Source organism: Podarcis liolepis, assembly GCF_965112155.1.
Source record: "Podarcis liolepis genome assembly, chromosome: 2".
Lineage (NCBI taxonomy): Eukaryota > Metazoa > Chordata > Lepidosauria > Squamata > Lacertidae > Podarcis > Podarcis liolepis.
The window spans coordinates 3,786,471-3,930,649 of record NC_139555.1 but is presented as its reverse complement, the minus strand read 5'-3'; the positions used below and the strand labels follow the sequence as shown (position 1 = coordinate 3,930,649).

General features: G+C 46.9%; 2 protein-coding genes across 2 annotated transcripts; one reads left to right on the top strand and one right to left on the bottom strand.

Moving 5' to 3' along the window:
• The first annotated feature begins 78,234 nt into the window (after positions 1–78,234).
• Positions 78,235–107,839, top strand: NDUFA4L2 (NDUFA4 mitochondrial complex associated like 2). The gene is made up of 4 exons (XM_083486817.1): positions 78,235–78,448; positions 90,376–90,464; positions 107,260–107,320; positions 107,537–107,839. The coding sequence occupies exons 1-4, from the start codon at positions 78,347–78,349 to the stop codon at positions 107,591–107,593; spliced, it is 309 nt and encodes a 102-aa protein (XP_083342943.1). The 5' UTR covers positions 78,235–78,346; the 3' UTR covers positions 107,594–107,839.
• Positions 107,840–117,869: 10,030 nt separating this feature from the next.
• On the bottom strand, positions 117,870–137,485 carry SHMT2 (serine hydroxymethyltransferase 2). Its single transcript, XM_083486686.1, has 12 exons — positions 137,163–137,485; positions 133,946–134,137; positions 131,432–131,511; positions 129,961–130,161; positions 129,088–129,169; positions 124,770–124,892; positions 124,276–124,415; positions 123,397–123,562; positions 121,188–121,287; positions 119,911–120,066; positions 118,955–119,062; positions 117,870–118,300 (listed from the first exon to the last, which is right to left on the bottom strand). The coding sequence occupies exons 1-12, from the start codon at positions 137,193–137,195 to the stop codon at positions 118,173–118,175; spliced, it is 1,509 nt and encodes a 502-aa protein (XP_083342812.1). The 5' UTR covers positions 137,196–137,485; the 3' UTR covers positions 117,870–118,172.
• Positions 137,486–144,179: the final 6,694 nt, after the last annotated feature.

Here is a 144,179-nt window from a genome sequence, read left to right as displayed (position 1 = left end):
GCTTTTCACGCCCACGCTTTCGGCCAGCACTTTCCGGGGGTTCGACTCGGACGATGACCCGACACAAGACGTCCGTTCCCCGGAGGGGTCACCCTCGGGATCTGCATCAGAACCCTCGTATTGGTGGGACGATAGACCAGAGGAGCAGTTCCGCAGACGGTGGCTGGAAGGCCCAGGACGAGCAACACCGCCAGGAGGAAGTGAGGGAGAGACGGACATGGACGTTTTCGGGGACGACCCTGGTTTCGAGCACGGCGGCACAGAGATGGAAGCGGAGGTGACCGTTGTCGACGAGAGCAGGGAGGAAGACCCGCGAGACTTCAGATGGAGGCCCGCCACGGGAAGCGACCGATATCCGACGTTCGTCCCTTTGCAACAGCAGCCCCCAGCTCCAGCACCGGAAGGAGGGGAGGGGGGAATGGGGGGCTTCGAGGGGGGGATGGATGTCAGGGGTTTAGGAGCAGAGGCACGGGCAAGGGAGGAAACAGAGAGCGAAGGGGAGGAGGCAGAAGAAAAGATGAGTGATGACGACGACCCGAGATCTCCTAGTCTTTCCAGTGAATCAGAGGATTCACAGAAAGGAGCACCAGTGGCCAGGGCAAGGGGGGAGTCTAGGGGGGCACCCCAGGAAGATAGAGCCAGAGGGGACTCAGGGGGGAGCAGCTGGAAATCGGGACCAGCGTCACCGCCAGGAAGCAGGGAAGAGGAAGGGAGCCAGGGGGGAAGCGCTGGCAGCTCACCACAGGAGGGAGGGCATGAGTCAGGAGTGGCCACACCTCCATCGGGGAGCGAAGAAACGGTTAAGAGGAAAGTGGAAGGTTGGGCGCGCGCGCCAAGTTCAAATGCAGAGGAAGGCGGCGCAGTAAGCAGCCCCGAAAGGGAACCAGGTCCTAAAGCCCGGCGCAAGGAGGCAGGAGGGTCCGGGTCAGCGTCAGAAGAATCCCGGAAGGAAGAAGCCCCGGGGGGTAGAGGGACCCAGAGGAGGACAGTCAGGCGGAAAAGGTGGAGCAAGGCTAGGATATTAAGTTGGTGCACACGGGGCGGAGACTCAGACGGAGCTTCGCCGATCTAGCTACTAGACGTAGAGTTGCGCGCAGCAGCGTGAGAATGGAAACTGTAATTCAATAAAGACTTTTACTTAATGATCGCTGGCTAGCGTGATCCTCTGTGAGCTAGGATCTTCAAGCAGCTCTGACACAACCTTACCTTTTTGTTACATGTAACATATTAAAACTGGACCCGCAATTCCACACAAAAAGCCAGAGGTGTAAAAACTGGGGAAACCTGAAAGTCTCCAGAGTTCAGGAGCAGCTTCGAAAAGAACACACATATACAACCCCCCCCCCCAATGTCAGCAAGGTCTTCTCTGATAAATTTTGGCTCAGACCTAGTTTCAATACTCTCCAAAGAGAGTTGCCCTCAGTGGCCTTGCCTATCCTATTATTAGTTTGCTCGGCTACCTGGTACAAATCTTCCTTTTCTCCTCTTATTTTCTACCCGTCTTTGATTAATATTCCTTCCAGGTACCTTCCCCCACCCATGAAGAAAAGCAGCATGAAGGGAACATTAATCAAAAAGTAAATGTGAGGAAGAAAACAGTAATGTGTGAATATTAAATATGTGGGCTTCAATGAAGAAGGAAGGGGAACGGACATATCCACACCTCCAAAATTAGAGCAGGGAGAACACTTCCTCGCAAATAGATCACAGCCTGCACTGCCCCTTGTCTCTTAACTGCCACTGCTACAAAAACACACTTTTAAAACAAAGTAATTTAGACCAGTCCTTCTCAGCCTTTTCCTGCCCCTGCCCCCTTCCGACCTTGTTTCCTTCCTGTGGCTGCCCGTCCTACCAGTACAATTGCTTTGTTTGCAAATGGAACATGTTTTATTTATAATTTTTATCATTTGTACAAAATACAATTACACAAAAATGTATACTTTAAGTATTTCTCGATCAATATGCCCCTTGTGCTTGATGACCAGAAACAAGCTTCTTTATATCCAACTCTATTGCTGTGAGGGATACCCACAGATCACTTCCTTTCGCAGTAATACCCGCACAAAGAAATAGCACCCCACATGCCAAGCCTGCTGCGCCCACACACTTGGTGCGGGCAGCAGGAGTGCGAAAATGGGAGGGAGAAGGAAGAGGAAGGGGCGTTGCTGCAGAGTGCGCATGGCGCTCCATCCATTGGGAAGCACAGCCACTTCTCTGTTCACTCTACTCCTCTGTTTCTATTTAATTCACTTCTCTGTTTTCTGCTTTTGTCTTTTCTTTTATTGGTCACTTCTTCATTTTCTTCACTTCTCACTTTCCTCTCTGGTCCCATAGTCTCATGCTGTGGCCCCCCATTTTTGCGATTTTCTGTTGTGGCCCCCTTGGAATATCCATATGGCCCCCAGTTGAGAAATGCTGATTTGAACTAGAAGTCGGTACTGGAGAGTTTTGCAGCACCTTAAAATGCTAACAGATCTATTACAGCATTGAACATCTTGCATGTATCCATATACATATGCATTGTTCATTCAAAAATATCTCACCTTTCTGTCTTTTATGAAAAGACACCTAGGGTGGCTAATTACATAGTGTTAAGTTGTGGGTGAACATATCAGACGACACAGCGATTCTTCAAACAGCTCTTGTTTATTCAGAGGCCAGAACAGAACTGTACTGAAGGGCTTAGTCAGCCTGCTTATATACAGCTCCAGTACAACGTTACTGTGGCAACTTTCTAAAACTATCCAATCACTGAACGTTACTTTCGATCCTTCATTTGCATAACTATCTACAGTATCCCCCTGCTGGCCCAGGGTGAGAACTTCAGTACATAACAAATAACGTCTCATATAGCAATCAGGTGGCACCAACGTGGCGCCCTCCAAATGTTGTTGGACTATAACTCCTGTCAATCACTGTCAGCATGACTAAGGGTGAGAGATGATGGGAGTCGTAGTTCAAAAAGAAAGATCCAGAGGACAACACAATGGTTACCCATTATACAGATAGATATATGCAGGACTTAATACGGCTAGCATGGGTTCATCCAGATTTACCATATGTCAGATCATTATTATTATTTTTACATCTATTAAGTAATAATAAAGAATCTTGGTTTTGAGTTTGCACCAGGGAGCCGTTACATGTAGCAGTGAAACAAAGGAAGAATTCAGAATCTGGTGGTCCACTAGATATCTATGGGGAGCCCACAAGCAAGTAGGTCCTGAGTGCAACAGCCCCTCCCCGCTGGAGAGTCCCAGGAGCTGGCATTCAGAGGCATGTTGGCTGCAACAGGCGAGGTAAGAACATATTCATAATGGCCAGTGGGAATTCCTGCATTGACAGAATGACCTCAGTAGCCGTTTACGGGCAGAATTCACCCAATGAACCCCGACAACTCTTGCACGGTGGGCTTTCTTCCGTCCCCGTTGCCCCGAAGTTCTCACAGGGGGATAGGCAGAAGCTCCAGAACAGCTCCCGTGGGGGGGGGGCGTGGGGGTGGTGAAGCAGGCTCATTCTGTCTGGCAAGTTGATATGCTTGCACAGATGAAACGTTCAACAGAGCACACCATGGAATTCCACCCTATGATTCTATGAAGTGATTTATTAATTTGCTTAGCAATTTTATCTTGAGTTTATCTAGGAGTGGACCCTTAAATCTTATTGGGAATCATGCCTTCTGTTGCTGAAATCTCTTTGTTGCCCCTCTACTGAAACTTCAGGTGCTCCCCTGGGTGCAAAATGTTTTGTTGTTGTTACTGGGTAATCCTAGGCAGTTCCTATTCAGCTAAGAGTAGAGGACAGCCGTCTCTGCCAGGCTTGAGCCCGTACACCTCCCATTTAGGAACTGAAGAGCCAGGTATGTGCGTGTATGCAAGTTTGCTAAGAGACGGAAGAACCGCCATGGCGAGCTCTGGGCTAAATAGAGAAGGAAGGAAGCAACCCTGCAAGGAAAGGCACTCACATATGGAATGGAAGGATTGAGACGTGTTGCTTTCTTATGCTGTTACTGCTACAATATTCCAATATCAAAACAATCCATTCTTATTCCTCGCTCATGTCTAACAATAGAGGCTTACAAGCGCCATGCTATTAATGTGGCTAATTAAAACAGCACTTAATTTCATAACATTAGCCTGTAATGTGCCATCAAAGCGATGTAATTGATTTGAGCCTTATAATGGATTCTGGGATGTTAATTTTCAAGAATATATTTACAGTGAGGACAGCAAACAATGGTACAATGCCACAATAATATTGTTAGTGAGCAAGAAGAATTTTAATACAGTCATTGCCTCAGAACAAATCAATCAGTTTTACAGCAGAGCCGCAATCTAATTATGGGACATTCACATTCAGCTGTGGGTCAACCGCATAGTAGATGCATCCGAATAGAAGAAGCCGGCCACATCGTCTGCTCTCCTGGTGGGTCTGGCCGTTGCGCTGATATCCATGTGGCCCTCCTGTACTTGGTCCTGCTGTTTTTTATGCCCAAGGCGACACATTCATTCTAGAAGATGCTGATGGTGCACATTTGACCTTAGGGCTGTGGTTTTCAGTCTATGTTCTCAGGGACCCTGGGACCCTCAGAAAAATAGCAGGGATTCTTCAAGAGGCGAATGAATGGTTGATTCTCCCCTCTAAGTTCATCCAGTCCCGTTTCTACATTAATCAGATCTTTTTTAAAAAGATGTGCATTTAAATATGGTGTAAATATGTAATTCCCCCTCAAAGAAATATGCATTATTGTAAGTTGTTTTAAACTGTTTTTAACATTGTGTTTTAATTGTTAAGGTGAAGGATGGGTAATTAACAACTACAACAACTACAACAACAGCGTTAACAATTATAAGTTCTAAACATATTTTGGAACTTTTTTGAGCCAGGAATGACTTCAGAACATTAGGGAAGTGCAAAATTTAGTAGATAACTAAATTCTACTTTGCACTTTCTGAAATAATATGAGAACCAAAACACAGCCATCCTTCAAAATGTGCACTCGTCCAACTTTGCTCCATCACTATCTTTCATTTCCCCAGATTTCCTCTCTTGCCTTCTTTGCCTGTTATTTTTCCTTCCTTCCAGTCTCTCTTGTAATTCTTATTGTCTCTTCCTTCTTTCATATTCTTTCACTTACAAAAAAAATCAGGGGTGGGCATTGCGCTTCTGAAATTGGGGGGGGGGGGAGCTTAGAATAAACCTAGGAGGAGGGTTTGTGGAGTCGTGCCCTACTGAACCAGCCTCCGCTGCATTTATTTCTGCAAATAAAGCAGTGCGATCAAACAACTATTCTCCATTCTCGAAAGGGCTGCCTTGTCTGTCATTTCCTTTCTGTCCACTTCCTCAGTTCCCATCACCAGTCCTGAATTTTCCGTATTTATGGTCACTGCTTATGAGGCCGTGGCTGTCTCATGCTTTCCAGCCCTCCTATTTTATTTCTTCTTATACTTTTGTTCTTTTAAACAGGAAATGGGGAACCTGTGGCCCTCCAGACAATGTTGGACTGCAACCCCCATCACCCCCTTGATCATTGGCTATGCTGGCTGGGGCTGATGGGACAATAAACACCTAGAGAGAGACAGGCTCCTCCTTCCTGATTTAAATGCTGCAACCCTTCTGCCATTTTGCTGAAGTGATGATGTTGCACTTGTCTATGTCAAAATGTTGGGTTTCAGTATGTTGTTTGAGGGGGAAAGGGGTGTAGCTGTGTGTGCATGAGAAAGTAGGTTTTTTTTAGCTTGGGCAATGTGGAAAATATGGAAGTCTGTTCTAGTAAACTTGCATTCACAATTGCTCTTGCTTGACACCATGTGAAAAGCATTGCCTCTCACTGGTAGTGTTCTGCCAATTTATGTGAAATTGCAGTTGCCTCAGTGAAGGTTGATTGGTACATCAGAGGGCTGGTGGGAGTTTGAGAAATGAAATTGTCTTCCCCCTCCTCCAAAGTAGGTGAACTCTAACAAATGTTTCCATGTGTTTTCCATACCCCACTCCCTGGCCATACACACACATACGCACACTTGCAGATACTGAAGTTCACCATTTTCAGACCCTCCTAGTGTCCCCATTTTCCAGAAGCTCTTCCAGAAGCTGTGCTGGTTTCTGATTTGATCCCTGAATGTCCTGCATTTCCTTAGGACGTCCCTATTTTCACTGGAGAAATGTTGGAGGGTATAAAGTCATGGGACTCCTGAGCCAAGGAGGAAACTAACTATCCAACTTTTAGAAGACATCTGAAGGCAGCCCTGTGTAGGGAAGTTTAAATTTTTTTTTAAAAAAATGTTTTATTATGTTTTTATATATGTTGGAATCTGCTCAAAGTGGCTGGGAAAACCCAGCCAGATGGTTGGGGTATAAATAATAAAATTATTATTGTTGTTGAATAGAACATCCCTATTTTTATGGGATAAATATTGGAGGGTATGTATTTTACCTGTTATTGCTTTCCAGTGGGTACCACAACAAGGTCATTCTGCATTTTTAAGGGGGAAAGGTTGCTGTTGTTTAAAAAAGTGAATCCAGATTCTCCTGAAAAATATCACAGTGCAGCTAAACAAACTTGTGTTTTAAAAGGCTTCATTTCTCTGGTTGTGCATATAATTTCTGATGGGACATAGGATGCTTTAGGCCCGGAATGGGAAACGTGGTTCTTTCGAGATGCTGCTGGACTCCAGTTCCCATCATTCCTGGCAACTGGCCGTGGTGCCTGGGGCTGATGGGAGTTGAGGTCCAGCAAACCACTGGCGGGCTGCAGGACACCCATCTCTTATTTAGGCTCTAAACTTTAGGACATCATTAGGTGTAAACTCGCTTTGTAAAAATACCTGATGAGATACATATATGTGTTTGTGTTTTTGCATTTGATAGTTTTCATCAAACCTGGCAGAAACAGTTCCTCACTTTTCAGATATGTCCATTCCCCAGTAGACCTCAGAGCCAACTGTATGTTAAACCAAACTACTTGGGGGCATGTTCTTTCAGCCTGGGGTACCATGGTGGCCTGTGTGACCCTGCCAAGTGGCATGGAGGAGACGGCCACCTGTCAGGTACAGATGTGAACTAAAATGTGTGGTGAAATGATGATCTGTATGGGTTTGAGGGATACAGGCCTCACTCTTCAGGTAAAACCAACAAAAAGCTGAATGGCACTTGAAAGGCTAACACAGTTCATATTAAAGAGAAATGTGTTTGATGGCTGTGTAAACACCATAACATTTAAAGCTCAACCCCCCCCCAAAAAAAAGAATCATGGGAACTGTAGTTTACCCTTCACAGGGTTACAATTCACAGCATCCTTAACAAACTACAGTTCCCAGGATTCTTTGGGGGAATGTTTTAAATGTGCTTTACATTTATAAACTTCATTCTGCATTTGCGAGGAGTTGGCTGTTTAGTGTAGCAGCAGCTTTTTCTGATTTTTGTTTGTTGACTTGGTTGTTCTTTGCCCAGCCATTCCATGGGTCTTAGTCCCAAGCGTGGTGGGTTAGGAGTGCAGCCTTACTCTGGATCCTACTGTATATTTTAAAAACCAGAGTTTTGCACCATTCATTTTTGTCCTCTTCACCTGGAAAGAACTGTTCTCTTTTGTTACTTGTAAAATTTACCTGTCCAAGCCGCTTTCTCAAAGTGGGGAGAACCTTCTGGAATTGACTGCTTACTTTGCTTTGCTTTGCTTACAAGTGTCTTTCCCTTAGATTTGTATAGTGAAGCAGGGCAAGACACAGGAATTGAAGCGGAGCTGGTGGGTTTCACACAAAATGTACAGCTTGAAAGGATACTATCTACTTTAAAAACAAAACAAAACAAAACAGAGAATCAAATGATAAATATAGAAAATAAATTGATAGGTTGCACAAGAGCATTGCCATTAACACAAAATCACATTTACTGCAAACATGTAAAACACAATTTAGTTTGAGTGCTACTTTAGCAGATACAAGACACAACCATTTTTTAAATTAAAAGTGCATTTATAAAATAAAATGTTGCAATAAAAGAAGGACTTATATGTGCCTAATCAGCATTACACCAAGTGAAGGAGTAATGGATCCAGGACACAAACAATAAAATATCAATTGGGTGCTAAACTGTCCTTCTCTGATCCCTGAATGAGAAAAATTAAACAGGCTGAGAAGTTTATATAATCTAGTTGAGATTCCTGCATTGCAGGGGGTTGGACTAGCTAACCCCTGGGGGTCCCTCCCAACTCTCCAATTCTATGATTCTATTAATATATAAACACTGAACTCAAGCTAGAGATAGATAGGTAGCCGTGTTGGTCTGCCATAGTCAAAATAAAAAAATTCCTTCCAGTAGCACCTTAAAGACCAACTAAGTTAGTTCTTGGTATGAGCTTTCGTGTGCATGCACACTTCTTCAGATACTTCTTCAGATTCTGAAGAAGTGTGCATGCACACGAAAGCTCATACCAAGAACTAACTTAGTTGGTCTTTAAGGTGCTACTGGAAGGAATTTTTTTATTTCAAGCTAGAGAGATAGGCTTCAATCCTAACTCCGCTTACCTGAGAGTAAACCCCACTGAATTCAGTGGGACTTCTGAAATTGTGAAAATTGCAGCCATAAGTGGCTTTGTGGTGGGTCATCAAATTTATATTTAAGGTGCCTGAAGATTCATTGTTGTTTCTGCTGAAGAAAACTTACAGGACTACCACTCTGGAAATTCACTAAGTTTGAAAGGGAAGGTCATTCATTTGTAAATATTTGTTGATGGCTAAGGTGGTACAGTACATGGTTATTGTGTGCTATAATATAAGTTTTTTAAAAATAAGGATATTTCCACATCAGTGGATGATGAAACAGAATAAAGGCTTCTGCAAAACAAGCTAACTGCAGTGGAACAAAACATGGTGGATGAAAATGTGAATGAATGTCAGAACGAATTGAGACACTTTCACACATCCCTGCCACTGATTCTCTGCTTTGAATCCTGTATCATAGAATTTAGTAGCAATCAGTGTTCTTCTAACACGTAGGTCTGCAGCTGTCATGTGTAGTTTAGCCATGGAGAAACCCTGAGCCAGAAGTGGGGCATGAGACCCCTTCAACTGCGCAAGACTCACAGAGTTAATCGCCTCAACAATCCAGGCGTCTATACCAGGCCCACAACCTGCCTCCCATCCTTTTTCTCTCTCCCCTCCTGCACTGCCCCCGGGCTTTGCAACTCAACAGCCTTGTTTCCTGGGCGTCAAGTCGACAGCTCATTAGCCGTGTCTCTCACATGCGATCACAAGCAGGGAAGGATGCACAATAAGCACAAAATGGTGCTTCAGCACTGAGGGATGGTGATGCCGAGTCATGCAATTGGCAGGGCCAGGATGGACCATAAATCACACACACACACACACACACACGTTGCAGGGAGGGATGGAAGGAAGGATGCGTCAATTTAGGTCCTCTCACTTACTCATTTTTCCAATCTAAAATTCAGTTCTCCACATTAGTGCAGCAATTTGCACATTTATTTTTTTTTTTTTTTAATCCTCATGAAAATTCATCAGCAATTTTTTCCTAATTGACACATTTCTGTATGTGGGTTTTTTGGGGGTATGTAATAATGTACACATATTTGCAAGAGGTTTTCTCCAAATATTATGTTATTTTTGTACGGTTATAGATTTGGGGAGGACCCCCCCAAAAAAAACCCAATCCTTAGAAATTAATAAATGGTAAGATTTTGATTATGTTGGATATGAAGGGAGAAATACAAGCTGAAGATGAATTCCTGGGTTAGCCTGTGCAAAAATGACAAGGCCAAGAGCTAGGGGCATTAAAAAAACAATACAGGGGCATTGAGGAGCACTGGCAATGTAAGATAACTGTCTTCCCCCCTTGCCCTGAGGTGTGAACAGAGACTGGGGGGGGGGGTTGGTCAGGGTTAATGGGTGTGAGGTGATAGGAAGAGAGTCCTGAGCAAGGGTTGCTGGAAGGAAGAAGTAGGAAGAAGAGAGGCGGGAATCCATCTTGGGCAGCCTGGCTGAAGGCTGGTTGGGAGAGATGCTTTGGACTCGAGTGCAGCACTGCTGTAGGACACAAGCCCCTCTTGACATGACCATGTTTTAAGAGCTGGAATCCCTCCATGCAGACTGAGGGTGTAAATAGGTGAATTAACCATATTTCTTAAAGCTGTGGTAGTCTCCACCGTGTCTCAATTCTACAAAGGGACATAAACCCTGGGTGAGTCCCTGGAACCTCATGGGCTCTTGTTGCGGCTCGGCAGAGAGAGGGGGTGGCACCCCACTTTTAAAACAGCATGTTATTTTTACTAATATACTCACTTTCTCCTAATATATACATTTCTGTAAACACTGTTTGTTTGGAGAACTGCATCCCCAAAATCGGAGAAGTGCACATTTCAAAGGATGGCTGTGTTTCAGGTTTCATATTGTTTTGGAAAGTGCTAATTTGATAGATTTGGTTTCAAATGTGAACTTAATCGAATTTCTTCCTCCATCCTTTGTTGCAGAGGACAGGAGCAAGGCAAGGCCATGGTAGCCCTCAGCCCCATTGGGCTAAACCTCAAGGCCCAAAGCCGGGGCTATGTGCTCTTCAAGTAATACTTGGGTGATCAGGGTCTGGGAGTCTTCCTCTGCATTGCAATGACTATTTCCTGGCATTTCCACTCAAAAAGCTGACACGGTTGCTTATGGGGAGGGTTGACCAGAGCAACAGGGGAATCAGATTGCTGCTTCTGTTTGCTGCAGCATGCAGAACACATGCAGGAAAGAAGGAGCACATCGCCTTTGGATATCCCTTCATCCTTATCTGTCGTCTTTTCAATAAGAGTTATTATACAGTGGTACCTCGGTTCTTGAACGTAATCCGTTCTGGAAGACCCTTCGACATCTGAGACTTTTGAAAACCAAGGCACAAAGGGCTGGCTGCAAGTTCAATTAGGAAAAATTGAAAAACATGCAGTGGAAGCATGTTCGAAAATGGAAGCAATTACTTCTGGGTTTGGGGCATTCAAAAATTGAAATGCTCGGCTTCTGAGACGCTCTAAAACTGAGGTACCACCGTATTTAAGAGGTGACATGCCAGTGTTAAATGTTACAGCAAAAATTCATGGAGGATACGCCTATCAACAACCACAATGACTATGTTCTACCTCTGCTACCAGTGGGGAGAGTACTGTTGCGCTCATGTCCTGCTTTTGGGCTTCCCATGGGCAACTGGGTGCCCACTGCAAGAATGGAATACTGGCCCTGATGGGCTATTGGGCTGATCCAGCCAACCCATTTTATGGCTAATCCATGGCTAATCAGAAGGAAGTCCTGTTGAATTCAATGGGGCTTACTTGAAGCACACTGGGTGATCTTGAGCCAGTCACTCTCTATCAAGATGGCCAACAGACACTGCCTTAAGCTCCTTAGAAGAAAGGAAGAATAAATATATAATAAATAGATACACCTTCCATTTGCTGCTGCTACAGCAAGAAATGTTGTGTTCTGCATGCAGGCAAGTTTTCTGTTTTTTCTAACAATGGCTTTAAGGGTTGCATAGAAAACAACCCTTTTATATGGCTTTAAGGGTTGCATAGAAAACAAATGTAACAGCCAGTGCTTCATTCAAACTTTGTGGATTTTTTGTTCTTGGAGAAACCATACTTGCTGAAATTCTGCTTCTCCTGAAGCCCTTGAAGACACAGTAGTGGAACAGGAGAGTTGGGGGGGGGGGAATCACACCTGGCAGCCAATGCATCACTATGTTGTTCAGATAGTGCACGGGTAGACGAGTCTAAAAAGCCTGGGATACAAACTTTCACGGCTCTCCTGATGTATACTGTGCTTTAGGAGGCTTAGTTTGGTCAAAATTGATTATACACTTCCAGAGTTAATGCTAAATACATTACAGTCATACCTTGGAAGTCGAACAACTTAGTTCCCAAACGTTTTGGCTCCTGAACGTTGCAAACCCAGAAGTAACTGTTCCGGTTTGCAAACTATTTTTGGAAGCCGAACAATCAACAGGGCTTCCGTGGCTTCTGATGTAGACAATCGGAAGCCGCGCTTCGGTTTTCGAACGTTTTGGAAGTCAAACAGACTTCCGGAATGGATTCTTTTCGACTTCCAAGGTACGATTGTACTTCTGGTAAATGAGTCACCATAGCCACTAGAGGGCTGTACCAATTTGTGTTCTGGGCTTTTAAGACTCGTCTACCCATATACCCATGAAACCAAAGGGGCTCATTGGTTGCCAGATGTGAAGAATATTGGCATTATTTTCAGTTCTCCTACTCCACTACGGAAGCCGTTAAAAGAAAAAGTGCTAATCTGATTGTGTCACCTGCAATCTACAACTTGTGGTATCTTTCTAGACTACAAGATGGCCAGCTTTTTTAAAAACAACAACAACAACAACACCTGTCTTTTCTGTGAGTTTATCAGTATGTTTATGTTGCATGTAAAACAATAATCTGGTGAAGGCTGCAATCCTATGCTCAAAGGACGAAGACTTCCTTGCTCACAGTTGGACTTCCTCCTGAGTATACCTGCAGAAGGGACAGGTAACTGTCTATGGTGAATATGGACAGCATGTGTTATGAGCAGTTATAACCATGTTTTAGGATCCCAGGGATTCCACCTAAGCAACCATAGCAGGTCCATCTGATGTCTGTTGCCTTGCCTCCTTCCCGTTGGCACTGCTGTGTAGTAGGTAAAAGCTACTGACTCCCGTGGAGAAACGGCCACCAATACAGGATGTAGGCAAGCAGCAATGCACACTTTGTCTTCACATGGCATTTCCCTTTGTAGTGTGCAGTGTCTGATGGGGAATTTGTGCAGCCGGAAAATCTGCTTTTTTTAAAAAAAAAAAAAACCTTGCCCGGTGTAGTAGTTTACTATCTGCAGGTTATGGGGGGGGGGAGTGGATTACGTGGTTCTTCTTGTTTTGTTTTTTAAATACTTAGGGGAGCATTAAAAAATGACCCCCTTCACCTGGAATCCCCAAAGTGGCACAGTACCAAATTATACTACCCCACACCATGTAAAATTCAGAACAATACTTCATGCCACTTGGAACGTGCAGGGATTGGCTTTCAGGATGAAGGCAGAAAATATGTTGTGCTCTGAAAGTTAAAATAAAACTGAGATTGGAAAAGAAGAAGAAGTAAGGAAAATATTTTGTGCCGCAACTTTTATCTGGGGACACGTGTCAGTGTTGGGGTGTGAGGCTGCTCTGCCCTGTAGCCTTCCCCTGTTCAGCCACATCCGCCTGCCTTAGCCTCATGTGTCTAAAGCAAAACACATGTGCTGCATAGACTAGCCCGTGTCTCCAGGGACCAGGGTCTTCGTGACATCCTGCACAAACTGCATTATTTGTTCCGTTCCCAGTTCTGGGAGGGGAGGCAGCTCCAGTGGGTTAGAGTGGGGTCTGGGAGCCAGGCCTGCTGGGCTTTCTCTCTGCCTCCACTCTGAACTGCTGCCTGACCTCGGCAGACTCTGCAAGGCGGGGATAATAAGAACTGCTTCTCCCAGTGGGCTGTGTAGTTTTGCTAATGAAGTCTGTGAAGCACTTTAGCGTCCTCTGGAGAGCACGAAGGGAGGCAAAGGGTTAGCCCTGGTTATTTATAGTCTTCACATTTGCATAAGCATTTCTGTATATCTGTGCGCACGTCGTGGTTGTCTGTGCATGCATTCACGGTGTGTGTGCTTTTGCACGGGTTGTGAGTTCTCCATTTCTGGACGTACCCGTATGTGTACTTCGGGTCTGTGCAATTATGCTTTTGCCTTTGTAAGAGGAAGAAATAAACAATCAGATTAAAATTTTGAAAAGAACTGCACTATGGAACAGAAAGCCACAGTTCTTTACTGTTGTTCCTGCAGATAACACCTTCAGGGGAAATATCAGAAATGGGTAGGGGCAGGGCAATTATTGGTAGGAAGGGGCATGGGATGGAAATATTAACCTTACACATCGTGGTCACAGGGTGGACCAGGGCCCCTGCTAAGCAGGTGCTTCTCAAAAGGGTAGCCAGCACCATGCACTTTTTAAAAAAAAATGGTACCTGATATCAGGTGTTATTCACAGGCAACACCTAAAATATGGGGTATGTTATGTGAGATCTGTGACTGATTTTGACTTAAAACAGGGGAAGAACTTAACCCTCCCCCTACCATCTCATTGTCCCAATTTAGCTGTCTCCCTTTCCAATGGGGAAAATGTGCACACTTTTCCGTACATTATCATTTGCACATGTAGGCTTGTTCATGTTTGCATACAGTAGCATTCCACATCTGCACCATACATTTAAAGCAGTACCATACCACTTGAAGCAAAAATGGCTTCCCCCCAAAGAATCCTGGGAACTGTAGTTTGTTATAGATACTGAGAGTTGTTAGGAGATACCTCCCCCCCTCACAGAGCTACAATTCCCAGAGTTCCCTTCGAAGATGGGTTGGTTCTTAAGCAACTCTGGAAATAATGGCTTAAATGCATGGTGTGGATGTGACTTTGAACACATCCCTTAAAACATTAGCAAGTGTTTGTATGTCTGTATGCTTGTATATGTAGTGTACAAGTATGCACATGAGCAGGTGTTGCATACGTACCATGCGCCTACATTTTGCAGGTGTACGTTTCTTGATGTTTTGCACTTGCAAGATGCAATAGTGTTTTCTGCTCGGCACAGATCTCTCCCAGCCAGCGCTTCTGACACAATGAGGGAATAGGCTATTATGTTTATTAAATTGTATTGAGGCTACATTAAAGCAATTGGCAGCTGGGAACCCTGGTTATTTATGAAATGGGCATCAGGAAACATAGCTCCCAGGGCTGGATTTTAGCTGCTGAGAATACGTTGGTGGGGGGAGGGAGGGATCAATATTGCCAGGCACAAGCCAATCTGGTTTTAATTTGATATTCACTTACAGAGAACACCGCCTGCTGATTTCTCTTGATACCAAAACAGCAGCTACATGAATTAACCCTCCCTGTCCAGCCCAACACAACACCCTCCCATCCACTGAACACCCACTTATTAGCTCTGTTGGCGCTCCTCCTTAGAGCCACCCCCTGCCTCTGTGTGCCATTCTTAAATGCCCTCCGTACTCTGCCATCCCAGCATATAGCCACGATATCAGCAGCCCTTCATTAAATGCCAAAGAATAACACTGCTCTTCTACTGATTCAAAGAAGATGGAGAAGAACCAAGGAGGGATGACAAATTTATTTTCAGTGGTTATTTTCAGACAAGAACACTTTGAACTTTGTGGGCCCAGCACATGAGCCTGGGGCTAAGGTGGCCAATCTCACATCGCCAAAGGGGAGGAAATGCATTGCCACAATAAAGGGGCAAAAGGAGATGCAGATATATGTACACGTCTATATGCACATTCAGAAATCATCATCGTAATGTACCGTATTTTTCGCTCTATAGCACGCACCCGACCATAACACGCACGTAGTTTTTAGAGGAGGAAAACAAGAAAAAAAATATTCTAAACGAAACAGTGGATGTATGATTTTTGGGGTTCATGCTGTGGCCACAAACATGTGATCTGACAGTGAGTTTGGAGTAGCCCAATGCAAAAATCCTTTGCTGCTATGAAAAACTTTGCTGCTATGTAGCGAGCTGAGTGGGGAGCAGAGAGGGACAGAGAGCCTGCTTGCTTTAAAGGAACCAACCGGACAGGAGCAGCTTACACTCGTGTAAGCGGCTCCTCTCCTCTCCCGCTTTGCTCCTTTAAAGAAGCAGGCTCTCTGTCCCTCTCTCCTCCCCACTCAGCGGCTCTTCTCCCGCTTTGCTGTTTCAAAGCGAGCCACAGAGGAGGAAGGAAGGGGAACCATGGATCCTCTGCTCACGACTGCAGCAGATCCCCCCCTCCCCTGCCACCCGTAGGCATTCCCTCCACAACACGCACAGACATTTCTTACTTTCTAGGAGGAAAAAAGTGTTATGGTGCAAAAAATACTGTAAGTAGAATGGCTACACATCACACCATAGTGGAGAATATTGTGACCACGTGCTCAGACTACTGTTCCAGTTTTGCTAATAGGTTGGTTAGAAAGGCTTGTGGGATTGTGTTTGGCTCATTGGCCTGAGGGTCTGCAGCAGTGTTGTAAAGCCTTCAGTGGCCCAGGGATGACAAAGAGTGCCTCCTTCCATATAAAGCTTCTCATATATTAAGATACTTGAACATGACCCTGTTCTGGGCACCCTTTCTAGCACGTGATCAATCACATAGGCAGGGCCTTTTTGAAAGTGGCACCATCCTTCTGGAACCACCTGTCTCCACTACAAGGCTCTGATTATTTTCAGGAAGTGTGTTAATATGGTTTTATTTCACCAGGTTTTTGAAGGATTGCTGCTCCCTCCCTTAAATACAGCTGAGTTGTTCTTTGTGATTGCAAAGCCTGGTTTTATCAACTGATTTAATTGTAGGTTTACCAAATTTTAATATATTGTTGTTGTGTTGTGCTTTGGGAACCATTGGCCAAAAGGTGGGGTAAAAACATGTGGAACAAACAAACTGCTTTAATGGGACTTGTAGTAGCATGGATATAAGACCTACATTCACCAGGATGCTCATATGCATCAGATATGCCTCCCCTCTGTTTTCTCTTCCATATCAGCACCACAGTCAAGTGTAATATAAGTAAGTGCAGAAAAGCTCAAAGGCAATTTAAAACCTGATGTATGAAAACGCTCCTAGCCCATACTACCTTCCAGGCTCATATTTGCCAGCAATTATAAAAGGGGGGAAATCAGACTACCATCAGAAAACAAAGGCACACTTTGTGTTAAATGCATACTAATATTGTAATCATAAAACACTTTATTAGTAAACATTGTCATTGGTGCCACAAATGAAGAGATGCTCCACCAAACAAAGGCAATTTGCTTGGATTTTCTGGGAGATTGGACCTTGAGCCTTCCCGAATGGGAAAACCCCAGGGGTGGGGGGATGGGGTGTGTGTGTGCACATCATCCCTGTTCCTGGGAGGCATTGAGAGCAGAGAGGAGCCGAATGCCTGGTGAATTGACAGTCCCAGCTGGAGTGAGCTGCTATGGCAGGGATAGAATAAGAGCCCCAGGGCAGAGGAGGAAAGGAACCAGGGGTCCTGCAGCTGGTCCAACATTCTCTCCCTATTTCCAAGCAAAGGTTCAGAGAAAATGCAGAATGAGCAGAGACCAAGATTGGGGGGGGGGGTCACATGGGCAAAAATAAGCCCTCTTTATTAACATTTGCAGAGCACTTGGGGCTGCAATCCTTTCCACACTTTTATGAGAGAAAACCCCACCGAACCCAGTGGGGCTAACTTCTGATCAGGTATGCATCATATTGCACCAGGAAAGTCCTCAAAGCACCTAGCTGACATTCTTTCAGTAATCTTTATGACACCACTCTGGGGTAGATCAGCATTCTTATTCCCGTATTTCAGTTGGAAGAGCAGGTGCTTAATCAGCCCATACAAAAATCAGCTTGGGATCATATTTCTTTCCATTCTCTGAAAAGCTTCACTTGTTGATTTCTGCAGACTGAGCTGCCATTAAAGGTGAAGGAGCAAACTAAACTCTTTCTTTGGGTCAGTTGTCTACCCTAGATTGAGAGATAGTAAATTAATTAAACTCATTGGAAAAGGTGAGGTCTGATCCAGAGACATCCTGGTTTGTATAGCTTGGCCTCTGGGAGTAGCTCCCTCTGCTGGGATAACCATAATGCTAAGCACTTCCTGTGAAGGGGGCACCAGCTCAATTGGGACTTCTAGGACCATTAGAGAAGCTGCTTTATTTCAAGTCATATCCCTTGTACTGGGCCGTAGCTCAGTGGTAGAGCTTCTGTTTTACATGCAGAAGTTCTCAGGTTCAATCCCTGGGGTCTCCAGGTGGAGCTGGGAGAGGCTCCCTGCCTGAATCCTGGAAAGATCCTGCTGTCAGTGTTGACAATTCTGAGCTAGATAAACCAATGCTCTGACTCAGTATAAGGCAGTTTCCTATGTTCCAGTTAACAAAACAAACAAACACCTGCTGCTCCCAACATGCTGATGCCATCTGTCTGGAAGATGAGCAATGTCTAGTCCCCATCTCACCAGATTTTCAATACTGAGGATAGTCTGCTCACCAGGGGGAACCAGGGGCTTAGCGTGGGTGTGGGGCAGGGGGCGTAGCCCTGGGCACAGGATGTTTAGGGGGCATCAGCTAGGTGCCCCCATGCAGGGAGCCCTGTCCCGTCCCACCCTGCTTGGCACCAGCGGTCTGTGGGCCCTGGAGCCCAGCCTGGCCTCGCCATGGCTTCCTTGACCCCCTCAATGAATGGTCATCTGGCCAGGAGAGGATTTGTCTGCCAAGGGTTGCGTTGGCCAGCTAGGCTCCTCCCTACAGGGCTGCACTGCTGTGTAGGCTCCATGAACCTTATGCACCCCATGCGCATGCCCTCCATGGCTTTGGCGGCATGGGCTGGCTTGGCATGGTGGGTTCTGTTGACTCTTTGAGGCATGCCCCCACGCCTGGGCATGAGTGCCCTGGGTGGCAAAAAAGGAAGCAATGCTGCTGGGGGAGTAGAAGACTCTTTGAGAATGCCGGGAGACACATTGGACAGGTTGGAGAGGTTGCATGTTTGTGTCCTTGTGTATAAACAGCTGCAGGTGACATGTCATTCGCAGTACTGTATATTGGCGGGTGGAGAGGCAAGAACATAACCAGGAGTAGATCTAATTCACTGCAATTGGCCATTTCAATGTAAAACAGCACACATACCTTTTGAAAATTATAAAACACAGAGTACAGCAAATAGTGAAATCTCTGATGCTACCATCAGCATGTATTTTTATTGCCACATTTTTGTTATGCATATATGAAGCAAGCAAACACAATGGTAATTACGGAACCTGGATCACCTAAACTGTCCAATGGCACGAACATGATAGAAGTGCTGAAGAAAAGAAAGAGCAGGGACAGCCAAAAGAGAGGAAGAAGGGAGATGAATAGAAAAGGGGAGGCAAGCTCCAAGACAGGCCCAGAAATAAGGGGGGAGACTCAAGACCAAAGGGGCTCTAATAATTCAGACCAGATATCTCTGAATGCAGAGCTGGCAGAATATTACATATGGCATGAATATAATATAAGAAAGAACCCCCCATGCCACAAACTTGTTTTTAATACATGGCAAATAACAGGAAATGGCACCCTCAACCCTGCTGCCAACCACTAAAGCAGGGGTAGCCATCAACATGCCTTCCAGATGTTTTTAACTACAACTCGCACCCCCCTTGGCCAATCTCCACATTGGCTGGGACTGAAGGAAGGGCATCATTTTGTTAGCCGAACACTGAAGAAAAATCTAGTAGCCCACTCTTTCCCCATATGCCTAGTAGGGATGGGCAATAACTGCTTCCCAACATCGTAATATACCGCCAACTAAACATCGCAATATCACAATGTCGGAGAGGAGGCAGGAAGGAAGAAGGCAGTTGTTGGCCACCGTGTGAAGCTTCTGCCTTTTCCAAAGCACCTCCTCCTCCAGCCCCCCCCCCCCCCTGTGAAGGCAGCAGCAGATGAGGCGGAAGCACGAATGCCCGTTTGCATCTCTGCCTCAGCCGCTGCCTTGGCATGGGCAGGGGGGGGTGAGCGGGCTGGCTGTCCCTCCCGAGATGAAGAAACGGCCTGCTCATGCCTCCCCCCACCTATGCCAAGGCAGCTGTAGTGGTTCAGGCAGCATCTGCCACTGCCTTGATATGGGCGGGGGGGGGGCGGACTGGCGAGGCTGCGCTAGGCTTCTTTCAGCCTTCTTGCCGCCTGGCGGAGCAAGTCCACACGAGCTGTTTGTGCTCCTCAGCTGGGGTGTGTGAGAAGCCTCCCCTTCCCCAGCTGAGCAGCCCCAATCCTTCTCCTGTTTGCACGCGAGCAGGAGAAGGATCAGGGCTCCCTCAGCTGGGGAGTGGGAGCACTTTAACGGAGCCCCCACCCCACCGCTGGCTCATGCAAGCTGGTGGCAAGTAGGGGGCTCCGTAAAACTGCTTGGCTGAGACGAGGGCAGCCGGGCACTCCTCAGCCAAGCTGAACCTCCTCCTCCTGAGTCCCTGTGCCCCCAGCGCCTGCTGCAGCTTGTTTCTCCCTCGGCCGCTGGGCACTGGTAGCAGAGGGACCCAGGAGGAGGCAGTTTCCCCTGCGATATAATGCTGAGTAAAGTCATCATCATGGCCTGCCCCTCATACCGGGCCTGGGTGATATAGTAGTAGGCATTGGCCTAGCAAAGGAAAACTGGTGGATCCGTGTCTCCTTGGCCAATTGCTAATTGCTTCCTGCTTCCCACTGCTTTTCCTAATCTGGTCTCCACCTTCTCCTGTCCACCTAGACTCCTGCTGTTCTGTTTTCCTCCCTTGGCAACAACACCAATTCATCATCCCTAGTGACAATATCATGTAGCACCTTGCAGGCTCTGCTACTGCCATCTCTCTCCCTCTCCTCCCCAAATCCCTTAGTCCCACCAAGCACTTGAGAGGAAGGGAATTCTCTGACTGCATCATGCATTTAAAGCACACAGCTTCCTCCAAAGAATCATGGGAACTGTAGTTTACTCCTCAAAGGCTAAAATTCCTAGCACCCTTTAAGAAAAAAAATCTTCATTGAATTGTTTTGCAACATATACAAACAACTAAAATACAAAACAAACAGGAGTAAACATAGTACATTAACAAAAACAGAATATACACACAAACTCTAGCATTACAATGAAAGCAAAAAAGGGTTGGAAATCATTTTACGGGCTCACAATAAAAGTTAATTGCACATTATAAGCCTCATTGTGTTTTTGTTTCAGCATCTATCAATTTCAAGCCAGCAACCTATAATGCTTGGGAATAATATCCAATTCCTAGCACCCATAACAAACTACAGTTCCCAGGAGTATTTCAGTGGGGTACATGCTTTAAATGTGCTTTAAAAGTCTGGTGTGTGTGCACAGCCCAAGCCTTGTTCTTAGTTTTTTTTCTTGAATTGTCTAGGGGGTGCAGCTGACCTGCAGCTTGGCTACCCTTGCCTAAAGACAGATTGTAAAAGGTTATGTGTAGATGAAACCCAGACGATTCAGAACAGCAGCCACTCTGAAGGAGATGAACATCTGAGTTAGGCTTGGCACGTCTTCTCAAGGGTCCCGTTTACTCTGGCTCCCAACCCCTGGGGAAGTGGGTTGTCCTGAGGCTCTTGGGTAGGACCCCTGACATGCTGGCTTGTGCTCTGATTCCTGTTATTGTCCTGGAGCTTTCAGAGGGCTGGCCAAAGAAACAGCACGGTGCCAGGTTGAGCCCCAATGATGAATGGGTGGAATTACTCTGATAATAGCCCTTTAAATGAAGGTGCCACTTGGAGATGATGTATTTCTGTGCACAGATGATGGATGCGGGTACATTCTACTCCTCATTGCCAGAGGCTGTGTGCGCTAGGAAACAAGTTAGCAGTGGGCCAGGGAGAGGGGAAACAGCAACGAGGAGGAGCTGGATGGGATTCAAGACCCTGGGATTCCCCTGGGATTCCCTGCTTGGACTTACCTTTTGCACAGATGATGTCATTATATGACAGTATAGACATACAAAACAGGTACTACAGCATATGCTGAACAGAGCATTATTATCAGCAGCATCTGTTGGCACAATGCCATCCAAGCGGCACATGTGATGATGGACTTCACTGTGCCCAATACATTACACCACCAGTACCTCGGGTGCTCATTGCCACGGCCTTCACACAGTCCTCACAGTGCAGAGCCAGGTTAGGACAATGAAGAATAATCAGATGAGCACACGCAAGCAGCTACATAACACTACTCAGAAGCAGACACCAATTCAATGAGCACAAGGGTGCAGGCTCTATAGGAGAGAGTGGGAAGTGGTAGGCTGCTCTTGATCACCTGACTTTGCAGCTAGGAGGGCTTGCCTAGAGTTTTCTGTCGTAAGGTAGGAAGAACGCAGTCCCCCACTCTGACCACTTGCAGTGATTATGGTGCTGGTGACTGATGAGGATCTTTCCATTGAAAGTGCTTTTTGAGTCTCTCTCCCTATTGAAGGGTGGCCTTCCACTTGTGTTTCAACCATTTGGGTGCTCCACCCATATCTATCTCTATCTCTATCTCTATCTATATCATCTATATCTATCTAATCTATAGTTTTATAGACAATGGGAAATTGAGAAAACCCTTGTCAGTTTCACTTGAACAGACTCCCTTCTCTGGTTTGCATTCTCTGTCATCTGGTGAAACTGACATACCTTGTCGTGGTTGCTAATAGGAATTGGTTTCTCATTTGCTCATTTTCCCAATATTAAATTCAGTTTGCATTTCTGCAGCAATGTGTGGTTGGCTCTCTCTCTCTCTCTCTCTCTCTCTCTCTCTCTCTCTCTCTCTCGTTAAAATTTGTCAGCTTTCTAGTGCAGATTTCTCTTGATAAACATATTTCTGTATGTAGTTTTGACTAATATACACATTTTTGCAAACAATATTCCCATATACGATGCATCTTTATATGTTGCTTTCATTAACATTCCTGTACACATTTTCTGTTTTCAGAATTCCATTGCAAAATTCAGAAACTTCAGAAAATTCTCCTATAAATTGTTTTATGGTAAGAAAGAGACAAAAGCCATCTTCCTCCTCCCTCATAAGAGATTGTGGAGGAAAGTGAATCCCTCCATAAAAAGCCCCTGGCCATATTTGTCTGCAGTTTGACAGGCTTAATCAACTCTGGCAGGGTCCTGCGCCGGTAAATTTCATTCATTTTGGCCCTAACTGGACATTGTTATAGATATTTTCAGATTTCCCACTACAGTGAATAGGGAAACAGAGTTTTGGCTGGGAACCTGAAGCACAGGTTGAAGTAGAGAGAACACAGAATGACTCAGAAACAGATTGGAATTAAAATGGAAAACGGGGGAAAACATTCCACTGATATAGACGAATCTTGGAGCCTGCTTACATTCGTAATATATACAGCCTGACTTATTGGTGCTTACGGATATCCCTTAACCTTTCCATGTGACAGCCAGGAATGGCTGGAAACTGGAGTGAGGAAGGGAACTGAGATGCTGCAAAAGGAGAAGGATAGTGGCCCATGAAAGCAGGCCAGTGAGCTTCGAGTGCCAGGCTGGGAAACCAACCCTGAAATTTTCATATGGGGACTGTGGGGAAGGGTTAACCAGGTGGCCATCCCATGCTACTTCCCTTCAGAGGCCCAGGTGATCACTTTGCTTCTCGCAGCCTCTCAGGAACCTAGGCACAAGCCCTCGAGTGACAGGGGGACTCTGCTGAGTTTCTATTAAACCTCAGCGCAGCTGCAGGCTGTGTACCTTTGAATTGTTTTTGTTTTTTAATTTTCTCCTTCCCATTGTTTCCCCCTCCCTCCTCCCCCAAAGATGGAGGGCAGGAAAAAAGAGAGAGAGAGAGAGAAATCTACAGAAGAGGAATGCAATTTGATGCAGTATCTCAGCCTTCGCCCGCCGCGTCGCCAGGATTGGAATAAAGAATCCATTAAAATAACAAAGCGCAAAGCGAAAGCGGGGGTGCGTGAGAGAGAAACAGACGTACGCACAGCACAAACAATAGTCAAATTGGATTTGAGATAGCAACAGGCGCACAGGCAGGAGGGCTCGGGGTGCAGCGGGGGCGCGGGGAGAGAATGCAGATGGGAGAGACAAGCTTGAAGAAGCAGAGCTGCTCTCTGACTAAGGTGGCCATCAGGCCAGGCTACGGATATGGAGATAACAGGCTGTGAAGACCTTCAGGGATAGGGAACTGTCTCCTTTGATCTATAATTATATTTGTGTGTCTAATTCTGTTACTTACCCTGAACCTTGGGGGGGGGGGGTAGGATCCCAGTTTTATGTTTAATTCTTCCTCTCGCATACCTTTTATTAAAAAAGGCTGTCCCAACCAAACACATGAAACAGGGAGCAGAATAAAAAGCAAACATAAACGTCAATTAGAAAGCAACAACAATTAAATACGTAAAGTGACGCTAAATCCTCCAGTTCTTTACTCTAGCTCAGGTGGGGGGGGACCCTTTGCCCTGAAGATGAACAACAGCTCCCATCAGCCCCAGCTAGCCTGGCCAATGGCCAGGGATGGTGCAGGTTGTGGTTCAGCAACATCTGCAGGGCCAAAGGTTCCCCACACCTGAGACTCCCCAAAGAGAGCTAAATGCCAAAAGGCAGCTAAAAGGGAAAGGTTCTAGGATGGACTGGAGTTCTATACTTGCATGGTAGACAACAAGGGTGTCACTCTGCATCTCTGCAATGCTCAAAAAAGAAAACACAACGGGGGGGGGGTGCCCTTAGGGTGCTTCTGGGAATGGGCAAATCTGTCAATTTCAGCATCTCATTGTTCCAGTTTTAAATTCAATTTGTCACATTTCTATGTCAGTTTGTGAATTATTTTTAAAGTCCTCATGAATGTTAGCCAGCAGTAGGGTTGGTACATCCTGTTTCACTCCTGGAAGCGAAACAGGAAGCGCAGCATTGCCCTGCCCCTCCGCTTCCACCACCACTGCCACACCTGCTGCTTCCTCTTTGAAAGCCGTCCAAGTCATTCCTGTCTCCTGTGGGAGCGAGTTCAATAGAGTAACTATGTATTGCATGAAGAAGGACTTTCCTTTATGGGTCCTGAATCTTCCAGCATTGAGCTTCATTGGATATTCACACGTCCCAAGACAAACTTTCTCGATCCACTTTCTCCATGCCTTGTGTAACTTTATCAACTTCTATCATGTTACATCTTATTCACCTTTTCTCTAAAGTAAAAAGTCCCAAACACTGCAACCTTTCCTCATAGAGGAGTCTCTACATCCCCTTGATCATCTTGGCTGCTCTTTTCTGAACATTTTCCAACTTTACAATATTCAAGAAGAGGCAACCAGAACTCTATACAGCATTCCAAATGAAGACGCGTCATAGATTTATAACACAACATTATGATATCGGCAGTTTTATTTTCAATTCTTTTCCTAACCATTCCTTGCATGGAATTTTCCTTTTTCATAGCTGCCACACGCTGGGTCAACATATTCATCAAGCTATCCACTATGACCCCAAGGCCTCGTTCTTGGTCAGTTTACCACCAATTCAGGCCCCATAAGCATATATGTGAATTTAAGATTGTTTTTGCCCTGGCATGCATAACTTTGCACTTGTTTAGATTCAATTGCATTTGCAATCTTATCACTCAATTACTTAAAGTTTGGATACACCCTTTGAGAACTCTTCACATTCTTCTAGACCCTCCAAATGTCCCTATTTTCCAGGGACATCCCTGATTTTGAGAAGCCATCCCAATTTCTGATTTGATCCCAGAATGTCCCTCTTTTCCTAAGATGTCCCTGTTTTCATAGGCTGGCCTCAACTAGAGCCAGGGCCTTCTCGGCTGCGGCTCCAATCTGGTGGAATGCTCTGTCACAAGAGACTAGGGCCCTGCAGGACCTGACATCTTTCCGCAGGGCCTGCAAGACAGAGTTGTTCCGCCAGGCCTTTGGTCAGGGCGCAGCCTGACTCCCTCCTCTGGCAACCTGCACAGAATTTTGCTTAATCGGTTGCCATCAATCTGATTTTAATTAATTTTTATAATGAAATATTTTTAATTGTGTGATTATTGTTGTTAGCCGCCCTGAGCCCGGCTTCGGCTGGGGAGGGCAGGATATAAATAAAATTTATTATTATTATTATTATTATTATTATTATTATTATTATTATTCATTGCAGAAATGTTGGAGGGTATGTTCTCCCTTTGTTTTAAGCAACCCTGAACATTTCATATCATCAGCAAACTTGGCCACCTCACTGCTCACCCCTAAATCCATCATTTATTAACAGTTTTAAAAGTACATGTCCCAATACCCGTCCTTGGGAGACTCTACTTTCTACACCTATTCATTTGGAGAACTGTATAAGTACCAGTGCTTTTTTTCATGAAAAATAGGTGCTGAAACTCATCATTAAGTTGTTACAGTAAGTCGCCTGGTGACTTGGAGCGGCCCTGAACAGATGCCGGTTTGTCAAGAGCCATGTTCACCACCCACAGAAGTGCTATGAACTATGGCAAGCTGTCTCTCTAGCTGGTTTGGGGGTTGCCCCCGGTTCTGGTGCAGGTCAAATAAATGTGCCCCATCTCCCTCTTTCAACAGCCGCCAGCAAACAGAAATGGAAGTAGGAAGTACCACATTAAAATGGTTTTTATTGCACAAGTATAGAGTTACCATTACAGTGGTATCTCGGGTTACAGACGCTTCAGGTTACAGACTCCGCTAACCCAGACTCCCGCTTAACTCAGGTTAGAACTTTGCTTCAGGATGAAAACAGAAATCGCGCTGCGGCGGCATGGCAGCGGTGGGAGGCCCCTTTAGCTAAAGTGGTGCTTCAGGTTAAGAACAGTTTCAGGCTAAGAACGGACCTCCGGAACGAATTAAGTACGTAACAGAGGTACCACTGTACTGTTTTGGCAAGACATGTTAATGACCTTGATTTTTATGTCTAAGTTAACAGTGATCAGAGTCTTATGCTGAATACATGGATTGTGGGTGATCTGTCTGGTTCAGGCTGAAGACAGAAACAGTGTTTTCAGAGCAGTGGGTCTCATTTGGAAACACTTTTCTGCATTCAGCCCAAACAGAAGGTGTGGGCCGGCTCTACCATTAGGTTGAGTGAGTCAGTTTTCTCAGACTGCTGACTGATTACAAGTGCTATGAAAAGAGTTGCAAATCATCATTTTATTTTATTTCTTGTTACTGAGGCACTTGTAGGCTTTTCTGCCTCAGCTGCAAAATAGCTAGATCAGCTTCGGGTACCATTTGCTGCTGTAATACCTTAGGCAGCACAATGTTTTAGGCTAGCACTTCCCAGGGTCAATCTGTGTTGGGGGGGCAGTTATTCAGTTTCCCCTTGAAAAAACAGCTGTGGGCCAGTCTGATTGGCTGACAATTCCCTGATGGCACCAAGAAAACTTATTCCCATTTGTGAAGGCAGGAGGTAATTGGGCTCACCACACAGCTGAGGGACATGCCCATCTTGCTTCATTTTTGGAGACACAAATCCCATCCATGTGGAAGTTCCTTGGTTAGCTTTTGGAATGGACCGATCTATAATTCTGGTTTCTAATTTTTCCAAAATTAAGTTGCATTCACCCCACTTCCACATCAACCAGCATTTTAAAATAAAAGCCCTCATGAAAATTCGTACCTATTTCCATTCACATTTCCCCTATGGATTTATGGATTTAGTATGCATTCTTGCCTGCAACATACAAATTTTTGCAAACAATTGTCTTCCAACAATCTACATTTGTGTTTGTCAATTTTCACCTTGCTATTATGTGCCTTTTAGTGCACCCCTTTTTTGTTTGGAGAATTGCACTGCAACATTCAGAGAAGTGTAAGTTTTGAAGGATAGTTGTTTTTCAGTTTGCACGGAAGGACAAATTAGGAAGCTTCACATAAAAATGGCAGCTGAATAAATTCCAATAGCCTTGCTTGGCCCACAGACCAGAAAAGGGTTCTCATAGCCACGCTGCACCAAAATTAAAGCCTAAGGGATCTCTTCCACATGACATGCTGGCCAGCTGTGGAGCTGCACCCAACCCCACCTTTCTGGGAAATGACCCTAAATATCTAATATATACATTTGCAGGCATATGCTTGTTGTTTTCATTCATTATATTATTCCTAGATATACTTGTAATACTGATTTTACAGGTGCACTGCAAAATGTACCGTATTTTTCGCCCCATAAGACGCACCGGCCCATAAGACGCACCTAGATTTTTGGGGGGGAAATAAAGGAAAAAAATTTTATTCCCCCCCCAGGTGCGCTGCGCTACACCAGGAGCTTGGGGCGTGCGGAGCTCAGCGCGCCCCAAGCTTCTGCGTGCAGGCAAGGTCTCCGCTAGCGTGGGAGAGCCGGGCGCCTCTCCCAGGGCTAGCGGACTCCTGCGCTAATCCAGAAGCTTGGGGCAAGCTGAGGTCAGCGCGCCCCAAGCTTCTGCGTGCCGGCAAGCAGTCCGCTAGCCCTGGGAGAGCCGCGGGGCTCTCCCAGGGCTAGCGGATCGCTGCGCTATACCAGGAGCTTGGGGCGTGCTGAGCTCAGTGCGCCCCAAGCTTCTAGGTGCGCGCAAGCAGTCCGCTGCCGCCCCAAGCCTGGCGCACCCGGCAGGAGGTCCCACCGGGTGCGCGAGGCTTGGGGCGGCAGCGGACTGCTTGCGCGCACCTAGAAGCTAGCAGTCCGCTGCCGCCCCAAGCCTGGCGCACCCGGTGGGACCTCCTGCCGGGTGCGCCAGGCTTGGGGCGGCAGCGGACTGCTTGCGCGCACCTAGAAGCTAGAAGTCCGCTGCCGCCCCAAGCCTGGCGCACCCGGTGGGACCTCCTGCGGGTGCGCCAGGCTTGGGGCGGCAGCGGACTGCTAGCTTCTAGGTCCGCACAAGCAGTCCGCTGCCACCCCAAGCCTCGCGCACCCCCTGCCGGGTGCGCCAGGCTTGGGGCGGCAGCGGACTGCTTGCGCGCACCTAGAAGCTAGCAGTCCGCTGCCGCCCCAAGCCTGGCGCACCCGGTGGGACCTCCTGCGGGTGCGCCAGGCTTGGGGCGGCAGCGGACTGCTAGCTTCTAGGTGCGCGCAAGCAGTCCGCTGCCGCCCCAAGCCTCGCGCACCCGGTGGGACCTCCTGCCGGGTGCGCCAGGCTTGGGGCGGCAGCGGACTGCTTGCGCGCACCTAGAAGCTAGAAGTCCGCTGCCGCCCCAAGCCTGGCGCACCCGGTGGGACCTCCTGCGGGTGCGCCAGGCTTGGGGCGGCAGCGGACTGCTAGCTTCTAGGTGCGCGCAAGCAGTCCGCTGCCGCCCCAAGCCTCGCGCACCCCCTGCCGGGTGCGCCAGGCTTGGGGCGGCAGCGGACTGCTTGCGCGCACCTAGAAGCTAGAAGTCCGCTGCCGCCCCAAGCCTCGCGCACCCGGTGGGACCTCCTGCCGGGTGCGCCAGGCTTGGGGCGGCAGCGGACTGCTTGCGCGCACCTAGAAGCTAGAAGTCCGCTGCCGCCCCAAGCCTCGCGCACCCGGTGGGACCTCCTGCCGGGTGCGCGAGGCTTGCAGACACTCGCCCGAAGCAGGGGGAGCCCTCCCGAGGGCTCCCCGTGCTTCGGGCGACAGGCTGCTGCCCCAAGCCTCGCGCACCCGGTGGGACCTCCTGCCGAGGGCGCGAGGCTTGCAGGCATTCGCCCCATAAGACGCACCCCCGATTTCCTCTTCATTTTTGGAGAGGAAAAAGTGCGTCTTATGGGGCGAAAAATACGGTAATATGTGATGTAGCCATCAGGGCTGTTTTTAGTGTGACCTTTGTGCTACTCCTGTCTTAAATAAGAGAAAAGGGGGGAAAGAGGGGGGACCTGCCCTTCCAGAATGTCCAAACCAGCCAGATGTGAATCCTGTAGGCCTCCCAAGGCAGGGCCAACTCAGCAGCAGCACATTCTAACCTGTGGATCATTCATCAGTCTGAAAATTCACCATTTTGCTATTGGGAAAAATTAATCCCAGTCAATCATTCCCAGCAGCCCCAGCACTGAAACAAATATTTGGAATTATTTAGATATTTGCTGACTGTTCCAGGTTCACACTTGAAAATACACATTCCAAAGTCACACTACATCTGCTGCCTTAATTTAACTTGAGTGCCAAATTTCGTAAGTGTCTTTGAGAAACATTTGTCATTTAGTTATTTCTCATCTAGCCTGATCATAACATTTCACATACCGTTACCTGTTTCATCCCCTGCTGTACTTGCTGAGGCTCCCCACATGATTTAGAAACCTGGTTAGGGTTCTGAATCGTTTGGGGAACTCCCAAGTGGATAACAAGTGGAGGAGGTACCCTCGTCCAGGCCTGCACAGGCACACAATCCGTGGGTTGGGATGATGGCAGGAGGCAGAGCTTGGTGCACTCATCCCTGTCCACCTGCTCAAACATGAGTTTTACTCCAAGGATGGGAAACATCTAGCCTCAAAAAGAGTTTGGGAAAACTATAAGCTTGCTCACAACTTTGTAATATTTTCGTTCAGCCTTCCCCAACCCATGTCATCCACCCACAATGTTTCGGATGACAGCTGGTGGAGAACAATGAGAGTTGTTGTTCCAAAACATCTGGAGCACATCAGGTTGTCAAAGGCTCTTTTAGTTGGCCTTAATGGAAGGGATAACACATATGCCTCTGTTTTCCTTCTATCACAACCTTGTATTTGGTTGACACTCTGCCTTGACATTAAGAGACATGCATTCTCTCTGGGGCGCTTCATCATAATGTCGGAATCCACGGTTAATTCCTTGCGGAGTGGAAAATCAATTCCATGTGGGGTCACCAGCCAGCCAGCAAGGCCTGTTATCTCCACCGTGTCATACAACCCTCCCTCCCTCTCTCCCCCTCTCCTGCAGAGTCCTTTGGGAAGCTCTGCTGAATGAATATGCCTCCAACACAAGCTCATTTCTCTCTCCGAGAGCCGGTGGCAGCTCAGGAATGAAGCGCAATCGCCTAGCAAGGACGGACTCATCAAAACTACCATAATACGGACAGGGGGAAGCGAGAAAGGAAGGGGGGAAGAGGGGAGGAAAATCAAAGAAATATTAGCGCTATATAATAGCCAATACTCAATGTGAAATAGGAGCTCAGGAGCGCGGCTTTATGAGCTCCTGGCTGCGGTGGAAAAAACAACTAGAGGCAGGTGCGCCAAAGGAATGCAACATCTCCATCTTCTGGATGAGACAGAGACCTGAGTCCCTCATTACTCGGAATCATCAGAGACACTCTTGTACTTATTGCTCGAGTCAGGGCAGTTAGCACTCTGAATACAAGCCAAGACGAGCGGAGGAGGAATGACAGGCTGCCCAAGTTTCCTTCTTTTGTGAAGGGAGCAGGGGAGACATGAGAGGGGCCTTTGGGACATTTGGCTCACAGGGAGTGGGGCCTCGTCAGATCACACACACACCCTCCCACCCCCAAGCTACATGCCCTGCTAGCCCTGTCCACAAATGTCTGTGTGCATTGAACATGCATGCGTGGAGGGATGCAGGATGCCCACATGGTCTGGAGAACTATTTGCCTGGCACAGGAGAGATGACCAAGTCAATGCCAGGCAAAGATTCATGCTGATATGGGAACTCAGGGTGAAGGACATGTAATAACTTGCAATCAGCACCATCACAGATTATTGCTGGAATGTGTCAGGGTTGGGAGTCAGGCATAGATCAGCAATATGACAATAAAGTCCAGTGAAGTTAACTCTTTATTCAAGGAAACAAACCGCAGCTCAGGCATGGTAGTCTCAGCAATTCTTTCCCCAGTGACGCAGCTGTGAGGACAATGTTCCCGTCTTCCCTCTGCTCTCTAGGGCTCCTTCCCGGGTCCTTCCCCAATAGCCTAAGACTTTGCTTTCTTGCTTCTCATTGCTCTGCCCTCTTCATTTCTCTGCATGTTCTGGGAGACCAGGGAAGAGAGGAGCTGGTAGCAGCAGGAAAAGGAGACTCAGTGTCTTCTTCCAGTCTGCCTACACTCAGCCTCTTGACCCCCCCCCCTCCCCAGCCTCCCCTCGTTCTGCTTCTTTTTCTCCCCCTGACCAGGCATCATCATCCCACCACCAATCCCCTGGCTCAGAGCCTTGCTCCCTGGGGGGTTCCCCAGTGGGATCTCCTACTGGTGCCTCCAGCCAGTCTATGGCAGAATGGGGCAAAATGCATTTAAGGGTAGACATGTTTTAAAGTGACCAGCAACAGACTGGTTTGTCCATCCCTTCTTCACACTGACATTTGGAGAGGTGCACCTTTTGGGGTGATTTGTTGTACAGTTTGAATCCACACATGGAGTAGAACAGAGGTGGGGAACCTCAGGTCCAGGGGGAGGAGGGCAAACATTGTGGGACATTTTTACTCTCAAACCAACAATTCATGTTTTGCCACATAGGCACATGAAAGGGCTGAGGCTCACAGAGCTTTCCTGAAAACTGGCTAGAAAGAACTACGAGATCACTTCCTTTGTCTATCTATTTCCTTTCTTTCTGGGCAGCCTCCTCTTCATCATGGCGCCAAGCTGGCATGTATGTAGGTCTGAACTGCAGACACAATTTTTAACTTCAATTTTGTACTTTTGTAGTTTCAAGCCTGCCTTCATTTTGCTACTTCAAGACCTAAGATTATGTTTTATTTCTTAGCAAAACAATGTGTGTATGATTGTTGTTTTTAAGGGGGAGAAACGAGACAATACCAGGAAAATCCAGCATCCTGGATTATTGTTTGAAGAGTGTTAAACCAACCCTGTCTTAGCTTCCAAACGTGAGGAAGAAAGGACAATATCTAAACAACGTATTCTCTCCTAGTATCTAAATCCACCCCCACAAACATGGCCCTAATCCAGGCCCCTCTGGTTGGTCCTCAGGCCTCCCTAGGCCATGCCCCTCACAGGCCCGGTCTGCATTGTTGTTTTTTGTTGTGCCTGGTGGGAAATAGGTCCTTCCAGTGACCTTTGAGAGCCAGTGTGGTGTAGTGGTTAAGAGCGGTGGACTCGTAATCTGGTGAACCGGGTTCGCTTCCCCACTCCTTCACATGCAGCTGCTGGGTGACCTTGGGCCAGTCACACTTCTCAGAAGTCTCTCAGCCCCACTCACTTCACAGGGTGTTTGTTAGGAAGGGAAAGGAGATTGTTAGTCACTTTGAGACTCCTTCTGGTAGTGATAAAGTGGGGTATAAAATCCAAACTCTTCTTCTTCTTCCACTCTCTGTCCTGGATGGAAGATGGAGACAGGTACCGGTACATGCAGAAAGCTCTGGCTTTTTGCATGACTGAAATGTAGCCTATTGCACAAAGGAAAGAGTTGCATCCATTGCTCCACCCTCTTTCCTCAGTGGCTCCCCATTAGGGAATGTGGTTCCTCAAGCTGAACAGGGTTCCCTGCCACTGGATAGGAAAACCAATGCCTTGTGGGGACACCGGCTGGCCAGCAAGGTTCATTTGCCACAAGCAACTGCAGGGACACCCCAGGATGTTTGCTGCCAGAAGTGAAACGCTAGATGGAGCCCCTCCCATTCCACATGTAGAAGCTGGGAGGCTGCCACCGAGAGCAGCAGGCCAACTTAGTGGGTTGGCTGACCGGCTAACATGCACAGCTCTGTCCTCCCCCTGAACACCTCACAATAACCTGCTCTCTGCCCCACCAAAATAAATGCTGCAGCACAACTATGGTGGCATTCATGTGCATCAGCGGGAAGCAGAGCAATACATGCAGGTGCATGGTGTCTGCTGGTGTCCATGTGGCTCCCTCTCTGCCTGCTCGCTCACTCAGGTGCCTTTCTCAAAAGAACAATCTGTGAGGTGACCACTTAGGTACAGCACATGGCTATTCTCTGAGTAGAAGAGGGGTTAATAAATTCTGGAGCCAAAAGGGGGTGGGGAATAACAAGCAAGTGTGGATAGTATGGACACACCTTTAAGCAGCATTTCAGGGAGATGGGAGCTGCTCCAGAGGACAGAATATTCTTCTAGAGGAGGAATAGCCCAAGGGGCAGCCACTACCCTCACCTATCCATATCTGCCGCCTGAGGCAGGCATGTCATCTGCCTAAGGACAGGGCTGGCCCTGAGTCTGCCACAGGTCCCAATCAAAAAAAGGTGCCCTCAGAGGCAGGATGGGCCACGTGTTGCTGCCTTCAGCATCAGGTGTTGCAATCAATGCACAGAAAGAAACATCTCTTTGCTGTAGCTCCATCCCTCAGCCCAAGTCGTCAGTGGAAATAAATCCTGTTAATTCACTGTTTAATTATTGCCTGCTGCTTTATTGTTTGTTTGCATTAGTCCGTATGAATTTTTTATTATTGTGAGACAGAAAACAAGCCTCCCAAGATTTACAGCGCGAGGATCCCATTCTGGAGCGAGCCGAACTAAATAACAGAGGAGACAATTGGAGATTCGTTACACGGAGGAAGGAGGAAATAAATAGTCATGAAACAGAACCTGATGGCTCACCGTTTGAAATATATCAGCTGAAATGCTGAAATGCCAGGAAGTTGTTTATGGAGTTGAAGCAAGCTCAGTTGGTTTTTCTGTTTTGATGCATCTAGGTCAGACTGCCCCAGGTATGATTACTACAGGCGCTGGCAGGACTTTTCAAGTTTTCTCCCATCAGGAACCCTTTGCACATTGACATGCCTACCAAGAAACCTGGGCATATTTGCCATTGAACCCCTAGCTTGTTTGCCATTGACCCCTGGCTAGGGACCTGGTGCTCGCTCATGGCATGAGAGGTCTGGGGCTCAAAAAGTGGGCAAGCGTTGCCTAGGGGAGGAACAGCCGCACCTTTTAAGCAGCCCCCTCAGTGCCACATGGAGAGGTCCTTCTTGTACGCTGCTCTTACGGTTTCCCATTCAAATCTCACTGGAAGTGCAGCCAGAAGGTCAATGGAGACGGCACCTTTTGAGGAGGTGACTTAGGGGGTGCACTGGGCCCCAGACCTCCCTAGCATCCTAGCAGTGGCTTGAAAGCACACCTTGCCCCACCTCTTTCACTCACTCAATCCTCCCGACACACACACACACACACACACACACACACACACACACACACACATCACCAGCCTGGAACCTAAATCGCATGTGCAGCTGATCTTGCAATATTCTCCATTATCATTTCCCCTTCTCTGAACAAAGCCCGTGGCAGCAACCTGAAGCAGAGAGGTAATACTACTACTGCTGTTTACTATTATTACTTATTAATAGTCGTATTTCTAATTATTCTATCCTGCTCCTCCTTCCACGTGAGCCCAGGGTAGCTGTAGGCAGATATGGATATTTCTTCCTCATTGCAAATATGTTTTCTTATAAAGTGCAGGAACGATTTGTGGAACTCCTTGCCACCGTAACTATTTCAGCAGGAGTGGAGAACCATTGTTGGACTTCCAGCTCCCATCAGCCCCGGCCAGCATGGCCAATGGTAAAATATTATGGTAGTGGCAGTCCAGCAACTTCTGGAGGGCCACAGTCTCCCCACCTTGAGACTACATGGTACAGGGATGGCCAAGACCCCTAAGCCTAAGAGTTAGGTTAGAGTCTGAGCTCTGTCCAGGGATGTGTGTCGTCATAACATAGGACCACCAGTCAGCATGTGCAGAGTGTTCCCATCGTGGCCAAGTGTCCACAACTCACACACCACATCTGGGGTTGGGGGCAGGGCTTCCAGTCCAGTCAGACGATAAGGCTTTTAGGTAGACTTAGCACTGATCTGTTTAGAAAGAAAATACTGTAAGAAAGGGCATCAAAACAAAAATCTTCATAAAGCCAACAGCTGCTAATGCAATGTGGCTGCCATTAGCCTGTCTCCCGTTCAAATAACAGTCATTGATTTTCCCCACACATATGCATACATACAGACACCAGCCTCACAGCCCCGATGCCTCGGTTTGGACTCTCCTCAAAATTCCCATTACAGGCATGGAGATAAGCACGATCGCTTGCTAATAATGTCTGCCAATCAAGCTGCTGTTAAAGGCACAAGACCAGAGGCAAGTCAAAAAGTTTTGCCAGTCAACAGCCCCTGCTTTTTCTTTCATTGATCCCTCACTCACCCTACTTTTCCCTCTAAATCAGGCATGGAGAAGCGGTGGCCTCCTGATCTTGTTGGACTCCAGGTCCCATCAGCCCCAGCCAGCATGGCCAGGGATGAGAGGAGCTGTAGTGCAACAACATCCAGAGGACCCCAGGTGTCCCATTCCTAATGTTAAGAGATCTCAGATTACATGGCTGGGAAAAGCCTCTAACCACCCTTGCTTTAAACCCTGCCCTCCCTCCCCAGTCTGGACTAGGAATGTGAGAAGGCATCATTTCCTGTTCTGCCCTGTATTCCTCACCTGCAGCACTGCTGCTGTTTCGCTGCAGTTCATATTCCACCAAAAATCACATTATACGTCTCACTATCCACTGTGGCAAAATTACATACCCTGTGTAATTATGTTGACCACATAAATTATCTTGCCATTACATTCTTCCATTCCATTCATTTCAATGCAAAGAAAATGTAACGCAAATTGTGGGCAGAGGAGAACGTAATCTCTTATGCCTCATCTGCAGATGGAAAGCAATATACGTTTAGAGAAGATTGAAAAATGTTTATTGAATATATGGGGGGAATTGTGTACATTTGAAAACATTGGCAGCACTAAGATAAATTCAACAGTGTAAATAAGTTTAATGGAATACTGAATGATTTAGTTTATGTAAAATATGCAGGGATTTATGATATGCAAAATGAACCATGGAAAGAGAAGAAGGGAAGTCGTTGATATTTTAAGGGTGTTTAAATGAGCATTCTAAACTGTAAAACAGGAAATTTAATAAAAAATATATATACAAATAAAATAATGAAAGCATATAGCAATCTAGTATTTGCTGGATGGATTTCCATTCTAGATGAAAAAGTGACGATTGGCAATATCCGCTTCCATTTCCGTGCTCATGAGAATTCTCTGTCTCAAGGGCAAGGTGGAAAGTGGGGCCCTCAAATAACAGAACATTGACTTTGATCCTATGTGTATTTTGACCCAAAGAGCTGCTTCTGAAGCCTGCCTTGCTCTTCCACAGCCTCATTTTGTTACAGAAGAAACAAGGGCAGCAGATGCTCCCTTCTCTTCAGCCTGCTGAGAAACCTCCTCTCAAGCAGGGCCCCCGCCACACTACTGCCTGCACCACCCCATCTCCTCCATCCTTGGTTTCGTCAGATGGAAAAGAAGTGGGGGCAGATATCTCTATTGTGCTTTTACAAGTTCTTCTTTCTTCAGGCTAATCACTTCACTGCCACTTCCTCCAAAGCTTTTGGATGACAACATCTTAATTACTAAATTGCTTTGCAATCAGTGGTGTGTGCTTGTCTCTCCCTGATCCTCTCTGACGGCAGAAGCTGAAGACTTTCCTAACTCCAGGGAAGCCTTGGGATGGCAAATGCCTGTATAGGGTGGCCAGTTGGACATTGCTAAAAGAAAGAGAGAATTTGCATCACCCAAAATGGGACAAAAGAAGACACCTATTTGCATATGATAAATACAAACTGAGAAATAACTGCTGGCCAGTCCTTCAAAGAGAGGACTTCCCTGTGCAAAGTAGGACACATAATGACCCTGATGCCATCTTCAGCTTTGTGTGTTTGTTCTAGTGGATACCAAGCTGCGGTCTCTCTCTCTCTCTCTCTCTCTCTGACTCTTGGTTAGGGCGGTGGAGATATTTTGGTGTTCTCATAATGCATTTACAAATGTAGAGGCTGAACAGGCCTTAGGGAGAAGCCCAGAAGCAAGCAGCACACAGCACATCATCCTAGTTACTAAGAAGTATCCTGGGATCAAATCCCACCCCAGACCAAATACCCGCCACTCTCCCAACTGCCAACTTGATAAGATTCAAGGTATATTCCAGATGCTTAGAACAAAGGTTCCCTTCTCTCTGCACCCACACATTGCAGCCTGTTGCCCATGAGCACCCATTGTCACCCATCAGCATCTAGGCCATAACAAAGCCATTTTGCATGGAGAGGACAGCATGGCTCATAGTGGAAGTCTGAGGAGGGGACCCTAGTGCTGCACCTTGCTGGATAACTCTCAGCTAATAGGAAACCATGGTGCTATAAGAATCTAGTTTAATAACCTCTCAGGGATGAGAGGCAGGTGGGGGCTCCTGTCAGGGTGGGGGAAGGGCTTTGAATAAATGGATGTACGGGGATGTCAGGTGTCGGGGAAGCTGTTGAATCAGCCAGCATCTGAGCTGCCGCATCTCCCATTAATGAAGCACTTCATCACGGTGCGGAGAGAGGAGTCCCAATTCGGAATGATATATTCCCAGCGACAGTCTGGCGCCTGCACGAGCTATGATTCTCCTTCATCTTGAATAATATTTTTGGAGAGGCTGTAAAACATGCCACTTGGAAGTGGTTCCGTGGAGAGAATGCCAGCACTCCTAGACTCAGCAGCCAGCCATGGCAGTGGGGTTAGTTGGCAAAAGGTGTCTGGGGCAAGGGAGTGGTGGGGAGCGGAGGCCAGCCCTATCATTAGGCAGAATGAGGCATAGGGATGGGCAATTCTATCAATTTCTGCTTCTCATTTTTCCAACCTTAGGTTCGGTTCTCTACATTTAGCTAGTTAGTTAGTTATAAAAGTCCACATGAAAATTCATCAGCAGTTTAGTGCAAATTTGTCCTAATACATGTTTTGCTGTGCAATTTTGCCCAGCAGACACATTTTTTGAAAGCATGTCCCCTCATTTAATGAAATTTTGTTTGTTATTTCATGAACAATTCTGTTTTTGTGTGCATCACTTGGCTGCACAACTACCCTGCAAAATTCAGAGCAGTGTGGATCTTGAAGGATGGCTGCGTTTCGATTCTCGTATGGTTTTGGAAAGTGTGAAGTAGGTAGATTCACATTTAAACGTGAATTGAATCGAATTCCTTCCCCATCCTTAATGAGGTTTTCAGTGTTAGGAGCAGGCACAGTGTGTAGCATCCATTTTTGTTGTTTAGAAAAATAAACAAATAGAGAAACATGCAGCAATTTGTTACGGGTGTATTTTATCCCTGGGAGGGGGAGGAGTGGTGGTTGTGGAACTGTCCGCTTCAACTGTCAAAAAAAGGCTTCAGTGACCTTGGGTACAATATGCCTTGAATTGGGGGTGGGGTTCTTCTGCACCTTGGGGAACAAAATGTCTGAGCCCAGGATGAGGTCAGCCGAGCTAGGCTGAGACTCTGTAAAATGATGTTGATGATTAAATCAATTTATGCCCCACCCTTCTTCCCAAAGGAGCACAAAGGCTATGTTGGACTAGAAGGACAAATAGTCTGACCTATCAGAAGGCAGCTTCCTGTGCTCCTGTTAAGGGAGAAGCCGCTGTGGGGATGTTTAATTTCCCACTTTCCCTGAGGTGCTATTAGGCGGAAGCATGTAGGCAACCGCAGGGTGCCTGTTTGTTTTCCCCCACGGAGCCAAGAACAGCTTCAGAGGGAAAGAGTGAGTCCTCCTTCCCCACGAGCCTCTTCTGCAATCTTCAAAGCAGTTGCGTGGCAGTGCGAATTATTAAAGAAAAGAAAAGGGGGTGGGGAGAAACTCACAGGAAATCCTGATTCTGGGTCTCCCACACCATGCCTGGTTTGGTCCTTGGGGAACTGCAGCTTTGCAGAGGACAGTTCTCTGTTGGAAGAGCTGACAGAGGGAAGTTCTCTATTTGAAGAAGTCGAGTCTAAGCCCAGTTTAAGGAACCCTAAAAAGGGAGTGGAGGGAACAGGGCTTTGAAGATGCTCACCAGCACTAAGAGAGCACTTGGAGAAGACACCAGGGGTGGACAAATCAGTCAATTTAGGTTTCTCACCGTTTTCATTTTCACAGTCTTAAGTTCTATTCTCCCCACTTTTTTCCCACAGAGCCCTCATGAAAATTCACCAGCATTTTAGTGTGAATTTCTAGTAAGATAGATACGCTTTAATGTAATTTTGCCTAATATAATGTATTATCTGGGTGGCTATTTTCACCAATATATGCATTTTTTAGGCACACTTTGCCCCAGTACATTTATTTAATATATACCCATCACTTGACTAGAGAACTGCATTGGAAAATCCAGAGAAGTGTAAAAGGATGGCTGCTGTTCAGGTCACAACATTCTTTCCAAAAGTGAGAATTGGGTAGGTTTGACTTTAAATACGGACTGAATTAAATTTATCCCCAAACCCTAGCAGAGAGCCACAGGTCACAGTCTTCCCCTCTGTAGCAAGAACTCTTTCTATTTAAATGGTAGAAATTGCTTCTAAGTCTGCTTGACCCCTTCTTGGGGTGTGGGAGTGTTGCGGGACGGCCAGCACCTCCCCCTGCTGATGCTCAAGAGCTGGATGCCAGGGGCTTCAGCTCATGCTCCTGGCTTGAGATCAGCTCTGCCAAATTGGCCAATGGCAGGTTGGCTTGGAGGGCAGGGCACACTCGGGGGGGGGGGGTCTGACAGATGGAAATGAGTCCAGGCACCTTTTATCCAGACCTGTACCCCTTGTCCTTGTTGTACCTTGGCAGTGCAGGTTTAGAGCAGTGGGAGGGCTAGAGATCCAAAGCAGACATTGCTCATTCCTCTCCCCAGTATAGGACCATAGGAATCTGCCTTAGACTGAGTCAGACCGATTGGTCCATCTAGTTCAGTATTGTCTACACTGACTGGCAGTGGTTCTCAGGGATTCCAGGCAGGAGGCATTCCCAGCCCTAGCTAGCGATGCCTGGGAATTGAACTAGGGGCTACCACATGCAAGGCCAATATTATACCACTGAACTATGGTCCTTCTCCCTGGAAAATTGCACTTCCCAAGATTCTTTGGTGGGAGGCCATGGCAGAGAAACTGATATAAAACAAATGAACGTTTTAAAGGGGACTCAGACACGGAGCAAGTCACTGTCTCGGCTTTGGCAGCAGGCCACAGGGAGGAAAGGGTCCTTTGCCCATGCTGCCCCTCCATCAGGGTCAGCCCACCCATGAGGCAAGGTTAGGCGACTGTCTCAGGCAGCAGGATCCACGTGGGCAGCAGATCCCAATGTAGATCTTGATCCCCCATCTGTTCCTGATGTAGCTCTTCACTCGCCCCTTTTCCCCTAGTGGGGAGGGGGCACCATTTTCTGGTTCACCTCAGGTGCCACCGTGTTTGGGGCCGGCCCTGCCCCCACCTCCAGGAATGCTGCAAAACTTTCTTCTTATGTAGGTGGATGATTGTCAGTATCGTATATCCTTCCATCTCTAAGCACAACCCACAGGGGAAAGCTGGTGACATGAATGAAGGCTGTCCAGTAGCACATCATGGTCGCTGATTACCATATTTTTCCATCTATAAGCCGGGGCCTCAAAATTTAGAAAATAGGGGGGATTGAGCTTTACGGGAGGATTATTTGGGGGGAATGCCGAAAATCGCTCACCCACCAGAACGCAGCACACAACCACTCGCATTGCTTACAATTGCCACTTACAATATCGGGTTTGCACTTTGTTCTGACGGATGAGCGATTTTCGGCATCCCCCCCCCCCAACAATCAAGCGGCCAATCGCCGCTTACAATCTTGGGCTCACACCAAAAAACCATTTGCACGTCCCCCCTCAGCACTACCCGTGTATAAGACGAGCCTAAATTTTGAACCTCATTTTTGGGTCTAAAAAGCTCGTCTTATACACGGGAAAATATGGTATTTATTGTCCATGCCTCATAAAACTGATAGACCCCATCATTATACATGGTCTACCTAATATCCAGTCATGGGATCTGTCACCCACAACACTCCCACCTCATCAGGGTTGAGTCTCAGTTAATTGGACCCATCCAGCCCATCACTACTTCCAGGCCTCTCCTGATTCAGATGGAATGGAGAGACAGTATGTCACTCACATCCTGAAGACACCCTCTTCCAAATCCCTGAATGACCACTCCCAGCTGTTTCATATGGATGTTAAATACCATGCGAGATGGAATGGGCCCCTGCAGAACCACAGAGCTCAAAACTAGCTCAGTCCCCTAGTGCTACTTTCTGCTAATGACCCTGCAGGAAGAAAGAGAACTACTGTGATACAGTGCCTCCAGCTCCAAATCCCTTGAATAATTCCAGAAGGACACCATGGTCAAAGGGGTCGAAAGCTGCTGAGAGATCAAAGAGAAGCAGCAGATTTGCATTTCCCCTCTCTCTTGATGATGAAGGCCATCAGTCAGGGCAACCAAGGCTGTTTCAGTGCTAAAACCAGGCCTGAGTCCAGATCTGAAATGGGTCTAGATAATCTGTTCCCTCAGGCACACCTGCAGCTGGAGAGCCACCACCCCAGGTTGCATCTCCCAGGACTCGGAATAAACTAATTTAGAATAACTAATTGACAGAATTAATTCAAAAATCCTTGAATTGCATCTAAAAGTGGTTCCTATAACTGAACGTGAATTGAGTTCCTTTTGTGTTGGAGCTCTGGGTGAATTTTCATTGAATTCAATAATTTATATATGTAGGGGCAGTGCTCCCCCCCCCCCCGGGGCATGTGCAGTACTGGCACCTTTTCTTCTAAATGTTAAAAGTGTGACACTTACTGCAACAACTTCATGGTGAGTACTGGCACCTTTTTTGAAAAAATTATTCTTTTTAAAAAAAATTATTCTTTTTTAAAAAAGCACTGCTTGGGGGTTTCATCACTCTTAACTCTGTGTTTGATTATGGCCATTGCATTTACCATTTTTACTTGTCTGAAAAGTGATGCAGCTATTTAATAATAAATAAAACAACGGTTCATATTCAGTGGCGGAGCTTTGGCACTGGGGGTGGAGAGCAGGCTGGCGTGGTGCGCTGCCCACTGGGATGTGGCGCGTGTCCTGGGGGCGTGGCGCGCCGTCTGTGGGGGTGTGGCACCCTGCACAGGGGGGGAGGCAACTGCGATGGCACCCCACCGTGATCGTGGTCCCGGGGGTGGTGCACTCCCCCGCCCCCTCTTCCTCCGCCAGTGTTCATATTACACTGTATGTGTGTGTTTCAAAGTCCTCTCAAGTATATTTGTTACAATAGCAGAGCAGTTTGTAAAATTCTGAAGGCTGGGGGGGGGAGGAGGTGCTGAGCAACACGTGAACGAATTGTGAATTGAATTTCAACAGAATTAGTTCATTTGTGGAGGGTGTGAACAGGAACTAATTCCTTTTTAAAATAAACTTTCCAAGCACTGGTACCTCCTATATGTTTTGGTACCACAGGGATGCAGGGCGTAAGGGTTAAAACTCCGCTATTACCACTGTTGGAAATATCTCAGCTGCCTTGGGATTTGAAATATTTATTTAGCCATCAGCCTTGCATGGCACATAAAACGTTGAGGTGAGCTCTTTTAAAATTGACACCAGTGCCAAGGAATTGCTTGTGGTTTCCCAGCCCTGACTATTACCATAAAGTGTGTGTTTCAGGATTAGATTAATATGTATAGATAATCACTTTTTATAGGCAAAGTCTCCACATGGAATAGAAGCTAGGCATATCTGGTTGTTCTCAAGCCCAGGCTTTTATTTTAACCAGGATGGTATCCTCCTATTGGCTTGCAAAACAGCAATGTAAAGGGAGTGTACCAGGGAGCAGAGACACCAGACTAGGAACACAAACTGAAAAACCTTTCTGCACAGACTGAGAGACAGAAACATCATGGAGTCAGCTCACATCGCCTCAGCCCCAACACCTCTCCATCACTTGCGTGTGTCTCTCCCTCTCCTCCCCCCCCCCCCGTGTGTGTGGCGGAGAGGAGGGTCCATGCGCTTGTTTCATGCCATTATTTTCTCTGTCATTTTTCTCCACCACTCCCAACTCTACCCCACCCCTCCCCCACAAAGCATTTCCCTGGGAAGGGTATATTTTACCTTGACACCTCTTTTTTATTTATTAGCCTGCGGCTGGTGGCAGTAATAACATCCCCCGGCTGTGTACAGATCAGGCATGTGGAGAAAGAGCAATGCTCTTTCCATTCACAGCCATATAATGGTATTTGGTAATGGGAGATAAGAAGTGGTGTCAGGGAGGTGGGAGGAAAGGAAAGAATGAAATGTTTTTTGAGTGGTCATGCTTCTCGTTTTGTTTTTTTAAATACCACTTTCCCATTCCAGCGCCATTTTGGAACAGACAACAGGCTCTGGGCAAAGCACTGCAGTTACATCATTTGAGACTCTGGGGTTGGAACAGTCTTATGGGAAGAGCCAGGTGAGAAGATGCATCACCTTCATGGACTTTGAAATGGGGGTAAGCCACCCCTGCTGCATTTTTGGGGGGGTCCTCCTTGCTCATTCTAGTGAGCGTGGTCCTGGATCTGTGCCCCAGAGTCCCACCCTGATGGCACCATTGGCTGGACACACCACAAAGCCTCCAACCTGGGACAACTTCCCAAGATGCACCTTGAGGTCCCAGGGGTAGTGGTCAGTGGGCTTTAGAAGACTTGGCAACTTCTCCGTCACATCGTGAATCTTTGCACCTGGAAGACAGCACGCTTCCTGTGACATCCTGTTTCCTCTGTTCTCCTCAGTAGGGAGTCCCCTATCACCCCAACTCATCTCCTCCTCCTCTGTGGAGTAGCTGGAATCATTCTATGGGCTGTGCCTTCCAAAGGCTGCCTGGAGTATTCTGAGGTCTCCTTCTGTTGTTCTCGAGTCTTCCTCTCTTCTTTATTAGAGCTTATTTTGATATTGTTGGAATACGTTACAAAGGCCAGAAACTTATGGTTTGAGTACTTCCTACTCCTTCCTCCCAGATTGTCATGTCTAGGCTGCAATTCCCTTTCTCTAATGTCATCTCCATGGAAGGTAGCAAGTACATTATCAGTATACTCATCCATGGTCAGTAGCCCTGCATCTGAAGGAGTTAGGTCAAGAATGGAAAAAGACTCCTCCAAATCTATCTCCTCCAGTCTTTTTCTCCTGGGGGGGGGGGGGTTTCGCAATAATCATGCTGTGCACAGTATCTTTCACACCCACCTTTGTGTCTTCTGAGGTTGGCAACTGCTGTCCTAGCTCCTCTGGCCCAGAATCAGTGTCCAAGGTGAGAGTACGGAAACAATTTTGCAACTCTAACAGCAAAGTGTGGTTTGTGACTGTCCTACTTCTGTGCATCACATCTCTCCAGGGGTTAGACTCTTGCAACGGGCAATCTTTCTCCACCCTGGGGGCACCCCATCTATCTTGGTGCTCAGTCTCAGTCAACTCAGCTCTATCAAGTAACTCTGCCTGTTGTCCTGTTGCTTGAGGTGTGACTAGGCAGGCCTCAGGTTGCTACACCTTCTCTTCCAGCAAGACAACCAGGTTGCACCTGCTACAGGTGTGCTGTTGCTTGCTCTCCGGCAGAATGACAAACATGGCACAGGTGTTACAGGTCACTGCAGCAGCTCCCTCGCCCTCCATGTCTCCATGTCTCCTATGCACACCAAGAGACAGAACTCTGGACTTTCCCCTTAAACTCCCCCGCTAAATGCCCCTGTTTGTGAGGTCTGGTCGCGAGCTCCCAGGATCGGCACTGAACTGAGTCCAAGAACGGATCTGTGCCCCCTTTTACATCCAGTTAACCTACAGTTGGCTCACTGGCATTTTATCATTGTCATTTTTTTTTTGGTCGAAGAGACACTTTCACTAGAGAGGGGGAGCCTCCCTCCCAAAGCAATGAAGACTATTGATGATGAGAATAAAATCAAATGACCCTTGCCAAACGGCATACATTTGAAATCCCATTGATCAGGGGTTATTATTGAGGGGGAGTTTTGTTTTTCACCTCACTGGTTCAATATCAAAATGACACCCACCCCAAATCTATTTTCCTCCAGCTGCAACTGTGTGTGTGTGTGTGTGTGTGTGTGTGTGTTGCTGAGGTCAGGCACAGTAATTCTTTCATCTCTGGGGAAAAATTCTCAAGTTGTCTCTCACCTCCCCCCCCCCCCCCACAACTGCTGAGCCATCACATCTCAAAGATAACTTGAAGCCAGGAAGGGAATCCATAAAAGAATAGGAAATTCAAGCAGATTCCATTTTGCCTGTTATTTATTGCATTCCATATTTAGGGAGAAGGGGGAGGGTGTGTGTGTGTGTGTGTGTGTGTGTGTGTGTGTGTATTTGTGTATTTTCTACTCAGCCATTTCAAAGTTGAACTGTAAAAGTTGCTCTTGAAAGCATTTCCCTCCTGAGGAACCAAAACAGCGCTCGGCTCTCTGCCTGTAATTAACAAAGAGGGGGAAATGACTGGTCTAAATTAAAGCAGATCTTAATTATAATAATTAACAATGGAGGGCACAGCTGCCTGAGGTTGTGGGTTAGCGCGCAGGAAATAAAAGCTTCTGTGGGCGCTGAGGGACTTCAGAGCTGCAGAGTTAACTACTCTGGTTCCTCCTGTGGTCTCCTCTCACTATTGCCCACCGCCAACACCAACTCTTTCCCTCTTTCCCCCTCCGCTGTCCGAGCATCTTCTGAGAGCACATTAAGCATCACAGCCAACATCTGCCGTGTGTGATCTGCTGCCTTGTTACTGGAGAGGGCCAGCCGTTTGGGCACTGGGCCACAAGACAAGAAGATCTGGGCTCGGCTCCAAGTACTGCAAACCTGTGTGTGTGTGACCTTGAGCTAGATTTCCAAGGACAGTGGAGAAGTTTTCAAAGGCACTTCTGGTTTTTGCCTGGTGTCAGCCTTTGCCTTTTCTGAACTGGCCAGCACCTGGCATCTGCTGATCTGCTTCTTCATCTCTGCAATTCCAGGTGCTCACGTGTGAAACAGGAGCAGGGAGGGCCTTGAGGCAGCCTTCTCCGGTGGATGCTGTCTTTGTGTCTGAACAGTGTCCATCTCCTCTATTCATCTCCTCTTCTCTGCCTGTCTGCCCCATCCCTGTATGAGCTTACTGTTGTAGGAGAACAAGGCCACTGCCAGGTTGGAAGGGATGTTATCCTGCTTTTCAACCCCCTCGAGATACATTCTCATGGGAGGTAGGCATGCCATCCAAGTCTGATCAGTGTTGTCATCGGCTAAGCAAGGAATGCTTTTATTCATCTGCCACCCTTTCTTCCTATTATTGATTACAAGTAGGAGTTGTTAAGAAATGTTGCAGTGTGGAGTGCACCTGTCAGGATTGCAGCCTGTCCTGGCTCCCAGTCTCAAACACAGTCCTTGGACTCTCCACCCCATGACTTCTGAAGGCTTTATTCCACAAGTCTGTGTGATGTTTATACCTAGATCAGGTCACAGGCTACACATTTCAGAAGTTTAAAAGCAGAGCTCTAAGATACAGGGCTAGGCCCAAGCGAAGACACACCCCTTGGGCTGCCCTTTTGAAGAACTGGAGTCATTCACGTGGTTCACATCCTAGGTGTTGGGACTGGGCAAGCAAGCGGGCACTCCTGCACATGGGCTGGATCTGCTTACACCAGCACATCCAACAGTGTGTCCAGGGGCAAACTAGGACTGGCTACTGCTGAGAGATCCAGCATGTCAGAACAAGTTGGCAGTAAATCACAGGTTGGAATTAACTCTTCATTAGCAAAAACACAATCCACCCGGACCTGGCAGAATATCAGGCCTAATGAGCACAGCAACTCATTCCTGGCAGGTCTTGCCCCCCATGAAGCAGTTGCCCAGACTGAAGGTCCATGCCTCCCCACAGATGTCTATGTATCCTCCTTCCTAGGGCTTTCCCCAAGCAATCAAAGACTGCACCTGCATACCTGTCTTTGCTCCTCCCGTTTCATGCCTCCCTCATCCCACTCTCCTCTTTCAGCTTCTGATTCTAAGCTTCTCTCTGCCACAGACTCTCTCAGCTCACTAAGCCCTGTCACTTCTTCAGCTTCCAACACCTCCTCTTCTCCTTGTGACCACTCACAGTTGTCCCACCACCACTCCCTGGGCTCTGAGACTTCTTCCCTTGGCTGTTCCACAGCGGGTTCTTCCCACCATTCCTCTGTGCCCAACCAGTCCATGACACAGCAGTAGTGGGGTGGAGATGTCTCCCAGTGCACTATGGGGTCCTGCCCCGACATCAGACACAGTGTTGTCATCCCAGTCCTTTTCCCCCTCCAGTCAATCATGCCAGGTCATCTGCATAGCCAGCCATGCTTTTTTCCAGGATACGCCATTTTGTTCTGCCCTCCTGGTTGTCTGTTCCACCTCCAGTAGCCAATCAGCATTCCGTGCCCACTGAGCATGCTCAATCCTAACTGGGCTCTTTTTTGGAGGGGGGGCCCCCGCTTAACTTCCTATCTAAAGTTTTGTTTAGTTTTTCTAAAAATTTATGCCAGCCTGTGTTTCCACCCAGGTCTGTTGATACTTCCCTCTTCTGGGTGGGTGATGCCATTTTGGCCATGTAAGCATTGTCACTCACTGGGAATGGGGAATAAATTTAATTTAATTTGCACTTCAAAGTGAGTTTACCTAATTCATACTTCCTGTCAAAGCTGGCCACTGGAGTGGTGTGGGATGGGGGGATTGGGCCAGCTGTGTGGATCCAGTTTCCCATCCCTGCTGCAATTGATGTGGGCCCCAAGCTTTGTCACAGAGCAAAGTGACCATCATGACTAGGGAGGAAACAGGTAGGAGAAGTTACCTTGTTTCCTGCTGTCTTGGGAGACTTAAAGGTACATGAGAACAATCTTCAGTTTTGATCTGTCAACCCCAAAGCCCAACACAGCGTTAGGCTCATTGTACAGGTCTAATCGGTAGATTAGTCAACTAAAGATTTAAGGAGTGGGGATAGGCAATTTTAATTAGAAGAACTGCAAGTTAAGAGCATACCTGTTAGTTTGTTTTAAAGCTGTTTTCAATATTTTTTGCTGCTTTGTTACTGTTGTCGGGAAATATGGGGAAAAGAAGCAAATATGAAAGATGCCCTTTCTTTTTAATATTGAGCAGTAGCTTTTGCTTATTAAGTTATCTCATACTTCCCTCAGAATCTCAGAAAGGTGCTTATACTGAATACAGATGTCATGTGGAAATATTGAAGGGAATGTGAGGTAACTTGAATACACTGAGGCTGAAGTAACATGCAAGATTATTCAAACTTAACTGAATTAATGGGTCAAAAGGCAAGAGATTTGCCAACCCAAAAACCCCTGTTCAATTGGTTCACAGCTCTAATACTAGCCCAATGCTATTTATTTTCTCATTCAGTCCTTAACATTCATTTCTCTTTCCCAGGTTTCTGGAGTGTTGATGAGGGTAAAGCAGACACAGAGCTCATCCAGACTTCATAAGTCCATGATTTCCAAGCACGGGTCCAAGCAGTTGCTGTTGGCTTTTTTTCAGTCCTGCCAGGAAAACCCACTTTCTACTCAAAATTGGAGCAAACATTGATTGGGTTTTCCACAGATGGAGACTTGTTCCAATTCAGTGGTAAACAGCTGGTTTTCCCGGAGGAAGCAACTGCTTGGATCCATGCCTGGAAAGCACGGACCTGTACCTACAAATGGAAGTCTGGATGAGCCCACAGGGTAGGTTCAACATCAGAATAAAAACTTCTGAGGGAGCTGTTAGGATCACACAGCTCTACATAGCCCCCCCCCCCTAAAAAAATAAATCCAGTGTTCCGATCAGTGCCACTTGGTTTGGTCTGGGAGCCAACATACTGTTGCCTCAGGGCATTGTGAGAAATAATGGCAGTGCCAAGCCATTTGGCTCTGATCTGAGCATGTATGCCATGCTTACTACCACCAGGGCTCACTCACATATGAGGACTTCCCCAGGTCACACAGCCTGACCATCCACTTTCCTCTTCCCAGTGCTATTTTTCTAGAAAAAGAGGTGCCAGAACTCACCATGAACGCCTCCCTTGTTCTCTTAGAATGGCAATGGTGTCCACCTGAGGGTGCCAGAACTGAGTTCCTATGAGTTCCAACTGGGGAGGGGGAAAGCCTGCCTCTTTCCAGGCCACATTCCTCACCATCCCTACTTTGCACCTTGTGTGAATGGTTTTGCCTGGCTGGAATGTGTCCTTGCACTCTGATAATGCCTCTTAGTTACCTGGATGGAGGAAAGAGAGATGTGTATGAAGAACCAATGCCCTGAGTGAGAGCTTCTGCACCTTCTTGGCACATCCAAAATTGGCTGCGAGGGGCAGGGGCACCGACTTGCTCCTTTGAAGGGACACAGCCACATGACGTCTCATGTGATGCCCGGTGGGGGCGGGATGTGCGGAGGGCAATCCTCACACTTGCTTGTCCCAGCCCCCGCCTGGCTCCTGGGCTCCCGGACTAGGGGCTGGGATGCATGGAGGGCACTTGGCAGCGGGGGGCACTCCCCTCAATATGGGGGGGGGGTAAAGCCACCTGCCCCCAAATATGGGGGGCTAAAGCCCCTTGCGCCCCATATACCTGATGCCCCTGGCAAGGGGGTGTCAGGAGAACAGCCGAAATAGCACGTGGGCAGAAGAGGAGGGACTCTTCCATCTGGAAAGCTGCAGTGTTTGCACTGACATAGCACCATTTTGAATTCCACCCACAGTGGCCAACCAGATACGTATGAGAAGCCTCTTACAGTTTCTAGCAACTTGTATTGCTAGAAGTGGGAGGGCATTATTGATCTGTTTTTTGTTCTTGTTTTTATTATGTATTTGGTGTTTTTTATTGCATTTTTATGTTGTAAACTGCCCTAAAATCTGCAGATGATGTGCAGTACAGTGGTACCTCAGGTTACATACACTTCAGGTTACAGATTCCGCTAACCCAGAAATATTACCTCAGGTTAAGAACTTTGCTTCAGGATGAGAACAGAAATTGTGCTCCGGCGGCGCAGCAGCAGTGGGAGGCCCCATTAGTTAAAGTGGTGCTTCAGGTTAAGAACAGTTTCAGGTTAAGAACGGATTCCGGAACGAATTAAGTACGTAACCCGAGGTACCACTGTATAGAAATTTAAATAAATAATAATAATAATAAGCATTATCGCCTCTGTCCATGGTGACAGAGCACAGCCCCTCTGGCTAGAAGCCATGAATTTGTCTAATACTCTTTTAAAGCCATTTGTGGGACTATATGCCCTGGTTTAACTATGTGCTGGGTGGCGTAGATTTGTAACTTGCTTTCCCACCCAGGAGCTCAAGGTTGTGTATGTTTGTGTCCTCTCCATTTTATATTTGGAATGAGCAGCAGTTCTTGCCAATAGATTGCTGGGGAGGGAATCCATATACAGCGGCCCAGAAAATTTTGTTGACATTCCTGTCTGCACATGCAAATTCTTGTGTTTACGTGAACCTTGTGGGTTTCTGCCAGTGGCTCTCAGAACGGGAAAGCAGCCAGAGTTAAATACAGGAACCGCAGTAGGTAAAGAAAATCACGAAGGCCCCAGGACCTGATGCCTCTGGCCTCCCGACTGCAGAGGCAGTAAATCTCTGCCGTGTGGCAGTCCCTGCCAAGATAGAAAGACCCTGGGGCATTGGATGACTAGAGATAACCCATTGAGTTCCTGGGGAAGATTAGTGTGATGGGACGGATCCTGATTGCTGTGAAACCAGGGCAAAACCTGAGCTGGCTACTCTATATAATTGGTCCGACTGTGAGACAGAGCTGCAGCTTTATTGTTACCAGGAGATATTGATCTGACTGCACAAGCTTATGGTTAGCGTTGCATTTAGTAGGGGAATGCATAGCCCTTCCAGGTGCACAAATCAAATTCAAATATTTACTCGTGCTGGAGAGCACTTAAGGCCATGACTTGCACTGCAGAATAATTACTCGCTTCTTTTAGGCTATAGCTCTGCAGGAGGGGGCAGTGGAATATGCAGAGGCCCCTTGGTTTCTATCCTGTTCCCAACTAAAGCCTCCAGTCTTTTATTATCAGTATTGTGCCATCATTTTTGTGCAAGTGTACCTTGATTGATAGCGAGCAACTGCACCACCTTCTCATCCCGCACAGCAAGTATGGTCCTCTCTACTCCTTACTAATTGCAGGCATGGCCAGACTTGGCCCTCCAGGTGTTTTGGGACTACAACTCCCACCATCCCTAGCTAACAGGACCAGTGGTCAGGGATGATGGGAATTGTAGTCCCAAAACATCTGGAGGGCTAAGTTTGGCCATGCCTCGATTAAGGGGTTCAAGAACATAAGAAGAGCCCGATGGATCAGGCCAATGGCCCATCTACTATAGCATCCTGTTCTCATAATAACCTAGCAGGATTTGAGCACAACAGCCCTTTTCCCTCCTGCGACTTCCAGCAACTGGTCTTCAAGAAGCATTGCTGTCTGCAACTGCGGGTTTCTAATGCAGATCCTCCAAGTGTCCCTAATTTCCAGGGACAGTCCCAGATTTATAGAAGCTTTCCTGGTTTCTGATTTGATCCTGGAATGTCCCGCTTTTCCTTAGGACATTCCTATTTTCACCAGAGAAATGTTGAAGGGTATGGAGCTATCTGACCCCTGATCCATCTGAAGGCAGCCCTGTGAAGGGAAGTTTTCTTTTTAAAATATTTAATGTTTTATTATGATTTTATATAGGTTGGAAGCCACCCAGTGTGGCTGGGGCAACCCAGTCAGGTGGGCGGGGAATAAATAGTAAAATTATTATTAATAATATTATTATTATTATGGAATAGGACATCCCTATTTTAATCAGAGAAATGTTGGAGGGTATGCTGATGCCTGTTACTTTGCACATAGGAAATACAGTGTTTGGCACAAAAATAACTCTCACTGGTGCAGAGGGCTGTATCAGACTGGTCAAGCAGGGCCCGTAAGCAGCTTCTTTGGTGTTTTAAGGAGTCAGATCCTGTGCACTGTGTGATTAGGTAGCCCCTCTTCCCTGACCTCCAAACACTTTCTTTTAACCATCTTGCCTTGTCTGCCCACCACTTACAGACACTTTTCCACCGTGTGCCTCACTGCTCTCAGTGCAAAAGCAGAATTAAAAAGAAAAAAGAAACAGCAAAAGAAAAAGAAAATCCACTTTCTGAACAACATCAAATATTGAGCTCAGAATGCAGCATACAAATTGAAGGCATTTATGCAAAATAAGCAATTTTGCATATATGGTATTGATTTGAATAATTTATTCTGCACAAGCTCATCCACCATAAAGCCCTTTCCTTCCCTTGCTTGCTGTCTTCCCCTGCTCCTGTCTCCATGCCTAGGACTGGAACAGCCACAGAGAGAGAGAGAGAGAGAGAGAGAGAATATCAGTTCTTTGGGAAGAAGAAGTAGCACAACCAAGGACCAGCAAGGTGGGTACCTGTTGCTGATAGTTGAGCCATGAAGCAGAGGTGAAGGGCAGCAATGTATTTCCTTCTCGCAGCAGGTGGCAGCAAATAAGTGGTGAACAGTAGAAGAAGTGGAAAGAGCAGCTTTGGACTGAGGGTGGGACAGCTGTGGACATAGAGGGAACCAGCCAGTATTTTTTTAAAAAAACAACAACAACAGATTAGAAGCTAAGGTAGCAATAAAACCAGCATTATGAGCCAGCATCATCCCCAAAGGCCTTCAGAAACAACCATGATTTCATTGGCTGTCAAATAGCAAGGCGCCAAAGAGCCAGGAGTTGAGCCCACCTTGGAAGGCACTCCACGGCACTGGTGCCACAACTAAAAAAGGCCCTGCTCCAAGTACCGCCCGCCCCCCACCAATACTGCACAACAGAGCCTCAAACGTTGATCTGAGTATTTGGGAACGTGAATGTATTATGTATTGGGAATGTATTATGGGAAGGGCTGGTAGCCAACGTGGTGGCTCTGCAGATATATTGGACTCCAATTCCCATCAGTCCCAGCCAACATGATCAATGGTCAAGGAGCTGTAGTCCAGCAACATCAGGAAAAACTTTCTGACGTTAAGAGCTGTGTGACAGTGTAACGGACTCCCTCGAGAGGTTGTGGACTCTCCTTCCTTGAAGGTTTTTAAGCAGAGGTTGGATGGCTGTCAAGGATGCGTTAGTTGAGATTATTGCGTTGCAGGGGTTGGTCCCTTCCAACTCTAAGATTCTATGATTCCATGAACATCTAGAGGGCATCATGTTGGTTCCCCCTGATTTAAGTTCTCCCAGCTTCAGAAACTATGCTGCACCCCAGCCTTATTCCTTTGTCAGCGTGCAGATTTCCTATTAGCATACCTTCCAATAGCAATGTACAATGTTGGGTGTCTGTAAAATATATTTCAGCATAGCGCCCTGGCCTTCATTCAGTTAGCCAACAGACATGCAAGTCCTTCTTCCATTAGCATTCATGCCCTTTTGAAAGCTTTGCTGGATTCCACTCAATTTCATGTTGTTCTCATGTGTGTGTTTTCAAAAAGGATACGTTACTAGCATCAAACTCACTTTTGATTAGTTGGGGTTTTTTTAAATGAAATCAAAATTACTGGAGTCAATAGGTGACCTTGTATCAAATGGGAATCAAAGTCCATCACCACACACCCAGAAAAAAAGACATTTGCATGAATGGCTCCCAGCTGCCTGGTATGTGGCGGAAAGAAATATTGAGTTCATTCAAGTCAACATGGGATTTGTATTGAGCTGCAAATTAATAAATAGTCACAATGGTCCGGATTGAGATGCAGCAGCTTGGAAAATCTGTCTTCTCCTGCTGGCCCTGGGTGTACCAGAAGCTATCCCAAGTTGTTGCACCTGTGCTTCTCTGCTACCACTGTGTGGCACACCTGTTCTTCTGTGCATGCCATTTGGCAGAGGAGAGAGAGAAGAATTCCATATAACAACCCCTTACACCTGGTCTAAGGGTTCTTTCTACTAAAGTAGCCCCCTTGCACAGGTTGAACCCCTCTTCACATGTTTCAGAGCTCCTTAGTGGCAAGTTTGTGGCTTTTGCTCCCACTTGCCTTGCTTAGAGGGAGCCCTATAACTATTGGCAGTCTTCTTTCTGAAGGGGTGCCTGGTCCAAATCTGGTTTAAAGATAAAAGAACCCTAAGAAGGGAGAACAGGAGCCTTGAAGTTGCCTCAAATGGTTAGTTAGCACCTGGACAGCAGACTGAGCAAGCACACAGGTCACCTGATCACAATCTTCCCCACTATGATGAGATGGCTTTCCATTCTATAGAAATTGTAGTCTTGGATGCCTCCTTCCGGCAACTCCTGCAGCCAGCCTGGTGCCAAACATATTGCTCTGCTTTCCTTTGGACCACACCACTGAAGTGTCCTCTGAAACGCAAGCCTGAGCAGAATGTGTGGAGGTCCTGCGCTGCCTAAAATTATCAAAGCACAACATAGCAAAAAGACTGCAGGTTTATGAATACTAGGGTTTACCTCTGAGTAGACATGAAATGGAATGTGCTATTAAAGTTTGCTTGGATTGTGCCCCTTATGTGTTTTCCTGTCTAGGGTTCATTAAGTTTATTTTAGTGGACTATTTAGTTATATATGATTACTTACTATTTGGGCATAAGCTCTGTGGATTTCATATGGATGTTCTATTTTACTTTTTATGTTTATCTTCAGTGTTTTTTTAAAAACTTGGCAAATTGCTTTAGCCTGTGGCTAATGCAATAAAGTTGCACTCAATCATTCTGATAACCTCCAAACTCTTATTCACAAACACACAAATGGATATTAGAATCTGTTTCACCCGTGCTTTGAGAGGGAGTGTGTAGGATATACTCTTCTAACAACCCAACTCTAATTTCAACAGGGCAGTTAAAGATTATAAGGGGTAGATAATCTGCACCATGTGCTCCTGAGAATGTGACCTTAAGCAAAAAAGTTTACTCAAGCAGAGCTCATGCTAGAAAAATCAATGAACAGGGAAGAAACCATTATGTGCTTTGCAGCCCTCAAAGGAGTGGCTCTCCATCCTGCAAACTGCATCCTCAAGGGATCTGGCAATCCTATGAACTGTGTGTATATACCGTATTTACTCAAATCTAACGCTTACCTTTTTTGTTGCGAAAATTAAGGTGTGCATTAGATTTGATGGCACATTTACATTCACCAGGTTTCAAGGTTCTGAAAATTGAGGTGCACATTAGATTGATGGCGCATTAGACTTGAGTAAACACGGTACTTCCAACCCTTCCCATTCAAAAAGGCGAGAAAGCTTGCACAAGTTGTACTCCCTCCTTGCATTTATAAGATGCCTGTCTACTTCCTATACAATCCTACCCCTAGTTCAAGGAGGAAGAACCTATAGCCCAGTGGAGGTTGCTAGGCTACAACTCCCATCACCCTTCATTGTCAGCCATCAGAGGTGGACTTTGGTACTATGAAGCCTTGAGTGAGGACAATATCCGCCCACCCCCACAAATATTTTTTATTCTCACAATAATTCCTTTTGGTACCATTGCTTTTTATGGATGTTCTCAATGGGCCTAACTCTGAGTAGGTCCCCATATAAATCTAGGTTTTACTGCTACTCCTACTATTGCTGCACCCCCTTGGCTCAGTGCCCTGCGCAGGGGAACCACCCACACTACCCTAAATCCTACACTGGCTATGCTGGCTGGGGGGCCATTGGTTCTCAACCCCTGTCCTAGTTTAATGATACAGCAATTATATCCCACACAGGTACCGCTTTCCATTATAAATCACCCGTTGAAGCACCTAGATGAAAGTATGCTGATATTCAGCCACTCCTTTTATCCCTAAACTACACAGTCCTCTTTCTTTCCTTGATCCCCTCTCTGGAATAAATTGTCTGAGCTTCTCGCAATTTACAGGGGCAGTTTCGATATCTCCATCAATGCTACTGCCCCACACTTATCACCAGGATGAAGCCCAGCTCTAACCAAAGACTTGCCTCAATCACTGGCATCACCTTTCATATCAAAGTTCACCTGGAATGGCAGGGGAAACTTATCTGATATGGCGAATGCGTGGATTTTGCCAGGCGCTCATGTACAGGGATTGATTCCCAGCCAAGTAGTTTGGAAGGGTGGACAAATGGGGGGGGGTGTCTGGTACCGTATATGATTAAGGGTGTGTGGGTTGTGTCTAAGTAAAATGTTTAAGGGCAGAGATGCTTGTATAAAAAGGTTACCTCTCCCCTCCACCCCCAAGAAAATAATTCTCCTGCACAACAGCATGGGAAATTATTGCAAACTATTGTGGCGGGGAAATTGCAAAGCTTATCAAAGGTTCCACTTGGAGCAAGCAGATTGTACAGTGTGCGACTGCCATTTTGGGAGGGTCCTGAGCAAAATAAACATACAGATGGCTGATAGGAGTCAGGCCGAGCACAAATGGGTCTCATAAACGAATTGATTAGATGGATGAAAATCAAAAGAAACATCTGTGCAGTACTCTTGGTTATGGTTCCCCAATAGTTTATGAATCAAGTTTGTTATCATGGAAGAGTTGTTTCCAGATCTGGGAGAACTGTTAGTGTGCCATGAGAAATGAACTCATTAAGTCGTTATAGGCTCTTGTGATCTCAGTACACCAATCCGCTCTGGATGCTGCCTGCTGTGTCTCTGTGTGATTCATTGTTCTTGTCTTGCTTTCTTCCCATCAGCCTCCACTGAGGCTGGATAATTCATTTCTTGGCTCATGCTTTGCATGTTGAAAGCCCCAGGTCTGATCTGCAGCATGTCCGCACAGGGCTGAGAAAGGCTGCTGTCAGATGCACTGGAGAGTCCTTGCCAGTTAGGACAGATAACACTAGGCTAAATGGACCAGTGGTCCAACTCTGCATAAGGCAGTTCCCTATGTCTCTTTCTTCTTTAACAATCACTCATAGCCAAGTAAGTTTATCTTCCATGAACATGGTCTAAACAGTGAGTCCATAAGTGACGGTGGAGGCAAACTCTGGATCCACACATCCTTCCACAGTGGGAACATAGGTTTCCGGGTGGGAGTTGATCACAGTGAGGGTTTGTCAAACATGCCTTCCTCCTAGCTCGTTTCTCCTCCTTGGCTGGAGCTCAGACTTCTTCAAAGTCCATGACACCCCTGGTAATGGCTGTTCTCCAGTTGGAGTGCTCACAGGCTGGTGTTCCCCAGTTATCAGTGCTTATGTTACACACACACACACACACATATATATATTTGCCTTGAGAGACTCTTTAAACCTCTTTTGATGTTGACCAGTATTTTGCTTTCCATTCTTGAGTTGGGAATCGAGTAATTGCTTTGGAAGACAATAATCAGGCACCCAAACCACCTGACCAGTCCAACGAAGTTGATGTTGAAGAATCATTGCTTTGACACTTCTGATCTTTGCTTCTTCCAGTACACTGACATTCGTTCGCCTGTCTTCCCAAGTGATGTGTAAAATTTTTCGGAGACACCATTGATGGAATCTTTCAAGGAGTTGAAGTTGGCGTTTATTACTGTGCCCAGAATGTGATTCTTATAGCAACTGAGAATCGTTAAAATGTTACTCATAGAGGCTGCAAAATATCCCATTCCCTACAAGGGACAAATAAAGTGTTTCTCCAGTTTTAATTTGGGGAGGGGGTGCATACCAGAGTTATCACAAATTCTGGAATCATTGTAATAAACATATACAAGTCTACTGGCTTTTGTGTATGTGTGTTGTTGTTGTTGATGATGATGATGATGATTTAAACAGCAGAACCATCCCTACCAAGAGGCAAGATGCCGGAATTCTGTCATATGGCAGGTTTGGTGCACCTTGGAAGAAAGGGAAGTAATGCACACTGTTATCTGTATAGTTCTTTTGCATAAGCCCTGTTGAAATGAATGGAAGCTGTACAAGAGCACAGTTGCAGCCCTGGCAGGTAGGGTGCCTCTCCGCCAAGACAGGTGCCTTCAGCTCAGGGATGCCCTCTGGCTAAAAAGCCATGCAGAGTGTGCAGCCTCTTGCTGATCCTACAATGGCCCCTGGAGGGAAGTGTTGAGGAATTTTCTTAGCGAGTCTCCCATTCACAAGAAATAGTAGTGTTAGCCTCTGTGCAAATGTCCCCAAAGGAGGAATTTGGGAGGGTTCCCCCCCCCCAAAAAAAAATCTGATACTAATTGACCAAGAATTTAGTTCTTTGGCAACATTTTTACAGTTCTGATGCACTTCTCTGCCGAAAAACACATTCTTAAAAATGCATATTCCAATGCAGCTATCTGCTCAAAAACTGCATCAGAATAAGTTTTGGGTTTTGTTATTTAAATATTTTGAGAAATGTAGAAATGTATATTTAAACACAAAATTTAAAAACCATAGATTGATTGACAGAACAGATTTATGGGTGAACTGCTATGAATGGGACACTACTGGGAAGCAGACTGGTTAACTAACCTTTACTCCTAGGAAGGAAAGCCCCTATATCATATAACCAGTGTGGTACAGTGGATAGTGCATCAAACCAGGGCCTGTGAGATCAAGGTCCCAACCCCCCCTTGGCCACCAGGCTCACAGGGTGACCTTGGGCTGCTCTCTTTCTCTCAGCCTAACCTACCTCACAGGGTTGTTGTGAGAAGAAAATGGGAAGGGAGGGGAACAAAGCATGTCAACTGAGCCCCTTGGATGAAAAGTTATACATGTTATAATAAATAAAACCAACTAAGCAAGAACAAGAAATCAAAACTCATTCCAGAACCGAATAAATGCACTGGGGGTGGGGGGAGCCCCACGCCCTGTTTTGCACAAGCTTTGCTTTTTACACATGCACATACACAAAACAAGGGGAAATTAATGCCCCCCTTCCCCAGGACTCCACTCTATCCCCCAAAGGTGTATATATTTTCAGCCAATCAATTAAGAAGAGCTCCACAGCACCTGGGGAAGTTATACGAGCCCCCGCAGTTGGCAAGTACACCCGCCAGAGCAAAGATATATGCACCTCATCCCCACCCCCGATATATTGCCCATCATGTTTTTTCAAGTAAAAGGAAAGATTGCTCTGCACTCCGATGATTGCTAAAGCCCCGTCTCTGCAGCGCGGGAGCTGCGTCGGGGGAAGAAAGGATGCAATTTGTCTTTGGGAGTGGCACTTGATCAATTCTATTTCAAAACTCTAATTATATCAACAAAGGGCTCTACACGGCGCTGCTGGCTGGGATTCAAGTTTTTGTTTATTTATTTCCATGCACATCCAAGAAGTTCTCCCCTTTGTCCTTTTTAGACTTGCTGGAAGAAATGAGGTCAGGTTGGAGGCGCATCAGCATAACAGCGCAAGCAGGGGGGGAAGGCTGCGGGAAGACGGAAGGATGGGGGGCGCGTTGCTGGGGGCTATAAATACAGATGGGGGTGAAATCTGGGCAGAGCTGGAATAATGGTGGAAGGGGGGAGTTGCAGGCTGAGATATTCAGGGTCTGCAGGGAAGGGAAAGGAGAGGCAGGGACCGTAGTGAAATGACAGAGCTGTTTCCCACATGCATTCTGGCTGCCAGACGACAGCTGCAACATCCGGAAATTACTTGCATGTGTGAATAGCCCATCACAGATCTAACACCATAGACAGTAGGGAAGGACCATAGCTCAGGGGCGAAGCACCTGGTCTACATGCAGAAAGTCCCTGGCTCAGTCCCTTGTATCTCCAGCCAGGTAGGGTTCGAGAGCTGCTTCCCATTAGTGTAGACAGTCCTGATCTAAATGGACCAATGGACTGAGTAAGAGTCAACTTCCTTGCCTAATGCTTTTTTAAAAATGGAGTCAGTCCACACATTGAGCTGCACAGTGGACACTAAAGGTACAGAGAAATGGAATGGTGTTACATGCAGGTATGAATCAGTCCAGAATTCAGGAAGCAGAGGAATTGAATAACTGGGCATGGGAGACACGTGGACATGGTTCATTTTGAACCCAGGGTCATCCAGGGCTTTGCTTCAGGACCTGTTTGTACCATCATTCATCTTTGGGATATGTGATTCAACGAGGAAGAGACTGCATTTGAGCATGTACAGAGTGCCTTTCCCATAGCAATAGATGACCAACCAGCTCTCAGGCACCCTGTCTAGAGGGTGTGACTTGCAGCGGCTCTCATTTTTAGTTAAGAAGGGACAGTGGGTTGAAATGGACACCATTGGCAAAAGTGAGCCAGCACTGGGGGCAGATTTAATAAAGAGATTTGAATCATAATGGAAAGACAGATGAGGGAGTCCATGATTTAAATGGCAGGGGAGGAACCATAGTGAAGCATGGGGAGAAGCATGAAAACGGTATGGGGGGTGGACACATTCTCTCTTCTTTCAACGATTGCGTCTGGCATTCCATGTGCACCAGAGAACTGCCATGCATAGAAAACATGGTAGTGGTAGAGTGATCGGTCATCCACAATCCTGTATGTATGAACAAAGCATAATGGCTGAATTTGGTTTCTTGGGAATCTCAACCTTCATCTGGGAATGAAGCACACCAAAAAGCCTTGGCCAATAGAAAGGTTTTGTAACCTGGCGTTACAAAAAAAGCAGAGCTGGTACCAGGGGAGCTTCCCTCAGAAAGGATTCCAAAGCTGGAGCCACAACAGAGAAGACCCTGCCACAGAAGGCCACCTGCCTCCGTGAAGGGACCATGCAAAGGCTTTATGGTTATTATTCTTATCATTAGCACAGCTGTGGGGTAGAAATTCAAGGCACTGGCAGGTGACCACCAATCCTTTCCAGCTAGACTTTCAGTTTTCCCATTTGCCTCCCCACCTCTGTCCCAGGAAACAGGCTTTTCTTCTGAGAGATGCCCTTTTCAATGTGGTCATTGGGAGGTCACAACTGCAAGTGGAAAAGGCTAAAAACTTGCCTGCCTTTCTCCTGCAATTGTCCCACCCCACATACACTCGCACACCTCCCAACATGCAGCTCAGAGATTTTGTATTTTTTTTAATTCTTAAATTTGTATACCACCCTTCACCATCCAAATATCTCAGGACAGTTCAGAGCAGAGAAAGTAGCATACTAGCTAGAGGAAGCATCACTGAGATAGGGTGGGTCTTCAGTGCTACTGACTCCCCACACCATTAATTCCTCAGGAGTACCTATATGTCTGGGGGCACTATCAGACAACCTGTTTGCAGAGCATCCAACTCGATTGGTTTGCAGAAAGATTGCATGCCACCAGCTATGTAATGAACATTCAGATGTTTGCAGAGAGGTTAGATGATGATGTGTCATGCGAACATTATCCTATGCCTTTCAGTGCAATTACACATTACTTTCCTTATTGCAAGAAGCCCAGGCTTTGGGGAGAAGAAGGTTTATTGCACAAAACCTTCCAATCAAAGATAAATGCACAACCTGAATTTGCCAGTATGTGTATGAATCCCACCCAAAGCACCCTGGGTTATTATGAGGTATACAAAACCCCCCCACAAAAAATGCTCTCAAAATGCATTGCTTTCTTGCAACTTAATCTTGAAAATACCTGAGAGCAGGCATTTGAACCTTGCTGTGAAACATCTCAAACATACCCAATGGTTAGCCAACATGATGCCCTACAGATGCTGTTGGTTTGAACTCCTAGACTCCCCAGAAGGCATGGCTCATGCTCAGAGATGATGGGAGTTGGAGTCCACCAACATCTGGGAGGCCCTCCTATTGGTTCCACATGCAATATACATGAAATCACTCCCTGTCAGAGCATCTCTTATCTCCAGAGTTAAACATTTCTCCCCTCTGCTCCTTGGAGGCCTGCTTCTCCAGGACCAAGCAGATGTGAATACCTCAGGGAGATGCAGCCATATGTCTTCCTGCATGTAGGAGACGCATACCACCCAACATTCCTCAGATGAAAATACATCAGTGCTGCTGCCTTGTCCCCCCTGAAGAGCACAGTGGGAGCACAGTGGTGCCCCTGCCCCTCCCCTCCCTGTGAGTCCCACTGCACCACTATGAGGGGCCAGGCCTCCTCCTCCTCCCCCTGCCCTCCTCCTGCCTCGCTCCCTTTCCCCACTTGCAGAATTAGGAACTCTGTATGACATAGTGAGAAGCCATGATGGCTTGAGGGTTTTTTTTGACAGTCCTGGCATTTTCAGGGCTGTTGGAGACTATGGCGATGGCAAAGCAGAGGGTGGGACTGGTATTTCACCCAACATGACTCTTCCCTCCCCCCAGTCCTTCTTTGGGATCTCTTCACCACCTGGGGAGAGAAGATAAGTAGCAGCTTTGGGAGGGCAGTTTTCATAAGGGGAAATCCTCTCCATGGCTGTTCCAATCACATTTGCAGTCTACCACAGAAGCATCTCCATAATCTTTTTTTTTGAAAAAATGGGGGAGGGAGGTATTACATGTAACTGCTGTGTAAGCCTTCAATGAGATGGTAAACCTGTATCTGGGATGTACTACTTCAGGCTATAAATGGGGTCCACATGATTAAATGCTCTGCCATACAACCCTCCCTGCCCTCTCCAAATAGAAAAATAGATATCTGAGAGGCAGGATCTAGCCTAGCCTTCTCCTGGACATGCTACATTTCTATGTATATAGAATATATATCACCCTGGCAGTCTGAAGAAGTATAGCCCGCAGAAAGGTTTACCACCCCAGCTAGACCTGAGCAAGCCCTTCCCAGCCTCAAGTAAACCAACCTCCCCCTCCCAACTCTATCATGAGAGCTACAGAGAAATCAGAGGGAGGTTTTTTTGGGAGGGGTGTTTTTGAGGGACACAAGGAGAAACGGAAAAGAAGGGTCCACGTCTAGGGTTTTTGACAGGGAAACAAAGTCTTCACTCAAAATTTAGGCTTGAACCAAATATGACCTTGCCTGGCACAGTGTCCTTGGCTAGCACATGTCCACTAGTGATGTGCATCTAACAGATGATCTGTGATGTGCCCCCACGATGGGAACAGGCACAGCACATGCTCCTGCTCTGTTGTCTGTGCCTTCTACCTGCCCCCCCCATCTCTCTCATCTCATTCTAAATACCCATTAGGAGATATTATCCAACCGCTACACGGAATATTAAAAAAACTAATTAAAGCTCCGTTTCAAGCCAAACCAGGCCTCTGTTCCTTGCTCATATAATAGTTTAACAGCCCTCCTTTCAGGCACACATTCTGTCAATCTACAAATCTTTTGTTAAGAGTAAATGGATACAAATAGCTGTTTTCCATATGCACAGCAACATCTGTTACTGCCAGGAAAATTTGCATGGCTAAATGTAATTTGCGTATTATGTCATTTATCAAAAAAGAAGGGGATGGGGAGGGGAGAAGAAAGGAGATCAAATGCTGATGAGACAAACAGAAGGAGAAGAGGATGATGATGGCCTAAGAAGGAAGTAACTTTCCTTACCTCTGCTGCCTTCTATTCATCTGGATGGATGGATGACAATAGTGACCGTGGGCCACAGATGCAAAGACCAAAGAAGCAACAGGGGAAAGATTTGGGGTGGATTCACACATGCATATTCAGCACAATCTGACTGTAGCAGTCAAGCAGTGGCTTGCAGGTGAGAATCACTCGTCCTAGATCAAGCACCCAGACAGAAGTCTCTTATCTTCCAACTAGCAACACACCACACAGCCAATACTCTTTTGGTGGAAGTTGTTCACATATTCATTCGGCTTTTATCCAGAAGATGACAACAGATCACTGTTGTCTAAATAGTAATTTAAGATGATGTCCCTGTAACTACTAGCGGGTGTTCACATTACCACCTTAGACCACGGTGAACTTGGGTTTTGGAGGGGGAAGTGTTTCACAGCTCCCCCCCCCCAGCTGTTCCCATCAGCAGGGCTGCAATTAATTTCTTTTTGTGTACACATCAGGGGGTGTTGATGGAGAAAGGATGTCTTTGCCCTGTGCAGAGGTGTTCATACCTTGTATAGAGAAGAATTAGAAGAATTAGGAATGGCTTAAGGACTTCAATCATTGTAAAACTGGTTGGAGAAACAATGCAAAAACAGCAGAATCTTAGTGTTATAATTGTTAACGGAAATTCAAGGGTCCTCTTGGGCAAATGAAGACACCGACCAGAGCAAGTCAGAGCAAAACAGCAGCCAGTAGGCTCGGTCTTTATTTAGAAAGACTGTCGCGACAGGACTCCCACCGCCCACAAGGTGAAGCAAAATGGAAGCCCCGAACAAAGGGAGACCCCAACTTTTATTACTTGCTAATCCCCTAAGTTACACCCTCAGAATTACATCACATTTACATCACGATTATATTAAAAATAGGAGGAGTTGGGGAGGGGCCGCACAGGTAACCCGAGTGTCCTGACACCTGGCCGGAGCCCTCTTCCGCCTCCTCGCATGAGTCATATACAGAAACAAAGGAAGAGGGCGAAGTTTCCTGCCCCCCTGAGGAGAGTCCGATCGCAGTCTTTTGTGTGTGTCTGTGCGGAATACACTAAGATATGCAGTTCATTGTGTCCTTGATAGCCTCCTGTCTGAGCCCATCACTGATGGCTATCAAGGTGGTCACGTCTAGTAGGAAGGAACACAGAGTACGTGACTGCTCGGTTAAGGGATTATGGCCGCTTGATTTCGAACCGCCCCCCTTTGAGAGTCTTCGTAATATCCAGCAAAATAAAAGTGGTCCGGTGAAAATCCGAAGTACGGCTGATTTTTAGTGAATTTATGAAGAATATTGTCTTTGAAGTTCAAAGCACTTTCACCTTCAGGAAGCGGCTTGCTACATTTTGATTAGATCAGTCACGGTCAATTGAACTCGGAAACCTTGTATTGAGAGCTGTCAAGGGAAAGGGGAAAGCGGCAGCAGCCTGCAGTACCCGCGTAGCCGCCGCAAGGGGCGCTGTTCGATAATGCTGATTGGCTGAGGCGGGCGCCGATTGACAGCAGAGTTCGGTCGGCCGGTCTACTCTCGATAAAGATAGGGCGATGCGGGGCGCCATAGCGGGAAGCTGTCAAGCCAGCGCTTCCTTATTTACGGAAGGCTTTAAGGGATGTCCCTCTAAAGGGGCATCTCCAGGGTCAGGAAGGGGGAATGTATGCGTGTGTGAGTGTGGTGCTTGAGTAACACGTGTCAGTGAGTTGGGGGGGGGGTTTCCGGCGACAGTTCCCCCCTTCGGAGATAAGATTGCGAAGGTAGGAAAACCGCGCAATCCTTCTCTCCGCATAATCAATAGTGGCTTGACATGTCATACCTAGAGTCCAGGGTCCGGAGGTGGTGCAAGGGTCCCATCTCGATGGGGGTTGATTGGATCTCGGATGCCGGTGGTCTGTAGATGGGGGTCGATCGCGGATGAAGGATAGGAAGACAAGAGCCGCAAGTTTGACAGCACATCGGGAAGCAGTGGATCATGCAGCAGAAAAAGGCAATGCAGATGGCAACAGTGATCAGTATTAAGAGGCCGTTCCCCAGAAGTTGCTTTATCCAAGTCGACCCAGGTAGCCAGTTCCAGAGATGAGTGTCCGACAGGCCCTCGTGTTGGATATCCCTGAGTTTATCGGTCAGTTTGTAGATGTTATTAAGGTGCCCTGTGATGTTCAAGGTCTGATCAGTGACGTGCGTGCAGCATTCGGTTCCTATGAGGGCACAAACCCCTCCAGTCGAGGCGAGTACGTAGTCCAAAGCAAGGCGGTTCTGGATCGAATTCTGCCTGACCTCTGTTAATTCAGTTAAGATGGATTGGGTAGCTGCATTGGATTCTTCCATAAAGTTCAACAGTATGTCAGTCAGTTTGAGTATATCGACGTGGTTGGAGCCGGCTCCATAAGCGGGAAAGAGGGCCCGACCGTAAGTTTCCCCGTTGGCTGCAACATCGGAGAGTTCTGACAAGTCTTTCGCTCTCTTGTTGCGCCTCTTTCCGGGGGGGAGTTGTTGGGTAACACGGACCCCAGGTAGGATTAGTCCAAGGTAACAGGTGCCACGGGAGTGGGGGCTGGCCCATGTATAGCCGCGGTGGCCGCAAATCCAGAACAGCCCCTGCAGGCACGAGTCTATGCGCCCAGTATGGAAGGTGCGGAAGAAACACTGGGAAATCGGGGAAGGGTCCCAGGAGTCTGCCAAGTTCATCACACGTTTCCAAGCGGACAGTAAGGTAGGGTAGGTGGAAGGGTGGCCTTGGTGCCAAAGGGTAATCTTGCCGCTTAAGGTAACATCAAGGGTATACTTACAGGTGCTCTCGCCGATAACCTTGTCATTGCCGCTGAACTTCCGGCAAAGGTCGCCTGTTGTGGGTCCTGTCAGGTAGATGTACTGGTGAGTTAAGTTCACAGCGGTCAGGTTCCAGGACCGTACATCAGCGGAAAGATGTTGTTCCAAGGTGAGGGGCACTCCAAGGAATGGTATGCCACTGTGGAGGTGTGAAGGAGCGTTGGCGCAGATCCAGCATTCGTTGGTGGTTGTTTGTCTTGCAATTTGGGAGATCAGTTTCACATAGGTGTTGGAATGCCAGGTGGACAAGAGGTCGTTGTTGTTGGAGTCTTGGGACGTTGACAGTTCCCCCCTTTGTCGAGGTGCAGTGCCCGCAGGATGAAGGGGGTCTTGGCGCAACAAGTAGGTTAAGTTTGTGGCAAGGCCCCCACATCTCTGGGGGCCGGTAGTGTCCCATTCTGCTGTAGGAGGTACGGAGTGGTGCCATCCTTCTAGGTACATTTTGCCGTCCCAATTGGAGGCTAATCCAATATCCCAGACGCAGCAGTACCTTCGGAGGCAGATGCCTTGTAAAATGGTTTGGCGGGGAGCAGAATCTACTCTTTGACAGTAGAATCCGTGGATCAGACGGTCCGTGGGGTGGTTTTGGTCAGTATAGACTGATTTACCACCACTAGTATCGAGGACAGTCCAGTTCAGCGATTGTTGCGGTGTACCATCGGAGAAAAGTACGTAAGAGCCATTGAGGCATTGGGCACGGTTCCAAGGCCCGTCTCTGGTGAGTATGAATTTGCCTAGAGGTCGGAAGGATGGTGAGCGAACAAAGAGTTCCCAGGTTTGGTGTGCGGAGAGGATCGGTGAAACGGAGTGTCGAAGGAGAACGCGGGTCTCTGGCAAGCAGAATTCGAAATCCCCAAGGCGGTCTAATGTTCCTCTTTTTACCATATCAACAATGCCAAAGTCCAGGTATTTGTATTCAGTTTGTAATCCAGGGCAAGAAGCACGTGTGATCGTGGAGTTCTGGGAAAAGGTGGTGGTGAGATGGAGGAGGAGTAGGATGGATATGGTGGTTGTCATAGTAGAGCTGTCAAATGAGGAGCGGCGGGCGGTGGAGCTGTCAAACTGCAGAGCTGGAGCGGTGGGCGGTGAGGCTGTCAAACTGCAGAGCTGTCAAATGTGGAGCGGCGGGTGGTGGAGCTGTCAAACTGCAGAGCTGTCAAATGGGGAGCGGCGGGCGGTGAAGCTGTCAAACTGCAGAGCTGTCAAATGGGGAGCGGCGGGCGGTGAAGCTGTCAAACTGCAGAGCTGTCAAATGGGGAGCGGCGATACCTTGCGGAGTTTCAGGCGGATGGGGGGTTTATCTTTATGGTTAGGTGTAGTGATGAGTTCGGAAGACCAAAGTGTTGATGTGAGAGGTGAGTCAGGTCCGGTCTGTTGGGCCCGATTCGTGCCCCGATCTGGTCCGGTCTGTTGGGCCCGATTCGTGCCCCGATCTGGTCCGGTCTGTTGGGCCCGATTCGTGCCCCGATCTGGTCCGGTCTGTTGGGCTCGATTCGTGCCCCGATCTGGTCCGGTCTGTTGGGCTCGATTCGTGCCCCGATCTGGTCCGGTCTGTTGGGCTCGATTCTATCGGTGGTGAGGGCACGGGTACCTTGTCCGAGGATGTGGCCAAGATATTTAACCTCCTTTTGGCAGTATTGTATCTTCTTTGGGGATACTTTGTGGCCTTTATGTGCTAATATTGTCAGGAGAGTTATAGTATCTGATTTACAGGATTCCAAATCTCGTCCACAGAGTAAGATATCATCTACATAAAGTCTGATGGCTGAGCCACCCGGAAGATTCACATCAAGGAGATCTTGGTGTAATATAGAGGAGAAAATTGCTGGGGACTCTACATATCCCTGGGGTAACCGGGTCCACGTTAATTGGCCTGTTTGCCAGGTAAAAGCAAAGAGAAACTGACTTTCTGGATCCACGGGGATACTGAAGAAAGCGGAGCAGAGGTCTATTACGGAATAAACTACAGTTCCCTCCGGGATGGTGCTTAAAAGGTGGTGTGGGTTTGCCACCACGGCGTGTCTGGGAATAACGAAGGAATTAATCAATCGAAGGTCCTGCACCAAGCGCCATTTTACGGGGTTGGTATTCGGCTTCTTGACTGGAAGTAGGGGGGTATTACATGGTGAGGCACAGGGAACTAGAACTCCCATTTTTAAAAATTCATCGATCATCGGAGTGAGGCCGTCGATTGCTTCGGGAGGTAGGGGATATTGTTTAGTGCAGGGAAAGGGTAGGTCTTTCCTATAGTTGACTTTTACTGGGGTTGCAGACTTTAGGAGTCCAACAGAGGTCGATTCAGTGCCCCATAGCCAAGAAGGAACACTATTTAGAAGTTCAGGAGGAAGATCAATGGGTTTGTTGTTAGCTTCTTGCAGGACTCCTTGGAAGTTGAATATGGAGTCATTTGGCATATGTAAGTAAATTCCCTCTTGGCCGCATTGAATAGTAGCATTTAGTTTACATAGCAGATCCCTCCCGAGAAGGTTGACTGGGCTGGAGGTCAATAGGAAAGTATGTTTAACTGACAACGGTCCGACGGAGACCTTTGCAGGTTTGGATAAAGGGCAATTTCGGGGGATCCCATCAAGCCCCATCACGGTTTTGGTTTCCTCTCCTGGGGTTAAATGGCTGTTAGTGAGGGTGGAGTAAGTGGCTCCAGTGTCCAAGAGACAGTCGTAGGACTGTCCATCGATTTGCATAGTGCATATGGGGTCTGTTGAGGATAATTGCAAGACCGGGCAGAGAAATGAGAAAGAGGCGGGATCTGCTTTTAATTGTCATTGTTCCTGATATTCTTCCATCACCATTTCGTGGGTCGGGTTTGTAGGATGGTTCCCTTGGTTAAAGGGGTTGGTGGCGCCGTAGGGTAGGTTTCGGGGCCGCGGTTGCGGAGGTCCCGCACGGGGCTGCATTTGGGCTGGGGGTCGGTTCGCATCGTAGGAAGAGATAGGTTCCCTACTCTTAGGGTATGCACCTTCTTTGTATTCTGGCCTGTATGGTTTAGGATTTTTATATTCAGACCTCCTGGTCAGAAGAGGACAGTATCTTTTTATGTGCCCGACTTCCTCACAGTGGAAACAGACGCGTTCGTCTTGTAATTCCGGTCCGCCTGATTTAAACTTTTCTTTGAAGGTGGGCATCGCGGCCGCATAAGCTAATACCCGGGGAGGGTCGGGTTTTTGGTCTCTCTTCTTCCTCTCGTCTCTCGAGTTAAAAACGGACTTTGCGATGGAAAGGATTTCGTTTATGGTTTTTCCATCGTATCCGAGATGTGAATTTAACGCCTTTCGGATGTCGGCGGTGGCTTGATCTTTGAAAAACCCTTTGACTATCACTTCGTGCTGTGGGCTCTCCGGGTCTATTCCACCCCAGGTCTTAATAGCGGAGACTAGCCGTGAATAGTAGTCAGAGGGATGTTCATCAGGTCCTTGAAGGACCGCTTGGACTTTGGTCCAGTTTACAGTTCGCTGCCCTGCAGCTTTGATGCCATCTAGAATGGCCTTCTTGAAGATTTTTAGACCCCATTGGCCATCGGTAGTGTTATAATTCCAGTCTGGGTCGTTAAGTAACGTCTGAGTGGTCAGTGGGGTCATTGAGGTCGGGCAGTTTGGCTGGTATCCTTCCCGGCCGAGGGCTTCTCCCGCCTTTGCTAAGATCTCCCTTTTCTCTGCCTCATTAAAAAGGGCTCCCAACAACATGTGCACATCCGCCCACGTGGGGTTGTGAGTGGAGAAGATGGTAGCCACTTGGCGGTGGCATTTGTCTGGGTCGTCCCGTAGAGACGGCATCTTATCGGACCAGTTCATTAGGTCAGAGGTAAGGAAAGGTTGGTGCGTAAAGACCATACGGGGAGGGTCGCCTGCTCTGACGGGAGGTATAGGTAATGCCCGCAGTGGAAAGGCACCTTCTATTTCTCCGTTCAGCAGATTGTCCCTGTTTCTGGTTCTACTGGAAACGGGTCCCTCTCTTCCTTCAGTTAGGAGCTGCCCACTGAGTAAAGGCCCAAGGTCCAAGTCAGCCTGGTTCTCTGCCGAGTTCGATGCGCTTGAGGAAGGATCGGGCGGCAGTGTGTTAGGGGCGCTTTGGGGAGGGGCAGTGACTGTGGCTGGAGGGCTAGTTACATTCTCCCTTGGTCCTGGAGCTGTGGCTGGTGGGTTCGTTACATTCTCCCTTGGTCCTGTGCCTCCCCCTCCGGCTCCCGCTCTGGCTCCCGCACCAGGCCCTGGCTGTCGAGGTGCTTCGGGTTCGGGGTAGTAGAAGGGGACGAGGGTTCGATCCAATTGTTCCTCCTGAGCCCTAATCTCATCGTATGGGGGGGGGTCCAGTTGTTTTTAAAACGGCCATTTGGCGGACGATTTGGGCTTGCTGCCGTTGAAATAATTCGCGGGCTTCGGCAAAGGCGTTCAGGTAGTATAGTTGTTGGGGTCTCTCGTCAGCCAGGTAAGTTTTAAGTGCTTGCATTTTTTGAAGATTAAAGGAGCCGTGGGATGGCCATCTAGAAGCTGGCTCTAGGTGGTGGGTAAAGGTAACCCACGAGATGTTACAAAGGTCCTTCAGTTTGGACTTTGAAAGCCCCTTCCTCCCTTTCAGTTCCTTCCAGTTTGAGAGGACGAATTGAAGAGGGGTATCAGAGTCCTCCCTGTGGCGGAAAGGCTCCGCGGAAGCCTTGTCGCCGGGAGGAGTCCAGTCTGAGTGTTTGGAAGATTGGGATCCCATCCTTTTTCTATCGGGTTGTTGTTTCGCTAGCGAGGAAAACTAAAGACGGAAAGGGATGAACGTACACACACAAGGGAAGAAGGAAGAGGGTTTGGGAGGAAAAAAGGTGAAAAAAGATCTTTTCAGTATTTTGGAATGTCCTAGTCTTAGTGGAATCTCTACTTATTTCTGAACCACGAAATATTTGCTTAAAACCACGGGTCGCTGCCCGGAAACCTAAACCACGGGTCGCTGCCCGGAAACCTAAACCACGGGTCGCTGCCCGGAAACCTAAACCACGGGTCGCTGCCCGGAAACCTAAACCACGGGTCGCTGCCCGGAAACCTAAACCACGGGTCGCTGCCCGGAAACCTGAACCACGGGTCGCTGCCCGGAAACCTAAACCACGGGTCGCTGCCCGGAAACCTAAACCACGGGTCGCTGCCCGGAAACCTAAACCACAGTACTGTTTTCAAGACTAATCCTAGTGTGGGGCCCCAATTGTGAACCTCCCCTTCTACCCTCCACAACAGCCCCCTGCCTAGCCTTTAGACTAAATTCGGCTTCCCTACTGAACGCCTGCACAGTGCAGTGCCAGATCGGGCTCCGAGAAAACAAAAGTTTGAAAGGAAGCAAATGACCTTGCGTTCTCACGTACCCGGGTCATCCCTAACAAAGGTCGCCGGGCAGGAGGGGCGGCTTCATTTGCACAGGCAGGTAAGGTAGAGAGAGATTTGTAAGGACACCCCTGGTCGACTCCGAAAGGGACGTCAGAGAAGTAATAGGCACCCCGCTTTCCTGGCCACACTTCCGAAAGGGAAAGCGGGGGGAGAAAAGGAGAGATTTGTAGGGGACGCCTTTGGCCGACTCCGAAAAAGGACGTCAGAGAAACAATAAGCACCACGTTTTCCTGGCCATACTTCCGAAAGGGAAAACGGGGGAGAAAAAGGGAAAAGAGATTCAAGATTTGTAGGTGCAACGTTGGAAATAAAGGAAAAGATCTGGCTGTTGTGGAGACGTTATTTTCCACCCTCCTCCCAATGTATTTTCTTCGGAACCATACTCACGTCCGTTGATGTCCCCCGTCGATCCCGGGATCTTCCCTTAGCCGGCTTTACCTCGCCTTTGCTCTCTCTGGTTGGGCTTCTGGTGACGGTTGATTACCGCCCGCAAAGAGGAGGCAGGGAGAGGAAGAAAAGGATCCTCAGGCTAAGGTAGCCCGGTGGCGCCCGATCCCCTCTATCTCCCCTCTCACCTTTACAGGAGAACCAAGTGTCCCTGAGTCGCGGTCGCCAACTGTTAACGGAAATTCAAGGGTCCTCTTGGGCAAATGAAGACACCGACCAGAGCAAGTCAGAGCAAAACAGCAGCCAGTAGGCTCGGTCTTTATTTAGAAAGACTGTCGCGACAGGACTCCCACCGCCCACAAGGTGAAGCAAAATGGAAGCCCCGAACAAAGGGAGACCCCAACTTTTATTACTTGCTAATCCCCTAAGTTACACCCTCAGAATTACATCACATTTACATCACGATTATATTAAAAATAGGAGGAGTTGGGGAGGGGCCGCACAGGTAACCCGAGTGTCCTGACACCTGGCCGGAGCCCTCTTCCGCCTCCTCGCATGAGTCATATACAGAAACAAAGGAAGAGGGCGAAGTTTCCTGCCCCCCTGAGGAGAGTCCGATCGCAGTCTTTTGTGTGTGTCTGTGCGGAATACACTAAGATATGCAGTTCATTGTGTCCTTGATAGCCTCCTGTCTGAGCCCATCACTGATGGCTATCAAGGTGGTCACGTCTAGTAGGAAGGAACACAGAGTACGTGACTGCTCGGTTAAGGGATTATGGCCGCTTGATTTCGAACCGCGCCCCTTTGAGAGTCTTCGTAATATCCAGCAAAATAAAAGTGGTCCGGTGAAAATCCGAAGTACGGCTGATTTTTAGTGAATTTATGAAGAATATTGTCTTTGAAGTTCAAAGCACTTTCACCTTCAGGAAGCGGCTTGCTACATTTTGATTAGATCAGTCACGGTCAATTGAACTCGGAAACCTTGTATTGAGAGCTGTCAAGGGAAAGGGGAAAGCGGCAGCAGCCTGCAGTACCCGCGTAGCCGCCGCAAGGGGCGCTGTTCGATAATGCTGATTGGCTGAGGCGGGCGCCGATTGACAGCAGAGTTCGGTCGGCCGGTCTACTCTCGATAAAGATAGGGCGATGCGGGGCGCCATAGCGGGAAGCTGTCAAGCCAGCGCTTCCTTATTTACGGAAGGCTTTAAGGGATGTCCCTCTAAAGGGGCATCTCCAGGGTCAGGAAGGGGGAATGTATGCGTGTGTGAGTGTGGTGCTTGAGTAACACGTGTCAGTGAGTTGGGGGGGGGGGTTTTCCGGCGACATAATACATATACAGGATACATATGCATTTTTGGAAAATGAGTTGTGAACATGGATTAAAAGCCCAGCACTGGAAACACAATGAGTGCACAGTAAACAGGGTTGTGAACTCAGCCTTAGTGATGAGATGACTTTTGTCATGACACTAATCAAGGACCGTTTCTAACTGACCCACAGAGACTTAGGAAGAGCTTTCTCCTGCTGTAGTCCCATACGGCTATGGTATATGTGACAATGCACAAGAATACAGGTTGGGCTCATTACATGACTCATTACCACCTGACCATCCTTTTGGAGGGGTGGCGATTGGCTGGAAAAAAGCCAGGTGATCAGCCTAGTCCAAACATACAGGTAACCAGTGGTGGAGCTTCATGCTCTGGCACAGGGGGGTGGAAAGAAGGCGAGGGTGAGGCTGGCGCATGTCCTAGGGGTGTGGCTCTCCCCCCACACTCCTCTGCCTCCGCCAGTGCAGGGGCCTTCCTTGTGGCACAGGGAAGCAACTCTGATGCAGCTGTGGGTGCAAGAGAAGAGGATTTGGGTTGAGGAGGGAAGATTCTGTGGCCCTGTGGGTGTTGCTGGATTATGGCTCCCATCCTCCCTCCCTGACCATTGACAATTATGGCTGGGGCTAATGGGAATCCAACCACATTTCATTGGACCTCAGAAGTGGTTCATGTGCATGTGTGAACCAGCCCTGAATACACAATTACATATGGCTGATACAAGAACCTGGAAATGCACATAACTCAATTTTCTCCACCTTTTTATCAGTACATTCCATTATTGCCAAATACAGCCTATTTTGTTTGATACTAATCAGCAGCAGCAGCAGCAGCAGCAAAATGGCAGCATTATGGTTAGTGTGTGCAAATGCTCACAGAATGAAGGCTCATATAGTACAAGAACCAGGTTTGCTGCAGTGGGGCTGGGCTACCCATTATGTCCTTTGATTTTTGTCAACAGGGGTAAAAAAAACACCATTCATTTATGCAGTAAGAATGTAACAGGGTGCCCTCAGGAGCACAGGGAAGACTCAGGGCTAAACCTGCTGTCTCTGCATCCAGTATCTCAGTGTTTAGGGGAAGAAGCTGGCTCTGCCCCCTATTTAACTACACCCTCTTGGTAAGATCCCATCTACTTTGCCCTGTATAAAATTCACTGAGCATTAAGCCTGCTCTTCTCTGCAGAGTCCTGGTCCAGTTTCCTGGTCACTTTGAAGTATGACAAGCATTGGGCAAATAGGGCAGAACAGAATGTTGCTGTTGGGAAATGGCTTTTATAGATATGTCATCAAATATGAAGCACTGTGGAGTTTCTTCAAAGCACTTTCTCTTCCTCTCTCCTACGCTCCCATCTCTATCTTGCCCTCACTTCCGTGTGTCCTCTGCCCTTCTCCTCAAGCCTCATTCTCTCTGCTCATCCTATAGGTTCCACTTTTCTGTCCATTGCTTGTTCCGTAGCCTTCCTGCAGCTTCCCTGACTCTAAGCTCCATGCCCCTTTATTCTGCTATATCCTAGATTTCTTTCCTGTCCTGTTATCCCTTGTGTAATTTAAAACAACAACAGCAACTCAGCCAAACTGACAGCTTTTCCTTTCCTCACAGAAGCTGAATTGCAAGCTATTCCCTGAACATCCTGTGCCATCACACTAGCTCAGTCAATCAGTGTCAGAGGCTTCACCACCACAAGCTCAATACAATATAGAAAGATCATGGCACTTTCACTACACATTAGAAAGTGCTTCATGATTTAGCTTTCCAACACATCCACAAGCTAAGTTAGGCTGAGTGGCAATGCGTTGCTCACGGACATCTGGTGCACTTCCTGAATGAAAAGGGGATGTGATGTGAGGCATCTTTCATGTCTAAATTGAACAGTCTGGCCACTTCACCTGTCTAGCTGTGATCATTTCTGACTTTGTCCTTTGCTCCCATCCTAGAGCTAACAACAAAATCCAGGAGTTCAGAGATGGCCCGTGATATTTTGGGGACTGCCTATCTAAACAGTGTTCCATGTGGCCATAAAAATAAACAGAAGAACTGACAATTGGATGCCCCAAAAACTTCTTCCTGAGGTGGGTCACCTCACTCTGCCTAAAGTCAAAGCCAGCCCCATAGGAGTTGTTGCTCACCATGTTTTCTGACAGCTTGAAGCAGAAGCCAGCAAATCATGATCCTGCCCCAAGACTAGCATCAGGCCCAGCCCTACAAGCCACCCTTTTAATTTCCCACAATGCTCCTGTCTTGGCATCACCTCGGGGCTTTGTGGGAAATTTAAAGGGTGGCTAGACCCAGTTGTCCAGCCCTGCTTGGAGGGTGCCTCCACAGCCTGCTAAGTCCCCCAGGGCCCACTGATACTGGGCCCCACTGACACTTTGCCCAGGGGCCCTCAAACCTGGAACTGACTCAGTCTGCCCCACCTTACTCTGGCCAAAATATTTCATTACATATCCAGATCTGGGAGCAGAAAATATGGATCCCTATGTTCTAACAATCACATTTCCACTCTGACTGAGCCTACTAGGGAGAAATTACCAGGTATCACATTGTCCATTTCTTTGCTCCCCCTAAAACCCAACATAAAACACACTATCACTCTAGCAATATGTTTTTGACTGCAATGCCCATCATCCCTGACCATTGGACTTGGACTTGCTGGCTAGAGTTGATGGGTGCTGGGAGTCCAACATCATCTCAAGGGCACCAGCTGCACTAGTTTTTACTGCACTAGTAAAACATGCACTAGAAGGCTGTACTAGTTTTTACAAGAGCAGGAAATAAGGCTGAGCATCCTGCTTTTCCATCCCATCTCATTACATTTTATAGCCCACATCCCATCCCTTGCCAAAGGTTGGAAAGCAAACTGCCCTAGTTGCCCCCTGCCTGCTCCAACTACTGGATTCTGCAGTCTCTGCTAGCAACAGCAAGCCTGCTACTAATGAAGGAAAGTTTTGTTTCCATTCAAGAAGCCAGGTGGAAAGCGAGGGGAAACACTGTGTGTGTGTGTGTGTGTGTGTGTGTGTGTGTGTGTGTGTGTGTGTAAAAGCAATGCAGGTTGATGGCCCCATCAGTTATAAATGTCACCCTCGCCTGGTGTGAAGTGTAGGGACCCAGCAGCAAACATACCTGCGTTTTGTTTGTATGAAAAATAAATTGATTGCAGGCTGGCATATGGTGGAGAGACGTGCATTTTGTCGGCCTTGGCAAATATTCCCGGCTCAGCCCTGCAAGGGGTGCGGAGAAGACGCAGTCGCAAAAATTGTACATTTCTTGAAGGCTGTGCATAGCACAGACAAGGCAGCGAGCCAAGCTACATGCAAGCTGTGTGATCAGTGTAACATGTAGCTCGGCTCTATGGTGGAGAGATGTACAGTATGTCCATCTCCCAGGAAAGTGCTTTGTCTTTCTATGTCTTTTATCCCCTTCATGAGGGGGAAGCAAACAAAGAAATTAATTTCAAGACAATGACATTTTGAGAACCATGTAGGCAGCTTGGATAGATTTTGACAGGCTGTGGTCCCCAACATACACAGTAATAGCATCTTCCAGATGCACAGAAACAGCTCTGTGCCTCTTTAGGATCAATTCACATGTCTTTTAGGCCCAGGATGAACCTTGTGGGTGATTCATGTGAGCTCCAAGCCTCCAGCCTCTTTCTAGGCTTGCAGCTGGAGGCATCCTTGGGCACTCGGAGAACCCAGAGCCTAGCAAGACAGAGGAAAGTCATTTTTTAGTAAAAGGTGAAAGATTTATACGATCTGAGGTGAAACCACAATATTGACAGAGGAAGGCCATTTGAGGTTCCCAAAGGTTGCTTGGCGCAGTATCTCAGGATCACTCAGCTCCTGGAGTGCTTAGCATAGGTACATGGCAAGGTATTGTCCCCCAAACTTCGGGCCATTTGGCAGTCTTGGTGCTAACAGCCAGCAAAGTGGAACACTGGCAGGGGCCCAAATAAGCTGGGGGCTCCCAAGTATATTGCAAAAAAGGGTGAGGGTTTTTTGTTTAACTTCTCTCACAGTGGGTCCCTACTCTGCACACACTTTCCCCAGCCTCCCCCCCCTTGCCATATAGTTGTGTCTAACATTACTTCCCCCCCCCACCCTGATTTAATGAAGGGAGGGGGAAGAAAAGAAAAGAAAAACGAGAATGAGAAAAAGGTGAATGGAAGGGGAGAAACACCACCAGCTCACACCAAGAAGCAATAACTTTGGTCTCCTCTTTCTTTGCAAAACCATCCACAAAAGAGTCTACCCAGGTTTCGCTAGTCTAAGCAAGTTTCCCTAGAAGTACCATATAATTGGAAGGCACCACAAGGGTAATCTAGTCCAACCCCCTGCAAGGAGGACTTTTTGGCCCACAACCCTGAGATTGAGAGTCTCATGTTCTACCTTCTAAGCTACCTGCCCCACAAGACGGGGACTTGCCTCCAGCTCCCGCGAAGAGCATCTTCCGCGCCGCCCACTCAGGGCGCCTCTTGCGCCTCTCAACTGCTCCTTGGCCCGCAGAAAAGCAGCAGGTGACCCCACTTCCTCCCCTCACCAAGTTCCACGCCACGGGAGTTTCGCCTTGGGGAACTGATCAGCCCAATGGATCATAGGACTGTCTACCACTGCAATGCAGGAGTCTTTTGCCCCACAGGGGACTCGAACCCAGGACCTGATATTAAGGGTCTCCTGCAGACACTCTGGCCTCACAAGTAGACCCCCGCCTCCACCAACCGAATAAAAGAAACTTTCCTCTCCCTCCCGCTCTTGTTTTGCCTGAGGTCCCCCAACTTCCCTCCCTCGCTCCCAGCCGCCCTCCCCGCGGGTCCCGGAGGCGGGCACAGACGCTGCTGGGACGCGCTGGGCTGCTGTGGAGCCACCGGAGCCGAGGAGATGGAAGGCGAGGAAGCCAGCGCGACTGCCCAGCCCGGCCCCGGAGCGAAGGGCGCCCCTCTGAGGGGCAGATTCTCCCGGCAGCTCAAGAGACATCCAGGAGTGAGTCACCTCTTTCCCGCTTGACCCCTTAGCCTAAGAGTAGTGACTCCCAACCCCACTCCCCCGCCCACCTGCACAGTAGCCCCAAACCCTCAGCACCCACAACCCTAAACCTTCCTTTCCTTCTCTCGCCGCCCCCTGCACAGAAAGGACTGCTGAGCATCCCGCCGCTGCAGGCAGAAACTCGCCAGGTGCAGCTTCCCCCTAATAAAGAGAAGCAGCTTTCCTCTTAGCACTTTGTCTGTACGGTTGGGGGAGAGAGAAGCTGCACCAGCCCGCTTGCTTGCTTGCTTGCTTGCTTATTTGCCTTCCCCACACCCGGGAGGCACAGGAACCTGCTTTTGTTTGTTTTTAAATGAAAATGAAACGTGAGAACCAGCCACCTCCATTTCCCCTGTCCCAAGGAGCGAGGTGTTCCAGGCTTCTTTCTTCCACGCTCCCCTTCTCTGTCAGGCTCCCACTCCTGCCTTCCTATGGGGAATGGCAGCAGCTCAGCAGGAGAGCCCTGACTGCGCGCAAAGTCTCGGGTTCGATCCCCAACATCTCCAGGCAGGGCAGGGAAGACGCCTTGCCTGAAACCTGCAGAATCCCTGCTCTTCAGGGCTCTTCCACACTTGCCTTCTGCCTGGGCTTCCTAGGCAAAGATCTGCACTTTCCCACCCGTGTTTTTCTTTTGCCCCGCAGCTTTCCCCTGGAAAACCCGCTCTTTATCGCTGAATCAGAGCCAAAGGCAATTCGGGTTTTCCGCAATCGTGAAGAGCAGGTTTTCATGGGGAAAGCATCAGAACAAAAACCAACCAGCCAACGAACCCTTGGATCTCGACCTCGAAAGCCTTGAGTTATAACTAGAAACACAGAGCAAAGGTAACTGTGGATGATCCCTCAGTGTTAACAGTGATGTGCTGGATGGACACAAGGGTCTGACTTGGTAGATGGATGGCAGCTTCCTGCGTCCCCTCTACCCCCAGCCACGTTTGAGCCTTATCCTATAACCTCTAACCCTATAAAGACATTATAAAGACTCTAACCCTAACTCTTTGCATTCAAGAGGAGCATATCGTCCATAGCTGCTTCCTTCTAAGCCCACTCAGGAGAAAAGATACCTGCTTCCTCTGCTAGCCGGATTCCTGTCAAGCCCCTCAGTGACGCAGTTAGGTAGTTGTAGACCATAGGCGGTGGCTCCTAGGGGCTGAAGCACTTGCAGACCCAACATGGTTTTGTGTTTTTTTGAGGGGGCCTTTTTTTGTTCAGATTTTTTTGTTGTTCAGTCATCCTGAGAAGCTGGTGCCTCTGCTATATAGTCAGAGTGGGGCTGAATTCCCAACAGCCCCAAGCCTGAATAGCCAGCGGTCAGGGATGATGAAAACCGTAGCCTCAAAATATCTGAAGGCAGGGCTAGTGCAGGACATTTTGGCGCCTGAGGAGGACCACAAAATGGCACCCCCACCTCCCCACCTGGGAATAAGGGTTGAGTGAAGATCTACATCAGGAACAAGGGGGAAATGAAGAGCTACGTCAGGATCTGCTGCCAGTGGCGTAGGAAGGAGGGTGCGGTGGGTGCAGGCTGCCTCGGGTGTCATCACTGAGGGGGGCGACAAAATGGCAGAAATATGTGTTTTTGAATAAATAACTTCTGCACCCACCGCAGGCCCTTCCTACGCCGCTGCAGGAGCCCTCTCCCCTTGAGTGATTTCCAGAAACCAGAAGCATTAATGCCTCCAACTTTATGGCTAGTAGCCTTCGACAGCCCTTGCCTCCATGAATCTGCCTAATCCAGAGGCATAGCTAGGTGAGGCGGGGGGCACTGGGCGCCACACCGTGGGGCATGCAACATGCCTGAGCCACACTTCTCCCCTGAGGGGGAGGCGGCGGGTGGACTGCCTGCAACCTCAACGCTGCAGTTGAGGGGGTGGCTGTGGAGAGGCTCCACACAGCGTGCCCTGCCTTGGCTCACCCCACCCCCATGGGCAGCTTGCCCCGCCACCAGGGGCGACTCGCTCCACCCCCCAGCTGCAGGGCGTGCGCACCGCCCCGGGCACCCGAGTGGCTAGCTATGCCGCTGTCTGCTGCCCTATCTGGATCACCTTGCCTCATGGGTGGGCCGGCCCTGTCAGAAGGGCCCTTAGACACTATTTTAGACACTGGACTTTATGCCACCCCCCACCATTAGGGTTGCCATATTTCAAAAAGTAAAATCCAGGACCCCCTGAAATTTGTTGGGCTTGAAAACCTCAATTTTTTCAATTGACTTACCTGAGATCCAGGACAAATCCGCCCCCCAGGTAAATCCAGACATATGGCAGCCCTACTCACCATATAACAATCCCCTGATTCTTTTGAGGGGGGGGAGCATGACTGTTTAAAGTGACATAATTGTGCTTTGACGGTATGGGGCAGGTGGATAGTTTCATGGGATTCAAAGGCATCTTTCTTTCTCTCTTTCTCCCAAAAATATTTATTTATTTACTTGCTAGCCCAGGCTTTTGAGCTTTTCTCTCCCTCTACCCATAGAGGCAAGCTTATGCATATTTAATTCTTGGTAGTTTGTTCCCTAACCCTAGATGTCCGTGGACGGCTGGCGCGCAATTGGCAAGAGGGGAGATTTGATGTGTTGTTATTTACCTTGTTATATTGGATGTCTCTAAGGGGTTTTTCAACACTCTAAGAATAAATCAACACACAGCAGGTTCCAATTCGCCCCCCCCCATCAAATTCGAAAGCCAGCTTAAGGTGGTTCCCCGCCCCCATCTTTCCCCTCATGTGTTGTGATCTAACTGTTCCCCCCACTTCAGAAATTTCAGTGACAGAATGGAAAACCTACAACCCACCCCCCTTTATCCCGTCTCCCAAAGCCATTGTCTCGCTTTCCATCAAAAATTCATGACAGGGATTTTGTTTACAAATATGAATAAACCCTGATAAATTATATATGCCCATGAGGCCTTGATATAAATACAATTTCCCCTCTCACAGGCTAAAAAATGGGGGAGGGGGGAAATGGACTTGCCTGAGCTGGCTACACACACACACACACACACACACACACACACACACGGGAGGGGAGAATAAAGGAGAACAGCTTTCCCATTCCATACAGGGAAGGATACATAAACACTTAAAACCAGATTTTCTCTTAAAGGTTACTGGTTTTCGCTTGCTATAGATCTGCACTTGGTCTCATCCGAGGAATTTTATTCAAGCATTGGCAAATGGACAATCTAACCAACCTCCTAGAGACAATCTAACTCTCGGAACATCCCCACCCCACAGCTCTAGACCACAACCACTCTCAGCAAGCAGCATCCTGGAGGGTCCGTTTATCTCTCAGAATCCTGGAGGGTCCGTTTATCTCTCAGAATCCTGGAGGGTCCGTTTATCTCTCAGAATCCACCAGTTCCCACAACATAGATGTCCCAAAACAGTGCTAATGGCAGGTAGCAGTTGACATCTGCTGAGAAGTGCTAAAAGAAAATAAAAGATGGGGGAGATAGAAGAAAAAAGAAATGCTGTCACTATAACACCCACCCACCCAAGCCGCCAGTATTTGGGGTACCTCCAAACTGTCACTATTTTGTAGGAGAGCTTCAGGTCCATACTGGGAAATTTAGGCTTGTGCAATTGAAGCAGATTAAGGGGCTCTTTCACCCTGGTGCAACAAATCTAATAATAATAATAATAATAATAATAATAATAATAATAATAATAGACTTTTTGCAGTTAGGGAAATGACAACAAAATGCATTGAAAAGTGTGAGATGAATGAATGAGTAATAGGAAGATGTGTATGAACACTAGGGTTATAACTTTTTCTTACAACCTCATGTTCCTGTAGCTTAGTTAGATGAATTTTTGCCTAAAAACAAAGGAATTAACTGTAATTTCCAAATCTTTTGAAAAAAGGTCACCCCAAAATCAATAAATTGATTTTTGTATACCGTATATAACAGTATAATGCATTATGTAATTATTACATAATAATGTTAATTATGTATTAAAATACAGGAAAAATAGAGCTTGCAATTTTTCTAATACTTGTACAATGTTTTGTACGGCAAGTCCTAGGCGCTGAGGTTTTACCCACAGCGCCACCTGCGTCCCTAGATACAGTGGTACCTCAGGTTAATAACTTAATTTGTTCTGGAGATCCGTTCTTAACCTGAAACTGTTCTTAACCTGAAGCACCACTTTAGCTAATGGGGCCTCCCGCTGCTGCTGCTGCTGCTGCTGCTGCTGCTGCCGCTGCGCCACCGCGCCGCCGCTGCACAATTTCTGTTCTCATCCTGAAGCAAAGTTCTTAACCTGAGGTACTATTTATGGGTTAGCAGAGTCTGTAACCTGAAGCGTCTGTAACCCGAGGTACCACTGTATTCACCAAGATTTCCTATTGGGGTAAGCAATTATGGGGGAGTGGGGAAGCAAGCAAACTCTAGTGCACATGTGCACCCACTATCAACGTTTTAAAAAGGGCATTCCGAAATTCTTCCCACAGAGGCTAAAAGGAGAGAAAAGGAGACAATGATTTACCAGAGACAGATGCTAGGAAACCGGGACTGTCCCTGGGAAATAGCAGCAGTTGGAGAGGGTGCAAAGGGTTAACTGTGAGCGCTAAGGTCTGCCTGCCTCTGATAGGTTGAAAGAAGTAGGGGGATTGGTGCAGCCCTGACACACCATCCATTATCCACCATCAGCTGTTCTTTGCACCATCCATGTGGATCAGCATTTTCACCTTGCAACAGCTTCTCCTGCTGCTGTGTGGCTGCACTTCCCAGGGTGCCCAACTGCCTCAGCCTATGATTAATGCCAACTCCACATCTACCACCAACTGAGCAGAAAGGAAGGAAGGAAGGAAGGAAGGAAGGAAGGAAGGAAGGAAGGAAGGAAGGAAGGAAGGAAGGAAAAGGCTTGCAACCCCAGAACTCTGCTGGTGGTACAGAAACAGAGCGGAAACATGCCATTGTCACAAAGCAAGGCTGATGAGAAGCAGTAGCAGTGTTGCCTGGTGGTGATGGGATTTTGTGAAGTTCTCTCTCTCAGAGTAGCAGAGACTTGGCCCTATAGTTGTCTTGCACATGTAGAAGAAGAAAAAGCTGGACCGGGAGCATGGACATAGCCAGGATTTATGATAGGGGGCAGGCTTAATGTTAGGGGGGAAGAACCTCAGTTATCTTCATTGATTTACAGTGGTACCTCGGGCTACATACGCTTCAGGTTACAGACTTCGCTAACCCAGAAATAGTACCTCAGGTTAAGAACTTTGCTTCAGGATGAGAACAGAAATTGTGGTCCACTGGCGTGGCGGCAGCAGGAGGCCCCATTAGCTAAAGTGGTGCTTCAGGTTAAGAACAGTTTCAGGTTAAGAACGGACATCCAGAATGAATTAAGTACTTAACCCGAGGTACCACTGTACTTGATCTGTGGGGGCAGGTGCTCCCTCCCCCCGGTATGCCCAAAGCCAGGAGAAAAGTCCCACATCCAGTAATTCCTAGATGGCAGCTACACTCCTGCACTCTCTTTCCACGACTGGCAACCTTTGCTCTTCTTTCACCATTTTGCTGCCCCTACTCCTAGGGCAAGGGAAGAGAACAAGGCCAGACAATGTGGGGGCTGTTGGGAGTCCAGTAATAAATGGAGGGCACCACCATGTCTCTGGACTAGAGTTCTCAGCAAAATAAGAACACAGGAAGTTGCCTTATGACAAGACAAATCATAAATCCACCATGCTCAGCACTGTCTGCAATGACATACCACCCAACTTTTTCTGATTGATACCAGGGTGGAATCTACACGCATATTAAAAAACGCTGTGAAATGCTTTTTTAAAAAACGTTTTGAAAAATATATTGAATTTGCCATAGCTCATTGTTGCCATCTAGTGTCATATATTGCACTTTACTTAAAAAGTCATATATTGCACTTAAAACGTTTTATTTGCAGCTGTATAGTCAAGTCCCAGGACACACTCCCAGGTGAGTAGAGTGCGGTGTTCTTGCCCCTTCAAAGCACTTTTTGGGGGCGTAATCTCATGCGGTGCTCCAAAACACACATTTTTGACTGCTGCACAAGGTCACAGTTCTCCCCAATGCTTGGGGGGGGGGGGCAAGAGCGCAGCATGAGAGCAAGCAAGATTACAGCACCTAAAATGGCACCATGACCTCATGTGTAAAAATGGGACACTTGGCAGGTATGCAATGCCTGGCAATGGCTCTCCAGGGCTTCAGAGAAGGAGTCTTTTCCAGCCCTAACTGGAGATCCCAGGGATGGAACCTGAGGCCTCTTGTGCGCACAGCAGATGTTCTGTCACTAAAACACAAGTCCTAGTGCCGTAGTAAATTGTACTTGCTCTTCCCACCCACCTCTCTACCTTTCCTTTCTTCATTCCCTTTCATTTTCTTTTTTGTAATTTGCATTAGGTAATTCCATCAAGTTGGCGGGGGGGGGGGGACGGGACACATACATCTGAAAACATGCAAAAAGAGGAGTCAGGAAGAAACCTGAACAAGTACTCAGGTCACATCCTCAGAAGAATGCAGGAGTCTGGGTGCAATGACGAGCCAGAGACAGAAGAGTGGGCTAAGCACAACTTTACTGGTGACAGCACACCAGTGGTTCAGTGCAGCATAGGGCAATGTTCTATCCATTGGGCAGCCTACCCCAGCCTGCCCACAGTAGGATTTCACTCCAGGCCACCTCCGCTGGGATGTGCCTCTCACCAGCCAGGGCCAGCGGCGGGCTCTGGGAGGTGGGCAGGGCTCGCCTGAGACAGCCATAGCATGGAAGCATGACCATCTAGGAACCAGCTCTCTCCCCCCTTCCTGCCCCTGTGGCGTTAGTGTGCAACAAGGGCCTGTCACAGAAAGCAAGATCTTCCCTAGGTATTTCCTATAGCTCCTTAAGGAGACCTATGTACCTAGGGCTGCTTTTTTCCAAGAGGTAATATTCCTGACACCCGCAAAGTTGTTGAGCTTTTGGGGTAAAAATAAAAAGGTAAAGGCCCCCTGACAGTTAAGTCCAGTTGCAGACGACTCTGGGGTTGCGGTGCTCATCTTGCTTTACAGGCCGAGGGAGCCCGTGTTTGTCCACAGACAGTTTTTCTGGCTCATGTGGCCAGCATGACTAAGCCGCTTCTGGCAAACCAGAGCAGCGCACGGAAACGCCGTTTACCTTCCTGCTGGAGCGGTACCTATTTATATACTTGCACTTTGAGGTGCTTTTGAACTGCTAGGTTGGCAGGAGCAGGGACCGAGCAATGGGAGCTCACCCCGTCACGGGGATTCGAACCACCAACCTTCTGATCGGCAAGCCCAAGAAGCTCAGTGGTTTAGACCACAGCACCACCCGCGTCCCCCCAAATACAGTGGTTTTCCATCACGTTGCCATACATCTGGGTTTTCCCTGACATTTTGCTCCTGGCGCCATTTCCCCCACGATGCCATTTTTTCCCCGGAAACCAGGACATGTCAGGAATTTTTGTGATGTATGGCAAACCTAGACCTATCTCACATTGAAGTAAAGCAGCCCTGCTTATCCACAGCCTTGGCATCTATCAATCATCTATCTATCTATCTATCTATCTATCTGTCTATCTATCTATCTATCAATCTATCAATCTATCTATTTAAGATTATTTTTAAAATTTGACTAGTGCATCACATAATAACATTTGTAGATTGTTGCTGGATCCGGCCAGTGGCCCATCTGCCCAGCATCCTGTTCTCACAGTGGACAACCAGATTCCCATGGGAAGCCTGCAAGCAGGAGCTGAACGCAACAGTACTCTCCCCTCCGGGACTGAGACGTACGCTGCCTCTGACTGGCTAGTAGCCATAGGTAGCCTTCTCCTCCAGGAGTTTGTTTAATCCTATTTTTAAGGCATCTAAGTTGGTGCCCCCCCCACCTCAGGTGTGAGCAAATTCACTAGTTTAACTATGTGATTGTGGGAAGGACTTCCTTTCATTTTGCCTGCCCTGAATATCCCAACATTCCACTTCACTAGATGCCCCCAAGTTCTGATGTCCTGAGAAAGGCAGAAAAACCTTTCCCTGTCCTCTTTCTCCATGCCATGCATAATGTTATACAAGCCTATTCCTCACCTTTTATCTGAACTAATATAGGAAACAGTGTCACTGTGGCTGCTACTACCACCAGCTTCCTATCTTGTTGGATCCCTTAAAACTAGCACCCTTTGCTAAGCCTTTAGAAAACACAGAAGAGGACAATCTGAGAGCCTCCATGGCTAAATTTAAATATTAAGCGGCCCTCATGCTTTGTTTACACAACATTTTCTGAGATACTTTCTGGAACTCACACTTCAAAATGCTTTTGAATGGGGTGGGTTGAGGTGGAACAACTTGCATCCTCTGAAATCCTGGAGAACAGGAAAGCCGTTTGGAAAACGCATCAGCAGTGCAACGTTTTTCTATCCTCTGCATGGCTTACATGCCGACTTCCATAGTGCCACAGCAGCTTTCTTCCCAGTGGCAGCCAAATTCATGCGTTTATCCCCAGTGAGTTGCCCATCCTCAGATGTTCCCCCAGAATTAATAACCCAGAAGACGCCAGCAGCAGATGGTGAAATACGTCTGTAATCCCTGACTCTCTGCAGAGGTGCCAGAAGTCCCTGGGACTGTGGCGTCATTCTTTATTATCCGGTGTGTTTCAGCTAGAAGCCACTGCCAGGTCCACCTGGCATGGGGCCGGCACACAATGTGAAAAAAGGAAAATCATTACTTCTCGACAACTCTAACCTCCTGAATCGCACCTGGCGTCCGCTGAAAGTTGGATGCGCCAAAGGGTGTGAGGTGGGGAGGGTAGCCGTGCCTCCGACTAAGCATGCTGAGATGTTAAAAGAAAATGGGGAAATGAATGGGACACTGCCTGGTCACAAGCAAAGTTGTGGGGTTCATGGTGGCCAAATTATTCTAGATTCCAGAAGGATGCCAACAAGTCTCCCAGTGGGAGATTAAGAATGGATAGGAACCCAGGAAGCTGCCCTGCCTTTTACCAAGTCAGACCATTGGTCCATCGAGCTCATGGCAGTGGCTGCTCAGGAATGCTCCCTCAGGAATGGATCTTTCCAAGTCCTACCTGGAGGTGCTGGGGATTGAACCTGGGACCTTCTGCATGCAAAGCAGGTACTCTACTGCTGAGCCATGGCCCTTTCTGGACCGGAATAAAATATTCCACGATGGGAATAAAACCTATGAATTCTTATTCCCAACTCTTTCTTGCCCCTTGTGTTACATCAACCCTCAGAGAAAATTATGTGAAGTGACATTCGTTGGGGAGATCTTAGAACAAAATATCTTTGGGATATATATCCCAACAGATAGAGTTTTCAGTACCTGGATTCCTAGCCCTGTCAAAGATCACAGCCTGTAATCAATCAGAAAACTCATATTTATGTGAACGCCTTGCCCCTCTACTTCCCAGATTCCACTCTGTGTTCTGGGGTAGGCAATGTTTTGATTTGCTTCTATGGCAATAGTTAGGATTATAAACTCCTGGCTATTTGTTTCCTAGAGGGCAGGGGGGGAGACACAGAGGTTCATTATGCGCCAAACATCTAGCTGGGCATGAGGGGCCAGTGCAATTTGGGAAAGGTCAAGCGGCTGCTGTATCTGTTTGGATTGAGGCTTTGCACCTTCAGCCTCCTGGGGATTCATATAGCAGGCTAGGAAGGAAATTACCTTGGAATTGGATACAAAAGCTGTTGGCGTTCAGGGCAGCTTCGTTAAATAGGGATGGTAGCTGGAGCCCAAGAGGCAAGCAAACGTAAACATTTTGTGTATGTGGGTGTGCACGTGTGTTGTAGGGATTTGGAGAGAAGTGTTGCTGTAGAAAACAGCCTCAGAATCAAACTATTGGCAGGCAAAGTATTCAGCACTGGACATCAAGTTTGGCTGGAAAGCAAGCAGTAGTGCACCAGATAGTGGAAATAGGATTGTTCCCCTTGCTGTATGTTCCACAGTAGTCTCTGATCAAACCAGTTTTGAAGGCTTTTGTGACGCTACCCAAATCTGCAAAACCTGCTTACCAGAGGCAAAAGTTGGGATGGGGTACACAACATGAAAAGCAACCATACTCTATCATATCACTTTCAACACTCTGAAAAGCAGCAGTCGTCTGTGTCGAGCCTTATGCCCCATTCCAAACCACCAGCAGCAACCAATAATGCCCAGCTCGATTAGTTGAGAATACTTTTGCTGGGAGTATTTGGGATGGACATCTCCAGAAGGTGATGCTCCACCCTATGGACCCTCCAATGTGGGGTGTCACAATGGTCAGCCTTATACCTCATGCTGTTTAACATCTACATGAAACCACTGAGGAGGATCGTCCGGGAATTTGAACGGCATTGTCATCACTATGCAGATGAAACACCTCTCTATTTATCCTTTGCATCTGCAGCTGAGGCAGTGGATGGTCTAGACTCAGTGATGGACTGGACAAATGCTGGTTAAACTGAAGCTCCACCTGGTTCTTTTGACTGTACTGGTGGGGTCAACCTGTTTTAGGTAGGGTTGCATTCCCTTTAAAGAGGCTGGTGCTCAGTTTGGGGGTTCTTGGATCCACTATGGTCACTCAAGGCACGAGTAGTTTTGGTATCATGAAGTACCTTCCTTCAGCTTCAGTTGGTGGCCCAACTGTGACCCTGACTAGATATTCAAGGCAAGCAAACAGAAAATATTTCTTTACAAAACACATGGGGGAAAGCAAGGATGCAGCTATGCCTCCTGACCAGAAGAAAACATTCTCTACCATGTCCTCTATATCAGCATTTAAGATTTAACCATGCATTGACCACGTACTTTCAGACTGTTGTAACCATATGGACTAGGAACTTTTTATATATTAAAAAAGTTGAAAGAAAGCTGAAATTGTTAGAATGATTATTCCTCTCCAGAAGGTCGGATCCCAATATTCTGTGTTAATTAAACCTCATTCCACAAACTGGTTCCTGGAAAGAGGAAGCCAGTTGGATCTCACCAGACAACATGCTCCATGTCTTGGGTGCCACAGTGGGCAAGGCCCTTCACCACACTTTCACAACAATGACACTTAAGACAGTGGGAGGATATGCTAAAGGGCTGCCCATTTCCTTGTCCTCAATGGATGGCAGGACTGTGTGGAAGGAGACATTCCTATAGGAATGCCTGTACCATAAATAAGCATTAATCCATCTTTTTACTGCTCTCCACTAATTTTGAGAACAGCAGATTGACTACGATGTGGTTAAGTAGAAAATGACATTGAGGAAGGAAGGAAGGAAGGAAGGAAGGAAGGAAGGAAGGAAGGAAGGAAGATTGGATTGGGGTGTGAGGAAGAAAACTCAGTGTGAACAAGAGAGGTCAAGAATGGCTAAGTGGATTGATAAAAATCAATCTGAGTTGGATGGAGAAGTGCAAAAGTGAAGATACTAAGTGTATCACAATAAATAATGGCTTTCATTTACCAGACAAAGGTGCTCATCTTCTCATCTCCCACAAATAGCAACCACAGCTCCATCAGTTACATCGCTGTTGACAAAACACCCCTCATAACCATCTCCCTCAGGGCTCAGCAGGCAGAGGGAGAAAATACATGCTTCCTTCTACTGCCCCTAGACTTCCCCACTCACCCACCAATATGCTCCAATATCCAGTGTTAAGAGGCCTTGCTCTCCCCCATCCCGGGAGGTATGGGGAGTGGCAGGCAATTTCTCATCCCCAGATCCAATTCCTCCCCTAGATATGTCTATTTTTCTCCCCCCTCTTTTAATTCAGTCACTCAAACTGACAGCTACACTGTGTACTAGAGCTTGGCTATACGATTGCTGTGCCATATTTTCCCTGTAAATCTCCTGATGTGTCAGGGCTCCCTTTAACTCCCCAGTCCCCCTGATAAATATTCATTTTCTTCACGTATTTTTCATCTCTCTCTCTCTCCAGCTCATCCCCCTCATTGGCTTCATTGGACTCGGACTGGGCAGCGCTGCCCTCTACCTCTTGCGGCTGGCCATCTACAGCCCCGACGTGAGGTACGTTTCTGGAGGGAGATCACTACTCGGCTGCAATGAGAATGAGTTAGGCGCAGCATAGTCACAGGCATCAGCATCAGTTCATTCGTATGCCACTCTCCTGTGCTAAACCATGCTCAAAACGACTCACATTTGCAAAGTTTTCAGAATAAAATATAATAACATTTCCAGATCATTCACTGATAGTTGCAAAACATAAATAAAACACAGATAGCAATAGGCCTGATGCTATTAATAGACCTGTGTGGATTTGTAATGCTTTGTTCACCCATTTCTGGTAGGGCATCCACACAATACCATCATTCAATCATAGTCATCCTGAATTCTCCCTGCGCTTCTTCCCACTCCCCCCCCCCCCAGACCAGGGAGACTTATTTTTCAGAAGAAATGGAAGGTGCAGCCAGTGGTGTCCCCCCCCCAAAAAAATAGGTGCTGCTACACATCCATGCCCCCCCACCCCCTTCCCCTGCCACGACTTGCCTGCCCACCTACCCCCTCTCTCCCTCACCGCTTCCCACACTGCTGCCACCACTTCCTGTGGCTGCAGGCATAGCCTCCCAGAGGTGCTTTGGCACCAGTCTTTAACTATCGCCAAAGCACCTCTTACAATCACCTGGAAGACTCTTTGGCGATCGTAAAAGGGTGATGTCAGTAGACATAGATGGAAGTGACCAAGTAATTCTAGCATAATGTTTAGCTGAGGATATCACCATATGTTTCAATAGTTTTTAAAGAAATAGATCCATGTTCTCAAAATTATGTCAAGAAGGTCTAGCCAGTGCTTAATTTTGAAAGCAAAAGGTGCCTCGGAATAATAATAATAATAATAATAATAATAATAATAATAATAATAATAATAATTTTTTTTTTCTACTCCACCCATCTGGCTGGGTTTCCACAGCCACTCTGGGAGGCTTTCAACAGAACATTAAAAACAGAATAAAACTGCAAACATTAAAAACTTCCCTAAAAAGAGCTGCCTTCAGATGTCTTCTAAAAGTCGGGTAGTTGTTTATTTCCTTGACATCTGGTGGGAGGGCGTTCCACAGGGCGGGCACCACTACCTAGAAGGCCCTCTGCCTGGTTCCCTGTAACCTTACTTCTCGCAGTGAGGGAACGGCCAGAAGGCCCTCGGCGCTGGACCTCAGTGTCTGGGCTGAATGATGGGGGTGGAGACGCTCCTTCAGGTATACTAGATGTACTGTCTGCCTTGGGAAGGAAGCCCTGCTCAGCTGTTCAGCGATAAGTGAAAGAGGCTTTGTACATGTCCTATAGTAATCAAGCAACATACATGTGTGAACTATAGACCTACATCTCCCCACCCCATCATTCCAGCACTGCTTTCTACATTGCAGCGGGGCAGAGTCTATACAGTGGGTGTGACTGACTTGCACTGACACCATTGCAAGCCCTTGCACAGTCCCAATAAGTGGCTGTTCCATTCTGCTATTGGGACCCTGTAGTTCCCCAATAGCACACTGGCAAATAGCCAAGGTGGAACTAATGGCTGGATTTGCAGTTTGCACCTGTGCAAAACTGCCCTGGAAAAAAATGGAGGAAGGAACAGCAAGGGGCAAATGGCTATTCATCCCTCTCTCACAGTTGCCTATGCCTGCCTGCCAAACACCAGGCCGCTGCGCCTCTGGCAAGTGCACCGTGAGTCACCCTTTGAAGATGCCTAATGCTTTTATAATATCTGTTTGCTTCTGCTAAAACTATCATTGATTCAATTTGACACCATCTGCCCAGGGCACTTAGCAAAGCAATTATCAGCTCTAGAGCCCCTGTGCCTGGGATTGAGCTGTGCACACAACACTTGAACAGACGTCCGGGGATGTTCACCAGCCTCTTAACAGGCATTGGCAAAGCCAGCTCTGAATTTTTGTAGGGCCCTCCATGGGCCCTCCTAGTCCCATTGCGCCCCTAGACAAGAGAAGACCATGTCCTAGAGAATGTACAGTGTGCTTTCCCTTTCCACTGTGTAACCACAGTCAGCTTCAAAAGCCAGGGAATAGGGGGAGGGACTTCCAAAGCAAAGGTGGTTATTTCCACCACTCATGTCATCAATTTCTGTTTATTATCTGTGTAGATCTGAACCCAAATCCCCTGTGCTAGGGTGGTTCTCTTTCTCATGCCCCCTGCCCTCTCTGTGTAGTGGAAACTGAGGCTAATCCCCTTAACAGTTTCTGAGTCCTCCCAGCAAAGGTCTGTCACTACTAACTGCTGGTTCTGGCCAAAGAAATGAAGGAAAAAATAAAACCCAGGGGTTGCTACCATTGAAATTAATGAAGCATAAATGTATTATGTCCATTAATTTGAATGGATCTAATCTGAGTAGGACTAGCATTGGAAACAACCCCAAGCATGGATGTGGGATGAGGTAGAAGCATCCAGATTTGGTTTCTCCGCCCCTGTCAATGCAAGCGCCTTCTTTTATCATCAGTGCCTGATTCCCACATGGAAAGTTTGGTCTCCTGCTTCCTGTCTAGGGCCAAAGTGTTAAAGGAGCAGGAAGGAGTTCATGAGTGTGTGGGAAAGAGTTTCTCGTGGGAACTTTCCTGGCCTTGATCTCCAGGACTGTTTTTTGGGCTTAACCTCTCCCCGTCCCAACCCACATCATGAGCTGCTTGTTCACAAATACCTCAAAGCTAAAATGAAAAACAGCTCTGAGATACTTAATGTTTCAACAACAATCACCCTTAGGAGATGAAATGACAAGGACAGATTCGCCCCGCCCCACCAGCTTAGCTGGTGTCTCTTGAAATCTCATAGTCCTATCTCCAGGATTTGAAAGATCTCAGGCACTGGTCCACCAATCCCTTTCTCCTTACAGTCAAACCATCATCTGTTATCTTTTTTCTTTTGAACCACAGTGTGTCTTCAGCAGCTCATAGGCATGTCTAAACTACAAACTTGCATCAGTTTTATACCAGAGAGATATCTGTGTTTGTCAGTTGCAGCAGAATCAACAAATATTGTTATGGCAGTTTGATACCTTCTTAAAGAAATGGCTTCCTGCAAAGAATCCTGGGGATTGTCATTCAGGAAGATGCTAAATATTCCTCTGGCTCTAAGTCCTGGCCCTAGCCCTGGCTCTAAGCCCTAGCCCTGGCCCTACCTCTACCTCTACCTCCAGGACTTCCATGATGATTGTAGTGCAGAAATGACCAGCATGTATTCCTCTTGCTAGGAGAGTTGGGCACTCTGGAATTAGAGCCAATACCATACTTTCCCACATTAAATCCTTAAAAGTACCAGAAGAGAGCAGACTAGCTAAGGGTGTTCCTCTCCCAAACTGACTGACACTTGCTGGGTATAACCTTCTTTATGTATTCGATCCGAAGGATTTGAACCACTGACCTTCTGATTGGCAAGCCCAAGAGGCTCAGTGCCACCCGCATCCCAAGGTAGGGACAGGTAGGAGGACATCACCACACACATTAGTAGGTGACCATCTTTAGCTCCTTGCCATGGAACGTTTCATATGCTGCAGATCAAGTTGCATTGCTGCCAAAGGCACCAGGCCATTCTGGAGAAGGATGTTGGTTTGTTGGTTTGTTTGTCTGTGGTGGTAGGCTGCTCTTATTATTGTATATTGACAGCAGTGTTTTCTGGGACAGGGCTGAGGAAGGACACAATGGAAGAAATATGGGTGGGGAGAGATGGGTTCAGGGCTCGCCCAAAGCATGCTGCTGCCTGAGGCAAAAAACAAAATGGTGCCCTCTACATTGACTGAGTTGGCAGTTGACTCTTACTTCAGCACTGGCATTCTGCACCACATCTGTGATAGAGAGCCACATTAGGAGACCCAGGACAGACTAGGTGGCAACAAACGAGAATGGCTGTGAGCCTTGGGAGGAACAGCCACCTGTTGCACTTGTCCTATTCTGCCTAATGGTTGGACCAGCCCTGTTATAGATTTGAAAGAGACAGGGGGAGATCTGTGACTAAGACCTGCATAGGTCTTGTCACTGGTACACACATAATTGAGAAAGATTGAATATCCCTGTAAATCCATGGTTATCTAGCCTCTGACCTTGTTCCCAGAAGGAAGAAACAGAATCTCACCTTTGGGGGAAAGCAGGAGGCTGCAGAGCCTGGGGGCAACCCAAGCTGCTGATGCTCTCACCACAGGGTCTGAGATAGTGTCTTCTTGCCAGGTCCACAGGCATGGTGGATGAACAAGCAAGTGGCAGAGACCATACGCTCATTCCGCAATGAGGTGTGAGGGGCAAATCATACCTGGGGCATCAGTACAGCCACCTTCAGCCTCTGTGGCAAAATAGGCGCAGCAGCACATGGGGTTACTCCTCTCTACAGGTTTTCTTCTCCAATGTACCTGCTCACACATGCCCCAGCAGAACACATCTGCGGCTGGTCCTGGAGCCACGGGTATAATTCCCAGCTCTGTCATTACATTGCAAGGTTAGCCTTTGGCAAGTTGCTGTTTCTCAGCCCCCGTCTCCCTTTTGTAGGGACTAATAATGACAACTCACAGCTTCACTAAAGGTGGTAAATACTTCTGCACTTTGCAAGAGTTTTATCAGTAATCATTTTCGATATCAACACAGAGATCCCATCAGCAACTCTCCCCATTTCTGGGGATCCTTTTCCTCATGGGCACTGAGCAAGCAGAGCTGGAATAATGCAGTCCAGAGGGAATGTGTGGATAAACATAGCAATGACCATAGGGATTAAGATATATACACAACTAATCAGAAAAACATGGCCCACTGGCACCTGGTGCCCATTGGGTCTGGGAGGGTGGAAGGTCAACAGAAGGTGGAGACAGAACTAATGACAGAACCAATGTCCTCATCCCTGCTGAGTTCTACAAGGACAGAGACCGAGAGGGGGGAGGCTGACAGGCAGTGCCATCCCTTGGAATGGATATAAGCAAGGAGGCAGGCAAATGGGGGCAGGCTAAGGTTGGTGGTCCAGGGTCCCATTTTCCTTAATGGACCAGCCTATACTGCCAGACTGGAATGAAGGGGTGACCGAATCTGTCTATTTCAGTTTCTCTCAGTGTCTCATTTTTATTTATTATGTTATATTATTTATTTGACAATGTTTATATACAGCTTGATTGAAAAGGTTTTTCCAACCTTACATTCAGATCTCAAATTTTCCACATCAACTTTTGTTTTTTTTTAAACCTCATCATGAAAATTCATCAGCATTTTAGTGCGAACGTCTCTTAAAATATTCATTTTCGTACGCAGTCTTGCCTAATATACACATTTTTGCAAACCAATTTCCCATAATATAATGCATTTTTCTATGTTATTTTCATGAATATATGCATTTTTGTGCACATGACTTGGTTGGAGAACCACACAGAAGAATATGGAACAGTGTGAATTTCAAAAGATGGCTGTGTTTTGGTCTGCATATTGTTTCAGAAAGTTCACTTTTAAATGCAAACCGAATAGGATTTCTCTCCCATCCCAATGGAATGAACAGGAGAGCTGGAGGAATGTAAATTCTGTGGTCAGGTTTAGTGAAATTTAGGGTAGCCAGATGCCAAAGAGAAGAGAGCTCCTACTTATACTTTTAATAGTTGTTTAGAAGATGGAATTTGGTAGGGGTCAGCTTTCCATCTCCCAGCGCTGCACAGGGGAGCCAAGCTGGACCTGTTGAAATTTCCTTTGCTGTATATCTATTAGGAATACAAGAGAGAGCCCTGCTCTGCTTGGCATCAGGTCACTCTAGTGATGAAATTCTAATTGCCTGCCTCTTCTGAAGCACAACAGCATAACTTAATTTGAAAATACATGGATAAGACAACCAGCAATGGAAGAAATAACAAGAAGGAGGCACACATGGATCTTAGCTAGATGGACAAAATAAACCAGAGGCAAAGAATGACCTAAGGTGGCCTGTGAACTCATACCATTAATAACTGAGGAGACTCCCCAGAGGAGCTCAGAGGTGGGACAGCGGGGGGTATGTGGAGAAATTCATTTGATTCGTATTTCAGTTTGCACCTGCCTAATTCATACTTCCTGAACCAATATGTGAACTGAAGCACAACTGTACCTTGCAATTCTTCTTTGTGCTTCTACAAAATTTGGGATCTTTAATGCTAAAAAAGCATACAAATATTTGTGCATCAGGGGCAAGTGTGAAAATAACTAAACTATACAGCAATTATGAAGCAATGTTTAGGAAAATGTATGTATTGGGCAAAATTTCATTAAAAATGTGCATATTAGGAGAAAGTTGTACAAAAAGGCTTGATTTTTGTGGGGCTTAAAGAGAAAAAATCTGCTGTGGAAATAGGCAGACTGAATTGAAGCTTGGAAAAAATGGGAAATTGAGAGAAACCTAAATTGACAGCTTCATTTATCCGCAGCTCAGAGTACAAGGTGCAACTTTAGGATGGGGTGGCTTTGTTATTTTTAAAGGCTGGGAATCCCTAGCATAAAAGGATTTGTGTTTGGGTGCACAGAATGAAAGAGAAAGGCTGAGATGGGATGGCAGGATATTCGTTTGTTGTTCACTGACAGGCAGATACCTAAATATCTATACATGTGAGACCAGCCGTACAGATTACCGAATATCCTGGAGAGAGGCACGCGTGTGCCTGTGTGGCGGAGGGCAAATGTGGCTTCTCCAGGGGACCCACGATCTCGGTTCATTTCCTCCTTTTGGATCCACAGCTACAAGCAGCTGGAGTTCTAATATGGCTCCATGCCTGGCAGTCTCCCCAGCAGCCAGTTGTCATAGCTACAGGAGTTCACAGGAGTCTCTCAAGTTTTTTTAGTGTTAATTTTGAAGGCTTAATTCCATCTCTTCAGCGTCACACATGGAGATCTTGTCCTTGTTCTCCTTAACACCCCGTGTGAGGTAGCTGTGACTGCTTCAGAGTAAGGACTGCTGGGCGGGGGGAGAGATTTTGACTGGAAGTTAGAAGACAAGTAGTAGGAGCTGAAACCAATTTGCTTGAAAATATCTCATCAGAGAATTGGTATGCAAAATAGTCACAGTATTCTGAATATTCAAATATTTACTGGACTTCCTCTGAATATTTTATATCTGCATACAACACCTGGTTGTATTTAATCTGAGTGTTTAGTACTGGACAATTTTTGAGAGCCATTATACAATGGTATTTTATATTTGACAGTTGGCATGCAATAGCATTTTAATAGTATTTCTTTATTTGGTGCCAACATCATGTAATGGTTAGAATGTCAAATTAGAATCAGGGAGATGAGGGTTCAAAAGCCCGCTCAGCCGCGATGCTCTCTGCATGGCCATGGGCCACGTATTCTCTCAGAATTACCTCATAATGTTATCACAAGGATGAGGCAGTGGGGAGAATAATGTACACCACCCCGAGTTCCTTGGAGGAAGGTTGGGATAAAAATGTGATAAATAATATTTGACCGTATTTGATTATAGCTGACATATGGATATTTGCCTGTATTTGACAGATGTCATGTGGTAGTATTAGTGTTTGACAGTTAACAGCTTGATGAAATTTCATATTTGATACCTGCCAAAATCAAAGCAGTCAGGAAATGCCAAAGTGTCTCGTGTTCTAAAATACTGAGGTAAATTTTCACATTCAGAATTTGAATTACCCACTGGGTATATCATGATTTGCAATCACCTACTCCAGCTAGACCCAGGCAAGTTGGGATACTCCACAATATCCCAAGATATTAGTGAGCAAGGATCTCACAACTTGCCTGCAAATGATTGCTCAAGTTGTAGCCATCACCCACCTCAATGCTGTCCACCCATAATGCTCCTGATTGTCCCACCCTCATCCTGTCTAGAACCAACAGCAGGGACTGAAATACACAGCCTTCATAGCATAGCCTTGTGTCAAACAAGGCAGTACTATAGCAGCTGTAGACTGGGCTCTCCTTGTCTCTTTCTAGCCTTAGACTTCGTGTCCCTTAAGCTTAAATTCTGAGTAAAGGTAAAGGTAAAGGGACCCCTGACCATTAGGTCCAGTCGTGACCGACTCTGGGGTTGCGGTGCTCAGCTCGCTTTATTGGGTGACGGAGCCGGTGTACAGCTTCCGGGTCATGTGGCCAGCATGACTAAGCCGCTTCTGGCGAACCAGAGCAGCGCACGGAAACACCGTTTACCTTCCTGCCAGAGTGGTACCTATTTATCTACTTGCACTTTGAGGTGCTTTCGAACTGCTAGGTTGGCAGGAGCAGGGACCGAGCAACGGGAGCTCACCCCATTGTGGGGATTTGAACCACCGACCTTCTGATTGGCAAGTCCTAGGCTCTGTGGTTTAACCCACAACACCCTATTTCCCCTTCTAGTCCAATAATGAGTGAATCTAAGGCCAGAAGGGAAAATCAGAGGAGTACTGCCCTGTTTTACACAGACAACATGCTGAGTCCTTTGTAGCACTAGACAAGACATTCAAATTGAGTACAGTGAAAGCACATGGAGGGAGTGGGGTTGTGGTAACAGCCCCCCCCCCGACCTACACATGTTCTGTTAAATAACTGGGCATCTTACATGGAGTCTGTATGCATACAACTGAATGCATGTGGGTCAGGGAGGGGCTTACTACTACAGTCCCAAATCCAATACCCACATGTTTTGACTATATGTAGCTCTAAAACTTCTAGCAGAAATTCTGCCTTGGTCAAACCAAACCTGGAATAATGTGTCCATATCTAGACGCCACAATTTAAGAAGGACATTGACAAGCCGGAACGTGTGCAGAGGAGAGTGACCAGGGTAGGATCTACACTGACCTTTTTAACATTATTAAAACAATACTAGCTATATTGTTCTAAAACGTCCCAGGGCATACTGTTCTGTTTTGGTTTTTTTTAAAAAAGTTCATTACCTTAACGTTCTCCCTCCATAACAACAGTTCCTCTTACTGCCTGGTTCCTGGTTGCTTTGCAATGCCCTCTGGTGTCACGTTTTAATAACACATTCTTAGCATTCTTAGCAAAATGTAATGTGACCCTTACGTTTTGAAAACCATGCCTTAACTCTTTCTTAATGTTATAAACCATGAATGTAGATCTGCCCCAGGATAATAAAGGGTCTGAAAACAAAGTCTTATGAGGAACAGTTGATGGAGTCAACTGGAAGAGAGGAGACTGAGAAGAGATATGATAGCCATTTTTAAATATCTAAAGGGCTGTCACATGGAGGATGGAACAAGCTTGTTTTCTCCTTCTGTGGAGGGCAGGACCCGAACCAATGGATTCAAGTTACAAGAAAGGAAATTCTGACTAACCATCAGGAAGAACTTTCTGACAGTAAGAGCTGTTCAGCAGTGGAACAGACTCCAGTGTGAGGTTTTTGAGCAGAATTTGGATGGCCATCTGTCAGGAAGTTTTGGTAGAGATTCCTGCATTTTCAAGGGGTTGGACTAGATGACCCTTAGACAGCGGTGGAGCAAGCCGATTGGGCGCCTGGGGCAATGCGCATGCCCTGCGCCCAGGCGCAGGGCCAGCCGCCCACGGGGCGGGGCCAGCTGGGGCAGGACGCTCCACGGGGCAGGGGTGGAGGAAGGGGGTGCAGTGGGGCCTCTGAGGAGTCTGCCTGCCTCCTCCCACTCAACCGCCCTACAGCTGAGGGGCAGGCAGCGGGTGGACTGTTTGGAGAGATGCATGGCTCGGGCGCGCTGCAGGCCCCGTAGTGAGTGCCTCCCGGCATTTTGTCACACCCCTCAGTGGTGACACCCGGGGCTGCCCGCCCCCACTGCACCCCCTTCCTCCGCCCCTGCCCTTTGGATCACTTCCAAATCTACAATTACGTGAGTCTGTGGTTCTGTGATCTGCATATGGTTCCCATCTCCTCTGTAACCTTAAAAGGCCAGCTATGTTTTAAGGACAGAAAAGAGAATGACAGAGCCCTGGTTGCAGTCAACAGAGTGTAGGGGTGTAGAACTGTATTCCTGCAATAGCTGATCACCTAGAGGTGACTGCTGTTACTCACTCAAAGTGAGAAGAAATGAAAATAAATTAATACAGGGGGCCTGTGCTGGGTATCGGGCAGAGTGCTGGACGAGCCACTATTTCTCTGTTCAGCCTCACCTCATTGGGCAGTGGCAAGGGTAATATGAGATAAAGCTTCCTTTTCTTCCTCCCTGCCCATTCCTTTTTCCTTTTGTTTTGCATATTTGCACTGTGAGCTGCTTTTTGCATTTTCCTCTGACCTTCTTGGAGGAAGGGGGAGCTGATTAATCATCATCATCATCATCACCATCATCGTCATCACCATAGCAACAATAACAACAATCGCACCATGTTCCTGAAGCCAAGTTTATTTTCTTTAAAATGTCTTCCCATCCTATCAGGTTCCTTCCAAAGCAGGGATTACTTTGCCATCTATAGCTTCAAATGAAGTAAACCCCACCCCACAATCTTCCCTCCGCTTTAAGATTGTATTATATTTTAAATGGTGAGTTAGGCTCAGTGTTGACCTGAAAAGCGTTAACGCTGCCCCATTATAAGAGGACAGGCCTGCAGCTGACAGTCAGCTTTCCATCTCCTGTCAGGCCTCAATATCATGTCAGCCGTTGTCCTGGATATTCATTTAAATGGAAAGATGCAGGTTATTTCCCCCGGGCACTTCACCACGATCTGTGGCCATTGCCTGACAGGTAAATATGCATTAAAATGCCATTCCTCAAGTCTATACCTTACCCAGCTTACAACAGCCTCTGTTACCATAATATCTAAGCACCTTAATATATTTTATTTTACCATATTTACTCTCCGGTCCCCCTGCATGAATGAGAAACCAAAATCTAGAAATGAGGCTTGCCAGTCTGCCAGCATTTTACTGGCCTGACCACAATGACCACTAGTAAAACCACATTTTGTCAGGTAACCCATCCTGGCCTCCAAAAAGCCAGGAAATCCTCATTTAGCCCAGTTGTACCCAGCTCCCTCAGTTTTCCAGAATCTGTCTTAGCTCCCCATTGATGCACGGTGCCTGCCCACCTTGGTCAGCCTTGAGACCAGCCCAGGGTGCCATCTTTAACTTAAACCAAAGTTGACACACTCCATGCTAGCACACCAGTCTAGCTTTTCAAATATAATTTCCCTCTTCACACCCTACCATTCAATTCCAGTACGTCCTGCTAGCAGACTATAGCATATGAACATTCATTCAAGCAGTTGCAAGTTACTCCATGAGGTAAGGGTTCTTACACGTGGATTCATGCACAGAGTATGGCAAGGGGCCAGGATCACTTTGAGTGGCCAACCTTGCCTTTCAGCCTCTTTGTATCTGTTGGCTTCACCCTTAACCGCCATAAACTGAAGGTATTCTATGGTCATGCAGGCAAGTTAGATCCCTGCCACTTTATAGACCCGATGCACATGCAGCTGAATGTGGATAGGACTGAGTGCAATTAAGCCATTCCCAGAGTAAAACCACTGAAATGAATGCACATGACTAAGTCTTGTATATTTTTCTCTGAAGACACTGTTGTTGGTCAGTTCCAGGGGTGACATACTGGGATTGGGGAATAGTTGACTTGATCTACCATGATAGTCTAGGGCTGCCTCTGCCCTCAGGTTGGGCAGGTGTCTTTCAGGTATCCCAGACTACTCCCCAGCCACCCACAAAGTTCATGAAACCATTCAAAAGGTGAGTGGAAGTGTGATCTGGTGCTACCAACGGACGCGAAGTTACATCCTTGTGCACTGGGCAAAGGATAACTCAGAAATACTCAGCATCGTGTTTTTTCATTAACTTTTTCATTGTGATGGCATAAATTCGCACAACTACACTAGAAATCTTCTCCTGGGCTTCATTTAGCTCTCTCTATTTTAGTTATTGTGTGATTCTTCTCAACAGTGTATTCTCTATTGACTCATTCAGTCTAATGTTTCAAAAAACCCCCACAAAATCTCCCCATCACTCCATCATATGATGCTTCGCATCCACCTATTCTGCTCCCCGCCCCCCCCCCACTTTCTTCTTCTTTTTACTGCCTCACAATCTGCAGGATCTGTCAGTGCTGGCTCTAAATTATTCTACTTTCCGAACCACGTCAGAAAGCTCAGTGGATATGTGTGGCACCTTATGACCAGGGACGGTGAAATCTGTGGCCCCCCAGGGGGTATTGCACTACAGCTCCCATCATCCCTAGTCATTGGCCAGGCTGGCTGGGGCTGATGAAGGTTAGAGTCCAGCAACAACTGGAGGTTCCCCATTCCTGCCCTTCACGGAGAGTCAGCCCATGTGAACATGTTAAACTGGCTTTTACTGATTCAGACCCTTGGTCAATTTAACCCTACCCTCCAACATTTCTCATTATTATTATTATTATTATTATTATTATTATTATTATTATTATTATTTTATACCCCACCCATGTGACCGGGTTTCCCCAGACACTCTGGGCAGCTTCCAACACACATAGAAACATAATCAAACATTAAACATTAAAAAAAAAACTTCCCTATACAGGGCTGCTTTCAGATGTCCTCTAAAGGTTGTATAGTTCCTTATCTCCTTGGTTCTGTTGAATCTTTGTGTGTTTCTTTTCAGCCTCACGGGGTGCCCCACATGCTCCTCTGCGTGCTCCACTCTGTGCAGCATTGTCAAGCCTTTTGTGGAGGCAATCACTGATGCAATGAACTCACTTGACACCCACGGTTCAGGCAGAAAGGTTCATTGCCAGTTTACATCTTAATGGTTCTGTACCCTCACCCCAAAAAATAAATTAGATTTCACATTTATGCAGAATTGTGTTTTAGCTCTAGAACATATGGAGCTCACTATTGCTAAAGCACTATTTCTGCCCCAACATTTCTTTATGCGTAACCTTGGCAGGCTGTTCCACTGTCAAATTACCCTTGGGCACAAACAGAAGACACCAACGTGCATGAGATTTGCATGTGGTCCTTTATATGTATAGGCACAAATTTGGAAATCATAAATGTAATTTAGAGAGAAGGGAAATGCATTTATCACTGTGGTTGAGATGACACCAGGTGACTTGTGTGACTGCTCAGTCGGCTGACCAGGAGCTCCTGATTGTTGATGGACAACTTCAGGGCTCCTCTTTTCTCTTCTTAAAAGTTCCTTTTATTTAAACTAGACCAGGACTGGGCAGTCCTCAAAGAGAGGACACCTTCAAAGAGCAGACCATCTTCTGATAACCCTTCAAAATAGAGGATGGTTCTCTGTAACGTAGGTCACTCACATGGCTACCCTAGCATAATGACAGAGCAGGAAATTGTTAATCATTGATTTGAACCCCTATCAGGGCAAAAGAATAGTAATGGCTGCATTCTCATTTCTTGGGACCGTGGAGAGGCACTTGTGGGATTTTCTTCTTTAGCTAGCTTTACGTGCTGGGGGGCGGGGGGGGAGGCAGCAATATGTCTTAGCCCGACCTTGCAGAAGCCGCCCCACCCCCCACCTTGTTGCTGAACTAAGATTTTCAAATGGTTTCTTGTTCACTTTTAATACTTTGATGCCTCAAAAGGCAATTCTGAACAAAAAACGAAACAAAAATATCTCTCTCCACATTGATTATATGGTTAGTGCAGTCGACAGGAGAGGATTGTAACAAGACTTGGCAGTTTGTGGCTTACAACCATCATCTTGTTAGCACGTTGCATTACTTGCTAAGGAACCAGAATCAGCAGCTAAACAGAGTCTGTGATTGTGGCGAGGGGGGGGAGGGGAGGGAAAGGGGGGTGCTTCACCCCCTACAGAAGGCAGCAGGAAGATGTGTATTCACTGGAGGGACCCTCATGTGTGTACACATTATTTATATGAGGGTACACATCTCGATAAAAGCAACCACAACCAAATCAGATGTTTGAAAACCAACCCCCAATCCTGGGAGCTAGAACCAAAGCCTTGGTCTCCATCACTCAATGGAAAGAGAAAATGGTTGTGCAGATGTCAGTGTGGGCCTTGGAGGACCTGGTTTCAGACTGTATCTGGGCCACATTTTAATGAGAGATACTTGTTAGTCCTTTGCGAGAACAACAATAGACATTTTATTCTATCCAGGGCAGCTGTGTACCAGCTCCATCTGGTACGTAGGCTGAGACCCTCCCTGCCTGCCAACTGCCTCGCCAGAGTGGTGCATGCTCTGGTTATCTCCCGCTTGGACTACTGCAATGCGCTCTACGTGGGGCTACCTTTGAAGGTGACCCGGAAACTACAACTAATCCAGAATGCAGCAGCCAGACTGGTGACTGGGAACGGCCGCCGAGACCATATAACACCGGTCTTGAAAGACCTACATTGGCTCCCAGTACGTTTCCGAGCACAATTCAAAGTGTTGGTGCTGACCTTTAAAGCCCTAAACGGCCTCGGTCCAGTATACCTGAAGGAGCGTCTCCACCTCCATTGTTCTACCCGGACACTGAGGTCCAGCACCGAGGGCCTTCTGGCGGTTCCCTCACTGCGAGAAGCCAAGTTACAGGGAACCAGGCAGAGGGCCTTCTTGGTAGTGGTGCCCTCCCTGTGGAACGCCCTCCCACCTGATGTCAAAGAGAACAACTACCAGACTTTTAGAAGACATCTGAAGGCAGCCCTGTTTAGGGAAGGTTTTAATGTTTGATGTATCATAGTATTTTAATATTCTTTTGGAAGCCGCCCAGAGTGGCTGGGGAAACCCAGCCAGATGGGCGGGGTATAAATAATAAATTATTATTATTATTATTATTATTATTATTATTATTATTATTTCTTAATGTACATGACAACATTGAAAGACAAGTCCTGAGAAGCTTACATGTAAGGCTAAATTTGAAAATCAGGACTCATGGTTAGCTCCAGAATCCAGATTTCATGTCAGGGTTCAGTTGTATGCCATAGGGTATATAGAAGCACCTCTAAACATGTACAAAGTGCCCTTCATTCACCACAGGAGAGGAGAATGAAAGTGCTTGTTTCTATTTTCAGTTAACCACAGTTTAGCATTATGTCTGAACCTTAAACTATGGCTAAACTATGGTTTATTGAAAACATAGGCTTGAAGTTGGCTTGTTTCAATTTATAAATCATTTTTAGACTAACCAGAGTTTGTTCAGGTTCAGGCACAATCCTGTGATTAGTTAAAAATTGGAGCAAACACTTCCAATTTCCTCGTTGCAGCCATGCTGGAAGAGGAGCATTCACAAGCCCATTCATGGTGGCTAAAAGAGACCTGTCATGCCCCAGTCCTCCAAGGATGGCAGCTGCAGATTGACCTCAGCCTCCTTGCTCACCTCGTACAGTGGTACCTCTGGTTACAAACTTAATTCGTTCCAGAAGTCTGTTCTTAACTTGAAACCGTTCTTAACCTGAGGTACCACTTTAGCTAATAGGGCCTCCCGCTGCCGCCGTGCCGCCAGCGAGCGATTTCTGTTCTCATCCTGAGGTAAAGTTCTTAACCCAAGGTACTACTTCCGGGTTAGCGGAGTCTGCAACCCAAAGTGTTTGTAACCTGAGGTACCACTGTATTGGGAAACAGCAGAAACAGGATGAGGAGCAGCAAGAGCAGTGGTCAGGCATTAGCATGCTGATAAGCTTAGAAGTATATGAGCAGCACCAACAATGCCAGAAGCAGCAGACAAGATCAAATGCTTCTGGCCTCATGTGCTACTTCTGCCACCATCACCACATGTGAGGTGAATTCATAAGGAAGATCTTGCACTCCCCACCACTGATCTCATGTCTTTTACACATGGGACTTGGAACCTTCCAACCAATTCACAAGTAATGTTGTTGTTGTTGTTTAGTCGTTTAGTCGTGTCCAACTCTTCGTGACCCCCCTGGACCAGAGCACCCCAGGCACTTCTGTCTTCCACTGCCTCCCACAGTTTGGTCAAACTCATGCTGGTAGCTTCGAGAACACTGTCCTCCCATCTCGTCCCCTGTCATCCCCTTCTCCCTGTGCCCTCCATATTTCCCAACATCAGGGTCTTTTCCAGGGAGTCTTCTCTTCTCATGAGGTGGCCAAAGTATTGGAGTCTCAGCTTCAGGATCTGTCCTTCCAGTGAGCACTCAGGGCTGATTTCCTTAAGAATGGAGACGTTTGATCTTCTTGCAGTCCATGGGACTCTCAAGAGTCTCATCCAGCACCATAATTCAAAAGCATCAATTCTTCGGCGATCAGCTTTTTTTATGGTCCAGCTTTCACTTCTATACATCTCACAAGTAATACCGTAAGTCAAAAAAGAGAAGAGACTCCCTTCACAGAAAAGCACCATGGTGTTAGGTAGTTGGAGCCAGGCTGTAATGTAATTTCTGGACCAACACCAGCATGTGGCATCCTGGGGCAGCTGCTCAGCTCGTGTCCCACAGCAGGACCCATCAGTGTTTGCAGTTGCCCTGGACCTTCTTCATCAGGCAGCCAAGTCTACTGGGCTCCATTTAAATTTTCCATGATGCCTCAGAGCAATCCTACATTGGCTACCACTGCCAAGAAACCCATCAAAGTAAGAGAGGACCCTGCCTGGTTTTCTGTCCTCTCGTGTTATTTGTAGCTTAGGAATACCAGTGCCTGGGCTAATAAGAGCTTTGAAGCCTCAGAGGAGCAGTGGTCAGAGACAAAACACATCTGAAGCACAATGAACCACTGGGGAATCATAGTTTGTTAAGGGAGTTGTAGCTTAGTGATGGACAAATTATGGATCCCAGGATTCTGCAGTGGGAAGCCCTGTGTTTTAGATGATGTGAATGTGACTGGATGAATCCTTCGTAATAAAATACTATGAGGAGAAAAGATGAAGAAATCAAAGCTGCCTCAGGGTGGGAGGGATATACTCAATGGCACTATCCAGATGTGTAAAACTTATTATATGTGGCTTTCCTTTCCTTTTCCCCCTTTCAGTTGGGATAGGAAGAATAATCCAGAACCGTGGAATAAACTGAGTCCTAATGAACAGTACAAGGTATGTGGGAGGTTACGTGTTTTGATCACCCCAGCTAAAAAACAAGAATGAAGAAAATGTCCAATTGGACCATGTCAAATGTAGGGTGGAGTGGGAATAGTCAGAACCCTGGAAAGGCTGGGAAGTGGGCATTGAGGGATGACACATCATGCCATAGTAATTCCAATGGGGCAAAGAGAGCAAACCACCAATCATCAGCAACACCTTCTTCCATAGTTCATGGCTGTCTCCACGGACTACAAAACCCTGAAGAAAGATCGCCCAGACTTCTGAGGGTGCCACGGCCATCTTCCAGCTCCTGCCATGTCCAGGGAAGAACCACTTGCTGCTCTGCACAGTCACATCTTCCGCTCTCACATTGAGTCTTTAACCATCTTTCACTTAAATTGTGTACATGCCTTAAAATTGCACACATGCTACTGCTACTGCTTCCTGCCTGCCTATGTATTGATTCGCTGGTGCCACACTACAGATGGCCAATAAAATATCTACAGCCCATTCAGCAGAAGCAAAGCAAAATATTAGCCCATTCTTTCTCTAGGAAACGCCTTGGATAACAAACAGCTCTTTTATTAAAAGAGGTGGAGGGAGAAAATGAGAAGGAATGGAACAAAGTGTGTTCCCTTTGGGTCCTAAGAGGCTTCTTGGTTCAGTGTTTCCCAGCCCCTTCCTGTGAATGCCCCTGCTGAACCTAATTTGCTGCATTTCCTGTCTCCCACGCTCAACTGTATTATTCCCACAGAGAAAGGGCAGCACCAAATAATAGACCCCAGAGTCGATCACGCTTACCGAGGCCTTTGGGGAGGTGCCCTCCATAAGACAGGCAACTCCTGGTTTGGAGGATCTGGCTTCGTGGGAGACGGCTCATTAGGAATGGTGCAACACAAGTTGTAAATGTTATAGGACATTTTCATGGGATTCATCAGCAGTTGGTGGAGTTAGGTACTGTGGTGATCTGGACTGCTCTACCTATGTTTCAAAGGATAATTATAGAGGTACTGGCATAGCATATATAGAATATATAGAAATGCTTTATTGTCACTGTACCACTTGTTTACAGTGAGATTCAATGAGGGCCCCCCTCCCCCCACAATCTCTCAGTCCTTGTTACACTCTGTGTGCTGTTGCACGACCACCAACTCCGAACGTCAGCTGCAATGTTGCTGTCTTCCATTCAGCAGCCTCACGGCCCACAGGTAGAAACTGTTCTTTAACCTGTTGGTGCGCCTTATTATATAGTATTACACGTGAATAACCAGGCTTTTATTTTATTTGCGCCAAATTAAGCCCCAACATTTCCTCTCTTCTCTCTCATGTTTCTCTGTGGGTATATAAACACAGTGTACACAACGCAAATACGTTCTATGGGTATTAGCCAATGCAGTGCTAAATAATCTGTTATGTACACTCATCCAATGGAACTGGGGTTTCCCCAACCCTCTGGAGCAGATTTGGGGAGGGTGCAGGGCATGCACAGTGAGAGGAGAGAGCGGAATGTACAGTTGCAAAAGCATAAAGCCTTGCACTAGTGGAATGAGTGCACTGGATACTGCCCCATATGCATAAGAACAGCAGTCTTGATTACACATACATGAATGCAGAACTACATACCTGAATGCTAAGTAAATGCCTTTGGAGGTTGCTTATGTATGCATGTGTAAGAATTAAGCATTTGAGCGATAATGATTTGTGTAGTGATGGGTGAGTATTGTTTTTGGCAGATGCTGCCTCTCCAGCCAAAATCCAGAAAGCCAAAGAAAGCTTATTTATTTGTAGACCACCCTCATTCCAAGATGCCCAGAGAGCAGCTTCAGTCTTGTACCAGCTGGGTTAGCCTGAGAGGGACTTGCCAAAGACCAACCAAGTAGCCCTTTAACTGAGCAGGAATTTGAGTACGGATTTTATATGGCTAATGCAAGCTGTCTGGCACTTGTTCTGAACCACTCGTGTGAAGGAAGAAGCACAAACATCACACAAGTTCAAAATAAAGGTGATTCCAACCTCTAGAAGCATTCTTGAAGAGAGTTGAAAGTGTTTTGAAAGAGGTTTGGAGTGCTTCCTGATGAGGCCTCAATATTACCTATGTTTTATTGAGATATTGCCAATAGGTGGCAAGAACTTATTATCTGGGGGAAATTCCAGATAATCTTGATGCCAATGACCTTGTGTGGATGTGGGGAAAAAACAAACCAAACCAAGCATGCATGAGCAACATTGATCATAAAACACCCATCTGGAAGCACCCTTAGGGCACTTACAGACTGTTGCTATTTTAAAATGGGATTCAGTCACATAGCAGAAAATTCAGGTTATGAAATTAAGGCTGAGTTGGAAGTCTTTGCACAACAAACCAACTGCCCCCAAAGACTGGACTTTTTGCAACAAGCAAAGTGTCAGTAAAATGCACTGGGAGGTGTGGAATGACACTTGGGGCAACGCCATCAACAACCTCCCCACAAAGAAATTGGAATGAAGGCTCAATAAATAGCTGGTGCCATCTATACTTTCCTTGCAAACAGGACAAATGCTTGGTAAACAGGACATCTGAAAGCTACTTTACTTTTCTGTGGTATATGTTCACCACAAACACAGACACAGACACATCACATACACATACATATTTGCTTTGGGCCACTGACACCTCCAGTTAAACTGAGGTTCTAGATTTTTGAAACAAATATAAGAACCTGCACAACCTGCTTACCAAAGTGGAATGTGAGCATACAGACCAAAAGCAGGAATCCTCTTTTTTCAAGCAGCTGTTTAACTCTCTGCAAAAAGTGCTGCCTGCCTCCCTTCTGTGTTCTTTGGTTTGGCTCCAAGAAAAAACAAACAAATAGAGACCAGATCTGAGAACAGGACGTGCTACTGTGCAGGCAGCTACTGGAAGCACTGCAGATGCTAATGGGGCTTTTTGAAGACACGTAACAGATGCCACCTGTAGCTAAGGAGCCAAAACAGACATGGCACAGGAAAGCCATGATGAGTTCTCTCACAGGTCCACACCCACCATACATTTAAAGTACTGTTATGCCACCATTAACAATCATGGCTTACCCCAAAGAATAATCAGAACTGTAGTTTTTTAAAGGTGCGGGGAATTGCATCTCTGTGAGGGGTCCCCTAACAACTCTCAGCACCATTAACAAACTGTTGGTGCAGGAAAAAAATATTATATAGAAAGGAGAATTCCTGGATGCCAGGATACAGGTTTGAGACAAGTACTCTTTGGTGAGAAAACCCCAGGGGAGATTTAAGATCACAAAATATGCAGCAAAGCAAAGAATGGAAATATAGGCTGTTAGACCTTTAAAATATGTCTGTATGAGTTCCAAAACTTCCCTCTTATCCCAGCCTTCTTGTTTGGTATGTTAAAAATGGTTCACTTACAAACTCTACAAAGATCAAATCCATGCACAGGCAGTAAAACTTGGCTTAGTTATACAGTGGTGATAGTTCCTAAATTATTGACATAGGAACTGAATAGTGGCTTGTTAGGGCCATGTGGGCTGAGCTTGGAGCAAGCAGCTCAGACCTCATACACTGAGCTCCTCAGGTAGACTGGGAGAGACCAAACGCTTGATTACCTAATCCCTCCCAAGGTGAGCTAAGCCTGGCAGGGCAGCTTACTCAATGGTCTTAACCCTTTTGTGCATTAATTAGACTTAAGCATATTGGTTATATGAGGCTGATTATCCCACAAACTATACTTTCCAGGATTCGGGGGGGGGGGCATGAATGTTAAAGTGGTATTCAAATGCTTCAGATGTGACCACAGTTTGCTCTTCCTTTAAAGCAGTTGGGGGAAATGGGGCTCTGCTTTTAGTCACAGCAGGAGCTTGAGGGAGCCTAAAACATTTTGGGAAAGGGCAATTTTTACCAGGAAAACATTTCAGTGGGGAAAGGGCTCCACCACTACTCCAGCTGTTTTAAAGTGGGGGCAGGGAGCAAGAATGTCAGGCGATGCAACCACAGATCTTCTGCATCATTTCTGTTTTGGTCCTCAGCAGAACTGATAAGCATTACCAGGTTCTTTTTATTAAAAAACACACCAGTTGCTTTCATCCATGCTCCACATTGTGAAAGCTCTAAAAAGGACGCTTGGGAAGAGAGTAGGAAACACCACTGTCTGATGCCTCTGCAGTCACCTGTGGTTTCCTCCAGCTCCCCAAATCTATTGTTTCATCCAGCCCTCTAGGAGCAGATTACTGTTCTGCTTGAACTGTGGAGACAAATGCAACAGTCACTATTATTAGTGGCTGCCGCCGCCCTCCGCCCTCCTCTCCTCTCCTCCCCACTCTCCACCACTCCCCGCACCCAAACAAAGCCACATAGGCCTGAGGCAAAATCCAATCGCATTGAACAAATCCAATTTGCAGTAGCAGCTAATAGAGTTTGTTGCTGGTTTAAGCGATGGCAGCGTCAGAAACGCTCTGAAAAGCATCCAGGCTTCAGGCCAAGCAGAGAAAGAAGGGAGCGAGTGGGAAACTTAACCATCCCCACACACTGGCCTGGCCAAGCCTAGCTTTGTCTCTCCCCTTCCCCTTCCCCTTCCCCGCTCCGCCCGCCAAAGGGGCATAATTTTTTCCTAGAGAATTGTTTGATTGCGCCTCCCTAACAGTTCCAGGTATGGCTGAGGCAACCATAGCGATGGAGGGCTGGGTGGTGGAAGACAAGGGTGTCACATAGTCTGCACTTCAGGTTTCCATTTCAGATCTGCCACTCAGGTGACAGGACCATGATGCTGAGCAGATTATGCTGACTCAATGTAGCCCAGAAGTGGGCTTCTTCGTCTTTCTTCTTCGGTGTAAGTTTATCTCCCATGAATATGGTCTTAACAGTGTGACCGACCGTAGGTGACTGTGGAGGCCAATTCTGGATCCACACATCCTTCCACCGTGGGGACACTGGTTTCTGGACAGGAGTTGTTCACTGTAAGGGTTTGCCAAATGTGTCTTACTCTTAGCTCATTTCTCCCTTTTGTCCTGAGTCTGTGCTTCCTCAAAGTCCATGACGCCTTTGGTAGAGGCTATTCTCTAATTGGAGCGCTCGCAGGCCAGTGTTTACCACATGCCAGTGTTTATAGTACATTTGCCTTGAGAGCATATTTAAACCTCTTTTGTTGTCCACCAGCATTATGCTATCCATTTTTAAGTTTGGAATAAAGTAGTTGCTTTGGAATATGATAATCAGGTACTGTATCTGAACAACATGACTAGTCCAACTAAGCTGATGTTGAAGAATCATTACTTTGACACTGGTGATCTTTGCTTCTTCCAGTACACTGACATTAGTTTGCCTGCCTTCCCAAGTGATAATGTAATTTTTGTTTTAAGAAACAGTTGATGGAATCTTTCAAGGAGTTGGAGATGGCATTTATAAGTGGTCCATGTTTCACAAGCATACAGTAAGCTTGGTAGTACAATAGCTTTGTAAACAAGCATTTTGGTTCCCCTGCAAATGTCCCGGTCCACAACCACTCTGCTCTTCATGCAGGAGAAAGCTGCACTCGCAGAGCTCAGGCAATACTGGATTTTGGCATCAATGTCGGTCCTTCTGGAAAGATAACTGCCTAGGTAGGAAAAATGATCAACATTTTCCAATGTTACACCATTAAGTTGGATTTGTGGAGCACCTGCACCTCAGGAACCCCCTTGGCCTAATTTCATGCAAGTGTGGAGAGCCCTAAGGACAGTGAGGATCCTAGACATTTTGCTGCCTGAGAACAAAGACAGGATGGAACCTCTCCCCACTTCCCATACAGAGGTCAAATGGACAGACCATCTTTAAGAGGGCAAGGGCCACAGCTCAGTGGCAGAGCCTCTGCTTTGCATCCAGAAGGTCTCAGGTTCAATCCCTGGCATCCCCGGGTAGGACTGAGAGAGGCTCCTGACTGAAATCCTGGGGTGCTGCTGCCAGTCAGTGCAGAGAGTACTGAGCTCGATGAACTTATGGCTTATATTTGTATAAGGCAGCTGTTACTATTAGGACTCATTCTGCTGTGCTTTCACATCTGGAGTGAGCTAATTGCACTAAATGCAGAGAGGCAGCAAAAGTATCTGCCCTCAGAGGAAACTGCACATTTAAGGCACATGGCTTCCCCCAAATAATCGTAAGAACTACAGTTTGTTAAGGGTGCTGAGAATTATAGCCAGTGAAGGGTGAAGCACAGTTCCTGGGATTCTTTGGAGGAAGAACTCCTCAGAATGCCGATCCTTACGTAGTGAAAGTAGCCCCATCCACACACATAAGAGGAAGGTATTTGTAAGCTTGCAGAAGTACAAAAACTCTCAAGTTAATGCCTAAAGATGGGGACCCGAAAAACAGTCCAATGAGGACTGAGCATATTAGTGGTCGTGGAACTGGTGTTTGGGGAAGGGAAATGGAATGGAGTATCCTGAAAGATGGTATGCCTGGCTGGCAACCTAAACAGAAGCACTTCACACTGCAATAGTTTGCTGCCAGTCCCACCAGCCCTGGTTTAAGTGTACCTTCTGTTTTAATTCCAAGAGAACAGTGTGCCTCAGCATGCCTCTTAGAAGTCTGAGAAAAGATGCTTTAACAGCAGCAAAATGGGGCTCAGTCTCAAGATTCTCTAGCCCTGACTGATTTAAGAAGACTGTTCCCCAAAGCACATGGGTGAGAAAGGAAGGCAAAGAGGTCAGTCAGCCAAGGAAGAAGCTGCAGCTGAATCCTCTTTCTCCAAGACCATTAAAAAAAGAAGTCTGTTCTCCAGGTTGCAACCTAGCAACCTTACAAGCCACAATTCTACATTATTGCTGTAGATGTCCATGCTGTTCTACCTCTTCATTTGAATCTGAAATCTTGCCTCCCTGTTCATTTTTCATGCAGTCGATTTCACTCAAGGGGCAGAATATGTACATTTGTTTGCTGGGGTCTGCCTCCTAAACAATGTTATATTGCCAATTAAGATAAACATCATTAAAGGCTACATTTCCTGGATCAATACTGCAAAAACTTTACCATCTCTGCAACCTGATTTAAGAACAAGCTTTTCGAAGGCATGAGGTATGATGTCAAAGCAGAGCCCCTTGTAATATTTTGGCATCTCCGTAATAACCTCCGCTCCTTGCGATGCTTGAGCATCAGGTGAGCAGTTGACAAGCCTCTGCAACAGGTTACATGAAAAATCAATGTTTGAGCTTAAGATTAACAGTGCCAGCAGCATAAATATACCACCTCAAGACATAAAATGTGGCAGTGTTAAGCATCTTCATACAATTGCCCTTTATCTTTTAATTGCAGAAGCCACCAACTTTTATGGTCCAAGAGGCACATTTTGAGAGCACTGCCAGATTAAACCCAGTGGAGGTCCCGTCAGTCGAAATCGTGGGGGGGGGGAGCCCTTGCAAATTCTCTCCTACTACTCATGAATATTCTACTAGGATCTGGAGTCAGTGGGAACACATGACACACTAACTCACAGAAAGCTTTGTACCTGGAGGTTTCTCATGCTCTCGCTCTGGTGGGATGACATTGAACGAAGAGAGCTTGACTTGATCCGTTGTCATGGAGCCCCTAAAAGGCAGGGGGCCCATAGGCTGGTGCCTAATCTGCCTTTTTGGTAATCTGGCACTGTTTGAGAGTGTTGTGGGGGCAGCAGTCACAAAATGGCTCTCATGGGTGTGTGGCGAAATGCCAAATTAGAGAAAGCACAATCACAGTGAACATTTCCCCATAATAATATTTCCATGTAAGTAAAGGCTTAAACTGTTGAATTTCTGCCCAGGAAACTCTACATCTAGAAAATCTGCCGAGGAACCTGAGTCGATGACGGCTCTGCATCCTGTGCCCATCTGGGAACTGTAGCACCATGAGTCTAGGAATAGCCAGGGGTGGTGGAGGCCCTGCAACTGGGCCCTTTTGCAGTCCTGGGGCCCTCACAGGAATTGAACATTAGGAAATTCTGTAGGTATAATGAATTTGGCAGTGTAATGGGTGCATGTTGCTCTTTTGCATAAGATACACACATTTGTCAGATGTTGGATTTCAAACACAAACACACACACACACACACCCCTATAGTCCTGATTCTTGAGGGCCTCTTATCTTAGGGAAAATTTGCATGTCTGCTTAATTTTGCTGGTACAGTGTGCTCCTCCCCACGTGAAAGACAGTGAATGTGTTTATCTACAGTAACATGCTTCCACCTACCAGGAATGTCACTACAGCTAACCATAGTACATCCACTATTCTCCTGTGTTTACATGTGTGCAGCATTGTATGTTGGGAAGAACCACACAAAAATAAGCTTAAAACCAAACTATGCAATCAAAAGCAAGCAGTGGCAGAGGGAAACTGAACAAGAACTAATGGAAGTTAAAGCAGGATCCATTCAAATGAGAAATAAGGCACCAATTGTCACCAGTGAGAGCAATTAATCATCAAGACAAGCTGCCATTGGCTGGAGGAAGCGAAGAGAGAATAGTTCCCCATAACTTGAAGCCTTCTGGTGAATTATAGACTCCCTCCATAAAACTAGAAACAAATGTAGTAGGCTGATTTAGTAATAAGCAGAAGGAATTCCCAAGCATGTAGGAGAAAGAAAGGGAGAGAAGATTGTCTCAAGGGGATTATTTGCCATTTTGACCATTAATCTAAAAGATGAGGAGAAAATTGGGAGAGTGGGCAGGGAACGAGAACAATGCTGCCAAGAGATGCTTCCAGTCATGCGATTTGTGTTGTATTCCAAATTTTATATGCAGATTCCTCCCCCCCCCCAAAAAAAGGGCAAAAGTTTCTCTCTCTCTCTCTCTCTCTCTCTCTCTCTCTCTCTCTCACACACACACACACACACACACACACACTGAGCAAGACACAGATGCTGGAAGCTGTGGCTTGAGATTAATTCTTTTGAAAACTGTTTACTTTTGGGTAGCAAAACACACACACACTCATGGTCCCTACTGGTGACCTTATGCCATCAAAGATCCCAGTGCGCAGGACCAGGAAAGAGTCAAGTTCAGGAATGCAGCAAGCCTCGGCCCAGAAACATGCTTTTCTAGAAGACTATAGAAAAGAATCTCTCCCTCTCACCACATGTCATTACTGCTGCATTTGTGGACTTGCATGCGCACACAAACTGTGCCCCAAGGGCAAATAATAGATGGCCAGAGATTGCTACTTCCCCAGGGAGGCAAGCAGCAGCAACTGCCCTTCCTTCTAGCGCAGACCTTACAGATGTTGTTGGACTGCAATTCCCATCAGCCCAAGCTGGCGAGGGATGTTGGGAGCTGCAGTTCAATAACACCTGAAGGGCTGCTGCAAGCTTCCCCATTCATCTTCTGGGTTGTTCACAGAGACACCGCTGCCAGAGTTAGAGAAGCTTGTGTTCACCATCCTTCATCCAAATAAAATCTAGTTTAGTAGATTCATGTAGTGAGTGCTCTCCACAAGAAACATCCCTCTACAGAAGGCAGAGTCAGCATGCAGAAGGAAGCAACGAGCCTAATTCTGAGAAACAGAAAATATGCAGGAGTTGGGAGTTATGTTTGCAGCTTTTAAAAGGTTGCATGCGTTGGCATGTGAGAATATTCTGCAGTTCTCCTCTACGAGTGTGTTCTCAGTTCCTTTCCTGTCTGTAGTGGATGGGAAGAGTGGGGTCCATTTACCATGTAGAATCCTGTCATTAAGCCACTTGGTCAGAACAAATACCTAAACCACACTTCTTCACCCAACCAGAAATGAACAGACAGTGATTTAGGAGAAGACCAGCTTACCAAGTAGTAAAGTTACCTACAGTCACATTGAGGGGGGGGGAGGGGCTGGATGTGCTCCTGTTTAATAAAACAGGGCCAGTCCATGAATCCATTTTTCACACAATAAACCTACAGCAAGTAGATATTTTGTGCAATATTGACACTGTGAAAGCAGCCTTACATATGCCCTAACAAGGAGACAACATGCTGGGAAACTTGCAAGAACCACTTGGATGCAGAGGATGCAACTCTGGCTCCTGTAGGGAGCATTGAGAGAACCATTTCCCCACAGCAGAATTTCAGGGAACAAACAAGTCATGTTGCCTTCACCATGTCAAAGGAAAGGACTCCTCTCTGTGCTCTCATTGGACAAGCTAATGTTAAAGCTCTATAATAAACAGAAAAAGTGCTCTCTTTACATAGTCAGGCACACAGACCCTGAATCGGGAGGTGGAATACAGCCATCATGACCAGAAGCCACCAAGAGCCTTGTCCTCCATGAACTTGTCCAATCTCCTTTTAAAGTCATCTGAGCCGACCCCCAGGATGGAAGGCACAGGCCTCTGAGCAGCAGGAGAGAGTGACTCCCAGAGGCACTTGGCCTGATCCAGCAAGGCTCTTCTTACAATCTCACAAAGCATAATTCTGTCTGCATGGTACTTAGAAGCCCACAAGTGTGCATGTTAATATGGCTGGCCGTGTGCTTCTGGGCAGAGAAGGTACTGTGAGCATGTACACATGTATACATAAACACTCTCAAACATGGATGGCAAAGGGCACGACATTAGAAGGCAGTTTCAAAAATGCTCTGTTTTGGTTTAGTCAAGGGAGAGAGATGAAGCTGTTTAATTCTTACAACCCATCTTGCATAGTGGGCAGGCGAAAATATTACACAGGTACTGTGGATCAGAGACTAGTCCTGCTATAAAACGGAAAGGAGGTCAGTTGTTTTTGAGTCACTATAAAATGGGCATTGGGAGAAGGAGAAAAGGTGGCCAAGGCAATCACCCTTCCAGAAAAGGGCACCTGCTGGCTGGCTCTCAGAGGTAGGACTACAGGGACCCCAAGCACCTGGCCTCTGGCAAGCCCCGCCCATCTGGGGGTAATCAGACAGTCTCTGGTTGGGCATAACATCAACGTTCATCAAAGCCAGGCATGGGGAAGGCACGGGCGAAGGTCTCAACTCGCTGCCTAAGGTCAGACAGGCGCTGCTTCGTCTCTGGGTCAGCCAGCAAGAAGGTTTTGAAGTCCTGGAGCTTGGCTGTGGGAAAAGAAGGAGAGCAGGAATATAAGTAAACCAGGAGTTGCAAAAACAAAGGGAGACTGAGGCACAGAGGGAGACTTTCAGTTATCTAAGAATGTACTCACTCCTCAATCTGGGGCCAAGCCTGAGAAATCAGGAACCCCCATTTTACCACTTTAACCAACTTTTGGTTACACAGAGACACATGGTGGAAAAATCTTGACTTGCTCAACTTCTCTGCGTTAAAAGGCACAGAGCAGGGCCAATAAAGCAGTTGGGGGGGGGACCTGACCTTCAGAGGATGTTCTATGACCTCTTGGGTCTCAGCTGAATTAAGGAAATCCATCATTCAGAAACAGCAAATATAATTAGTGCTGTTTTTCTAGAAAAAGAGGTGCCGGACGGAGCTCACTGTAAACGTCTCCCTTGTTCTCTTAGAATGGCAATGGCACCCACCTGAGAGGTGCCAGAGCTGAGCTCCTGTGAGCTCCAGCTGGGGGGGGGGGGGAGCCCTGAATATAATGAGTCTATCAAACAGATCACCCGGATGTCCCACTAAAGAAGTCAAAGTCTCGAGTTAGTGATAGTCAACATGTACTAGTAATTGCAACATGCAAACAACCCATCCCAATTCAACCTGCTAGCTTTTCCAAAAACACACCAACAACTTACAGGTTTTCTTTTTGACATCCAGCCCAATCTGAATTCCTTCATCCATGAACTCCACCACCTTCTGGAAATCGCCTTCTCGGAATTGCCGGGAGGTAAGTGCAGGTGCCCCTGTGAGGGATTGGAAGAGAACAGCTCTTCTCTTTGAAAGAATAAACACTCTGGACAGTGCGAAAGCTCATAAGCAGGAGAAGGACACACACAGAGACCTGACAAGGAGTTCAAAGACCTCCATGCTCCTTACTCTCTTTCTTAATCATATTGACGGATTGCCTACAAAAACGTCACCAATACCTACCAATACCGTTTTCTGCAATTGGTATTCCAGGGATGTGTTGGGGAGGACACCGCGGGGGAGGGGGTGAGAAGAGAAGAGACCTCATGGATTGTAGTGTCCTATCCCAGTTCAGCCTACCTTCCCCATTAGTATAAATAATCTGCACTAAAAGTGAATGAATGAATGAAGTAATTTGGGCCAAGAAAACAAGAACCTGGAAATGAGGTGATTTATAGCGATTTGCTTACTCTGCTTAATTTATTATACTAATTAAGGGCAAAAATTTACAGGATACTGGAACTTTCTTACCTCACTCTAATTTCTGGGATACTTTCAAGCCTATTTTTGCAGCCTTAAGGGCTAGAAAGTTTTTTTTTTTATTACATGAGTAAGATTCTGAGCTTGCTGAAATCTGGGCCCAGTACTGATTTCAGCGCTCACAAGATGCATCCATGCAAAGTGAGTAGTGCACCTATTCCCAAATTTCCATACCCTTCCCATTGTTTTTCTCCCTAGCAGTCCTGAGCAAAAATAATTGATATTATTTAAAAAGAAGGCGTCTCAAAGCAGAGTTTAGCTTTTCTTATGGCAGAATCTGGATTATTTCAGTGTAATTATATGCATCTCTGAACATCAGAAACAGCCAAGCACCTGACTTTTTTATTTAAGTCATTATTCTTACCAAGCCGCAAGCCACCAGGTGTCAATGCACTCTTGTCCCCAGGACAGGTGTTTTTGTTAGCTGTTATGGACACCAGCTCTAGCACCCGCTCAGCCCGGGCCCCGTCAATGCCTTTTGGTCTCAGGTCCACAAGTACCAGGTGGTTATCAGTGCCACCTAACCAGAGAGATAGAGATAGACAGAGTATAACCTTCCTAACTCGCATCCATTCTCAATACTCAAATAATAGGTCCATCTCATAACAATTATGATGATCACTAGAATTACCCTGCTGGGTTAAAGACCTTCATAGTTGCTTGCCGACACAGCCTCTTCATTATGGTGGACATGTTGATGGAGCCATCCACCATGAATTTATCTAATCATCCTAGTGACCACCTTTTCCTATCCCACCCCCCAAAAAAACCTGTGACACTGAATTCATAGACTATCCTATGTATTTTTATTTATTCATTTCATAAAATTTATATACTGCTTGGTTGTAGAAGAAGCAGTACTGTGTTTAGAGCAGGGATGCTTAACCTGTGGCCCCTCCAGATGTTGTGAGATGCCATTGGCCATGCCGTCTGGGGCTGATGGGAGAGGGGGTCCAGCAACATCTGGAGGGCTAGAGGCAAGGCACCCCTGCTTTAGAGGTCGATTCATGGAACTGAACACCAGCAGTTTCAAAAAAGTGTCCTATACAAGCACCTTTTTCACATCTCCAAGGTGAAGATATCCTCTTGATTGAGACTACTATATGGTGCTTGGCAGAGGAGGGATTTGAACCAGAACTCCAGTCACTGATCAAAATGCATTTAAAACTTTCCCAAATCCCTTCTTATTCCACCCATTCCAAATAGCATGCTTCTGCAAACAGCCACAGGCTTTCACATCTCCATATGTGCTACTCACTGGCTAAGCTACCCCAACACTTCCCTTCCCACTGCACCAAAATAAAGTCAAGACCCAGAGCTAAAGCACACAAGCAGAAGAGTCAGATGGCACGGCGTTGGCTGGGGTGTGCCATTTCAGACCGCAGGTGGGGAAGCACATGTTTGAATCCCATCCCATATTAAAAATTCCCTGTGCCTACCATTAAACTAGAATGTCAGAGATATGACTAAGCCTAGAATTCTTCTCCCCTACATACCAATTTCTGTATACGCTGGGAGCTTTTAATATAGGAGAATGCCTAAAATGTGCCATCTACCTGCAATCTGAAATGGAACAGCCCAGTAAAAGCTTCCGCCATGTGACTCTTCTGGTTGTGTGCAAACGGAGGGTCCTCACTATACCTGAAACCAGAGTGTATCCTCGCTGCAGCAATGCCTCTGCCATGGCCTTGGCGTTCTTCAGTACCTGCTGGCAATACTCCCGGAACATGGGTGAGCTGGCCTACAACGGAAAAAGGGATGCAAAGTGGGCCAGAATCAGCACTTCTCCTTTAAGCAGCACAGCTTGCAGCATTTTGTCACTCCACAGGGAAGCAGGGGCAACACTCTCTCGGCTTCTTCCCAGCCCAGAACTCCAGGGCTGGGAGGGCGAACCTTTTTCAGTACAAGGGCCAGACAGACATACTTCATTGGGCCACGAGCCAAGATTGAGTGCCGGGACCAGAAGTAAAAGTGGGCGGAGCCACGCACATTACTTTGGCCTCTATACAGCCATGCAAAAAAGCCACAGGTTTCTACACATCTTCCTCCATCCACACAAGCAAAAGGCATTATCACATTTCAAGGGCATCATCACCATTTATTTCTTGTACCCCGCCCATCTGACTGGGTTGCCCCAGCCACTCTGAGCAGCTTCCCCAAAAATATCAAAGAACACACAATATATCAGACATTAAAAGCTTCCCAATACAGGGCTGCCTTCAAATTTCTGCGGAAGGTTGTTTAATTGTTTAGCACTTTGATTTCTAACAGGAGGGCGTTCCACAGGGCAGGCGCCACTACCGAGAAGGCCCTCTGCCTGGTTCCCTTTAACTTCACTTCTCGCAGGGAGGGAACCACCAGAAGGCCCTCGGAGCTGGACCTCAGTGCCTGAGCTGATCGATGGGAGCAGAGACATATTCCAGACAGGCAAAGCTGAACAAGGAGGGCATGGCTCAGGGCTGGTGAGGGTTGTGGAATGGGGAGAGGGGTGTTGGGACTGGGGGTGGGGGCATGGCCTGAGTGTCCCAAAGGTCAGGTAATAATAATAATAATATAATAAATTTTATTTATATCCTGCCCTCCCCAGCCAAAGCCGGGCTCAGGGCGGTTAACAACAATAAAACAGTACAAAAGTACAGCACAGGTAGAAGGGTTTAGACACCCACATTTGGTTCCTGAGCCTGATATTCCCCCTTCCTGCTCTAGGGAAACACTCTCCAACACTGGCACTTAACTGGTCAAAAGGAGGGCAGTCAATCAGCTGGCACAATATTGGCAAACTAATACTAGTTAGTTTACCAATACTAGTTATTAGAACTGTAACAGAGATAGCTACACTCTTGGAAACAAGAGAGGGGGCTTTTTAATCAGTGGCAACCCAGCTGTGGAATCCCGTCTGCAAAGAAGTTCATCTGGTGCCTACATTGTTGTGTTTTAGGCACTAGGCTATGGCATTTTTTTATTCTCTCAAGCACTTTAAATGAAACCAAGAAGAAAGAAAATGATGTTTTAAACAATGAGTTGCCCATTCCGCTTTCCAAATTGGTTCTGAAGTTGTGGTGAATTTGTAAAGTACATCTCTTTCAATTGCTTTTTTGGGGTAGCATTATATTTATGTCATTGTATAGCATTGTAAAAGCTTAGAGGGAACTACCCTTGGATAGGAAGGGCAGTATACCAAAACATGAAATAAAAAGAAATCAAAGCTAATCTTCTAAAAGATGCAGGAATCTAGCCTCTCCTAGCAGAATTAAGAGAGCCAACATACTGGACCATATGGAGGACAGAAGCTTGCTAGGAGAGTAGCGGGACCCCTAAATGGGGAGTTTGTGCCCCAACTCCAGCAGGACAGGGGAGCAAAGGGCCCTTACTGCTCCTGTGAGGCAACATTTTTGATTAAAAGGTAGCTCCTCTCAGACATAAGAGAACTTAATGGAACAGCATATATATATATATCAGGCTCACTGGTTCATGAGCTGAATTTTCAGAATCAGGACCATGGAAAGAAGGGTTGAGGTCCAGGGCAGGATAAACACAGGGCTTGGTCCAGACCACCAAGGCAAACAGGCAGGACAAGAGAGACAAGAACGGAGCACACAACGAACGCCAAAGCGTGAAGGCAAAGCGAGTTTCAAAAGGAGACAGAAGAGCTTACTATGGGGTACAGATCATTTGCACTGAGCAATGCACTTGATTAGCCAATCAACAGCTTTCTTTTGCAGGGGCTGCTGGGAAACCAAGAGTCAATGTTGCTCATTTCAGGCCACAGAGGGAGCCGAAGTGGTGATACAAGTTAACGTCGAAAATCCTGTCCAAAAAGGTATGCAGGGCTCTTATTCCCCTTTCCCACCTGTTTCAGTGCCACAGCGACAGCTGCAATGGCATGGTTATGGGGCCCTCCCTGCAAAGAAGGGAAGACAGCAAAGTTGATCTTCTCTTCCAGATTGTAGGGAATCTCCTTGCCAGTCTTCTTGTCTATGGAACGGGTACCTTTGCGGTAAAAGATCAATCCAGACCTGCATGTGACAAGAGTGTGGAAGTGTGAACAGGAAAGTACATCTATCACTAGGGCTCCTCAGATATAGGTCCCAAGCGTACAAGGCTTTTTGGTTAGGGTTAGGGCAATGCCCACTGACGCTTCAGAAACCAGAGAGGAAGCTGAACAGGGTTTCCAATAGCTGGAGACAGTCCTTGCCTTTCCCATAACCAGCAAAGCTAACAATTATGCGAAGAATTCCATTTATATTCCCCAACACCTTTTGCCAAAAGTCCTAACTCCAGTGTTTTTGACCTCTTGCTCAGAGAGCACTTTGCCCTCTAATTACCCTAGGCACAAGATTGCAGGCAAATCAAGAGAGATTTCACAACTGGACCATGTTAGCCATGTTCACAGTTCCCGAGCAGATTAAGTACCATTATTAAGGCAACACAGAGGGTCTTCACAACCCCCAAAGAGATGAAAAATGAGTGAGGAACCTCTGGCCCTCTCCTCCTGCAGTGGGGAACACCTTGCGGGCAAAGCCCACACTCTTCCGCTGAGTTCACAATGAGCAGGGGTGGGGGAACCTGACGCCTTTGGATGTTGTTGAGCTGGAACTCCCAACATCCCTGCTCATTGGCTGTGCTGGCTGGAGCTGATGGGAGTCCACCTGGAGGGCATCAGGTTCCCACCCCCAGATGATGAGGACTGATGCTTCCCCACCCCACACTCTGTCCTTGTCATGCTCACCTCGCTCCACGCAGTGTCTTGTGAGTCGTGCTAGTGACCAGGTCAGCATAATCAAAGGGAGAAGGGATGACTTTGGCTGCCACCAGACCACTGATATGGGCCATGTCAGCCAGCATGTAGGCCTTCACCTCTTCACACACCTGATGGAGAAGAACAGGTCAGTCTCCTGCTCCCACGCTCCTTGCCACATGCCTCGCAAGCAAAAGGAACAAGCACCCTTGTACTCCAGCCCAAAGCCAACTGAAGGTCCAGCTACTTGAAGATCCAAAACTATTAGAAGCAAACAGGTTCCAGTTGAGCCCTAACACTCACGTTTCCACTGAATTTTACTATGGGGTAGGGAGAATAAACATTATTCATTCAGTCATTTTATTTGTATGCTGATTTTCCACACAACCCCCCTCCCAAAACATGCTTCAAGCGGCTTACAACAAAACAGGGGTGCATTTCAAAGCCCTACAACTGCCTGCCCTCCCACTGCACCCAGGGGCTACCTTCTTGATGCGGGCGTAGTCAATGAGGCGGGCATAGGCACTGGTCCCAGCAATGATGAGACGCGGGCGGAAGAGTCGGGCTGTTACTTCTAGCTGATCATAATCAATCAATCCTGTTGCTGGCTGCAGAGTGGGGAGCGGAGAGGGAAGTGATGGGTTAACGCATGGGGATTAAGCCAGTATTTCTCCCTTCACCCATAAATGCACACACAGGAGAGAAACGTTCCATAGAGCAGGGGTTGGCAATGGGCTGCACCAAATCCAGCCCACATATGAAGACGAGTTATCTTACAACTCAACTGCCCCCTTGCCTAGTGTCTTGTTAAGATGCTTGTAGCTGGCTGAAGCTGCAGACAGTCTGATGTCCTGCCTTTCTAAGACAGAGAAGGCCGCAGGAACACCCAGGCTATGAAACCCCAGAAAGGGCTGCAGTGAGTCGAGTTGGGATCCTTTTAGCTAAAAGACTAGGATGCCTAGTAGGCTGCCTTCTCTGGTTCAGACCAGCTGATATTTGAGATCTTTTGAGGAGTCCATGACCAGCAGATTGTCATTTGGTGGCAACATGGATGAAAGCCCTTCTCCGCCAGAGGGCTCACCCTCTGGAATAACCTCCCTTGGGTCTCTTGTGAGGCAGAGACCAGAATACAATAGAAAATTCCTAACAGATCTTTCTACTGTAATGTGAAATCACTTTCAGATGCTTCATGGGAAGAGACTCATAAATGAAATGAAAGAAATAATAGCAACCACCTTTAAATGCCTGTTTAAATTTATTAGAAAACAAAACACCAAGGTGGTTATCCCCAACAGAAGATGAAGCAAATAAAAAATTAATATGAGTGATAACTGGGTTCCTATAATGAATTGTTAGACTTTTCAGAAGGAGAGCCAAAAATGAGAAAAATAGAAGAGATTAAAGAATTTGTATTGGTTAAATTATCATCAAATCAATTCAAAATTTAAGATAGATAAGAAATTGGGATTTGCATAAAAACCATCACAATTTGAAAAATGCTACGATCCAGAGCTAAAATATTTATTTTTATTCTTATTACCTTGTGCTTGACTGTAACACAGTATGCATTGATGATATGATTAAACAGAAAAGCTTTTTTAAAAAGGCTCTTTAAGAGTTATGCTTACCCAAGCTTACCCTGGACTTAGACTCTTAGTTTTGAATTCTGCATGCTGTTACATTATATTTGTGATAATTTTCAAAATAACTAAATCAGAACAGAGATCTTTTCTTTTTTTGCCACCAGGTAGCCTCTCCACGACCAGTTTTATTGGCTGCCAATACTGACTGAGAATACAGAACTATAGAGAGGCTGCTGCCGCCTCCTCCTCTCCTTCCCACAACAAGGCAGCATTGTTGCCAGCATGTTTTCTCAACCTCAGGCATCTTTGTGTAGCTGGCAGAGGCAGGCCAAGTGGTCGAGCACACAGAGAACTGACGCTTCTTGGGGAGTAGAAAAGAGGAGAGGATTCTCTACATTGCCTTGGGAAAAAACAGCAACTGCACTTCAGAGCCACTCAGGAAAAGTGGATGTGAGTGAACTGTGAAATTATCTCCTTCACCCGTAATCTTGTGCAAGGGATAATCAGTGGGCAAAGTGCACTCAAGAAGTGAGAGGTTAAAGATAAAAGAGGCTGAAGGAAGAGCACAGAGCCATCTTGACAGTATTAAAACAACAGGTGCCGAAGAATCCAAATCCATACATGCTTCGCAAACTGAGCACATCTGCCAAATTTCAACTCTTTTCTTTACATGATTTAATCTGCATTCTTTAGCACTGTGCATAATGTATTCTAATTTGGATAGTTATGAAGAGGAACAAGAAGCTACACACGTTATGGAAGACCTCTTCTCAGATTACTTCCAAGCATTATCTATATGTGATTAAAAGAGCTTGGCCCTTGTTTGCAAAAAAAAACTAGCTAGGGGAGAAGACTATAAGGGCACCTAGATGTTGATGATGATCATCATCATCACCACCATCCACCCTTCACCCAAAGGTCCCAGGACAGGTTACAGCAATAGTAAACAGGGCCCCCTTTGACTGCCAGGCCATTTCAGCCAAGTCACGCCCACCTGCCCCATACCTGACATCATAAACGCCATCAGATGTGGGGCAGGTAAGGTCATGGCTGAGCAGAAAGAGATTTTGCAGGAACAGTCAATCAGCTGGACTGCAAAGCCCTGGGTACGATGCCCAACAATCAGCTGACCCATGGTGTATTGATATAGCACCCAGGACTGGATCGCAACGGCTGCTTCACCCGGCAGTACATTGCGGGTGAAACTGCCACTGCTGAGTCCTTCTGCCACCAGCGCTCAGCACACAAGGGAGAAAGAAGCTGCTGCCGGCCGCTGGCAGCAGAGGGACTCAGGAGCAGCAGCAGTTTCAGGTGCCATTGCACTCTGGCTGGCCCTCATACGGTTGAGGGGCCGATGTAGCTTGTTCCTCCCTTGGCTGCCCGCTTGGGCAGGTGGCTCCTTTAAACTTCTCCGTTCTGGGGTTGCCTGGCTGCCCGTCCCTCAGTGGGGAAGTGTAACGGTGCCCTCAACCCGCCTCTGGCTTGCGCAAGCTGGAGGTGCCATTACACTTGAGGGAGCCTTGAGAACGGAGCCCATCAGGCTCCCTCCATTTACAAGTGAGTGGGGAGCGAGCAGGCTGCTTTTTTCTCCTAGGAGAAAGAGGTAGCTCACCTGTCCCTCACCCCCACATCGGCAGGGCTCTCACCGTCTTCAAGCAAGTGGGGTGCGAGTGGGCTGACTCTTTCTGCTAAGAGGAAGAGGCAGCTCGCTCGCCCCCCACCAACCCGAAGCCGGAGGGAGCCCTGAGGAGCGAGCCAGAGGCAGGGTGCTGGCTCCTTTAAACTTCTCTGTTCAGGGGCGCACGGCTGCCTGTCCCTCACTGAAGACATTGGGCTTGCTCAGCTGGGGGCAGGAGCCTTCCCACCCCCCACCTGAGCAGTGCAAACAAGCTGCATTGTCCCGGCCCATGAAGCCCTTGGGTGAAAGTGCCTCCGTTCCAGCGCTGAGCGCTGCAGCAGTTTCACCCCATGCCTGGTGGGTTGGGGCCAATGCAGCTGGTTTCAACTTCACGGTGTATCACCAGATCGCAGTGTTTGGCTGGTGATGCATCGCAGTGTTGAAAACCTAACATTGCCCAGCCCTACACTGGGCTTTAGAAGGCCCAGCAATCACCTGATAGTCAGGCTTGTCGATTGCTACCCAAGGGTGTTGCAAAATGCTCCGTTCAGGCTGTGCCTTTGCCTGCATTGTTTGATTTCAAACCATGTGGGCAAAAATGGGTCACCTGACATCTTTATGATGTAAAGTGAATGGCAGGTGGGTGGCTCCACACCCCTGTCAACCGTGCTCCATGGAGGGTGGGAGAGACAACAATCTGGGCCACGGGACAGATCCAGTTCTCATCTGCCGATACAAGTGGGGGGGGGGGACACACACCACACAACGGTGTCTCCCTCTCCAGGCAAGGTAGCTGACTACAGGGTAGAGGCAGCTGATGGTACGTAGAAGGGCTGTAGAACTGCAGGCAGGATCCTACGCAGACTCTCAGCACAGAGGAAATGGGTGGGGTGGTGGGGAGGGGGAAAGGTGCCAAACCCCCTACCTACCAACATGATGCTGACACAAACCCCCACACTAACACTAGTCAACAGAACAAAAGTGCAATGCCCCCCATCTCCCTTGCTCCCTTCCTTCCCCCAGCAGCAAGATGTCTATGACAAAAGTGACTCTCACTAAATGTAAATGAACTGTAGAAAAGACTATGAATTGAAAGTGGAGGTGAGTCCCTGTTTATCTGTTTTGCAACACAGAAAAATCTTAATAAAAACTATTTTTTAAGAAAACCACAGTTAACACTTCACATACAACGGCGTACATTTTGTATACATGAAGGCAAATCTTTATTCTCATCCTCATCAGCCTCCCCACGCTGAAATCAATTAGATTGGCAAGTACTACAAGCAAGGTCTACTTGGTGGTGGCCCTATATTTGTGTAAATCCCTCCCGCAGCTACTTTTCAGTTGGAAGGTTAAGCTAAATTTTGATTACTTAACCACTCATACCATGACTGGTTGTAAAACTGTTTCTTCTAAAATGCTTTAAAATGGTTTTTATGAGCACCATGATTGTCTGTGAAATCCTGCTAAACTGCTGTTTTAATGATTCGATTGAATTTTATTGGAACAAGAAGTTTCTGTTTTATGTTTCATTTATGAATATAACCTGCTTTGGGGGTATTTTGGAATAAGGAAGGATGGGACACATTTCTGCTCACTCACATTCAGTTTGTAGGGCATGGATTCGAAGAAGATGGACGTGGCCGAGATACGTTTGATGTCAGACATATACCCATGCGTTAGGCTGCAAGAATAGGGAAGACATATTGTCAGGAGATAATCTAAGCCCCAGTCATAGCAGAACTCTGACCATGGGACCAAGTAAGAACCTTCCCACCCAAATGGACCCACAGATTAACTAGTTATCCATCCTCAAGTAGGACAGTCACTTCCAAGTGGGATTTTCTATGGGGCAGAGTAGGATCTAGTAACTACATGAGGCACAATAAAAAAATTCCTTCCTGTAGCACCTTAAAGACCAACTAAGTTAGTTCTTGGTATAAGCTTTCGTGTGCATGCACACTTCTTCAGATACACACTGAAGATGTGTATCTGAAGAAGTGTGTATCTGAAGAAGTGTGCATGCACACGAAAGCTTATACCAAGAACTAACTTAGTTGGTCTTTAAGGTGCTACAGGAAGGAATTTTTTTATTTTGACTATGGCAGACCAACACGGCTACCCATCTGTACATGAGGCACAGTATGTCCTGAAAAAATACGAGTTCAAAATCTCCACAAACCAGAGGGAGAAAGGAACCAGAAGCTGACACAAGGTTGGAAAACCAATTGCTATATTAAACTGACTAAGGGCCAGCACATTTCGCTTTGTCAGGGGACCATTATCCTGTGGAGGATTTTATTACCAGTGTGAAGAAAAAGCACAATGCCCTGAACCCCACACAAAGACCCACTGTGTCAGCATTGCAGTTTTGCTCCTTCTACCTCCCCTCCCAGTTCCTTCAGTTACACTTTCCTCACTTGTGCCTTTATTGGCCATGCCAGTTCCCAGTTCCACACCCCACTTCGAACGTACTGGCCTCCATCAGGCAAGTCCAGGCCCATGAGTCGCTCGTGGGGCTGCAGCAAAGCTGTGTAGGCAGCAAAGTTGGCAGGAGATCCAGAGTATGGTTGGACATTCACTCCCCAGCACTCGGGGTCCAGGTCAAAGGCCTCCAGGGCCCGGCGTTCACACAGCAGCTCAATGCGGTCCACCACCTCAGCGCCACCATAATACCTGTGTCAGGATGTAAAGGGGAAGGCAGAATTAAAACACCAACAGCCCACACATCCATTGCCCTGGTGGCACCATTATCTCTGAACCAGAGAAGACGACATTGAAAAACAAAGAGAGACCCCTCTCTCCTCTCCACATATAAAGGAAGTTGCCAAGACAACCATCCCCTAGCAAAGCCTCCTGCTGCCAGCCCAGTGCTCCGCAGCTGACTTTTCATGCGCCCGCCTCTTCATTACCAGATTCCTTTCCCAGATGACAAAATGCCCCTCCCCCGCCTCTCGTCACTCCTAATATTTCATCCTAATATGCTTCTGTGGGTGACAACCACTCAAAGAGGCAACAGCTCAGGCCCAAGGTGGGCCCTGCCCAAGTCTCTTTCACTCAGGCCTCTTCCAAGGGAGGAGCATTCCATGCGTCAAGCAAACACCAGGCACACCGGGACAATTCAGTGGCGGTTGCATTCTGTCTCTTCACTGTAAGAAACAAGCCCCAAGCTATCCATGGCAGTCTCAGGAAGAAGAGAACAGAGGACTTTTCTTCATACGCAGTTTGAACACCTTCTCCCCTGTCCAGCCATAGCTTCTTCCCACTAACGCTACGTCTTCCTTTGGCCTATTCCTCCTTTTGCCCCCTTCCATCCCTCTTCCTTGGTGCTCTTAGACATTACAGTGTGAGCTGCTCTTCCCTAGGTTCATCCTGTGACACGACTTTGACATTTAAAGGCCCACAGTGATGCTGGTTGGGGCTGTGAATCCCATCAAGATCTGGAGGGCCACCACTCCCCCATCTAATGGGAACCACTATTTTGCCCCTTGCTGTTCTACCTTAATGGCACTACTTTTCTGCGATGTTTGTGGTTCTCCCCCACTCTCCACTGCTATCCTCACAAGAGCCCGGTGAGGTAAGTTGCACTGAGAGACTATGGCTGGCTCAAGGTCATTCGGTGAGCTTCATGACTGAGTGGGGATTTGAACCCTGCTCTCTCAGGTCTTAGCCCAGCACTAACCACGGTGCCACCCTGACTCTCAGGGTGCTTTTCCTGCATTCTTGCCCTCATGTTTTATCCGCAGCCCAAAAAAACCTGACGGCACCAGGCCTAACATCTCTGCAACTCGAGCCCCAGTGATATCTACGTGAGAAGTTTTTAACATCTTTGCACTGCAAGAGTCTGCAGGCCAGCAGGCCATCAAAACTGGTCTCTGCTCATCCACTTTCAGGACCCTCCATCCCAACCCATTACTGATTTATTTTACCCAGACAATGGCATTACCTCTTGCCAGGGTAGCCCTCTGAATACTTGTTGTTGAGGCAGGATCCAAGAGCCTCGAGCGCAGCTCGGCTGCAGAAATTCTGGAATTTGGGAGAAAGAGTTTCAACAGGTAAGAGCTTCCCATACTCCTTGATATATGGAATGTGCTAAAATAGTATGATTTTTGTAGAGTTGTATTCATATTTTTTCACCCCCTTTTTTCTTTCTCTTTAGCTCATTTCCTATGTCTGTATTCCTACTGTGAAGTATAAGATACACTAGTCATCAATATTACTCATATCTACTGTTTATCAAAATGTGATTTGCCATTTCTCTTCTACTGTATTTTATTGTTTTCTAAAATTTGTGCAAAATTAATAAGCAGTATTTTGAAAAGAAAAGATGGAGGGGTAAAGAGAGAAAAGAGAGAGAAGGGAATCACACACAAGCAATAGATAGAGAGCTAGAAACATTCCATCCCTCTTATGCCATGTTCCTCAGACTGTACGCTTCTCTTTCCAGGTGAATAAAAATGGAGTGACTTTTTCACCTTGGAATAAGACATAACTAAGACCCAGACAAGGTAATGAGTCTTGCTCTGCAGTAGTCTATCCAGGCTTGTCATTTTGAAGAGAGAAATAGGAATTGCATCCAAAGGGGAAGGCCAAATAGATGAGAGAGACTGATCCAGGTTGGGACCACAGTGAGGTGCAACTTTGGGGCCAAGTAGCAGCTGGGGGTGTGGTGATCAGAACAGTGGGCAGGAAGACATGCAGAGAAATGTCAGACATCTCCTCCTGCCCATACAACCAGGATCTGGATTCAAAAATGAAAAACTCAGACTAGTTCTATGTCAGATTAGAATCCCTCTTCCTTTCATTAGCTTACGCTATTTTATCACTCCAGTCATTTCTAAAGCTAGTAGGGCCGGCCCTAGCATTAGTCAGAGTGAGGCGCTGGGCAGGGGGCAGCAACAGCCTCTCTGGCCATTCCTTCTGATCTCTCCTGGTACTCTGTTTGAGGACAGAGCTGTGTGTGCACTACACTGCCAGCCCTGTGCTCCTGGAATTAGCCTGATGCCTAAAGTTGTGGTGGAGAAGGCTGTCCCATTGCCAGCACTGAAGGAAGACTGAGCTGCCAGTCAATCAGCTTTTGTGTGTAGAGTAGGGGAGGGAAGCCTCTTACCCTTGGCTTCTGGCAGCAAAATGCCTTGGGCCAGCTATGCATGTCATATACACAAGACCATACCTGTGAGCTGGATCCAGATTTAGTCATGCTTAGAGCAGAACCAATGAAATGAATGGGAGTCAAGCTCCATTGATGTCAGTGGGTCTAGCTTTAAGCATGACCTAATCTGGATCCAACCCCTATGCAGTCTGCATTCATGAACCCAGATTAACTACCTTTCCTTTGTATTCCTAATAAGCCATACATCCAGGTAAAGATTATAAAAGCAGAGGGGTTGGGGCAGGGGGGTAGAAAATCCCAAAGCGCTTTTTCTTTTCCTTTGGACACTTACGCTGAAAGTTTTTCCAGCCCTGTTAAAAAGACCTCATTCTTGAAACCTAAGAATCTGAAATATTTTTTACAGTCCTGACTTTAAACATTTTGCATTTAAACTGTGCATTACAAATGTTTTATTATTTATTTCTCAAATTATTATGGCACTTTAAAACTAATGAGCTCAAAAGCAGCCAACACCAAAACTTAAACACAATAAAAAGAAGGATATAAAACATCATTCATTAAATAGCAACTAAATTATAAGGAGGGAAGCGGGTGGTGCTGTGGGTAAAACCTCAGTGCCTAGGACTTGCCGATTGCATGGTCGGCGGTTCGAATCCCCGCGGTGGGGTGCACTCCCGTCGTTCGGTCCCAGTGCCTGCCCACCTAGCAGTTCGAAAGCACCTCTAAGTGCAAGTAGATAAATAGGGACCGCTTTATAGCGGGAAGGTAAACGGCGTTTCCGTGTGCTGCTGTGGTGCCGGTTCGCCAGAGCAGCTTCGTCACGCTGGCCACGTGACCCGGAAGTGTCTCTGGACAGCGCTGGCTCCCGGCCTCTAGAGTGAGATGGGTGCACAACCCTAGAGTCTGTCAAGACTGGCCCGTACGGGCAGGGGTACCTTTACCTTTACCTTAAATTATAAGGGAAGTATTAAAACCAAAACCCAGTTTAAAAACACAGCAGCTAGTCCTCATGAACTATTTATTTCTCAAATTGCATTCTTCAAATGAGGTTAAAGGAAGCCTCTCCTCCTGTAATTTACTAAGAAAGAACGCTCAATCGCATCCCTTGGAAAAGGCCATAGCTGTAGTCAAGGACTCAGCCTGAAGACACAAGGGCCAAACATGGCTTAGGGGGCTGGGGCTGAATACACTCTTACGGCACTCCCAAGTGTGTAAGATAGCTGCTGGATCAGACCCAAGGCCTGTATGACCAAGAGAGATCTCTTACCAGGAAGGAGACAGCACTCGCCAGCCAAAGGATAAGACCCTTTTGTGCTGCACTCCGAGGCTAAGGAAGGAGACACCCACCTCTGAGGCAATGAGCTCCAGACCCCGGCACTGGCGATCCTTCTCCTGCTGCACCAGCGCCCACATCTCAGGGTCACTCTCGGCCAAGCTCTCCTGCCCGGTCCAGCCTGGCGTCTCCTTGGCCGATGCAGCAGCTGCTTTGCTGTGTTGGGCCCGCAAACTCCCCGCAGCCTGGCAGCATCTCCGCAAGGGCTGGCAAAAGGGAAGAAAGAAAGAAAGAAAGAAAGAAAGAAAGAAAGAAAGAAAGAAAGAAAGAAAGAGTGGGTTAAATTAGCCTGGCCATCCTAAAGTATTTTGAGGATTCAAGCAGCGTTCTTTCCACACATTAGAATGAACAAGGGGCACAATCCACCTTGGAAGTTTGGCTGCGCATGTTGCAATCCAGGCACCTGTTCTACCGGAGCAAAGAATACATCAAACCTGTTGGATTTCTTGGAGACCCTGACTGCGTATCCCATGAGACCTGCTTGACACCAGTAGTAGGAGCCTTTTTCTTATGAAAGGTTGCAATTAAATCAGGTCTATAGCCAATAGGTGACATGTTGCAAAATAGGTGACCTGCCATCGTGTGTGTGTGTGTGTGTGTGTATGTGTGTGTGTGTGTGTGTTCCAACCAACCTCTCTTTCTCTCACTGTGTATCATCCCACATGTGGAAAGTACGCCTGTGCAATATAAGCCTCCTCATTCTAGAGGCAGACAGCCATCTTGGATTTGGGATTAAGTCCCACCATAAGCAGTACACTGAGAGTTTACTGGCACTCACCGGCTTCCCTACCATTCAAAAAAAACAAACCAATAGAGGTTCACAAAAAGAACCATGAGTCTTGAAGCATCTGATGGTCTCTTGACTGCAAAAAGCTCACTGCAACAATATTCCATTTCTAGACATGTTAGCCTCCTTCGTGAACCTGTGGCCCTCCAGGTGTTGCTAGGACTCCAACTCCCATCAGTTCCAGCCAGTATGGGCAGTTTTCAGGAATGGTGGGGCTTGTAGTCCAACCGTATCCGGAGAGCTACACATTCCCTCTGCCCCTGCTACATGCCTTCCACACTGGCTCTGGTTAACGGGAGCTGTAGTTCCAAAACATCTGGAGGGCACCAGGTTCAGGAAGGCTGACACAGAGAATAACGCCTGAATAGGGCTATGGATACTAGCCGAAAATCACCAAGCAAGCTTTGTGACTGAGCAGGGATTTCACATCCCAGCCCAGCTGCAAGACTCCATCCACTATGCCATGCTAGATCTTGGAGCTGCCAACTGGGGCTTCCTCACCGCCCCCCTTCCCTAGCAGTTATGTCCATTTCAGAACTAGGTTATTATCATGCAAACCAGATGGGTGCTGAGGAATTTATATTACAGCCTTCTGTAATCTAAGGCAGCTGTTGAGCACAGTGGGAGATTATGAAGTTTGGGGGGTGGCAGGCAGATAAATCATCCAACCAACTAACATATATAAAAAAGAAGTCTAGAAAGCAGCAAATAGTTGAAGTTTATCAGCTTCTTTCCGCGTTGCCCCAATGGACCTACAGAATAGCATTTGCTTGCATTAACATGGAGAGTTGGGGGAAAGGAGTAATTTCTTGCCACTTCCGTCACTGAAAAAGCAACACAGTGAGAATTCTTGAAAGAAAAAGCTGGAGTGGTGAGGTGGCAGGAGGAGCTGCTTCAAGGGCTGCTGAAACAGAGCTGGCTTTGTTGTGGTGTTACGTTGCAGATGGTCAAGTGAGCTTCATTTGTGCAGAACAGCAGACGCAACAACTTCTGCTGCTGCTGAATGCTGAGTTGGCAAGTCCAGCTTGGGGGGGGGGGGAGTTGCATGTGCACACACACAGTTTGCTTTTTCTTTCCTACTTCTTTCGCACATGTTTCAAAGAAAGGTAACACAAATGCCAGCCAACAGCATTTAAAAGGAGGCAGTTTTTCTTTTTAAATAAAAAAGGCTATACTTTGAAAAAGCATCTAAAACTCATAATCGCCTCTGTAGATGATGTAACCGGCTCATCTCGGTTGCATCAGCAAGGAGGGAAAACTCAATAATGCATCTTGGCCTATGAATGAAACACTCCCGGCATCATTTTAAAACCATCATCGTTTTCTAAGCAAAAAGTGATTCTACAAATTGCAGAGGTTGTTTGTTTTTTCTTGTAAAGCGCAGGCACAAACTTGTTTCTGACTGCTGGATAGAAGGGTTACAAAATATTTACAGTTCACTGGCTGTAGAAACTCTTTCCTTTTAATTCTGAGTTGTAATCATGTTACCCAATGCAGATATCTTTAGCCTGCGAATCAGGAAGCTGTTTTCAGGGGGTATGTCAGTTTATTGACTGGGTTCAAGAGATCAAATGGCATCTGGTGCCAGAGAGAAGCCTCTGCCAAAGAGACTTTGGTAAGGTGATAAAGCAGCTGCCCAAGTTGCGTTTCTGCCTGTTCCTCCCACCCCACTTTCCCCCACTCCGAACCTGGGCCTCTTTCTGCCAATTTCCCTTTCTTCCCCTCGAAGCTGCAATGTCAGATAGGACAGTGAGAAAGGGAAAGAGATGCTACAAAAATTAGCCTATAAAAGTCAGCAAAGCGTGACCGAGACTCTATTATCAGCTGAAACCTCTCCCAGCAGTCTTGGGAACGTCAAGATAACTCTTCGCCTCGCTCGGTGCCGCATCCAAGAGCCATTAAGCCAGAATTAAATAATAATTGAGCTGCAGAATGGTGCACAGATCGGTGCTGCTATCAGATCCCTGGCTTTGAACCCTCAGGCGGGTATATAAACTCCTTACCCAAGAAGCTTGCCTCTCCAAACTTGCACGACTTAACAGTCCCATTGGGGGGGGGGGGGAGAGAGAGAGAATGCCATCAGTGAGGACAGATCTTCACTCACTCGAGGAGCAAAAAAACTACTTCCCCAGACACTCCAGAACTGAACTGTCTAGGGAAAGGCCTCCTGGCGCCCCGCATATGGGGAGGGAGGAGAGAGGGGCAGGATGGAGGTGTCGCTCAGGTCAGTTCCACTTTACAAGCCACGCGCACTCGCCTAGGTGCTCCGAACATCCACAGCCACGGACCTGCAAAGCACTTCTGTGAAGTTGCGCGTGGGACTAAGGAAGCCCCTTTACCCCCCCCCCTCTCCTATTGCATCTCTTCCCTACACTCAACTTAGAGGAGATCCTAGCAGATCCAGCCTCCTCCCCACCTCCTGCCATTCGCACCCCACGCCTTACCTTGGCAAAGTGTCTAAAGGGAAAAGGCAGCATAGCAGCCTGAGTGCAAAAGCCCCAAACTGTTTTGCTAGTTGTTGCTCACGCTAAGTGAGTCTCCAAGATCTGAAAGGAGGACGGTGGGCTGGAGGAAGGGAAACACGTGGTTCTCCCTCCGCCACTGCCAGTTACTACCGGGTTCAAAAGGTATCATGGGAAATGTAGTTCTTCTCCCTTCTCTCTCTCTCGCTTTTGTTGGAAGTCAGCCGAGCGGATCGCCCTGCAGGCTGCGCGTAGCAGCGCGTGCTTGTCTTGCATTTGAACCCGGGGAACGGACAGAAGCTCCCGCTCTCCTCTCGCAAAAAAGGGAAAGTATAGGCATCAGTAACATGTCAGGGAAATTTGCAACAAGGGGGGTTTCTGCTGGGCTCAGTTTCAGAACTATATATTGCCTGTTAGCACCGCAACTGAATTTCATACTTACACAGTCTGCCTTGCCACATGTAGGATTATACAGCTGCTCGTGCACAGATATATTGTCCCTGTCCAAGCTTCCGTCGCTTTAAGAGTTAGAAATTCAATCGATACAGGCTCTGCCACATCGGCATGCAGGGGAAGGCTGCACCTGTTCAATTTCTGTCTGTCACGTGACTGTTATAGGCACAGGTCTTTGCCGGATAAAAAGATGTGCAACCCTACTGTTTCTGCATATTATAGGGGGCTTACTTTTCCTGCTCCCCTGGAATTCAAATTCAAAAGATGTACCTGAGCAGGCACACATAGGTCACCTGGTCAAAGCTTTCTCCATTATGGATAGATATATTGCATTTCTATATGCCAGTTTTGTGGGGGGAAACTCTGTCCTCTTTCAGGGTGATATTGTCCCTCTGGTTTCTTTCCATATGGCAATGTTTAAGTGGCCGCAGTATTTATTACGTCCATAATACAGGGCAGCGAGTAGCTTAAGATGGGAACAAGCGCCTCACCAAAGGATAATCCGTGAGTTGATGGCAGAGTTGCCTTTCACAGCACCTGCTCTTAACCACGATGCTCCATCAGCTTTCTTGAATCAGCCCATCTGAGCCCCAACAAAACCACATGCAGGCGTTCCCTGAATTTCAGTTACTCTGTGGTTGTTTCCTGTCAGTGTAAGAAGATTCCCAACAAACAGACCACATTAAAGCATCTCACGCCACGCCCAAAACAATGGAGTTGCAAGCATTCAGGTGTTACTTCTTTGTGTTTTAAGATCTTTATATCTTGAGCCATTGTACTGCACTAGAGATGCATCCTGGCACAAGGGCAAAGTATTTTTACATGACACTCCAATCTCTGAATGGTGCAGGATTCCAGCAGTCTTGGTGCTCATCCAGGGTTTGTGTTTCCTTCGGAAATGAGGCACAGCAAAGACTGTGGTGTCTTCATGATGTATAGTTTAGTTACACATATGTACAACCTGCATCTACAGTGGAGGCATTTCCAGCATTGGCATCTCAAGATGAATCTTTGCTCCTCTCTTGGGAGCAGCAAGCTTAGGTCTGCAAACAGAGGACGCAGCCATGCAGCCTATCCCTTTGTTACAGCCTGTTGCAGGCAGCCCACCAAGGATTCTGCTGGTCCCCCTTCTTCCCCACTTTTCAAACCTCTTGCAAAGTGCCACTAAATAGATAGATAATTTATTACAGTCGGAGACCAGCTTATAAAACACACTTGGGGATACAATCCCAGAAGGAAAACAAACATTTAAAACAATATACAACAGTAAATTTAAAATTTATAAATGCGATAAGCGTATAGACACTTAAAAACTTTAAGATAAGCTACCACAGAGAAATGACTCACAATCACCCATGGACAAAGTACCACTACTGTCCTTCAGCCTGCACCATCCAGCACTGCAGTCTTAAACCTTTTCTTTCCCTTGCAGCACCGAATTTAAGGCAGTACAAGCCGCTCTCCTGCACAGGGCACTGAGCCAAGGGGGTGCAAAACAACAACCACAACCACCTGTTTTTATATAGGTACCTACTGTGAAGATCCATAAAAAAGCAACTGTACCAAAAGTAATTATTTTGAAAACAAGAATTTTTTTTTGGGGGGGGGGGTTGTGCCACATTTTGTCCTTGCTAAGGGCACAATATTGCCAAAGTCCGCCCCTGGCTGGAGGAGGAGCCCTTCCCCTCCTTGTATGGCAGTCTTGCCCTCTGGTGGTTTCCTTGATTGTCAGGGGCTGGGCAGATGAGGAGGAGTGGTGGAGACCACCTCCCTATCCTGACCTTCTCAGGGAGGAGGAAGAGGATAGATTTACAACAGGAGGTCACAGCTCAGAGATGAGGGGGAAAGTTGGGAAATAATGGGAGAGGAGGAGCAGGCAGAGCCGGAGCAGTAGCTGGCTGACACAGTGTCACTAGAAAGCATTCCAGACCCTTCATCTCCCAGAACCCAGTGAGCCATAAAAGTAGGAGAGCAAAGAGCTCAAAGACAGAGGGCACTTAGCAGCACCCACAGAGGAGAGGATGGTGATGATGAATGTAGAAGTGGGAGAGATGAGAGGGTGGAGATTCACTCTGGACTACACCATTATCCAAGAGGCTGGGTTCTATAGCCTTTCTCTGTAAAGTTTGAAATAAAAAAGGGCTGTAAGAAACTTTTCCTTGTCTTTATACTTTCCTGGGCAACCAGCTGGGAGCCCCTGACAGCACCCTTACGTTGATGGGTCATCACCTGTCTGCTGCCAATGGTCCACCTTAGCAGCTTTGCCAAGTTGGCCTGGTTGTTAGCATAAACTAAACTAGGGGGTTTCAGCATTTGGCACTGTTTAATCAAACCTTGATTAATTCTAACTTTTACCTAATCCAAGAATTCTGGGGAGTCTGCCCCCTCCATGAACTCATAACAGTATTTACCCCATCCCCAAATTTATGGGAGAAAAGTCACCAGCTATATATATATATAATATAGCTACTGGCTATATTCTGGCTTTCTTGGCCATTAAACACAGTAAAACCAGCAGCCCAATCCCATGAGAGTTGTTTACTCAGAAGGAAAGCCCACAGTAAGTGCATTCCAGTGAGCAAACCACTGATATTTTAAGCTTCTTAAGTTCAAGGGCCACATCTCCCTTTGGGGCAACCTTCTAGGGGCCAAATTCCATGGATGGGTGGGGCTAGAGGCAAAGGTGGGCAGAGCAACTAATATGAATCCTACCTAGTTTCTTCACTCTCACACACCCCTTTCTATTCTCCATCCAGGAAAAGCAAGAAATTTCATCAGAGTTGATGGACACATTCCAAACAGGTAGAAACACTCATGGAGGGTGTAAAGCAGAGCTGGAGATGCGTGTGGCCTTGGGAAAGGTCTGGAGGGCCACATTTGACCCCTAGGTTTGAAGGTCCCCAGCCCTGCTTTAAGTTAACCAGTAGGTCCCACCCCCGTGGTGGACAAGTTCATGCTCCAAAGCTCTTCCCTTGATACTAGCTATTTCAAACACCATCCAGATGTCACTTCCCTGTGTACACCACATTATCTCTTTTGTGCATAAACAACAATGCATACAGGCATGCACATTCACATACCTGAAGCAATGGGAAGAGCAGAATTTTGCTCATTTCCCCCAGCCTCTGACTCAAAGAACCAAATGCTCCACCATAGAAAAGGTAAGGTATGATGCAGCTGTACTTGTATAGAAAGCCCCACCCCACCCCAAAAAAGAAATCCATTTTAACTTTTGTATGTAGTGAAGGTACCGTATTTTTCGCCCCATAGGACGCACCGGCCCATAGGACACACCTAGTGTTTGGGGGGGGGGGAATAAAGAAAAAAAATTATTCCCCCCCCCAGGCGCGGGGCTGGGGCGGGGGAAGCCCGAGCTTCCCCTGACCCCAGCCCCCAGAACAGGCAGCTCTCCGCAAGCCTTGGGAGACCGGCGCGACTTCCCACCGGGCTCCCATGGCTTGCGGATATCTGCCTGAAGCCCAAACCAGGTCGGGGAACAGTGGGATGGCGGCGCTCCGCCTCCCCGCTGTTCCCCGAGCTTGTGGGGCTGGCGGCAGAGAGAAGCGCGCTTCTCCCCGCCGTCAGCCTTCAAACCAGGTCAGGGAACCGACTCCTCTCGCTCTCCAGGCTTCAGCGAAAGCCTGCATTCGCCCCATAGGACGCACACATATTTCCCCTTCATTTTTGGAGGGGGAAAAGTGTGTCCTATAGGGTGAAAAATATGGTACTTTAACCCTCTGGTCATTTTCGGTCACCCCTTTCTCTTCCTCTGAAATGGCATTCTTGAGATGGCTAGAACTGTAAGTAGTATTCCAACATTGCGGCAGCATAGATTTGTGCAAAGGTACAACGAAACTGACAGTTTTATTTTCAAACCCTAATAATAATTTCAAGCCTTAATAATCCCTAGCATGAAATTTGCCTGCCTTTCTTTCTTTCTTTCTTTCTTTCTTTCTTTCTTCCTTCTAAGTTTTAACTGGGTTACTCCTACAACCCTAAGATCACTTCCTTTGTTAGCTGCTGCTAGGTCAGGTCCCATCTCTGTGTACATAATACATGTAAATAGTACATACATAGCTAGAATTGTGTCTCATTTCAACATGCAACACTTACAGACACTGGAGCTCATTTACCATTTTGTTGTCCCTTCTCCAAAAAGCTGCTTTGGGGGCACTTCACAATCTGCATTGGCTTTCACCATCCTTCATAACTGAATAACCTCTGGCAAACACAGCCATCCCGCCGCTCACTTCAAATCATGTGAAATGGCACCACCAGTCCCAATATGAACCTTTATGATGAATCTCTTCCCCAACCCCAAAACATGAACTGGTCCCCTGACTGCTTCTTGTATTTTATACTTTCCCACTGATACCTACAATTTTAGGTCACTGGCTCAGCAATAGGTTAGACACTGGCATAGATTTGGCAAAATTCACTTTTGCCAAAGCAGCCTACCAGTGCAATATTTCTGTAACATTCTAGGCTGCTGCTCACTTCAAATCTCCCCTCCCCCCACCAGCCTCCTCAGTGAAGTGTGCGTGCTAGTTGCTGATCTAGCAGTTTGCACATCTTTCATTTTTAATTTTTTGCTCTGCTGATCCAAGCCTTCTTCAGCCCCAGCAGCAATGCTGGAAAGAAGTCAGTGGTGCCATCTCCCCCCCCCCCCCACCTACAAGTTTTCTTTCTTTCTTTCTTTCTTTCTTTCTTTCTTTCTTTCTTTCTTTCTTTCTTTCTTTCTTATCTTGCAGTGATTTGTGATAGATGGAGCCAGTGCTCCTGCTGCTGCTGGTGGTGGTGGTGGTGGTGGTGATCCTGTGAGCCATTGTGAATAGTTCCTTCCCCTATAAGGGGTGGACACGTTCAGCCAATAATAAAAAGTTTTCTTGCATTGTTTGGAGGTTTTTCGTACTGCAAGAAGGAGCAGGGCTCAATGTAAACTGTTCTGGTAGCTTGTTCCCTGCAAGTCTTTGCTGTCAGGTGTACACGATTGACATATTGTTTGCCTGATTGACTCAATGCTCTTGGTGGTGCCATCCGGGCAGGACTTTCGGCCAGAAGGCTAGGGCCCCCACTCAGCTCACCACATTTGCAAGTAAGGGAAGTACAACATACAGTACTACCATCATCAATTAAGCCCAGAGGCTAAAATTACCTAACCACACAAATTGTGTTCTGGGTCCCCCTGGAGTGTTTGTGTTCGAATTTTTTACCCTGCCCACCTGACTGGCTTGCCCCAGCCACTCTGGGCAGCTTCCAACAAAAATACAGGAAAGATTATTGGGATTACTCAGTGAGAAAACCAGTAAAAGGCAAACACAGTTCCCTGAAATGAGAGATTTCCCCTACAAAACATTGGAATGTTGGAAGTCTTCTGAAGTGTACTTCTCACTTAACACAGCAAAAAGAGAGATTTGATTAACTGGGCCAGTTTCTCCCACAAACAGATGGTCTTTCTAGTGAGCAGCCTGCAAGAGATCTGTGATAGACGGGCAGGGTTCTTCAGTCGGTGACAGCACAGTGTGGAAGGGGTTCTAGAGGTACTGGAAAAGTCTGAAAACCCCTCGATCTGGGATGGGGAGCCTGTGTGGCCCTCCTGAGTTCGTCCTGAGACCCTTTCCATTTTTGGTGGGGTGGGAGAGAATGCGTTTCCAGTAAAAAGGGTAAGGGGTGAAAGGCATTCCTCTGTCATGGACTGGCTGAATCAGGATGATGAGGACCCAAGAGAGGTCTCTTGTCATTCCGGCTCAGCCAGTCCTTGACCTTGGGGAGTCATTGCAACTCAGAGTAGACAGTTCAGGGCTAGAAGAACAATTATCTGAGTATAAGGCCATTGGCTTACAAAGAAACCTATTTGACTAGTTCAACAAAATCCTCTTGTCAGATTCTAATCTCCATGAGATACAGGACCCCAAGAATTGAAAGCGACTCGAGGCATCATCCAGATGGAATCCCTCCCCCCCCAAAAAAAAACCTACAACAAAATGACTGCCAGGCAGTCTTGAGCTTCCCACTTTTATTTTCTTTTTAGAAAATTCTTGGGGTGGGGAAGTGGGAAGCTGTCCCATTTTAAGTTCCTGTCCCCGCATTTGCTGCTGCATCTCAGTACAGAAGTACCATTAAAATGATGGATAGTGTAGACTTATCATTAGGCCTGCAAACATTCATTGAGCAAAGCACTGCTTGCAGATTAAAACTGACTGAATAAAGGAAATCTACCTGTCTGCAATGAAAATTATGAAAATTGTGTCATGTTGCATTGAGGTTTTGCTGAGTTTTAGTACTTAATTGATTAATTGGTGGGCATGCTAAAGTCAGATGACTTTAATCAACCAAAACCATAGACTCAGTTAATACAGTTATTTCTCCCCCTCTCATGACATATACCAAGTCATTATTCATGTGTGTGTTTCTGCAGGGCGAGGGCCAATAGATGAGCAGTGTACAGGAGCATGAGATTTCATGCTGTCTTGTAATAGGGCTGCATTATCTATTAATTATTGTTATTAGGCCATTACTGTGTGCTCAGGCCTGGTGCGGTAACAC

Bases quoted from the DNA above. Each gene is read 5' to 3' on its own strand.
- NDUFA4L2 (XM_083486817.1), top strand. From the start codon at position 78,347: ATGGAAGGCGAGGAAGCCAGCGCGACTGCCCAGCCCGGCCCCGGAGCG. The intron at 78,449-90,375 runs GTGAGTCACCTC...CTCTCTCTCCAG, and splicing joins AGCTCAAGAGACATCCAGGA to CTCATCCCCCTCATTGGCTT. The intron at 107,321-107,536 runs GTATGTGGGAGG...CTTCTTCCATAG, and splicing joins GTCCTAATGAACAGTACAAG to TTCATGGCTGTCTCCACGGA.
- SHMT2 (XM_083486686.1), bottom strand. From the start codon at position 137,195: ATGCTGCCTTTTCCCTTTAGACACTTTGCCAAG. The intron at 130,162-131,431 runs GTAATGCCATTG...ATCCTGACACAG, and splicing joins GAGGGCTACCCTGGCAAGAG to GTATTATGGTGGCGCTGAGG. The intron at 119,063-119,910 runs GTAAGAATAATG...AATCCCTCACAG, and splicing joins ACCTGGTGGCTTGCGGCTTG to GGGCACCTGCACTTACCTCC.